This window comes from Castor canadensis, chromosome 17 (assembly GCF_047511655.1).
Source record: "Castor canadensis chromosome 17, mCasCan1.hap1v2, whole genome shotgun sequence".
Classification (NCBI taxonomy): Eukaryota; Metazoa; Chordata; class Mammalia; order Rodentia; family Castoridae; genus Castor; species Castor canadensis.
The window spans coordinates 67,845,840-67,985,939 of NC_133402.1; the positions used below are offsets into that span (position 1 = coordinate 67,845,840).

The 140,100-nt window shown below is 39.3% G+C and overlaps 1 protein-coding gene and 1 pseudogene across 1 annotated transcript; both read left to right on the forward strand.

The window, feature by feature from the left end:
- The first annotated feature begins 14,467 nt into the window (after positions 1–14,467).
- LOC141418723 (small nucleolar RNA SNORA51) lies at positions 14,468–14,578 on the forward strand (annotated as a pseudogene).
- Positions 14,579–20,758: 6,180 nt separating this feature from the next.
- On the forward strand, positions 20,759–66,435 carry Agtr1 (angiotensin II receptor type 1). Its single transcript, XM_020158328.2, has 3 exons — positions 20,759–20,903; positions 30,158–30,241; positions 64,447–66,435. Exon 3 carries the CDS (start codon positions 64,494–64,496, stop codon positions 65,571–65,573), a length of 1,080 nt encoding a protein of 359 aa, XP_020013917.1. The 5' UTR covers positions 20,759–20,903; positions 30,158–30,241; positions 64,447–64,493; the 3' UTR covers positions 65,574–66,435.
- Positions 66,436–140,100: the final 73,665 nt, after the last annotated feature.

Here is a 140,100-nt window from a genome sequence, read left to right on the forward strand (position 1 = left end):
AGATGGACATCATATACCTATATGAAACAGAACTAAGAAACCTCTTGAGATTGCTTTAAGTGGGGTAGGGAGGGGGTTAAGGGGGAGAGGCAATGGAGAGCAATGTAAATAATGTACAATATAATTCTAATCAGAATTGTCACTATGAATCCCACCCTGTATAATGAATATATCCTAATAAAAAATAAAGAACAAAGAAACCTCTTGCAATTGCTTTAAGTGAGGTGGAGAAGGAGTCAAAGAGGGGAGAGACAGTGGTGGTGATCTAAGCAATGTACAATATAAGCCTGTTTGGAACTGTCACAATAAATCCCCCTGTACAACAAATACAACCTAATAAAACATTAATGGGAAAAGGTAAAATGAACCTTCAGAGTTTGTTACATTTAGCTGTGTGTGTAATAATTGTATCTTAATATTGCATATGAATATCAGTTTGAAAATTATAACCTATGTTATGAGAAGAGTGGGGTGTTCTGCTTCATAATAATTCTTCATCAGTTTAATTCATCATTTCACATGGAGCACAGGATGAGAAGCGAGGCTCACTGACTCCTGGTCCTGCTTTGACAGCAGCAGGTCAATCTGGGTGGGTCAGTTTCCTATTCTGGACCTGAGTTTCCCCATCTACACAATGAGAGGGACTTTCCTGGACTCTGTAGACTAGGACACTGCCCATGTGCTCCACCAAATCTGTGGCAAGTAAACTACACAAAATTTATACTTTGGGGGGACGGGGTACAAGGGGGTGGAGCGTCTGCCTAAGAGAGCAGAGATTCATGTTTCACTCTTTCTATGTGTCACACTACATGAAAACTGTTTTCATATACACACTCCCTTTTTGCAAAGCCCAAAAGCACACCGGGGAACTTTAATAACTTTATCTGGAAATGTTAATTGGGTGCTGCTTTCTTCTGACAAGCTTACCTGTGGCCCATTTTGTTTTTGGCATCATACCACTGGTTTTTTCCATGATGTTAGCTGGTGTCCACCTTGTATTTTTCCAAGTATTGATGAGCACATTCAATTAAAATATAGCTAAAGAAAAGAAAATTTAAAAAAATAAAATAAACATACCCAAGGGAGAGAAAGCAGAGAGGTAGAGAGGTAGCACAGAGTTCAGACTGAGCAAATATGTAACTTTTAGAAAATTACATATATGTGTGTGTATACATAATATCTTTCATTCCAAAACCTAAGAAATTTCACCAGTTTAAGAACCTTAAGCAACTGAAAGTTGAACAACAGAAAAGGAAAAATATTTTTTCTGAAAACTGTAAAAGATAACACAATGTCAAAGCAATACAGAATCTATTTTTATTGCAATGTGTTAAAACCCATCACATTCTTTGCTTTTTCCCTGGTACTAATGTTACTATGATGTGTTGTTAGGAATTGTATTTGAATCTGTTCTCTTTATTTGAAAGCCTTATGTTACATGTTAGGAGAGGAAGGTTGTGAAATTACTAACTGTGCATTAGTCTCATACTGGTTTTCAGAGCCTATTAAGCAACATACTCAGCATCTTAGTGGTTTGGAATTAGCCCCAAACACAGCATATTCCATAGGCCCCCAACTCTACAATCTGCTCTATTGCTCTACAAGCAATAGAATTGTTAGAAAATCAAATGCAGCTTAGGTGGTCATAAGTAGTAGGCCAGTATGGGGAATTGTAGATCTTCTCAATGAATGGATGGTTTTTTCAACAGCATAGGGTCTTTTTGTCACGCCAGACAAAATTCTAAAAATGTGAACATCATAAGCAATATTACACTCTCCTTTTTCTAGGAAATAACATATCAAGACCAAGATTTGGTATATTATTACAGACATATGCTAAGGTTTATGTATTTGAAGGGACCTAATAACAAATTCTGACAAATAACGTCTTCATTACTTATGCATACATCTAACAGTAACATAGCAGTTTCTCTGGGGTCAACTGAACATGCTTTTTGTCCCTCCCTGTGTAGGTGAATTTTGGGCGTGTACTCTAATATTTGGTGCTTATGGAGAGGAAGCACAAACAATGCTAGGGAAAGACTGTTCTATTACATTCAAGTTAAACTGCAACTGTTTTTTTTTTCAAATAACATCTTTACTCATCTGATCTGGAATTTGATAAAATCAAAATACCCAGCCAAAAACAAGTCTCAAACAGTCAGTGTTTCATTGATTCATACATTGATATAGATTAGGAACTCACACCAAGGTGACGTCATTGACAGCACAATGTCTATGAAAACTAAGTTAACACTGTACAATTATTTTAAGATTAATAGAATGGGAACCCTGGAGTGGTTGTGTGGATATTTTATTGATCCAAGTATAAATGTCAGAAAACAGGGATGGAATTATGGCTGGTTGAAAGATTGAAATTCCTGGTTCTTTCAGGAATTCAAATTATATGTTTGGCCTTGTTAACCCACTGTGAGTGTGGTGTCCTCTCTGCAGAAAACAGAACAAACCAACGTCAGATAAAAATGCAAGTCAACATTTCATTGGCCCTAAAGAACAGCCTCTATAGCACACTAATAAAAATGAGAAAGTTAAGAAGCCATTGAATATTAGAGATTCGAAAACTAAGAATAATTTGACTAGTCTCCAACTCTCAAGTGAGGCACCTGGGCTCTGATGGTGAATCTAGATTAATTAATATGCATATTTCAATTGACTTTCTTGATTATTATTCAGCATTCAATCATGCTGACCATTCTTTTATGTCTCTTTTTATGTTTTCATGGATATTTTCTTTTTTAACAGTGCTTTTCTACTTAAACCTAAAATCAAATGTGACAACTACTAAGAACATTTGAATATTCAAATAGGCAATCTCTATTTAAAGGATACTCAATAACCAGGTATGAGGCGAAATTCCAGCAAAAAATAGAATTTATCCCCAAAAGGATCAGCAAAGATTTCTAGAACCTTACAGATATGTAGCGGCTCAGAAGCAACAACAAAGAGAAGTTACTGCCTTTATGGAGATTGTAGAGCCAGAGAAAGAAATGGTGGCTCTAGTGGTCCTGGAACCCAGCAAGATCTGGGCAATGGAGAATGAGATTCCCTGAAGGAATGAGAGTCATAGAGGTTGGAACCACTGCCAAAGACCCACTGCCAAAAAATGTAGGGCAGTCACTGGAAAAAAAACCCCAAACTCTCCCCTTGGGTTGTCTGCCTGCATATCCTATTAGCCAAATGCATAAGACACCAGAACTAGAAGCCAGTCCAACCCCCCATTGGCCAAACTCAACCAGAAGCTAACCAGCAAAAAGGCCAGGTGATGCCCACAGTAGAGGTCAACCTCCCAAGGAATGAGCAGGGCACAGCAGAGTAAAAAAATGCATGTATGGGGTAAGATACCAGGGGCAAATGGTGCTTAATCAGCTGCATTCCTTTCCACCCTTGACATTTAAAACAGGAATCCAGAGAACCAGCACGGTGCTTTTTTGTACAACATGAAAAAAAAAAAAAGGGTAAAAGTATTCAAGTTCATTCCCCAAAAACTCATTGTTGCAGTGCTATTGCAAGTTGACTAATTTAACACCTATGTTCCCACTGAATGGAATCTTTCTCTGCAAAAAGATTTCTGGAATGAAGAATAAAAACACAGGCAAGTTGCATCTCTAACATAGTTTACACCTGGAAACTTTTATTTCAGTCCACCTGTGACCCAGCTATTCTGTTTCATTTCTCTGAAGTGGAATACAGAATTGTGTATGTGAGTGGAGGCACACAAGGGTGTCTATTCTGATAATACTTGTAATGACTCAGATTTCAAGTGGTAGGTTTATTCATGCAATGAAATACTATCGTGATGAAACTTCTCACAGCAACATGGAAAAATCTTATCAACATCACGTTCAGCAAAAAAACAAGATGAAAGCAGATACATTAACAGTATGGATCCATCTATATGAGCTTAAAATTTATACTGCTTGGAATATATTCATAGTAGAAAAAGCATAAAGCAAAACAATGAAATGAATACCATGAAAGTAGGTGTAACCGTACCTCTGGGAGGTTAGGTTATAGGAAACACATACTCATGAGGTATTTGATTCTATAATTGATGCAATTTTATATGATGTTTCCATGTTTGCTCTATAATTATTTAATATTGTATATGTTTATTTTATGTATGCTTCTATATGTGTGCAATATTTCAAGGTGAAGTGGCTTTAAAGTTACTACCTGCATTTCTGTTGTGTGACAATTTTGAATTTTATAATGAAGAGCTTTCTTGGTAATTAAATAGATAATCCTTTTCCGGGAAACTTTGTGCTTTGAAATAATTTCCTTGTTTTCTAACCCTTAATTATAACACTCATCAGAAACAATAAATTAAAAGGAAAATCCAGAACATCTTGTTTCTGCAATTGCTGAAAAGTTCAACTTAGGTGTGTCTCCACTGAGGAAGACAATTTGTCCCCAGGTCATATGTACCATGTGTCTATTTTCAGAACAAGAAGAAACAGAACAGAAAATATAAGGGGCTTGATCTCAGGAGAGAATTATAGTATGAAAAACAATTAAATAATAATTAAAATAGTGTAAATACGCCAAAAAAATATACATATCACTGGGTTCTGGATGACTTTGGAGTCAAAAGTAGTGAGTGGGTCAAGATGGCTGAGGAGAGTGGTGTCTTCAGGGATCTCTGTGCAGAAGGGGAAAAAAATGACCAGATTAGAGTAGAATCCTAGTTTATTTTACTAGTTAAAGCTGTAAAATAACCCAGTCAAAGAATTAATAAATCTCCATAAAATATATTGACACCTAGTCCTTGAAATTTAAAAAGTTCTCTTGCATCTTAACATTTTTCTTTAATACCCAAGCATATTAGAGATATGACATTTATCATAGATGATAAGAAATCTTTTAATAATGATTTAAGGAGTACTGAGCACTATCACTTAGCCATTTCCTCCTAACTTTCTCTTCTTGGGAAAAGATGTGTTCTCAAACTAGACTGAACTTTCTTTCCCATGCCAAGTTTCTTTTCCCAACCTGTTTTTCTCACGACTAAAATATTTCCACATGTATTAATTATGTTCTGATGCTTGTTCATAATTTATTTGAAATTATTTTTTTTCTAAAGTCCCCCTGCCTTTTCTGTTAGCATACATTAAAAAGTCATAGAGCTGAAGGACTTAGGGATTTTTGCATTGAGGGGATAGGATGCCCAAGTCAAGACATAGGATACAGGTCAAGTAGCATTATCTCCAAACTGCTCTGGAGACCCTAGCCAAACTCAAACTGCAGTTCGAATTTAGCCTTAAAACAACACTGTACAACTTTACTGTTTTTATGTTATATTCCACTTTCCAGAGCGGTCAGTGTGTAGAAAGGGCCATTCTGAGACAACTGCCATACAAATAACATCCTTAAAACAGAGCCCTCCGTGAGTGTGCATAAGTAGCAAGCACCTAAACATGGTGATGTAGCTAAGAGTTGTAATTCAAGTTTCAACCTAAACCTCATCTGTGCAGGCAAGATTATTTTAAGAATTAAATGAAATTCCTGTTAATCATCTTAGAAGCTACCATAGAAGCAGAATTCACAATAGGACCATGAAAACAAAGTAGGGACCATCTAAACATCTATTTAGATGATTTCATACAACCTCAACAAAGGACAAAGAGAACCAACAATAGCCTGTCTACCTGAGCAAAGAGCCCTATGCCCTTCTGCCTTCCACAGTGTCCCTTCTAACTGTTTTCTCCCCTAAATGTGTCTTAACATGGCTCCTTTATCTACAAAAGAAAGACCAAAATCAACAAACAAGACAAATAGCCTAAATCCAAAAAAGAACAAATAAAAATGTTTCCCAAGCACTGCCTTTCCCTTTAATTGCCACCTTAATTCTGTGTTTTTCTTCTCAGCCACTTAAGAACATCTCTACACTTACTCTTACAACCTCCTGATCACTTACAACCTATTACATTGGGGTCTCTGCCTCTTTCCTCTGCTGAAACCACCTTCTCCGGTCATTGACTCCCTCCTATTTGCAAGATGAAAGTGATATTTTTAGGGTTTTTATGTTTGCATTGGCACTTAACTTCCTCATTAAACCAAGAAGCAAGCTTCAGCCCACTCCCTGATTTTGCATGGTTCATGAGATTGGAATAGTTTTCATATTTTTAAAAGGTTAAAAAAAAGAAGAAGAATCTGTGACATGAAAGATTTATGAATTTAAAAGTCATAAATAGTTTTACTGGAACAAGCCACACCTATTTGCTTGTCTATGGCTGCTTTTGTGCCACAGATGAGAGCTGAGTAGTTGCCACAATGACAGGGTGTGGCTACAAAGTCTAAAACATCTACACTCTAGGACTTTACAGAAAAACTGTGCCAGGGCCAATTTAAACCCTGTTCAGCTGGGTTTCAAGATGCAGCTTCTGGAAAAGTTTTGACTTCCCTGTTAAGCCTTTCCTCAGCTGTTGTAAAGATTAAATAAGATAGCATATGCAAAGAACTAAGGCAATAACATCTCACAGCTTGTATTGAATCAGTGCTAGCTTTTCCTCTTCGCATCTCTGCTTCTGCCTATTGCTTAGATGTGTGCCCCACCCCCGTTGCATCTTCAATTTTTCTTCTTCATTTCTCACTCTCTAACCTCAGTTCCTGTAGCCTTCAGCAGCATCTCCATGCTGATGCTCCCCAAAGCTACATATCCCAGACAAGTAAAGGTTTTGCTTTACTTGAATGCTCTTCAAGAAAACAAACTTAGCATGTCTAAAATAAAGCTCATCCTCCATCTAAACATTCGCTCGTTTTTGCTTCCTTGACTCAGTGAGTAGCACTGCCATCTACCCAACCAGTACAACACCTCTTCCTTTCTGCCTTGCCTTTACCCTCCACATTCAACCACTCAATGAGTCCCTTCTGCTGCACTTCAGATGCTTGCATTGCCATCCACACAGCCACCATTCTAGGTCTTTCCCTCCCAAAGTATCTCACTCATTTCTCTGCCAGAAGTCTGGTGACACTTGAGTCTGTCCTCCATATTTCCACCAGAATTCGCTTTTGTTTCCCTACTTAGCACTGGAATCATAACACTCTGTTCAGTGACTCCTGAGACTCATTGCCAACAAGAATTGGTCCAGACACTTGGTCCTAGGCTTTCACAATCCATTCCTTCACCAAGATTTACTAAGCATGGACTAAATTCTGAGATGTGCCAGACTACAGGTAGAACACTGAACAAGACTAGCACACTCTTTCTTATATGGGGATTCCAACCCATTACAGGAGATCAATATTAAGTAAAGAACCATTGTGTTTTCCTTCCACCCACATTGGCAAAGGCACACCTTTATCATGCCTTCTGCACACTTGGTGACCTCTGCCTGTAATATCCTCAAATTCTTCCTCCTCTTGGATGAATACCTTCCCCAATTTGTTGCTGACAAAACTAAGTCTAGCCTTCTAGCTAATCTCTAAGCATATATCTATTATTTATTTATACTATTTATTATTAATACTATCTTGATTTTCTTACCTCACTGCATTGTCAATTTCTTTTATTTAGGGTTATATTATATTGACGCCCCATGACTAACACCAGTGATTATTATAGTTGGTTTAATTAATTAAGTGTGTCTCTTCTATGACTAAAGGCCAAAAATTAGCTTATATCTACACTATACTGAGCAGTATTTGAGAGAATAAAATAGTAAAGAAATAAAAAGAGGTAATATGTTTATCTCAGATAATGAATATAAACAAGCTAGTACATTATTTGCATCTTAAGCAATTAATTCTAATAATACCACTTTTACATTTTTTTTCATTCAAGGAAAGCCTAATGATTTGCCAAAAGAGGCATATTCTAGCTATGAATGTTTAATTTTTAGCAACTAATTTTGTGTATGGCTTTAGTATGTTCAAAGTATACTTCAGTGACATATAATCTCTTTGAAAATAAATACTAAGTATATTATCCTCACAAAAAACATTTGCTCTATATGACTGATTTGTTTACATCTTCTAGATATTCAAGTCACAAAGAGAATGATGAATGGGCTACAAAAAAACAGAAGAGAAAAAATTGTAATAATAACTATTCTAATCTTCAAGATATGCCAAAGGGGAGAATCAGGAAATTACCAAGCAGTTAACATCAATACTAGGGAAGAATAAGAACAAATAGTAACAAAAATGATCAGGAAGTACTTAGGCAGGAGCAATTTAATGAGCAACTAGCAGCATGAGTTCATGTAGAAAGACTGTGGAGTACAAGCCAGTCGGGGAGTCTGAGTACAAGTATTATCAGCCAAGGGGACCTGAATTTGTCTATTTTCAATTATTGCTATAACCATGTGAAAAAGTGTCATGAATTAAAATAATCCTATGAGGATAAAAATAAAATTAACTCCTGGCTGATGCACTGGAAAGGGCAGTACTTAGGAAAAACTTGCTATTTAGAAAACATCTTCAACCAATTATGTCCCTCCACTGGACTCCAAGTGGTTCGTAGAAGTATTGAATAATCTTTGCCCACTTCTTAACTAACAGTTGCCTAGATCTTGCTAATGAGTGGTTTCAAAGCCAGCCAAATATGGACCGTTCATGGAGACTATTTTTGTGAATAACTCCAGGATAAAAGCTAGTAAAAGTCCAGAAATAACAGCTCTTGGCAACCCAGAAGCTGCAGGTGAGTGTGTAAACTTTTACTTTTTTAAAAATAATTTGTTTATGTGTAAGGACTTAAAACAAAGAGGAGTCCTTAGAAGTATTTGGACTACCAGTCAAGTTAAAGGTCCTAAATGGACCAGAGGAAGATACTAAATGAACTTTTTTTATTTGGGACTTTCTCTAACCTCATGGAATTCAGGTCAGCTATGAACAACTCTCTAAAAAGATGCACACTTCACTGATCAGTGAGGGACCTGTTTGGGTCAAGAACCATGCAACTCAATCAGCAATGACATGAGTGTGCTCTGGCCAACAGGGGCATTTTGAAGAAGGCCAGATGCCAAAGAAGCGTCAGTTAAGTAGACGCCCGATATCATGACCTCTGTGGCCAGGAAAGGACAACCAGCATGATGGGTGCATAAACTATTCGACAGTAAAGGAGAAGCCACCTGCCAAAACTGAGCCTAAGTAAGAAAGGCAGTGGGAAATGTTTGAATTGTATCATGAAGTTGATTAATGGAAATATAACTACCACTGGGACAGCCTGTCCTCCTTATCTTTCCTTGGCCAATTAAATTCAAGTGCAATTTTGCAAATGTCACCTATTCTTCTAAAATTTTAATCTGAAAGTGCTAATTTCTTTAAATGGATCAAAATCTAGATGCTTCTCTCTCATAAATTCCTACCTTATTTTTTCCCGATACTTCATCTTTCAATACTTACTATACAAAACTTCCTTCTGTTAAAGTTAAGTACTAAATAATTGATGCAACTGAGTTCCTTTGTAGACAGCATGGTATTTCTCCAATGATTATCAATGATGGTGCCCACAGATTTAAAACACACACATAAAACACCTCTCCTGTTGGAATTATGTTTCCGTAGCATTTTTGCATTCTTTCCTATCACTTATCAAAAATTTTGCTGATGGATACAGTGACCTTGCTATTTTTAGAACATGAAATTTACTCAATACTAAAGTGAGCCATCATTTGTTGCATCTTAAGTCATCTCTAAAGATAGAAATAGTTTTGTTCCTATTGGCTTTCTCCTCTTTCCTTATGAACATTTAAATAACTTCTAAAACAGCTGGTTCACAGTTAAAGCAAAATACAACTTAGAAAAACAAATCTTTTGGGAGAGGAGAGATAGAGAATGGTGGAGGAAGTGAATTCAAGTATGATATATTCAATATACTGTAAGAAATTTTGCAAATGCCACAATGTACCCCCACCCAGCACAACAATCAATAAATAAAAATTTAAAAAAGAAAAACATATTTTTCCTTTTAGATGTTTCTAAGCCTTTATAAATTCTATCACACTTACCACGTTATTGGATAATACCCAAAATATACTTATATTCTAGAGAGTTGTAGAACCTTACAAATGTTCATCCTTCTCCTCTACAATGAAGGTAACAAAAATAGTAGAAGTTCTAATTAACGATCCGTGAAGTTTATAACTTGTTTATTTGAAAGAGGTTACATTTGTAAAAGGTAGAAAAGAAGAGGAGTGAAACATTTACTCCCCTCCATATTTGTTTCTGGTAGTTAAAGTAAATCTGGCAATGATACTCTCCTAACAGACATCACTGAAAAACTCAGCTGTGTTAGTGAGGCCATGTGCACACGTGGGAATGTCATTTTTGTCACATTCATCCTCCTCCACATTCCTGTAAAAGTCTGTAAAGCAGAGCATACATTTTGGTAAACTATATTGACTATGATAGATTCCCATCCAATCAGGAGGATTTTTTAGTGACTGCATTTGAGCTTTGGATAGCATACAATATTGGAGTTAATAAAAATAGTTGACCTTTATTGAAACCTAGTTTTAGGCCAAACACAGTTTTGGTTGTTCTACTTCACTGAATCCTCCTTCACATCGAGCTGGGTGCTATTATCACTCACATTTTACTGACGACTAAACTGAAACACAATTTAAATAACTTACCACATTCACACAACTAGCACACACGATAGTGGAAACCCCTCATTTTTAAGTGCCAGCAAACATGTAGATGTCAACTGGCTTAGCCAAACTCTATTAGTGCCTCTGGAGAGAAAGGAGAACAGAGGCTGGTCTGAAGCATGAATAAATTCACGCTGCTTTTATATTTTCAAAAAACACAGCATAAAGTTCAAAGGAGAGTGTAGTAACTACTGGCAAGTAAGAGCAGGAAAATTAAGAAACTGGCATTTGATCTGAGTCTTTGAGGACAGGCAAGTTTTTTTTTAATTAAGAAATATTCATTGTACAGGGGGGATTCATTGTGACAATTCCAAATAGGCTTATATTGCACATTGGTTAGATCGCCCCCACTGTCTCTTTCCCTCGGCCCCCTCCCCCACCCCACTTAAAGCAATTGCAAGAGGTTTCCTTGTTCTGTTTCATATAATATATGAAGTCCATCCACCATGTTCCCTCACCTTCATTCACCTCCCCCTTCCACCCACAAATACCCCACACACTGCCTATTTTACAGACCTGTCTTAGTGTTCAAAGGGATTTCTCAATGTATCCCCTTGTGAGTACAGTTTACTTTGGTCCATTCAACCTCTTCCATTGCTCTCCTTACCTCCCACCTCCCATTTTTCAACCGTTTTCAATGCACATCCCTGTACCCTCTACCTTCACAGATGCTATGCTTTATGATCTTGCTCATGCTCTATTATTCTCTTTTCCTTGCCCTCCTTCCCCGAGTCCCATGGAGTGGCAAGTTTTCAAGCAGCATTCGGAGGTTGTCTGGATAAAGGGTCAGCATGGACAAATGTAGAAGTAGAATTGAAGAGACTCTGCTAACAGCAGAAATCTGTGATGGCAGGAGTGAGCAACAGAAATTGGAGTCAAAGCAAAGGTCTCTTTGTAAATTTAAAGTTCTTAAAGCTTAATGCTATTTAAAAAAAATTACAAGGGCAATACAGAGAATATCTTTTTGTTTTTTCATTGTGAGTAACAATGCATGGATTCCATTTTATAACCTCTCCTAGCTATGCAGTGAATTCACTTGGAAGCTACAAAGGATAAGACTTTCGTGTGGATGATCTAAATTCATGTGCTCCCTGAGCCAGTAAACCAAAGTACGAGCAGTAGTAGACTAGGTAAATGTCCACCATGATATCATCTAAAAGTCTGGCTCAACTCTCTCAGCATCTCAGCACTAGGATGGACTTCCACTTAGGAACACACCTGAGCAGGTGAAACCCTAGGGCTTCAACTTCAGAGTCAGCAAAACTGTCCACAAAGACACCTTCAAGGTGCTTGATTTCCAGACAGTTCCTATGCTGTGTTTTTTGTTTATTCTGCTATTTTTTGTGTGGTGATACTGGGATTTGAACTCAAGGCTTCACACTTGCTAGGCAGTTGCTCTACTGCTTGAGCCACACCTCCAGCCTCTGCTTACTTTTATAGTGATGTGATATGTAAAATCTAGACAACATAGAGAAGCAGAAAAAAGAAAATGTCATTTAAAAGTATCCTGAATCCCTAGATTTCAAAATAACCACTCTTAACATTATAGCGAATCTGTAACCAGGCTTTTTCTGTATGTTTGTGTTGTAAACATGTATGTCACAAATAATTTGGATAACAGGATATGTACTGCTCCATTAGCTAATTTTTTACTAACTAACAGACCATGAACAGTCTTCATTTCACTAAATATCCTTCTGCATTACTTTCAGTGACTCAATTCTGTTTTAGATGTATCACAACTTATTTAGCACACCTCTATTCTGGGGACATCAGAGGTGTTTTCAGTTACACTACCGAACAGCATGCATACATCCATGCTCGTTACGTAGAAGAATTCCTGGTTGATGAGGGCAAATAATTTGCACAACAGAGTGAAAAACTGAGTCCTGATGTGATCACCTTGTCTTCCTAATCTTTGCTAATTTTTTTAAAAAATGTTGCTTTAAATAAACTTTTAAAGTTTATTTGAAAAGTGTTGCTTTAAATAAACTTTTCTCACTGGAAAGAGTAAAGTTTTTCATGCCCACTAGACCTTGTCCTCCTTCTTCAGTGGGGCCTGATGAACTTTGGCTGGAGGATGATATTCAGAGCTACCTTTGGTAGATGATCTGAGTGAGTCTGAGGGCAGCCCAGCCCCAGCCTCAGCAGAAGCACAGCTCTGGACGCAGCCCTGACCTTAGCTCTGAGTTCACACCTCCAGCCACAGTGACTGCGATCCAACCTCACCCACAGGGAACATCCAGAAAGGAATGAGTAAGAAAAGGCCTGTCTGAGTCAATGTTATCAGGACTACATTTACTTCAAAACTTCAAATTTTACGTACTAGAAGCAAATTAATCATGAAGATTTCAAGAAGTTTTCCATTTTTAAAAAAAATGTATTAGTACTATATGATAGCTATACAGAGGGTTTCATTGTAACATATGGTATATATATATATATACCATACCCAGGTTTGGTTCATCCCTCCATTTTTCTTCCTCCTACTCTATTCCCTGTCCTAAAGTGATGTCGACAGGTTTCACTGCTCCGTATTCATACACATATAGAAAGTACATCAACACATTCACCCTCCTTTACCCTCTTCATTTACCCTCTTCATTTACCCTCCCCTCCCAGAATTGCTCTCCCCTCAACATGACCTGTTTTGCATTCCTGTCATTCATTGGTTTAGGGTCTGTTCCTTGTTCAGTGAGATTTTGCTTTGGTATTTTAACCTGTAAATATATCGTTCTTTAATCAGTCAAACCCTCTCTATTACCATCCCTTACCCTTTCCTCTACCCTGCATTGTTCATTTTCAGTGTGTTGTGTCTTGTCCTATAAGTGTGATGTATTTCAGTGTTATCCACTCACTATCATTCTTTTCTTCTTTTCTCCTCCCTTAGTCTCCTCTAAAATTTTCTGTGTGTAATTATATGCATGTATGATAATGTCTGTATTTGCATTTTGTCCCTTTTTAAGAAGCATCAACAAGTCAACCTCTGTGACCATCAGGCAAAACTGACGGCTTCTCACCAAAAATAATTGTCATTCTTTAAACATTCGTGAAGTTTTTACATACACTCACTTCCTTAGCCCTGGCAAAAGTACAGGGAACATTATTACATTATTACCCCATATGCCAAAACCCAAACAGCCAGGTAAACTTGTGTGTCTAGGACTAGCAAGCTGCAAAGCTGGCCTTCAATCTGTGTCCCCAGTCACAGCTGTAAGGTGCACCTCTTTACACAGGACCAAGTGGCATTATAGAGGTTATGTGTACTTTATCTTTTACCCAAAATGCTTGGAACCAGAAATAAGGACTTTTCTCATATTTTGGAATACTTTCATACACATAAGCTATCTTGGGGCAGAGACTCAAGTCTGAACAGGGTATTCAGTTATACTTCATATATAACTTACAGGCAGAATATAATTCTGGACAGCACTTTCAATAATTTCATGCTTGAAACAAAGTTATACGGTGTGGAATTTTCCACTTAGGGAGTCATGTTGGCACTCGTAAAGTATCCCACGTCACAGTATTTCAGATTCCAGGTTTTCAGACTGATAAATGGAAGAAATCTAGAAAAGCCCACAGCTGAAACCATACCATCATTTAGCCAATTAATTCCTCACAATAATAATGATGCTATTCATTTCTTGGAGATATTTTCTTGTCATCTGCTTGCTTCTGATGACATACTATCCCCAGGAATAAGCCCTGACCCTCTGAGGGCAGAAATGCCGGAAGAAACTTCCAGTTCTCAAAATGGCAATCATTTCTCAAACTAAGTAGAAATTTAGTACAGGAGTGACAATGGCTAAGGACCTACAGCACTAAATACATTTCAAAAATAGAAAGCTCTCTCTCTCCTGGTGCTTCCCGCAGCCTGTGTTCTTATGTAAGAGGAGGGAAAGTAAATTCATGCCATCAGCCCAGGCCCTGGGCTGATCTGTATTGTGAATGGGGAAGCATGGGGTGGGGGGAAAAAGCAAAAAGATCTGAGTCTTAAATCACAAGAGCATTTCCTACTTCTATTCACAGACACTGGGTTTTGGTTCTCACCCACTTCTGGCTTTTGTAGAAAGATGAGAATTGGTTCCAAATCTGTGATGCTCTGTGATGTCTCTTAGAGGGTGCAACTTCAAAACCGAGCAAACAAATACATGAATGCCTTCAAGAACTTTGTGCAGAAGAGCTAGACACTGTGCATGGAGCCCAGCACTCCCATGCCACCCTCCCCAGGCCACTCCTGCAAGGGAGGAAAAACAGCTACTTCTATCTCTAGCCCCCATCACCTAGCACAACACCAAATACAGAGGTCAGTTTTCATTTGCTAAGTAACACAAGAGAGACAAGTGAAAGCTGTGTTCACAGGAAGGTGTTGCATAAAACAAAAGTCAATATTATTAGAGTCTTTATTAGCTTTTCGGTTTTGATGTCATTGGGGTTTGAACCTACATCCTCACACTTGAGCCACACTCCAGCCCTTTATGCTTTAGTTATTTTTCAGGTAAAATTTCCCCCTTTTTCCCCCCTCCAATGGCCTGAGACTGTGATCCGCCTTCCTAGACCTCTCAAGCATGAAGCACCATCCCAGTCTTGTTCTTTAAGACAGGGTCTTCTTAACTTTTTTGCTTGGACTGTCCTCAAACCACAATCCTCTAATCTCTGCCTCCCAAGTAGCTGGACTTATAGGCATGAGCCACCATGCCAGGCCCTTACGTGTAAGTTCCTGACTTTAGTAGAAAGTGGATGCCATGTCCAAGAATTGTTTTCTGCTTGAAACAGGACACATTAAGGTCTGGAAATCAAACTGAACGGCAAGGAAGATGCTCACATTCCCACAAAATGTCCCAGAAATCTCCTATACCTTCACCCTTTCCCTTTTACACCCTCTTCTCCTGACCTACCATCTCCAAAGGGTTCCTACCCCACGCCCTGAGCACTCCTTCTGAGTGCCATTCATCTCTTTCCCCGCTTCTCTTCTGGGCCCCTTCCCTGTTTCACTGCTTCTTTGACATTCTCTCTTCTTATTCTTCCCCTTCTTTACTTACAGTGTCTTAAATTTTAAATATAGGACAAAGTGTCTCCCTAACTCCATGCCACTCTGTCTTCACTGTCAAACTTCCTGGGATGACCTTGTCTGCAGCCCCTTCTCTGCCCAGGAACTCCTACTGCACACCTCATCTTCTGATTCCTGTACCACACTTCTGATCGAATTTCTGGTCCTGAAAATAAACACAAATGATGTAAAGCCACTGAAATCCACAAATGCCTTTTCCAGACAGCTAAGCTAAAAGCAATGCATTTGTTTTTCCACCAAAAGAAAACAAATGCATTTTTGGCCATTTGAATTTCTTCCTTTGAGAAAGTTCTGTTTAGCTCACTTGCCCATTTCTTTATTGGTTCATTAATTTTGGGAGAATTTAGTTTTTTGAGTTCCCTATAAACATATAGGTTATCAGTCCTTTGTCTGATGTACAGCTGACAAATATTTTCTCCCACTCTGTGGGTGGAAAAAACACATGAAAAAATGCTCACCATTTCTAGCAATAAAGGAAATGCAAATTAAAACCACACTAAGATTCCACCTCACCCCTGTTAGAATAGCCATCATCAGCAACACCACCACCAACAGGTGTTGGTGAGGATGCAGGGAAAAAGGAACCCTCTTACACTGCTGGTGGGAATGTAAACTAGTACAACCACTCTGGAAAAAAATTTGGAGGCTACTTAAAAAGCTAGACATTGATCTACCATTTGATCCAGCAATACCACTCTTGGGGATATACCCAAAAGACTGTGACACAGGTTACTCCAGAGGCACCTGCACACCCATGTTTATTGCAGCACTATTCACAATAGCCAAGTTATGGAAACAGCCAAGATGCCCCACCACTGACGAATGGATTAAGAAAATGTGGTATCTATACACAATGAAGAACGAAATGTTATCATTCGCTGGTAAATGGATGGAATTGGAGAACATCATTCTGAGTGAGGTTAGCCTGGCCCAAAAGACCAAAAATCGTATGTTCTCCCTCATATGCGGACATTAGATCAAGGGCAAACACAACAATAGGATTAGACTATGAACACATGATAAAAGCGAGAGCACACAAGGGAGGGGTGAGGATAGGTAAGACACCTAAAAAACTAGATAGCATTTGTTGCCCTTAACGCAGAGAAACTCAAGCAGATACCTTAAAAGCAGCTGAGGCCAATAGGAGAAGGGGACCAGGAACTAGAGAAAAGGTTAGATTAAAAAGAATTAACCTAGAAGGTAACACACACGCACAGGAAATCAATGTGAGTCAATGCCCTGTATAGCTATCCTTATCTCAACCAGCAAAAACCCTTGTTCCTTCCTATTATTGCTTATACTCTCTCTTCAAAAAAATTAGAGATAAGGGCAGAATATTTTCTGCCAGGTAGTGAGGGGTAAGGTGGGTAAGGGAGGAGGCGGGGAGGGCGCGGGGAAGGGGGGAGAAATGACCCAAACATTGTATGCACATATGAATAAAATAAAAATTAAAAAAAAACAAATGCAGTAAATCTCTTTAAGCCCCCCACCCCACCTGCAAGAGGCCCAAAGCTCCCCCAATCACAATGGAAGCTCTGAGGCCTCAGCACAAGGTCCTTGAAAGGTAAACCTGACCAGGTGTTCTTCCTACCCAGCTGGATGCTGTAAATTGTCTCTGTTCTGTCTTGACATTGTTTCCAGTCGTGATTTCATTTACATGGGTAATTTCTTTGTTACTTCTGGCCTAATCAACAGTCATTTCTGTCTGTACTCTAAACCACTCTGCACGTTAGGCCCCTCCCCACTCAAAAGTGCCAGTGTTTCTCCAAGAATCAAATTAAATTCAAACTCCTGCTCCAACTCTGAACTCCACATTAGTGCTGACTTTGTCTTTCTACTTCTTTGTACTATGTCCTCCTCAAGCACCTGATGCCAGACACTCTGGAGTCTTGGCTCTGACTCTTACAAACTCCAAAGCTTCAGGGAACTTGCCTAACTTTTCTACGTCCACTTTCTCATCTGGGTATAATACTGCATTTTTAAATATAGGTTTGTCGTGATGGTTCTTTAGGGTAACAGAGATGAACGGTGTCCAATAAAGAATAACTCATTATTACCTTTCATATGTTCTAGAAAATTCTAGTAACTCCATCTTCCTCTACACTTGACACTTTTTTGCCATATACTGTTCCCTTGGTCCCCAGTTCAAATATCACAGCAATCTTTGAAGATGCAGTCAAATTACATTTCTCCTATGGACTCAAAGTCAGTCCTACATCACAATGACTTGTTTGCATTTGTGGGCGTTCTTATCATTTTGCAGGCACCCTAGAAATGCAGTGAACTGTTAAGCCAGGACCCTAACCCAGAGGCACAGTCTTCTGGAGAAAAAGAGGTGCTGTGTCCTTCTGAGATGACTCAGGGACCGTGTCTTCTCATCTCTGCCTTGTGATCAAGTCCTCCCACAAAACCAGGTGCTTGCCACGTGCCTGGTTACATTTGGGTAAATTGGCATGTCTAATTTTATGAGAATTCAAAAGAATATGTCGTTTTGAACATACAGCATGTTGTCAAAAACAAGTCTTGGTTTGTTTCAGTATGTTTTGGTGAATAACTAATTTGTTATGTTTGTGACCTGCCTGCCATGTTGGCCAGCACAGGTGCCGTTAGCCCGTACAGAGAAGGGCAGGAAAGATGACCACTGAGCACCCCTGCTTTCTTCAGAAACTTGGCAATAAGAAACAAAAGTCAAACACGTATGTCTTTGCTTATCTACACAAATTTCACATTTTGCTTTTTTAAACAGTTTTATCGATATTTTGTCTACATTCCACACAATTTACCCATTTAAAGTATATAGCTCAATAGTTTTTGGTATGTTTGCAAAGTTACACAACCAACACCACAATCAGGTTTACATTTTGTCACCCTAAAAATAAACCCTGAACTCATTAGCAGTCAGTACCATTTCCTCCTACCATTTCGTCCTCAACCATAAGCAACCAAAATTCTCTGCAGTGTGCCTTCCCTGGACTTTTCAAATAAATAGAACCATCTTTTGTGCCTCTTCTTTCCCTTAAGATCATCCACATTGTAACATGCATTGTATTGTTTGCATGGCCAATAGTACAATGGGTATGGATACATCCCATTTTGTCTATCCATTACTCATTTGGTGGATATTCTGGTTGTTTCTGCTTTGAATGAGGTCGCTATGAATTTTCCTGTCTATGATTCTGTGTGGGCTTATGCTTTCATTTCTCATGCATGTATACCTAAGAGTGGAATGGTAACTCTGTATGTCTAACATTTTGAGGAATTGCCAGAAGGGAATTCCAAAATTCCCTTCCAAAATTCCAAAATGGCTGCATCATTTTCCATTCCGATCAGCACCATATGTGGGCTTTGATCTCTCCTGGCCAGTGTTTGTCATTATCTGACTTTTGGATTACAGCTGTCCTAAGAATATGAAGTCATATCTCTTTGTGGGTTTCATTTGCATTTCCCTGATGGTGGAGTATGTGCCCATTCTGAATGTAAGATCTCATCAGGTAACAATCTGCAAGTATCATCTCTTGTCATCCACGGACACACAGAAACTTTTAACCTTGACCAAACCTAATAAACATACTTTCCTTGTGTGGCATGCTTCTGGAATCTCCAAAAAGCCTTGCTTAACGGGTTAACCGAGGTCACTAAAATTTATTCCTATGCCATTCAGAGGTCATAACTGTAGATATTATCTTTAGGGCTATGATACATTTTGAGTTAATTTTTGAGTGTGTTGTTGTAAGAGATTCAACCTCATTCTTCTGCATGTGGGTGGACAGTTGTACCAATACCATTTTTGTCTTATTTCCCCATTGAATTGTCTTGATTTAATTTGTGGAATCAATTCTAGTCCGTTAATCTTTATTTCTATCCATGTGCTCATACTACACTACCTTGGTTATTGTAGCTTTGTAGTAAATTTTGAAATTAGGAAATATCTTTGTTCTTTTCCAGAATCCATTTGACTATTCTGAGTTACTTGCATGACCATATGAATTTTCTGCAAAAAAAAGAAAAGCTTGCTGGGATTTTGACATGGAGTGTGCTTAATTCATAGATCATTAGGGACTAAAAGCCATTTTTATAATATTAAATATTTCAATCTGTAAACATAGTGCCTCATTCCATTTATTTAAATTAACTCAATTCAACAGTGGTTTTGGTTTGAGTGGTTCCAGTTTTATACCTCATTTTTTTTTCCAGTTCTGGGAATTGAACCTAGGTCCTCAGGTGTGCCTGGCATGTGCTCTATAACTGAGCTGTGCCCTAGCCTCTGTACTTTCTTTGTTAAATTTATTTCTACATGTTTTCACTCAACACCAAGTGTGATGTTAGTAGCTATTTCACAGGTGAACTTTCAATTTGAAGATGCTCCTTTATTCTTAGTTTGCTCAGTGCTTTCATCATTAAATCGCGATGGATTTGTTCAATGCCTTTCCTTTAGGTTACTGACATGATCACATGCAGTCTCTCCGGGAGACAGCAGGTGGACCATGTTCCCATCCTGTTCTATTGGTATGGTGTGATCACATATCTGATTTTTGGTAAACTAATCTGGCTTTCCTAGGATAAATCTCATTTGCCCTTGGTGTTCCATTCTTTTCAGATGTTACTGGATTATAATTGCTAAGACTTTTACCTGTGTTCGTAAATGATAATGGTCTCTTGTTTGCTTGTGGTGTCTTTACCTGATTTGGGTATCAGAGTAACACAGGCTTCAGAGCATAAGATGGGAATGCTGCTTACACTTGTACTTTTTCAGAGTTTGTGAAAAATTGATATTAGTATCAGACATTTGGTGATATTTGATTGTATTTCTTAAAATTAATCTATGTGGCCTATGATCCACAACAGATTTGTCAAATCTTGATCTACTCACTGAAAAGACAAGGAAGTTCCCTAATTTGTCCTTAAAACTTTTCCAAGTTTAAAAAAAAAAAAAAAGTGGAGGAAGCTCAATGTCCACAGAACCTAGCGCTGAGGGCCCCTCTCTTTGTCCCTGGTCGCGCGCCAGCAGATGAGCGGATGGGATCCGCGGGTGACAGGGACCGCGGTGACATCAGAGCGCGGAGGGGGCTGGGCCCGGGCGGGCGGGGGAGGAACGGAGCCCAGCCTCGTCCTGGGCTCGGAACCGCGGACGGCCCCGCCCCGGGCTATAAACGCGGGCGGCCGTGGTCCAGCGCTGCGGCCGGGCGGGCGGCGGATGCGCACGCCGAGAGGACTCGGTGAGTGCGGGGACCTGGGACAGGGGCGGGGGACCGACCGGAGACATGGGACCGGGACTGGGGACAGGGAACAGGAACGCGGGCGCGCGGCCACCTCTTCCCGGCCAGCGCCGCCTTCCAGCTGCCCAAACCAGGTCCAGCTGCCAGGACCGCCGGCGACCCCGCGGGCTTGCTGGCAGCCTGGTCCCGAATCCCCTGTCCCTGTGACCACAAGCTCTCGGAAATCTGCAGAAACCTCAGCGCGCAAACTTTCTTCTCGCGCTCCCAGATCTCTCGTCTTGTCGCTGTGAATGAAGGTCACGCCTGTGGGACCCCCGAGGTACCAGGAAAGCTGCGCTGCTTTGGGGGTCAAGTTAAGCGTGTCCTTCTCCCCACCTCCACATTCCGCTTCCCTGGCAATGTCCCAGACCTGATGTCTCCTTTCCCCATCTCCCTGCAAACCCTACCCTCGGCAGGGGACAGACACAGTCCCAGCCTGGGCCAGACTCTCCCACTGCGGGTATCCTCAGGTGCGCTTTCAGTCACCGGGCAGGGAGGAAAGACACAGGGTCCCTGCCCATCCCCACTGCCCAGGCCCTTGCACTTGTGTCGGTGAGGCAGGATTTTAACAAAGGTCTGTTTCCATTTCTGAACAGAGCCTGGTGCAGACCCCCCACCCCCAATCACACACACCAAGTCTCTGTCCAGGTCCCCATTTCCAGGTCTTTTCCATGTTCACCTCAGCCTCTCCAGTGCCAGCCTGCTAGGGGCTCCAGAAGACTTCAGCAAATCTTCCCAAGGCCTTTTCTGCCCCTTGTCTTTGGTCTTAGAGACAGGGCTATTGCCTGCCCTCTGGGGCCTCATAACTGTTTACTAATGGCCTCATTAAGTATGGAAACCCAGCACCAGCCCTCGGGAGCTTTTCTCCTCAGGAAAGTTTGGGTGCGTACTGTCCCTTGGGGTCACATTTGGAAACTGACTACATTAACTTCCTGCCTCGTTCTGGGAAGAGAAAGTAACCCCGAAGGAGGCAAAAGCCCACACCCTGCTGCTCTGGGCTCTAACTGTTGAGCAACTTGTGTCTCCGCTTGAAGGTGCTTGCATCTCTTGGTCATTGCCACCTGAGGGTCCTGGGGCCACAGGTGTTTATTCCCCTTGAGGGAAGCTTTCACCCCCCTTACAGTCCTCTCCAAAAATGATACTCAGAGGGGCTGAGTGGTAGAGTGTTTTCTGTGCATTACCTTGGGTTAAAAACTAACAAAATCATCCACTATACTTATCTGATCTGCTGTGGTGTTTCCCTTGCTACATAAGTGCACGGGGACAGTCTCTCCTTGGCTGTGAATAATTCCCTGGTGATGTCCTGGGACCCTCCTCTCCCTCTCCACCACCTTTCCTGGCAGCAGGGTAGGGCAGGGAGGCACAGGGAGAAGGGAATGGAGACTCCCACTTAACTAGCTGTGTGACACTAAGTGTTGTTTTTTTTTACACCCCCTAAATTTTCTCCAGTGATAAAAAAAATCCTTGGTTCCTTTTGCTTCTTAGTTATTGCTTTAAAAGTTGAAGTATGAAATAATTGCCATGTTTTGAGTCTTCAAAGCTGCCTACCTCCCCTGTTATCTGCTCTGCACACACATTAAATTTCCTAGGATTGAGAGCTCCAAGTGTCCGTCCCCAAATGATGGTTGTCTGTAAAAGTTTCAGGAGTGGCCCCAAGTTGCTAGGTCTCCACATTTGCTGAGATTGCATGACCGTTAGTTTCAAGTCTGTTATTACTCTGACTCCTCCTTTTCCCCCTGACTTCATTGTGCTTTGTTTCCATCCATGAGTCTTTGACTTCTGGTTCTGCTCTTCTCTGACCTCACACTGAGCTAACTGTGCCATCAGCCACCTGAGAAGAAAGTGGATTTTCTTCCTCTGGGAAGCACTTGTCAACCCTGAGATTTCCAGACTGCTTCTCAGTCACCATCACTGTGGTGTGGCAATACTCCCTGGTCCATGGCACCTTAAGCTTAAATCTTTCCCCGCTCTCTGCCTTAGCCTGGGTCAGTGTTCAAAGAAGGACAATTTTGTTCACAGTTTTTGGTTTTCTTGTCTTCTTTCTAGTATGGAGTCAGAATTGTGTCAGTATGTAGATATAATTTTGTTTTGATTTTTGCTACTGCTGCTGCTACTTACTACTTTATTGTTGCTATGACTAATTAATAGTAATGAGTAATTTGGCTTATGCTAGAGGAAAAGTAAGGAAAGAAAAGTTGAATCTGCTGCTTACCCAAAGCCCAAATAAGATACTTAGCTGAGAAGGAATTTTTTAAATGCATGATCTGTGTCTCCTGTATACTGCACAATGCACATTTCAAACAGGTAACTGAGAGGTGATGTATTTTGCTTTCAAACTTATTACAAGGACAAAGGTAGAGATCCATCCAATTTAACGTGTTTTGGCAGCCTAATAAAAACCCCTGCTCTTATCCCCCACACTTACTAGTTTAGCTGGTCTCTCCCTGCTCATCCGTGACTGGGGAATGCCAATGCAAAATAGGCCAGTAAATCAAGAATTTTGTTTGGAAGTTTAAGTCCAAGTGTATAAAAACTAAAAAGCTGTCTTGATGGCATACTATGGCAGTAAGCAAATTTGAAGCAGGCACTCCACAAGTACAACAAAATATCCAGGTCTAGGTTGCAAACAGTTCTTCCCCATGTTGTCTAGCCAGTGGGCCATGTTGCCTTTTGGAAGTGCCACCATTGGAAAATGCTGTCTTATTTCTTCAAAATAGTTCTAAGGGCTCTCTTTTAAAAATCACATGACATCATTGGATTACACGACTGGTGTTTCATTTCACATAAGTGTTGATGAAAGCAGTATGCTAAATCTCTGATAAGCAAAAGCAAATTTTGTTCAATTTTATCATTAATTTAGCTATCACTTTACAGCTCCTATTTTAGCCATATTAATTTTACCTTCTGCAAAGCAACTTATTGTTATTGTTATTATTATTATTATTATTTTGCAGTACTGGGGTTTGAACTCCAGGCCCTCACCTTGAGCCACTCCACCATCACTTTTTTTTTTGTGATGGATTTTTTTTAAAATAGGGTCTCATGAGCTATTTGCCCAAGTTGGCTTCAAACCATGATCCTCCTGATCTCTGCTTCCTGATTAGCTAGGGTTACAGGCGTAAGCCTGGCTGCAAACCAACTTTTTAACAGTTTAATATCTAAAGTCACTTTAAATCAAGGAGTATCTGTAGGGAATTTCAGTAATATTCAACTGTTTGTTAAGTGACTGCTATTAGCCTACCAGAACTCTAAAATACAATGCTTCAATCACAGCAAAAAAACAAAATGCACCTAAAGAGCTATCAATTTACCAGATGTTTCATTAGCGACTTGTCACTTTAACATAAATTTTGACAGTTGGAAACAAACAGCAAAGTATATGTTTAAAACAGTCAAAAATGACAGGGGAGTATTGCTACTAGCTGTGGTTGTATTAACATTAAATTTTTGCTCATTTTGGTTCTTTCTCTGCATATAGATGTTCACAAAGGGAAAAATTCTCTTGCAAATGAAAACTAAACTGATGTTTCAAAATATTTTATTAACAAAGAATTCATTACATAGTATTAATGCTGTGTGACTACTCTATTTTACATTATCCTTATAGATCAATTTGAAAGGGTTTACTCTTGTTTTTGATATGTTTGTCTGGTTCCTTAGTAGGGGCTTTTTCTAAATGTCTTAAGTAGAAATGAATGTCTAGAACCTGTGAAGTACTATTAGTGTTTTCTTCCCATACTGAAAAATATTTTTGATTGTGTTCTAGCCCTATGTTTAAATACTTTTTTAAATCATTTTCAGTCACATATTTATTTTTTTTAATTACTTTTATAACCTTTAAAAAATTTGGAAAGTGGGTGAATATACTTCATTTTTCTTAAAATGCAAGGGACCTTCCTGTTTCAAATTCTAATTCCAGATGTGCTTCAAGGATTTACTAATCCTTCAATCTGGGTCAAAGTTTTTATTTTATTATATGTATATATATATATATGCCTTGATTTCACCAAGTGATGTTAAAATCTGTTTTAGATCAATGAATTTAAGTAATCTGAACGGTTAATAAAAGAGTAAGAATTTTGGAAGATACACATAAGGTTATTTGCTCTTAAAGAGAATTCATGATTGCTAATTTGTTCACTAAGTTCCCTTAGATATCTTCTTCTTATATTAATCGAAGCCCCCCACATCTACTTTGGAAAATGAAGAATTATATCTGTGAAATATATCGACAGCAGCAGATTCTTGCAAAGGAACTATAGATCCCTGTGATATTCGGCCCCCAGGACACATCAAAGTTAAAAACGGTCTTTGCCCTGCCGAGTTGTTGGATGAGTTAAGCACATATTTAGAAAGGGAAGACATTAAAAACTGCCTCTCCTTCTGTCCTGCCTCTCAGACCAGGCTGAATGTGTTAGGGTCACAATGTTTGGGTCCAGCCACTTCTGTAAAGACTACTGTTCCTTCCCCTCCTCCTAGAAATGTTACTCCTTTGATGGTAAAGACTGCATCCAAATACATCCTTATGTCCTTGTGCTAAACACAAACATTACTTCTGTGCCTCTTGGTTAGTTGGTTGGTTGTTTTTGGTGAAAACTATAAGAAATGTTAAATACATTATCAGTTGCCTGCATTTTAGAAGAGCAATGTCAGGAAGCAACTGTGTTTCTAACTGCATCTCAGCGCACACTAAAGCATCTTGACCTTCATGCTTGTCTTGCTAAGTGGGGAGCTAGGCAGAAACATTTTGCAATCTGTAGCAAAATGGCAAGGAAACAGGAAGAGTAATAAAAGGAAAAAAAATAAGTTGAAGATTAATAAGTTTAATACTTCGAAATATCAAGTCAGTGGTTCTTAAGGTGTTGAGAGGCAAGTAAGGCAAGAATAATATCAGAAATGCCTTGGAAGCACATTAAGCCTGATCATGTCATCCACACCCCTTCCTTCACACCCTTTCCTCTACCCTTTCCTCCACTCCCCTTGTTGACACCCATCCCATTACAAATCAGCAGCAACCAGCACTGTTACCTCAGGTGTCATAGTGCCACACACCAGCATCCTGGGTGTCACCTGCTATGTCACTGGAAATGCAGAATCTTAAACCCCGTCACACTAACTGAAAAAGAATCTGCACTTAACAAAAGCCCAAGTGATCCAAACACACAGGGAAGTCAGAGGAAGCGCGGTGCACGGTGCCTGTGGCTTGTTCAAATGATTGCATAGAGGTTATTCTCTGGGTCTTTAAATAAAACAGTTAAATAAAGTTAACATCTATGGAGTAAATATCATGTCAAACATGGCATTCATCCTTCAAACATTGTCTTTTTTTAATCTTCACAACAACCATATGGGATAGTCGCTGTTTTATTCTCATTTATTGGTTGTTATACTGAGAAGCAATGAGACTGAGCAGATCACCCAAATGTGGTGACTGGTGGAGCCAAGATTCAGACATAGGAAGCCTGGGCTCTTAGCTGCTACCCAGTGTCTGCTGTACATGAGGCTGCCAACTTTTTAATGCAAACTAATTATTTGAGAATTTATTTAAAGTTATAATTTGAAATTAATTCCTGTTCCTTCATAGAAAAAAATAAAAGAGATATACTCCATTTTGCTTGTAATTTTTGACTTTCAAGTGCAATTCTGAAGAAGTCTAGAAATTCCTGTTTTAGTTGGAAAAAATACTAAAACTATGACAGCTCATCCAAACTCGAGGGGTGTTAGTAAGTATGGGGTATTCTTAATATCAGTTATACCTCAATCAAGTTTTCTGAGTTGGGACTGAGTTTTTTTGAACCCAAGGCTTTGACTTACAAAGCAGGCACTCTACCACTTGTGACACTTCTCCAGTCCTTTGTTCTGGTTAATTTGGAGATGGGGTCTCACAAACTATTTGCTGACCTTGAACCCTAATCTTCCTGATCCCAGTCTCTCAAGTAACTAGGATTACAGGTGTGTGCCACTAGTACCCAGTTTCCTTTTCTTTTCTTTCTTTTTTTTTTTAATGAGGAGTGGTAGCAGAGCCCAGTGCCTCTGTACTCCCAGCTACTCAGGGAACTGAGTCCAGGAGTTCAAGAACAGCCTGGGAAGCATAGAAAAACTTTCTAAAAAGGAAAACAAAGAGGAAAGAATAGTATACTTTTAAAAATTAACTTTTCCTATAACTCACCAAAAATTTACTGTTTGCCTGTTGGGTCAACATAAGATGTTTCTGGTATTATAAAGAAGGTTATCTGTCAAGACACATAAACTGTTTGGCACACAACTCAAATTAGATATTGCTTTTCTACATTTGATATAAATACTTATTTACCATGAGCCTGGTTTATAGAACTGTAGTTGAACATAGGTACTACACAGTCAGTACCCAAGCAAGTGATGACTTATTTTAAGCCAGTGACTCCCCAAATGATTTAGTTCTGAACTATTTCTCCCAGGCTATGCAAATTCTGACAGTGGTCAGGGCAGAACGATCCAGCCAAGTGTTCTTGTCTTGACAGTGTCTCATCGGTGTTGGTCTCAGGGAGGCTAGGTTCCCCAGAATCATATCTCAGAGAAGAGTTGTGCCAGTGGGCCTGAGAAGACATGATTTTCCCTGTAATGAATTTCACCAGCTACTCGAATCTAGGACTTCACTCTTCAGGCAACACTAACATTACAGTGCCTAACTCTTAAGTGATAGGCAGGGGCAAAATCAACCCAGGGCTGCCATCAAGCCAAGGAGTGAGGGCTGAGAAGCACCCAAGAGACATAGTCCACATAGCAGTCAGCATTTCTCGGTGCTGACAAGTGATAGAGTGCCAGTGGTCATCCCCTTTGGACACTTAGAGTCCCACTGGTTTCATTAAGCCCAAATACTTGTGACGATGGCTAAATACGGTCTGCATCAGTTTTGTTTTGTTTTTTTACCCAGATGGAAAAATCTGACAGCATTTCTTCTTGTAAATGTCATACATTTACAACTCTATCATCATAATTTCCTTCACTTTTTTACCCAAATTCTTCTGTTATCCAATTCAAATGCCTTTTTACAGGCTCCAAATATACCCAGCATGCCTACAGAACCAGAATGCTCCATTCATCTGGGCGTAATTACCTGCCTCTCTTTCCATTCAAATGGCGTCATGCCACATAAAATACTTCGTGCCATGATGTCTCCCTGCTCTTAACCTTCACATAGATAACTGCTGCTGCTTTATCAGGAGTGGAAAAGATTCTGATGTGAGTCCTACATCATGATTTCATGTGATCCCTGTGCTCTGGCCTTTGATTTTCCCGAGAGAAGAGATGCACCAGCAGGAATGAGCAGCCACAGTTTTAAGGAAAATTACATAAAACTGTAGCTACCATATATTTTATGCGAATCTATAACAATATCACATATAGTAATGTAAATGTTTAATGGCGAGATAATCGTAAGTGAATGAAAGTGTATAAACACAGATCAGACGTGCCATCCTGTGTGCTTTTGCAGACTTGAAGCTCTGAGTTAGGTGCTAGCTGTTCTAGTGAAAGTAATTTAGTTATAGTTGTACTGACTTGTGAGCAGTCATTTATATATTTTTAAATAACTTCATGTTTGTAGAGTAGAAAGCAAGATTGGGAAAAATATACAAGACATCTGAAAAGCTTTTAAGGGTTCTTAATGTCATGTTTCTTTTTTTCTATTTTTTGTATGTGCTTTCCAAGTTCCCTTTAACAAATCACTTCTCACTGTCTATTCATCTTGGATTTTCTGCTGCTTTCCTTATAACTCAGTCTGGATTTTAGGTCCCACTGTTGATTCTCTGGCAGATGCTTCTATAAATCTGACCACTTCTGAAATTTTTCCCAATAAGGTATGTTAGAGCCTTACAAAGCAGCCCACTGTTTTTATACCATCTTGGTAGTTTATAGACGTCATCTCAAGGGAAATGTCTTTTTGCTAACAAGTCCATGTCATGCGAAAATTCTTCTACATTACAAAACCAGAGTAAAGGTGCTATATGTAGTGGTTTTTTAAAGAGTACACTATACACAATCTTCTTGAAAAGTTCTTCAACTAAAATATCTTAAGAAATCCTCCAAACTCATAAAGAGAAACATAACATAAAAATATAAAAGTATTTATATCATTCTAAAAGTACCATAAACAAACTCCAAAGGTAAACCAGAAATATGAGGAAGGTCTTTTCCACATATTTCACGTAAAATGAGAGTTTTGGACTATAACATGAGCTCTTTACAGGAGGCATTATGAACAATCTCACTGAAACATGAGCAAAGACCGTGGCAGAGCAAACTACCGAAAACAAGAGTACGGGAAGAAGTCCTGCTTCATTCGCAATTAAAGAAATGCAAACTAAAACAACAGACTAAGGAAAAAAAGACTTTATGAAATCCAGTTTTTTGGTATCAGTCTTCCATTGTAAACTTTAAAACAAAGGGTGTTTTGTAAATACCTGTCAAAACTTGAGCAAAAGACAAAAGAGTCGACTTAGAACTTATCCTTCTGATACATTCATGTGAGTAAAAAATGCTCTGTCTAAATATGACCACTCAGATATTTTGTGGCAGCCAAAAGGAAAATTGAATAAAAGCAGATTCAGGTCCATTAGTAGAAGACTGGTTAAATAAGTTACCATATGTCAGTACAATGAATGAGATTTTGTATAATCGTCAAATGAAGTGGATTTATTAAGCTGATGTAGGAAGTTCTGTTAGTCATAGTATTGAGTTAAAACTGGCAAGCGGGATGATATGCTGTATAAAAACATGTATGCATTTTTTAAAGTTCTAGAAAGATGTACCAAAAACCACTAGTTATAAGTATCTCTGGGAAATGAATCCCGAGACAAAAATCAGAAAGGGTGAAATATTAACTTGTACTTTATAGTCTTCTGTATCAACTTGGAGATATTACTAAAAGAAAACAGGGGAAAAAAAGAATGCATTTGGTAAAGTGATACAGTCTCGTTTTCTGTGCCTCTGATATGTGTCTAGAAGGCATTGGGGAGGATGTTGAACACAGCAGGAAGAGGATGGAGTCCCAGGATAACCACTTCGTACAACCCATGTCTATATAAGGAAAAATATGTTCTTGATGTGGAACTGATGGTCTCACCCTCTTCCAAAAAATTCCCACTCAGTATGCAGTATTAGGGCTTACTCCGTAAATTAAAAAATAAATATCTGAGCACATTTCTGGATCGTGTTACTCTTTTCTTTTTTTCCAGAGTTGACAGGTGACAGCTTGACCTAAAATGGCTGGATTTTTTTCGAAGTGAGTCACTGAAGCCATCCCAGAAAGTCACCACCAGGTGAGTGTCTTGTACCTACAGCACTGTACCTGTCAATAGCTCTTCCGAGACTCAGCAGTGGCGCTGGCACAAGAAGCCACCACACCATTGCTCTGTGAAAGAAATAGAAGAAGCAAAAAATAATGAAATCCCAGTCTGCCTCCAGCTTCTCCAAGTGCAGGTTGAGAGCATATTAATTTATATGATTTTAAAGACAAAGTGTCAAAATTACGAAGCTACTTCCATTAGTGTGCCACGCAAGGGGTTTGCAATCCCTCAGCAGAGACACTTTGTGGCCATACCACGGGTGATAGCTTGGAGCTGTGTTCCCCTAGCTGGGGAGGACTCAGCAGGGCCAGCAGGGAAATGACAGTGCTCTCACCAGCCATGTAGTGGGGACTATGCATCCTCACTTCCAGAAGGCTAAAAAACATAAACCTGAAAATTCGATCTGCTCACCTTCAGAAAACCTACAGCTCAACATCTCACTCTTGCAAACTTCTCCCTTGCTCCAGTGACAAGCCAAGAGAAAGGAGTGGTATAAAATTGAGGGTGAAGCCCCCTCCACCCCCCCACCCCACCCCCTCGTAAGCCTCCTGCAGTCCACCCCTGTGATGGGCATGAGTGACTTGGAGTCACAGAGCAGGGCATTAATCTCTCAGAGTTGGGTACATAGAGCAGGAGGGTGATCTAGGATGGTTTTGTCAGTCCAACTCCTTTCTCATGGGCTTATCTGATATTTTTCATAAAAGTAATCCTTGATTTGTCCAAGTAATAGGGGGAAAAACTCAAGGGGCAAGCCCTCAGCTTCCCCATTGTCTTCAAGGAATTTGAAAAAGTAGTTTGTACCATTGTGAATGTTGTGATTTCGTCTTTTCAAAGAAGCGGCTAGTTAGGTGCTAGCCAGGCAGATAAATAATACAAGTGGTGCTGTTCTTCTTTGTGTAGTTGGCAAGTAGGAAAAAATTCCTGGAAGGCACTCCATGGCGGTGGTGTTAGGAGACTATTTAGGACTGCTTTAATCTCAGAGATAAATATAGTCACATTCTGCACAGTTCTGACACTGGATATCTTTAGGGTTGGTTTTTGGTTTTTGTTTTGGGGGGCGGGGTGTGCATGTCTTGTTTTGCTTTGTTTTGTTTTGATTTGTGTTGAGGTATAGATAAGCCTGGGCATCTGAGCAGTGCATGTTTCAGCAAACAGTACAGTAAAATGCATCCCCCAGTTAGGAAGATGGTAAGATGCCAGTTTGTGACAGTCACACCCTTATGGAACACTTCCAAAATGACTATGACATCTTGCTTAAGGATAACTAAACAATGAAAAAGGCACATTTTTCAATTTTTAACTTTTTCAATCCTTTAAAGTGTCAGGTCAGTAAGCAAAGCATACTTTATTCTGAGAGCTATTTTTGTTTGTTTGTTTGTTTGTTAAAAACTCTGATACTTTACCAATTCGACCACTAACTATGAACTTTGTCCTTCGTTTACTGTGACGTAATCTCCAAAGCCCCATTTCAAGCTATGGACACGGTACTGAAATACAAAAATCATTTGCTTGCAAAAAGACCTTCTGACCTCTGTAATATCCCTTTAAAACTTTTACCAACCTACAGGTACAGAACTCTGATCTCTTATTGATTTAAAGCAGTAATGTGCAAACAGCATTTCAGAGCTTGTTTTATAGGTCCAAAGACTTTGTGTTGAAATCTACTCAGGACAAATGGAGAAAGGCTGATTAGTACATTTAACAGAATAAGGAACATATTCAAAGGCTTAATGTGTGTACACCCCACCATCCAATATGGTAGGCACGTACCACATGTGGCTATTCAATCAGTTCTTTAATAAATATAAGTAACAACAAAACTTAATTGTAAATTTTAAATTAATTTATAATTAAATAAATTTAAAATTCATTTGCTCAATTGCACTAGCCACATCTCAAGCTTTCCTACATGCATGTGGTTAGTGGACAGCTAAGATGTAGACTGCTTCTCCTTTACAGAAAGTTCTATTGGACAAGACTTCTGTAAACAAATTTATTGGTAATATAGTGAATTTTCAATGCCTCTTGTTAGGAAAATTTTATGCTCTATTTAACTTACATGGAAATTTTAATATTTTTGAAATTCCAACTTTCTTAGTGCTATATTACCCAGAATATTGCATGCTCAGGTTGTATCTAAGGACTCACAGGCCTCCATCCTTTTCCTGTTAAGGGATTTAGTATTTTATGTATTCTTGTAATGTTCTAGGTTCTTGGTTTCTTAAAAAATTTGTTAAAAGAGGTAGTTACATTTGTAGTGAGCTCAGGACTAATAGATAAGGCTGTCAGCCCTGTCATCTAGGTTTTCATTTTCCTGCAGTTCTAGATGTGTCTCAGTTGTACTGACTTAAACAAAGCAGATTTGTAGTTTTTAAGCAATTTGGAGAACCAAATGAATTAAGCACTATAATACTTCTTTTTCCTTTTCTTATGAAAATATACATGCTATTAGAAGTCCCTCTTTTTGTTTGAAATATATATATATATATATTATATTATATTATATATCTGTGGTATATAATTATATATAGTAGTAGTTTGTTTTTACTTTTAATTAATATAATCAGTAGCTTCTGTAGTAAATTCTTAGGGGGTCTTAGTCATTCTTTTCCACTGAAATGATTCCATTAATAAAATGTCAGTCTCAATTACTTTCTGAGTCTCATAGCTAGCAATTCAGTTACATTTTCTTCCTTCAGTAATAGTTACACAAGGCAAAAAGATTAAAAACAAATTTGTCTTTGAATTATTGAAGCACAGACTTGAAATAGCTATATAGCTATCTGTGACAAGGGGGATAAATATCCAGCCAATCCCTTTACACAGATCATAGTATCACTGCCCAATCAGAGCATAAGCAGTAGAGGTTTGGACCCAGCTCAGACTTTTTAAAGTGCAAATCCCAGGATCTTATCAATAGAAAGAAAGACAAGGTAAATGCTAACCATTGTACTTTTTATAATAAGCAAAATGTAACTTGGTTTGTAGAGTAAGCAAGTCTATTCACACAGTTTACCTGCAACAACACAATTCCTTTGCTTAAATAACACAGCTAGATGTGCTTAACTCATAGCTGTGCATGAGATGCTACTTTAAGTTTGACTGCTATTAATAATTTAACAATTGAAAGGACTCAGAGAATTAGCCCTCCGAATTTCTAGGCTGTTTTGCTTGCAGACACAACTTTCAGCTAACTCCAAGAGTGTTGTCATCCCTCCCTTCAACATATTAGTCATTTGAGACTTTTAAGGAGACTTAGGAGATGTAGAGGAGTCACATTTGCAGAAAAGTTGAGGATAGCTCAGAGACACAGTAATGCAATGCAAACTGACAGAAGACAACCACTGTTGGCAGAGTGGCTCAAGCGGTAAGAGCACCTGCCTAACAAGCATGAGACAGTGAGTTCAAACCCCAGTGCCACCAAGAAACAATAACAAAAAAAAAAAAAAGATAATCACTTACCTGGAACATGATCTTTTATGCCCTCCCAGAATTTAAACATGCTAGACTTACCCAGAAAACCTGAGACAGAGGAACAGTGTGGTACTGCAAGCCCCAGATCTAATCAGGAACAATGTTTTTCTCCTTTCACCAAGGTAAGGTCAGAATATTTCTGCACACAAAACAGACACCATAAAGAAAGAAACAGTCATGTGAGGTGGTGCCCATCTTTAATTCCAGCACTGTGGAGACAGAGGCAGGAGGATTACAAGGTCAAAGCTAGCCTGGGGTACATAGAGAGACCATGTCTGAAAAGAAAAAACAGAAGGAAGTAGGGCCACTGTAGGTAAAACCAAGCGGGAGGGCAGAGCTGTCTCTTGGTTAGACTCTACCTGTGCCTTGGCTCCTTAGTCATGCTGCTAGGACAAAGAGGAAAAGTACATAGGGCATTTTGCTGCCTCCTGGTCCCTCCTCCAGATGGGATGGGTGATAAGAGGCTAAAACAGCAAGAACAAAGCAAGAAATCTGCTTGGGCAAAGTGACAACCATGCACATTTGGGTCAACAATGATAAATGACAATAGCATCTCATGTGACTGATGTATAAAATTATTGCATAACACTGAAAGGTCCGTGTATTTGATCCAGCCCTCAGTCATTGATGAATCCTAGTCTTTGATTCACATAGAGTGTGTTTATCTATGCACAACTGAACAAGTAAGGAGTCTTGGAAATGGTCCTGTGGAATTTTTGGCCCAAGTGCATCAATTGGGTTTGGGGAAACTGAAGTCAGAGGAGGCTCCCCCTGGATTTCTGCCAACATTTAAATTTAATTAGATGGGTGACTTAGACAAAACATGCCATCTGAATTGAAGAGAAATATAGTATGTATATTCCAGTAAGGGAAAGAAAATCTGCTCTAGAATAAACATTTGTAAATTTTGAAAGTTTCATTTATTTTAGATTCCTTAAGATAATGTGACAAAGTCCACAAACCTAATTCAATGTGAGTATCTGTGAGGAGATCTATGTAGCCTATTTTGTGATTTTTGTCTTCGTTGGAATATACTTCAAAACTCCTTAATCTTCATATTTAACCACTTTAGTCTTTTCTAGTTTCCATAGTGTCCCCATCCATCAATCCATATTGTTTTGGGGGGGAGGGAATATATACATCATATATCCCAAAAGAAGATAATTCTTCAAACTATCTCAGAAATTCATTTTAACAATTAAGAACCCTTAAGCTAAATAGAAAAATTCATTTTGCAGGAAACTTTGATTCAATGTGTATAATTAGTTTTAGTTAACTTTATTAATGAAATGTTGCAAATCAATTAAGTTTGCAAAAATCAGATACTGAGGACCCAAGAGGGGCTATTTCTCTCCCAGGAGGGGAAGGTGTTAGACAATTTTGCTGGGAAGCAAATGTAATTAGATTTGATTTGCTCAGAATTCCCGTCCTGATTGGAATCAGGCACCTATCTAAGACTGAGGATGTGGTTGGGAAAGAGACAGAAAAATTATTATGACTTAGAAAGTGTCATCATGGGCCCATTGACCACAAGAGGCACTGAAGAGGGCCTTTGAAACCACGGGCTTTATTCACAGAGGGCTATATTTTCAATTTCTTTGTCAAATCTTAATGCCTTCAAGTAGGGCTACATATAAACTCTCATACTTGTCACAGACCTCACCACTCCCATATGCCTCATATCCAGTGCTCCACACATTGATTTGGCTCTGCAAATCCCAGCGGTACTTCAGTTTTTACCTATTTTGAGTGAGATGTCCTCAAGTTTCTTTTCTCTAAAGTAGAAATATCAAAGAAACATCAAGACAGTAAGAATCCTCCTGAAGGAACACCATCTTAAACACAAAGGACTCCTACTTAGGAGAGCAGTCTGCAGCAGGTTCCATTGTCATTCATTCATTGAGTGCGTATGGAAACCTGTAGGCCAGTCACCATTCTTAGCACTGAGCTTAAAGATGTAAACAAAACACACAAAATCCTCAGACAACTTGCAGTCTAGTAAAATTTATAACATGTTGAGTGACATTATAAGTGGGAATGTTTAGTGGAAGTGGGGGGGGGTCGCTGCACTTCAAAAAGTGTTTAATGGCCCTGTGAGGTGACTCTTCATCCTATAATCCTACTACTTGTGAGGAGGAGCTCAGGAGGACCACAGATCAAGGCAAAAAGTTCAAGAGACCCATCTCTCAACCAATGGCTGGGCATGGTGGCTCATCCCTGTAATCCTAGCTACCTGCCAGGAAGCACAAATAGAAGGGTGGTCCAAGCCAGGCAAATGTAAAGCAAGACCCTATTTCAAAAAATAGCCAAGCCAAAAAGGGCAGGGGCCATGGCTCAAGTGGTAGAGCACCTGCCTCAAAAGTGTGAGGCCCTGAGTTCATTCCCCAGTACTGCCAACAAATAAAAAAAAAATAATAAAAATGACACACCAGTGTTTAGGGATAGTCCTCTTAATAAGAACTGTGTGGCCATCTGGGAGAAGAGTGTTCTAGGCACAGAATACAGCAAATGAAAGGCCCTGAGACAGAGCCAGGATGGCATACTCGGGATACAGCAAGTTGGCCAGTGTCCTTAGGACCCTGAAAGGTAGGGTGTGAAACAGAAGTGTATGGGAGGATAGGAGATGACAGAGGCCAGATGTGTATTTAGATGGGTGCAAGAAGAGCAACTGATAGAATTTTAAAGCCTAAGTGGTTTTCACATTTAAAATGCTTGGAAATGTGGTAAAATGTTCCCCAAACTGCAGATTTTAAAAAGAACTCAGACCCACACCCACCCTTCATTGGTTGGTCCTGGGGCAGTGACCCAAGCCATTAGAATCATTCAGCTTCTATGTGTTTTTACCCATTTCTTTTAGACACCTATCTTGTTTGGTGCCTTTGGTCTACTTCCAAATTCACTTTGTCTGCTGTCCTGACAGTTCATCCTGTGCCTCTGGGCCTGAAAAATAAAACTCTTCAAGTAACAGAAAGGCCCCAACATGGCAATGAGGTTACTTTTAATGATATCTTGGCCTTCTTAGATAACACACAGCAATGCACTTAAGTCCTAGGGACCCCACTGATGGCAAAATAATGTCATGTCCTATTTATTCCACTTAAATTATTTAATCTCCAAGCCCAACAAGGACATTGTAAACAAAAAGACCCATTTGAGATTGCGTGTGTGTCATCCATCCACATAGAAGGAGGGATAAAATTGTTAAGTGGAAAATCTCAAACTGACTAACTAAACATGTGCAGATAATACGGATGAGAAGAGCCATTTCTGACTCTGCTATTTTTTATCCGTGTTGTTTTTTCATAATCCCCGTGCTTTCCTCTTGCCCTGCTATCCTTCAAGACGTCCTAATGAGGATCAGGGAGCAAGCATATTTAACAATCTGTGTTTGCAGGTTGGAAATCAGAAAATGAAGACTTATAGTTTTCCTCCCGCTAACTTGATTTTCTACAGCACCTCTCCTTCCAGCTTAGGCAGAGGAGTTCATTACTATTTCCAACAGATGAGGCCAAGGGAAAGGCACACATCTGTGATGTCACGCCTCCCTCAAATGGGCCACCTCACAGCCTCGATTAGAGACTCCCCAAAAGCGAGAAATGAGGAGCGATTATGAGCAGGATGGAAAAATGCAACTCCCTTTATTGGAGAAAAGCAAGAACATCTCAATGGCTGGGAAGTTCTGTTGTCTAAAAGATGCTGAAAACAACATGGTTTCTGATCAGAACAAATGCCATTATTCTTACTTACTATTAGAAATTCTTAATGTTTTTGTCCAATAAGCCTATTTTAAATTGTTCTAAACCTGGGTAAATCAGTAATGAAGTCCTATTGTTAGGAAACATTTTAATGTCAGAAAAATTAGGCCCCATAAAACACAGTTTACCCTTGTATTTCCCATGCGTATGTGTTCTGCCCATTGCAGGTAGTTATTTAATGAGAAACTATGTTACTGGTCCCACACTTCTTTAATTTAATGCTCCCAAAGTGTACGACTTAGACAACTTTCTATTTTTCCTTTATTGTTATGCTGGGTGGGGGTATACTGTGACATTTACAAGAGTTCTTACACTGTATCAAATATATCATTCTTGAATTTACCTCCTCCATCACTCCCTTTTAGTTCCCCCTCCCTCTATTCATTGTTTTCTTGTAGTTTTTTTTTCTTTTCTTTTTTTATATTGTTGTGCTGGGTGGGGATACATTGTGGCATTTACAAAGGTTCTTACAATGTATCAAATATCTCATACTTGCATTCACCCCCTCCACTGCTCTCCTTTATCCCCACCTTCCCCATTTCCTGGAATAGTTTCAGCAGGTATCATTTTTACATTTATTTGCATGTGTACACATTTTTTGCACTGTGTTCAACCTCTTACCCAACCTTAACCACCACTTCCCTCCTTCCACTGGTGCCAGCTCCTCCCCCATCCCCACAGGTAGGCAGAACTGGTTCTCCAATTTTGTATAAGATAAAAGAGAAAAGATAAAAAGAAAAGCATGACATTTTTCCTTATTTGCTACATATATATATATATATGCAGGCGCCCTACCACTTGAGCCCTCCATTAACCCTGAATCTAGAACTTTTTAAACACAGAACACAGGTGTACACTTAATCACCACACAACAGTGACTCTTAACCCCAAACTGTACCATGTCAAAATGCTTTCTCAGCAAATTGAACCAAACTGTGTTCAGAAAACCAGCTTGTCTGTGCAAAGCTGGTGGAGTAGAGTGGCAGTATGCAGGGGCCTTTGTCCCTTTTAAGAGTTCTCTGTCTATGGTCCCTGGTCCTTGTCTGTAGAGTCACTCATCAGCATCTCTGTCTTCTGCCCTAACCCCATAATGGAATCACACTTACCTGACCTCACAGAACTGAAAAAGAGGTTCTACAGATGTGGTTGTGTTGAGTTGACAGAAAGATTTGGGGTTCAGTTCAGCACTCCCAGTGTGGCAGTCTCTCTAGACTGGAATATAACCCAAAGAGCACATTTCTGGTAGAATCCCAGGTCTTGGATGCAGCCATCTATTTATAACTACACAGGAATGTGTTCCCCATTATCACTCCTGATACTGACATGGCATACAAGCATCCCTGTAAGGAACTAGAACATTTTGAGAATGTGCAATATTGTTTCTCACACAAAAACATGGACGTGGTTCAAACTAACCTGAGCTTGTGCACGGGTGAGTGCCTCTGATTTCGGCAGACGGGTCCCTCTTTTGCAACTCCAGTGTGTCCTTGGAAAATGCTGCACAAAGGCCAAACTGCCAAAGTCTAGCCCTTTTCCTTTCAGTTGTATGTCAGTATCTGGTCACTGTTCAGTGACCATTGCAAAATAAGGCAATTCTAATCCTAAATCCCTGTAGTACGAGAAGATGAGGTGAGTCAAAGGAATGACTGTAATTTTATCAGCATTCCATCCCTAATAAAAAAGCAGTCATGACTTCCTTCAAATTCCTCTCCCACAGATTTTTTTGCTCCTGTAAAAAGATACCATGTACCATTTTAGAGAAAACAAACTTTTCTTAATCACAAGCAAGTTCATAGTTTTTTTTCTTTCAACTCCCCAAATTTGAACAGATTCTTGACTTCAGCTCTTTAGCCACCCAGAAAATGGTTTCTCTTGAGTTGACTCTTATTTCAATCCAGTATTTTGTCTGGTAGAGTCACAAATGTAAGTAATCATCCATATCAGGAAGAAAAAAAAATGAGTGAGATTTCAAAGAATCTAAATGGCACAGCTATCTCACTCAAAAAATAAAATAAGAATTAAATCTCCAGCCCAGAATGAATCATCTTTGAAATATTCCCAAGTTGTGAGCTAGTTTTAAGGGTGAAAACTTTGGGTGAACAGTTTAAAAAGTAACTGCTGCTGACCAGGGCAGTTTCACACCCCCAGCTCATGTTTCTCACTTGGATCAATATGATATGATTATTGCCTTTGAATGATATTGCTGCTTTATCAACGAAACCTGGAAGGATCAGAGAAAGTAATAACAAGCACCTATTCATGACCGCTTCTGGTGGCAAGCACCATGTCCATCTTGCCATCTGCATTTTCTTTTGTAATGCAAAAACAGTAAACAAACTTACCAGCTAAATTCTCTTATCATCTACACTTTTTGATAGAAACTGAGCACAAGTTACCCACATTGCTAAGTAGTACCATGGCAATGACCCAAATTTGGGACTGATTTGGAACACTTTACTCCAACCATTTCTCCCCCATCTGACAATTTCTCCACACCTAAGATTTGGCTATAAAATCTGTTTAATCTGCAAATCTGTAAATCTGCCACAGTAGCTGCATTTTTTCATAGAAGTGAACACTGATCTAGTAGTTAATTACAGGTTTACATTCATACTGCAGGCAAGTATAAGCTACATCATTGAGACAGGGGCTCTGAAAGTAATGCTCATGACAGAGTCAAGTAGATATTTTTCTGTCACATTTCAGTGAGGAAAATTGCTCATTTATATGCCACCAACCATAGGCAGAAATGCAACAGGAAATGAAGAAAAACTTAACTACTGTAAATAATGTGGTCTGTGGTACAAGTGATTTACACTGCGAGTTCATTTCCTTCTGCTATGGAATTGATCATTTGGATTCTGTAGACAAGCAATGCAAGGCATTACTGAAATTATTCTTGAATCCTAGTTCTGAGAGCTGTATGAAACACTCAGCAATTTGCCTGAAAATACATAGAAAATACTCCTTAAAAGGACTGGGATGGGTCATTTTCCCCTCTGTTAAATATTAGCCTTTGTAATGAACCCAGCTGATCTGCCAAATAACACCTGCAAATTGTTGTGTTTTAATAAAGTGACAGACTAAAAGGGAAGCCGCACTGGACCTGCTTGTACTTCTAGAGGCGTCACCAGCGAGGGACATTATGCAATAATGCCTTTTAAAAGAGGGGAGCCTCTTAGCATTACACCTTGCCTGGCAACTGCTGTAGCCGCTTACTCCAAATGCAGGCATAATTAGAAACTATGGTATCCAAGCCCCTGCCGCTGTACTCAGTAAATTACAGCTTTTATGTCTGTGATATTTTCAACCATTTCATTTAAATATGTGAATATATATGAGGTGTGAGGTTTTAGGAGGCCTGTTTCATATACTAACTAGGGAAAGATTTCATCCTTTCTAATCAGGACGGTCCCACAAATGGGAACCTCATTTTCAGGCTTCTGGAAGGTTCAGAACCTTCCAGGTTCTGCCAGCTACTGCTGGCAGAGGGCAGACCCAGATGGGCTACTCTGTTGACAATCCCCCCAAGTAAACATGCAGCACGGGGTGAATCTCAGCCTGCAGTGGGTGCTGCCAGCAAGAGTCACCTTGTAATGCTATAGCTTTCACCAGGATCATGCATTAATTTACTGAACTGCATCAGAGCCTTATAAAGTCAGGACATTAATTTTTAAACTAGTACAATAGTGTAAAAGACCGATAAAAGAAGTTTTATTTAAAAATCCCTCATAAACCAGGTGCCAGTGGCTCAATTCTGTAATCCTAGCTACGCAGGAGACAGAGATCAGGAGGATCACAGTTCGAAGCCAGCATGGGCAAATAGTTTGTGACACCCTATCTCAAAAAAAGGGTTGGTGGAGTAGCTCAAGGTGTAGGCCCTGAGTTCAAGCCCCAGTACCACCACAACAACAAAAAATTCCTTATAAAACTTGTGAAATTGGTGCTGTAAGTGAACTATATGAGAATTAATTCAATTACATTAAATTTTTCTCTTGTTGCAATACAAAAATAAATGCTTTAAAATTTCAAGTGGAAACACAGAGGTATTAAGTATGTGGATAGGGGTTATTTTGCATAAGTGTCTTGCAGAAAAATCAATTTTTTCCCGTGATTCATGCCTGGCCATTGATTTCTGCCCCTAGAGTGTGAAGGTGTTCTGTATTCTACCAGAAAGAACAAGGGAGACTTGGTCTCTTCCAAACTGATGGATTTCTCTCAGGTGCCCTTCATTTCTTAAAGTGCTGTGATTTTTTTTATTTCCTGGTGTTATGCCTTAAACAGATTTTAAATCTTGGAACATAGAAATTGAGAGGTTTAAGTCTTAGCCATTTACCATGTCTTAAAATAGGTAATACAGACCTCTAGTGGTTGAACAATTCAAACGGCTCTGCAAGGAAAGCAAATTGCGTGGAAGATATCTGCATTTTAAGCAGTTAAATTAGTTAAAAGTGTTTGCATGACAGAATCCACATGTTTGATAGAAATAAAAAGAGAAACTAAAACTCTCCTTGAAAGAGGTAGAGCCAGGGCTATTCTATTAAATGCTCATTCCTCTGAAAAAGCAAGGGCTCTCTATTCAGAAGACCAGGGAAGAACTCTGGGCCCGTACTATTTGTCCTCTAAAAGACGGTACAAATGGAGATGACAAAGACTTGTGTTCTGTGAGGTATATTTTATTTTTCTCTGTCTTATTTTGGACTTTCTTTTGTCTCCTCCAAAAGATCTCCCTGTAAACATCATCTCCAGAAGCTCAATTCTGCCTAGTCTGGCCTTGGGTTCTGTCTGTGGACAGCCACCTTCCAACGGTGTGGGCTCAGTGACCAGTGGCCTCTCACAGGCCACAGGACTAGAAAAACATGTGATCCATGTACAAGCTTAAACTAGTGCTTCTCAAACTTTAATGGACACCCAGGTCACCTGGGGAGGCCTCTTAAAACTCAGGTTCTGACTCAGGAGGCACGGGTGGGAGCTAAGATTCCTTTGCTAGAAAACTCCCAGGTGAAAGTACGACAGGTCATTCAGGGCCACCAGAAGCAGCAAGCAGGCTCTATGATGCCTCTCTTTCATTTGTCCTCTGTGTTTTTTTTTTTTTTTTTTTTTTTTTGGTTTTTACTGATTTCTTCTCTTTTTTTCTTTTTAATTTAAATTTCATATCTTAAAATTTAACTTTTTGAGTGTATAAATGTTTGACCTTTTTGAATGTATAAAACATTTAAAGCTCTCTTTTACTTGATTCTGTACAAATACCTCTGGGAGCCTGTTGTTGAAGTTTTGAAAACTTGGTCTTGCAAATTAAAAACAGATGCACAGTCATCCGCTTAGCTTGGTGAGTTCATGGTCATTTGTGAACACCACTCAAGGCACTTGAAGTTATTGGGCACTTGTAGCCACAGTTTAAATATATGATTAGTCACTTGGAAGAGTGAGTGAGATCAGGTTTTGTGCAGGTCATAGATATTTAGAGAAAAATGACTAAGAGCCCAAAGACATCCACATCATAAAATCAAGCAGAATTTAAAAAAAAAATCAGAAGCTGAATCAGTAAGTCAATGGACCAGGGTACGACATAGGAGAAGAGATTATTGGGGTCAAATCTGTTAGAATTCTGTCATTTAAATAGCTTCCTAGCCTACCAAGTTGTCAACCTTAATTCTGAAATCCATAATTTTAGAGCTTATATCATGGAGTAAAGTTTAAAAGTTTCTGGCAAATGTTTAATGTTTAGTTTCAAATCAAAACTAATATATTAACAAGCTGTAGCATGGAAGAGGGACACAAGTGATCACATTGCCTTGCATGAACAGTAATTCACAGGTTTGGCGCAGACATGACTTAGAAGAAATAATTAACTATGTACAGAACTTAACAGTATAAAAGTAATAAATCTATTGCCTCATGGCACCTTGCCCTAAATAAGCATACAGTAAAAAAAACCATAGGAGTTTATTACTTTTTCACTCATGTTGCTACATTAGTAAGCTGAAGTTTTAATATATCAGAAGAAAGATATCTTTCCTTAACAACAAAAAAAAACATTCTTTTCAAATGTTAATGTACTGCTTATATGCTGAGTGAGTTCCATTTATTTATAATTGTGGGCAGATGTTCTCAATTAATAGTTTTATGCATTCTTCTTACTTCATAGTTTAGTGAAAATGATTATTTTAAATTAAGGTGTAAAGAAGAAAAATGAGATTCTTATTACTGCAGAATCACATCCATTGTTGATAGTTCTACAATCCTGTGTTGGTATGTCTTTGGCAAAATATTTCCAGTAAACTTAGTGCCATTTGGTTCTGGCTAGAGATGAGCTGTCTGCTTGGCCTGTAGGACTTTTACCAGCAGGTCCAAACGTGAAGGACAAGGTCATTTGGTAAGAGGACAGTGAATAAGGCAAGCATCTCTGTTTGGACAAGACAAGAGGGCTTGGAGATCCTGCCAGGAAGAGAAGAGGTTCATTGAGCTCAGTCCTACTGAGCTCAAAAGTCTACTATTGTGTGCAGATGATCTTATAGATTATAACATGTTTCCCATATTAGATTTCTCCGATTAATGTAGAATTATCCTTACTTCATAAATGGGCAAAGAAAAGGCTGCGGCTTTGAAGTTTTTCCAAAATCAAATAGCAGATAAGACATGGGGTCAGAACTCTTACCCAGAGACTTCCTCCTCTGACAATATGAAATAACAGAGACTGGAGTTCCCACACCTGTGAAAAACAACTAAAAAGCTGGACATGCATGTGACATAATGGTTTTCAAGACTATATAACAAAAGGCAGTGATTTCTGAGGCAGGGGAAGCAAAGCAAGACATCTTTAAGGTTTCTCCAGTTCACTGCCTGGAGTGTTTCCAGTAGTGGTACAGGGAAGGCAAATGCAGGTGGACCTCAAGGTCTCCTAAGTAGAGAGAGATGGAGTTGGGAGTTCAGAGAAGTCAAAGATGAGGTGCACAGGGTAGAATACCAAAGAGGAGGGAGCTGCACCAAGGAAGGATCTGCAGATCTGCAAAGGGTCCCCTCGTGTTTCGGTGCATGTGGGTGCATTGTCCAAAAACGAATGGAAGAAATGAGACTCAGAGATCCTCTGGAGCCAGAAAACAGTTGCTAGTAACACCAGTTGGAGTGGAATCCCACAATTCATGGGCATCGGGTAGAAGGGTTTGAGCTCAGGAAAAGAAAAATAATCACTCAGTGCTAGGCTGAGTGCTACTCTGATCCCGCCTAACCAAACTTAAAAGCTGGACCCCAAAGCATCAAACTTTGCAAACATACAATTTCTTCACAGAACAAACATGGAGAATTTCTATGGAAAAATATTCAGTACCCATCAAAGTGAAATTCACAATGCTTAATATTTACCATAAAACTACCAGTCATGCAAAGAAACAGAAAACTAGAATCCATAAAAAGAAAAATAACCAGCAAAAACAGACCCAGTAATGACACTAGTAGAATTATTGCACAAGGACAGTAAAGGGTTATTGTAACTGCATTTCATATGTTTCAGAAGAAAGATGAAAGTTTGGACAGATTAAGTGGAGACACAGGAGATATAAAAGTGGCTGCACTTGAGCTCTGGACATGAACACTGTGATGTGTGAGATGAAAGCTCAACAGAGCTTCAGCTGCTTTGATCATTGTTGTTCTGAGGGCCCCATACTCTGCCCTACAAACCACGTTTGATCCCAGCAGTCTAATATGCCATTTTTGTGTAATGCTAACATTCTCAGATAAAAGCTTCCTTTTCAGAGGGCCTTAGCCACTGTGCACCACCATGCCAACCTCACTCTGACCCTCCTACCCTGCCTCTGACTCATGGAGAAAAATCCCACCACCATTCATGAGCCAGTGGTCCTTCACTCCAGACTGGAACTCACAGGAAAGTAGCCATGAACAACCCAAGCATGCCCCGCTGAGTCAGTTCCAAGAATGCTTACATCACCAGACTGCCATTTTCCATCTGTGCTTTCTGTTTCTCCCTGAAAACTCTAGTCTGAAAAAACCATGACACACTGTCTCTACGCAGGAGATACAGTTACTTGTGTAACTCCTCTTCCATTCCCATCCAAGGTACTATGTATACAGTCATTAACTAATCCTTTCAGTTACCAAGCAACTCACCAAAATATACCCTTTTATAGAATTTGAAGCATACTAATAAAAACTAAACTATTTTTCCAATAAAACTGAAAAATCAGCTTACTTGTTCAGGAAGTTTTATCAGGATTAGAATCCCAATGTATATGCTAGCCAAGTGTTACTGTTAATCAAAAACACTCTATATTCATCCAGTGTTAATCTTGTATGACTCATTCAGTCAACGTATCTGCCTATCAATAGCAAATCTGTACTTTCTGTTTACCTCTTTTCCTGTGTTCCCAAACCTACAGGGAATGACTCTAGAAAATATATTAGTATCAAAAATACAAATATAGCCTTGTGACATAAATGGGTAAATAGTTTCATACTTAGAGTAGCAAAGTTAGAGACACTACTTGACAATAAAACATTCAAAAATAAATATTTTATGACTTATTAAAAGTGTTTTAAAATTTAACCTTTTTACAGGTTATATAACCAGAACTAATGAGTCAATGTGTCTCTGTAATAGCATCAGTCCCTGTCACTACTGGTGACTTTAAGGTGCTAGATAATTCTAAATGTCAAAATAATACCTGGGTATCAGAGATTCTGTTGCAATTGCCCACCTAGAGACATCACTTTTAGTGAAATGTAGCTTTACGAGCCCTAACAGTCTCTTTTACAAGACAGAAAAATAAAAAGGTGAAAGGAGTTGCTAGCAGGAATGATTGAACAGGTGTGGAGAAGCGAGGTCCTGGCTGCTGTCTGAGGTGGTTCACAGACAGCCAGGCTCCTCTGGTGCACATGCAAACAGGACAGCAAGGCTGGCTGAGAGCAGAGGGGAAATCCCTCCTCCCATCTATCCCATCCTTGTGTTGCCCACTCTTCCAACTCCTGGGCCACATGGAAGAGGCTCTCTAGCAACCAGAGGCTCTCTTCCACATGGAAGAGTCTGCAGTCTCTTCTGAAGAGTCTGCTTTCCTGGTTTCCTGGACAATTTACAGTGGTCGACTTAGATCCTAAGTGGCAAGTTGGCACCGCTAAGCCCAAATCTGATCTACAGAAGAGTTCTGTCTGGTTTCACAGTGTTAGTGTCTTCATTTGCTTTAATGAAATATCCATGAATAAGATAGTTCAGTAAGATGTGAAATATCAAGCTCATCTTTTAAAATTGGCTGTACCCCTCCCCCCAACACAACTGACACAAGTGGCTGTTGCTGTGATGCAAATTCTCTGACCTGCTCCAAGAAAGGGGCAAACCCTCCTTTCACCTCTGTGCCACTTCTCCCATTTGTGTTGTTCCCAGACCCTGTATTGAGTGCGAACCCCGGGGCACATAATTTCTAGGGAGCATTCTAGCAGTGAAATGCTCTGAGTCGCTGACCTCAGTTGTTTCAGGGAAGTAAGAGAAGAGTAAAAAACAGCGGTTAAATATACTGCTCTTGAATAATCAGACAACCAAGGCACCAGTAATAACACAGTACCTGTGGATGTTTCCAGGACAAAGGGCATACACGCATATTCTTGTATTACTCTGAAGAAGAAAAGCAATAAATTTGACTCATGAATTTCCTGTTATTGCAAAAATTTCTAATCCACATTAAGATAAAGCTACTCTCTGAGCCTAAATTCAAAGTCCTGAAGTTGCAGAGTGACTTTGTACATAAAGAGAATGTCTTCATTTTTGCTATCACATAGAGATTGTGTAATTTCTCTTTGGGAAAGTTTTACACTGATCACAGCCTTATGTATACAACAATTGCTATTGGAATACACTGTTTTCCAAAACATTGTCAGTGAATTGTAATGTCTTCGTATCAAGATAATCCCAAACCACTAGCCCACTATGTCATTCTCACAAAGTTCTAATGAACCTCACAAACCTGCCTGCCCTGTTCTGAGAGAAAAAAAAAAATTCAGCCTAATTTGGTTTTCCATTATTTTATACATGGTCATAAAATAACTCCAAAATGTTATTACTGGAAATAATACCATTGTGTAATTATTAGAAAGTAACTTGTGAAATCATGTTAAAGAACAATTGCCACATGTAAGTCAGAAAATTCAAGGAAGAGACTTTAGGGGACGTGCAGACAAAGAAAAGTTTTTTCTCTGAGTTCTGCATTTTTAAGGACATTTTTATACTTAATTAGTTGAAGTATGATTCACCAGCCAAAGGTCTGTGGTGATACACATAGATGTAAAAAAATTGTCTGCTAAATGTTTATTTTCTCATTTCTTAAGAATTGATTCTTCAAGTAGTTTTTTGGGATTACTAACAGATTACAGCTCCAATACTATTACATTTAAAGGTTACTAACATCAATTCAACCAGCCTGTTGGTCCTAATAATGTGACAAATTGTGCATATAAGGTAAATTTTGTGGGTAGTTTGGTTTACATGTGGGGACGTGATGCAAGCAAGGGCGTAAATACAATAATAGTGATAACACATGGAAGTTATCAAGCATGTCGTGTATATCAACCTTTGCCCCATGCTTTACTGAACCCTCATGAAAACAGTGATCAGTTGGGTTTTATCTGATTTTAAATATAAGGAGACTGAGGCCAAAAGAGTTTGAGTAACTTATAGTTGATGACATGACTAGTCAGAGCGGAGAGGCCATCTTCACCCAGACTGCTGTGACTGCAGCCAGCAGACTCCGTTATCCAAATCCACGTTCCTCTTCAGATTCCAAATGCTGAATATGTGTCTCTTAGAATATAGGTTGACTTTCCACTCCAGCCACTTACTAAGCTTGTTTTAACATTACCTACTCTACCAATACCAAGTGTGCACAATACATTGTCTTATAAAGAAATTACTTCAAACACATCACCTTACAACATTCTTCAAGGACAAGGTAGAAGTTTCACAGTACCATTCCCATTTGTCACATCAAAATCCAGTGACGATTCACTGACTTGGATCAGGTGCTAATTTCTAGAGAGGCACTGTAAAGTCCTCTGAGACAACCCCCTCCCTGATTCCAGGCCAGTGTTTGGTCTAAGTCTTTTTTTATCCCTACTAATCCTACAGTCAACTGACCCCTGCTCTTCAGCCTCTTACGTATCGTCGCTGTGTAACTCAGTACTTTGGTTTTTTATATTAATCTTCAGAGTCAGCACTGACCACATCTTTCCCCTCCAAATTTTGAGTGTTTGCATCTGATTGCTTCTCTATTTTTGTACTTTGTGGGCTTTTTCTTCATTTCTGTTTTACCCTGATTATCCAGGAAAGACTGAGTGTATCTTTTGAAAGCTCTGATGTTCTCAATGAGAAGACCTTGTAAATGACCTTGTTTGTCTCCCATGGAGTTGCATATCACAACTTCAAATACCGCACTAAAATGTTACCCATTTGGCATCGGTATACAGAAAAGGCTGCACTCTGTGATAAGAAGTTTAGTGGAGTTTTCATAGTAAGAGAATAGAGTCCTTAATGGGAATGAGGAGGAATATAATTTCCTGTGATTTATCTGGTCTTTCAGATTTCATGATGCCTTTCTCTTTGAACTAGTCTTTAAGAAAGTTAAAGGGAAAATACCACAAGAACCAACAAGCTATTAAAATTATGGCCATAGAATTTTGGTCATGGAAGCCTATTTGATACTGGTAGAAAGCTTTTTCTCAGTAATGTTCTTTCTTGGTTATAAACCAACTACTCTGACCTGATGAGTCAGAAAAGCAATTTTGTAGAGGAGGCAAGTAACAGAAAATCAAGCTGAGTGACTGAACTCTGGTTGCCAAACCCTCCATAAAGTGTTGTTTGTTCCTTGGTATGTTTATCCTTTCCTCCTCACTTCTCTCTGCTTGGCTTAATTCTAAGGAGCCTCTTGATGACTTCTGTGCGATGTGCTGTTCCACAGAGTAGAAGAGCCAAAGTAAACCGAAAACTGAAATTATATTCATATATTGCAGTTCAGACCCAAGGAATAGATACTGTGGCCCTTAGTCAGAGCTCCATAGTGTCAACAGGGGTGATGCCACCAGAGGGCAGGGTTTGACTTCCGGACTAGATGGCTTGCCCTACAGTGGAGATCTTGGGGTGAACTCAGCAGTCATCAGCTCCTTAAAGCTCCCATACCTAATCCACTGTGTCCCCTTCCAGTGTATTCATACAGAATCTTAGCTTCCTATAAAATGCTTGGAGAGGTAGTTTCTAGAGTTAACCCACAAGCAGGCATTTAGTCAATTCCCAGTTTCAGAGCTCCAATGAAATACCCAACACCACTTGGGTTTTTGAGGCTTTATCCAATAAGATTTTATCTTTTGGGGCATCTCTAGTTTTCCTGGAAAGATACAGTACATGAAATAAAACCACTAATAAAATGCAATATATAATTTACCTATTTCGTATAAGGTAAGAGCTACAAATTGTCAAAGTTAAAAAAGTAGGGACCAGAGAAGGGTTTCTCAGTACCACCACTATTGACATTTGGGTCCAGGTAATTCTGTGTTGTGTGGACCCATTCCGTGCATTGTAAAATAATTAGCACTTTCACTGGTCTCTCTCTACCTACTAAATGCTAGTAACTGTCCTGTTATAAAAATTAAAAATATGTCCAGACATTACCAAAAGTCCCTGGAGGGCAAATTCTCCCTATTGAAAAACTCTGGGCTAAACCATAAATAAAAATGGTGCCATTAAAGCCTAGAAAAGTGCTGTCAAAGTGTCAAAAATAGAAGGACCTCCTCACTCAGCCTGTTTCCTCATCTTCCCTCACATGGCTTTTATAGAGGTTGAAGCAATTGACACAGTCCTTGGCACATGGTAAGTGCTCACTGGTCGTAAATAATGATGAGTGTTGCTATCAATAGTGAACCAATACTATGAGTTCTTTCTGTGACTCAGATATCAGCAGAAATACAGAGAAGAATACCATAGCTGTATATCAAATAAGCTCAACTGAACCCTTGTTTGTCACTTTGTGCTGAAAGATGAAATTGACATTTCCTGATTGGCATTGCTACTCATCTCCAGGGTGCTCCATCTTCCTTCTTGTGAAGGTCAGAGTGCAGAGGCTCCTGGATCTCCAGCATCTGAAGAGTAACTGATGGTCCCCCAAAAATTAAGTGTTCTGTGGGACCTCTGCATATAGATAAGTTCTATGTAAATACTTCTCTAAGAGAAGCTCATGGATGATAATTCATTTCACCCTCTTAATTTGATTTGTGAGCATCGCCCATCTTACAAGAGGAGAAAAGGATCAAAAATTAATTGGGGAAAAAATACACAAAGGATTTCAAACAGCCATGATCTTCAGCTACAACTGAGCGACTGCAAAGGTTTTGAAATTGCAAAGGAACTACAAAGTTCAGCCAGCTATATTTGTTCATAAAAAACTAGATCGTTTAGACATTTCCATCCTACTAGAGCTTATCATTTGAAACTTCTGCTGGCTTGAGTAAAATTGTGTTGTCCTATTTCCTGCTATGGGGCTCCCTCCCTGATCACAGTTGCTTTCGGATTGGAAACTGCAATACTAAGAACAAGAAGAGAGTTGGCTTAGCTAGCAGAAGAGCAAGAGAACAGTGCAAGCAAGGAAGCAAGGAAGAAAGAGAAGTATCAACATGGTTGTTACAACCGAGTTCAAGCATTGGCATTGACAGTTGCTGACTTTTCATTGCTGGTAGTAAAAGCAGAATTGCTTGGTGAAGTTGAAGGTGAGAAAAGGAGAAATCACTATGGCAAAGTTAAAAACAAGAGGTGATGGTGGCCTTGGTGTGGCATAGGATGTTCAGACACTGTCTCCTTGTCCTTAAGCAGCTGCTGTGTGTAATATGAGCTGCTTCACTACCCAGTCCAGCTAGGCAGAGGTGCTCTCCCCACTTTGCAAACCGAGAAACAAATTTTATCTCACACTTGGAGGAGGAACAAGCAATCAGAAGGCAGACACGGTGCTTTATCTCATGCAGCTCTCTTGGAAAGAGCTCGTCTTTACTCCTGCTCAGACTGTGCACAAATACCAGGGCTATCTTTTAATTTCAAATCTGATGTGTGACATCTGGTAACTCACTTATCGCTAATGAAGTTTTCACAGGAAGCAGCGTCACTCCTTTTACTTTTCAGTTGGCAAAATGTTGTTTACCTTTTATTAGTCCTGCGTCCTGCCTCTTATCGCAGGCTGTTTAATTAGAAAGTGCTGGTAGCCTGATAAAGAAAGGAAGTGAATGATAAGAGTAGATAGAACGGTCTAAATTTTTTTATTACATTCAGGGTATAGTATCATTTCAATTTACATTTCAAAATTACCTAGACTTCCCGAGTTCTTACCAAGCCTGGCAGAACTGTCTTTCAGCCTCCCATCCCCCAAATCTACCCATTGCTTGTACCTTAGTTTTTGTTGTTGTTTTAACTTCTGACACCACATAGATTTTCACAATCTCTCTTGTAGTGTGCATAATTAATCATTTACACCACAGTGTGAATTTACAACACCGAGGGATCTCATAGCATCTTCCCACACTTGATCTCATTGGATGTTCCCATCGGTGTTGGGAGCCAGTGGACTGATATTCATGACCTCAGCATCCTCCATCACAAATATCATCATCACTTTCCAGATCAAAGTCACAGGTTAAGTGACAAGACACACTCCGCCATCATTAGAATTAAGTCATGCAGTACACTCAGAACTTTTGGTTCCCATCAACTGTGTTCCTTCCCTCTACCCCAACCCTGCCATCGTGCTCCCTGCCTGGGAAGAGCTCAGTTTCAGTGGTGGTAAGGGAGTGGGTCTCCCACTTCTCCCAAGTTAAAGGAATCTCCCATACCTGTGAGAAGTGACAGGAGCATTTTACTAGATTACATCTTGCTGGACACACTTGATACCAGTCCTGAATGTGTAAAAGAAATACAGTCTAAAAAGCAGTTCTTAAGGTGAAAGAGTTTCATGCTTCCATTTTGGATGCCTGCCTCGTAATGGCCATATGAAAACATCGGGTCTGAGGTACTTCTGTTGTTCACTGGATTTGATTTTGACCATTAATGATTATCAGCATTTAATCCAGAGCTACAAATTAAGCTGCCTGTAGTGCAGGGCTTTCCACATAGTCATACATCTCAGAATCACCTGGGGGGTTCATTAAACATAGCTCCCTGGACCCCACTTACAGATTTTCTGGTTCCGTAGGACTGGAGTGGAGCCTGACATTTGTATTTCTGACAAATTCCTGAGTGGTATTCCCAGGACCAAGGCTTTCAGAGTCCTTGAGAGATGGGCCAGGCAGGGACTTCAGAAAAGCAGGTTCGCTATGCTGCCCACTGCAGCCTCACAAGGCCAGGAGCACAGGAAACGTGGCACCTGACTCAACTGAGATGTGCTGGAGGCATAAATCAGACTCTACGTTTTGAAGAAATGGTGCAGAAAATGTAAAATACCTCAATACCACGCAGGAACTGCATGGTGAATGATAGGAAAGACATTGGATAAAATAAAATATATTATCAAAATTAATTTCACCTTGTTTTCCTTTTTACTTTTTAATACGGGTACTAGAAACTTTAATTACCTGTGTGGGCTCACATTATATTTCTTGTGGACAACACTGACCTAAAGAATCAAAACTTAGAGAACAGTTAGTGAACTACAGAGAATTCAAATCCTAAAGATTTTTAAACACTCTGGGAGCCAAAGAAAATATGTCTATTGGTCAGATTTTGCCTAAGGGTCCCAGTTTGTACCCAAATGCTTGCTGTCACAAATATTAAATATGGAAGCCATGTAATAGCTTCCTTTTTGTCTTTCTTTCAGCACTAACCAAGTGCCTTGTCATGATTCTTAAAATGGCTGCATTAGGTTATAATAATGGAAAGAATTCCTGCTGAATTTTGGAATTGAATATTTCTGTTAAACTTTTCAAGTCTCGAGCTTTCCCTCATTAAATTCATTTCATTTACCTTTGCATTAGGAAAGGGTTATATGTTCACAGTGTTTTATGATTTCCAAAGAACTCACTTTTTGCTGATGTCAAACTATGAAATAGAGGCGAGAACAGGTGTTTGTATTCCCATTCTAAATATTTTGTGCTACTGAAGGAATGACAAAGTCAGAGATTAAGTGACTGGTGTAAGATTGTGTGGCAGACTTTTCCGAGGACTCTCGTCCAGCACTTCCCTGCCAACCCATTCTTCTGTCCCTCAAGTTATACAGCATTTTAATTTTGAAAAAACATAAAAACTTAAGTATAGTGCATACAAGACGATGGATTTAAAGAATATAACTAGGTCAGAACAAAAGCAACATAATTCTTTTAGCCTTCCTTTTCTTAGGACAGAAGTCCCTAAACTCTTCAAAACATTGCCCAATGTAATTATGATATTATCATTAATATATTAAGTGATACTCTTTTCTGTGATATTCTTTTCCAGTTCTCTGCCCTTGGTCCTATGTTTTTATCTGGTGGCTTACTAACTGTTAAACTTTAAAAAGTCTTATTTTGCCACAAAGAACCTGAGACTAAGTTCGTTTTGTAGGAGCTGTTTTAACATTGTGCCTCACTAATCTTGACCCCCTAACTTTGGGGCATGGTGTTATTACTTTTCAACCAGGAAGCAATCTCTCTGTACCCTTTCACCTCTGAGTGACAATAAGTAAATCAGGATGCCTGAGAGGCTCCCAGCTGTTAGCCATACATGGAATGCAACAGATAGGACCAAACCTGTAACCTTGATTTCGTTATCCTGAGGCCACAACCAGGATACATTTCTTTGAGTGTTAATTTTTAGAAAGCAAGCTAAAAAATGTGACTATAATAATCTTATAGCGAGTTTCTTTTTTTCATCTTGGGTGACAGGTAAAAGTCGTTTCATGTGTTTTTTTAATACAGGGTTCTTTTTTTTTTAAATTTGTTTATTCACATGTGCATACATTGTTTGGGTCCTTGCTCTCCCCTACCCCCCCCCCGTCCAATCTCTTTCCCCACCATCCCCCCTCACTTCCAGGCAGAACCTGTTCTGCCCTTATCTCTAATTTCTTTGGAGAGAAAACAAAAGCAATAATAAGAGAGACAAAGCGTTTTTGCTAGTTGAGTTAAGGATAGCTATACAGAGAGATTCCTAACATTGCTTTCATGTACAAATGTGTCACAACCCCAGGCTGATTCATCTCTAACTGATCTTTATATTGGTTCCTGATCCCCTTCTCGTGTTGACCTCTGTCACTTTAAGGTTTCTGTATTAGTTCCTCTGGAGTGGGGATATCAAATGCTTTCATGTTTTGGGTTTTCTACCTATTTCTATATCCCCCATATGTGCTCTCCCCTTGTCATGTGATCCAAGTCCAACCACATTGCTGCATTTGCCCTAGATCTAAAGATTGCATATGAGAGAGAACATAGGATTTTTGGTCTTCTGAGCCTGGCTGACCTAGCTCAGAATGATGTTCTCCAGTTCCATCCATTTACCTGCAAATGATAAGATTTTATTCTTCTTCATGGCTGAGTAAAATTCCATTGTGTATACCACTGCAATAAACATGGATGGATGTGCAGGTGCCTTTGGAGTAACCTGTGTCACATTCCTTTGGGTATATCTGCAACAGTGGGATTGCTGGATCAAATGGTAGATCAATGTTTAGATTTTTAAGTAGCCTCCAAATTTTTTTCCAGAGTGGTTGTACTAGTTTACATTCCCACCAACAGTGTAAGAGGGTTCCTTTTTCCCACATCCTCACCAACACCTGTTGTTGGTGGTGTTGCTGATGATGGCCATTCTAACAGGGGTGAGGTGGAATCTTAGTGTGGTTTTAATTTGCATTTCCTTTGTTGCTAGAGATGGTGAGCATTTTTTCATGTGTTTTTTGGCCATTTGAATTTCTTCTTTTGAGAAAGTTCTGTTTAGTTTAATTGCCCATTTCTTTATTGGTTCATTAATTTTGGGAGAATTTAGTTTTTTAAGTTCCCTATGTATTCTGGTTATCAGTCCTTTGATGTATAGCTGGCAAATATTTTCTCCCATTCTGTGGGTGTTCTCTTCAGTTTAGAGACCATTTCTCTTGTTGAGCAGAAGCTTTTTAGTTTTATGTAGTCCCATTTGTACATCCTTTATCTTAGTTGCTGCTGGGGTTCTATTGAGGAAGTCCTTGCCTATACCTATTACTTCCAGGGTGTTTCCTACTCTTTCCTGTACTAACTTCAGAGTTTTGGGTCTGATATTTAGGTCCTTGATCCATTTTGAGTTGATACTAGTGCAGGGTGATAGACACGGATCTAGTTTCAGTTTTTTGCAGACAGATAACCACTTTTCCCAGCAACTTTTGTTGAATAGGCTGTTTTTTCTCCATCATATATTTTTAGTGACTTTGTCAAAGATAAGTTGAACATAGTTGTGTGGCTTCATATCCGGGCCCCCTATTCTGTTCCACTGGTCTTCATGTCTGTTTTTGTGCCAGTACCATGCTGTTTTTATTGCTATTGCTTTGTAATATAGTTTGAAGTCTGGTATTGCTCTTTTTGCTGAGTATTGCTATTCGGGGTCTCTTGTGTTTCCAGATGAACTTTAGGGTGGATTTTTCAATCTCTGTGATGAAAGTCATTGGGATTTTGATGGGAATTGCATTAAACATGTAGATTGCTTTTGGCAGTATAGCCATTTTTACTATGTTGATTCTACCAATCCATGAGCATGGGAGATCTCTCCACCTTCTGTAGTCTTCCTCAATCTCTTTCTTCAGGGGTTTGTAGTTTTCCTTGTAGAGGTTTTTTACATCCTTTGTTAAGTTTATTCCTAGATACTTGATTTTTTTTTTTTGAGGCTGTTGTAAATGGAATTGTTTCCATATATTCTTTCTCAGTTTGTTCGTTATTGTTGTATAGAAAAGCTAATAATTTTTGTAAGTTGATTTTGTATCCTTCCACCTTGCTGTAGCTGTTTATGGTATCTAGGAGTTTTTGGGTAGAGTTTTTTTGGATCTTTAAGATATAGGATCATATCATCTGCAAATAGGGATATTTGGGCAGTTTATTTACCTATTTGTATTCTTTTTATTTCTTCTTCTTGCCTAATTGCTCTGGCTAGAAATTCTAGTACTATGTTGAATAGGAGTGGAGATAGTGGGCATCTTTGTTTCATTCCTGATTTTAGGGGAAATGGTTTCAGTTTTTCACCATTAAGTATGATGTTGGCTGTAGTTTTGTCATCTATAGCCTTTACAATGTTGAGGCACTTTCCTTCTATTCCTAGTTTTCTTAGAGCTTTTATCAAGAAGTGGTGTTGGATCTTGTCGAAGCCTTTTCTGCATCTATTGAGATGATCAAGTGGTTTTTGTCTTTGCTTCTGTTAATGTGCTGTATTGCATTTATAGATTTGTGTGTGTTTAACTACCCCTGCATCCCTTAAATCTGGGTCTTGTGCTCTATATAGAGAATTATTGAATTCGTGTAGAGATAGAAATGTGTATATGGATAAAGATAGAGAACCGATGTAAGGATGTATCAGAGGTCATTTCTGCTGGTCAAATCAAGTTGCCCTTGTCTTCATGAAGTTTTAGCGCTTAGGAAATCCTCAGCTCCCTTGTGGATGCGGAAGTCCAGAGAAGCCACGTGACTGGCTTAAGGTCACCCAGCTAGTGAGTGGGAAAGCCAAAACTAGAACTCCAGTCTCCTTCCACATTGTCCAGGACTGGCTGGACAATTACAAGCTATTATTCAAAGAATATTCCTACTGCAACCATAACTTAGAGAAACATGGAAAATATATTGAATATTTACTCCTTCTAGCTTCATTTCAAGTTGATAGTTATGTGGTTTGTGTATTAAAAACTTTAATGTGAAATGAATTACCATGTGTGCAGTAATCTCTAGCATAAAAATCATAATATTCTGTATTATCATAAAATTTTATATTATCATAATCTTAAGGGTCCAAATTGACTAGTAATCCCTTTCCTGGCCAGTTGCTTTTCTCATCGCCCCTATAGTGGGATTTGAAATGAAACCGTTTTAGTTCAAGAAGAATTAATTTAGAATTTAACACATATGTACAGGAAAGCAATGTGAGTAAACTCCCTGTATAGCTATCCTTATCTCAACTAGCAAAAACCCTTGGTCCTTCCTATTATTGCTTATACTCTCTCTTCAACAAAATTAGAGATAAGGGCAAGATAGTTTCTGCCAGGTATTGAGGGGGTGGGGGGGAGAGGGAGGGGGTGAGGAAAAAGGGGGAGGCTAGAGGAAGAGGGGAGAAATGACCCAAACATTGTATGTACATATGAATAAAAGAAATAAAAAAAGAAATGAAACTGCTTCCATGTCTGGACTAAAGTTGCAAAGAAGTAAAAGTGAAGTGGTCAGAAATCTGGGATTTGTTCACAAATTGGATAAGGCGGCTATTCCAAAAATCTGTATTGCCATTACCTGTTTCATCAGTTGACATAGGAAAACTGAGCAGTCTCTGAACATCGTCTTAAAACAGTGTTTCCTCCCCCGATGGCAAGATGCTGATCTGTTGAAATGTGGGTATGATTCGAGTAAGGAAATTCTGCGAGCTCATAAGCTTGAAGAATTGGGGAGTGGAAGAAGAGGGGTTCATTTAGATGCAGGCTCAACTCCCAGCTACTTCTCATTTTCCTTCTCTCCTTGTCTCAGCAGCTCCCCTTTCTTCCTTCCCCTCGAAAGCCCTTCATGAGTCTTCATACTTAACACAATAAAACTATTTTCTTCATGTCAAAGAAAGGCTTTTAAAGCATGTGAATTAGACTTGATTGCGTATCTTTCATCCCTACCTGTTTCTCTTTTCTTTCTGAAATAAAAAAGAAACAGCAGAAACAGTCAAGAGGTTGGGCCAGTGGGATAGGGAGAGAGACTTGGGGTTTTGAGTTGTTTAAACTCTAATTTAAGATAAGCAGAGATTTCCGAGTGGAGAGAAGCTTAATTGTAGTTTAGTGCCCCATTATTAAATACTTGTCTTGAATAACTCCCCAGAAACTAAAACTTGGGACTGACATTTTACTTTCATCAACATCTATGTCCTAAGTTGAAAGGAACTTCTGAATTTCCTTTCATAAAGCTGGTCTCTTGGGTTTGAAGTTTGGATGAAGCTGGGGGAACACTAGTTGGGAATGGCAGAACACTTACCCACCATTGCCACAGTTGGTCATGTGCAGAACTAATAAAGCTACATGCCCTGTTTACATTTTTGTAATGTGGAAAGAGAATCAGAAACCACTGTTTATCACTTAGACATTATCACAGAGCCATTCCTCAAGTCTGAGGATATTGAGTCTTGTATTGTATGACATCAATAATTTTAATAAAATATGTCTTATATAGAGGGAAATATTCACTCCAGAATTGCAAGCTTGTACAAAATCACCTCCATTTCAAGGAAGGGGGTTAGACTAGGACTGCTGTCCTGAGCATGACATTCTCATGTGAGTCTGACCTGGAACCAGTTCAGATGTGGTTCACAATGCCAGGCATGCAGCCTTGCTCTGCTCTCCATGGCTACCAAGATTCCCAGCTCGGTGGCCAATGCAGCCCAGAAAAGCCTGGATGCTTCATCAGATGGCATGACTGTGAGCCAAAGTTTATTGAAGATAATTTAAGTGTTACCTCCAAAAAGGTATAGGGCAGCTTCTAGTCAAGATGAAGACAATGGACTGAGCAGGCATGGAAATTCTCCTTCCTACTCTGAACAGAACATACTGAGTCGTGGTTCTGAATAAGAGTGAAGACCACATGGACCAGAGAAGGAAGAAACATTGCTGAGATCAAGTTCTCATGTGGAAGTCAGGGCCACCAGACTCAAGTGGTTAAAGCCAGCAATGGCAAAATCACTGTGTATTTATGACCAAACCCTCGAAAACTTCAGTAGACCAGCCATAGTTTGAGAGTGGGGGGGGGAAGCCTAATCTAGAGTAGCCACAAGAGAAAAAAAAAAGAATGAGTTGAAAAGTTCACAAAATTGTCATTAAAAATCCTTCTAAATCAATCGAGTATTCTATGCCCAAGTCAAAGTTTCACAGGCTACCACCATCCTAACATTTAAACCTCAGAAGAAAATTCACTCTGGCCAAATTTCAACTCACAAAGATAACAGAACCTAAGAAGAAGGTAGATTCAAAAACAGAGAACCCACAGACATAGTAAATGGAATTCATATCTCATGACCTACAATAGGGAAACAGGTAGGTGTTTTTAGCATACAGACATTTAAAATATTTGAGGAGATAAAGGGAAATATAGAGTCCCCAGATAGGCACAGAATATTAAGAAATGAGAACAAGTGGATTACTAACAAGAAACCAGCAGCAACTCTTTTTAGTGCCACTTTGTATGTGTCAAGGAATTCACAGTGAATACTTACTAACAGTTTTTCCCTGTAGTATTTCTGACATGAGGGACACATAAGAAGAGAAACAGCTGCTTTCTAGAGTCTGAATTATAAAGTAGGTGTAATAAAGAGAATGGTTTTGAATAGGATGGTTATTAAGCTATCCAACACTATAAACAAATGACTTACAAACACTGGCCTACTCTTTTTGGTATTTGAGAGAGATACTTTGATGGAAGATGATTCTAAAATATAATTACTTGCTCTTTTAGTTTTCTCTTTATTGTCATAGGAAACTACCGCGTATTTTTTTTCTTTAGATTGCAAACTCATTAAAAAAGGGAGCTTCTAATGAACAATTTAGTTAGATTGGTTTTTGGCTTGCCTAAAAGCTTAAATTTGTATTAATATTCTAATCAAAGGTCTTGGGAAATATTTTTTAAAAAAAAAGAAATAAAGAAGAAAATCTTCTTTCTGACGCTTATTTTATGGAACCAAGGAAACTCAAGAAATACAAAAGCAAGCGATGAGTGAGTGTGGTTTAACCACAGTGACCAGCCCCATGTTTGCAGCAGATTGAAAGTTTCCCACCTGACTCATGGTAAACTTGTTCAGCTGTTTAAGATTATTTTTTACCCATATTTCAGAACAGTTTGGAATTTTTTAGCTTTATAAGGGCAACACAAGGAGCTTACCAATGATAACCTTTGGTTTTTTTTTTTTTTACCTTCAAATCTCTCATGCTTACTGTGCTTGGCTTACATTCAAAAGATACTGGTAAAGACTCAGATAAAACATATTGATTATACACTATTGGAAAGATATGCCCAGTACTTTCAAATTATCTCATTTAATTCCTGCAATAATCACATGCAATAAGAATCACTGTTCCCATCTTACAAATGACGAAACTGAGGCTCATGATGAGAGAAAAGGAGTGACCGTCCAAAGCCACACAACTGTGTAAGTGCCATCAAGTGATTCTAGTCAAGGTCTTTTAGCTCCAAACCCATCTTCTTTCCCCAAAGGGAAAATGGTGCTGTGTGATTTATGTAAACCATAGAGCCTGTGTAAAGGCTACGGCAAAACCCAGAAATAGGAAAAATAAGAGGAGGCAGCGCCTCTTGTAGTGTTTTTTTAATCACTAAATTCATTTTTATTGATTCATAAAAACACAAAATTGTACTTATTTCAATGCATGTGTCCATTATGTAATAATTAAATCCAGTTAAACATATCTATCTCTTCAAATATTTTCATTTCTCTCTGGTAAAAACATTCAAGATCCTTTTTCTAGTTATTGAAATATATGACATAAGATCATTATCTACAGTCACCATTGTTCCCTCTTTTCTGAGAACCATGTTTCTCTGGGGAGCTCACAAAGTGATCCCAATGCAGACTGGAGAATGACCTATATCAGCCTCCACGCAGAAAGGCCCGGTGCACACTGAAACCGAACACTACCAATAAGGTGAAGCAACACCTGTGAATTTACAAGAGCACTTCCCCGTAGATGCTGCTGTAGTCATTGGTAAGGAGGGAATCCCTTTACGTTCTTACCACTCTATTTCCCATACACCATCCAGAGTTCAAATGCTCCAAATTCTGTCCCCTTTTCACATCCTGTACTCCCCCACCAAGCCAGGTCAAGGGCAAACACAGAACACTCCACATGCCTCTGGCATAATGTTCAACACACTAGAGATTATTCTGTCTGCAAGGCTGCTGTCCCCCCAGCTAGACTCACTATAAATCAAGAGAAGGGCTGTTACCACCTTGACTTTGCACAGAGCAGATCGTCTTGACTGTGGGATGGATGGATGAATGCCTGCTGAATGTGCTGTCAGCATCTGTGCCTTTCTGTTCTTGCTCTGTTTCAATTACCTAAAATTTCTCTCTTCTTTCCTTCACTCTCAAGTATGAAAAAAATTCCCCTTATTAGTGGTCATTATACAAATGCTCCTGTAAAGTGTTCTTCTAATTAGTGTAGTCAATGCTGTGTCTAGAGTATCTCAAGTGATCTGCTTATTAACATAATAAATAGCTCACTGTTTAGGGCAACCTTTTATACATTAAATATTAGTCTGTGTGAATCCATGGAACTGAAGAAGAGACTGATGTCAGCTTGTGTTGGAGTCCAAAGCTATGCTTGTAAATTAGTCCCCTCAGATGCAAACCTTTTCCCGCATGATTCTGGTGTGAACACTGCTTACAGCTTCAGACTAGTCAATAAAATTCTACTCACTCCAAACAGGTTTAATGGTGTCAAGCCGATTCAAAATAGGGTCAAAAACGGAAAGAGTGGGGAGAGGAGAATTTCCTCCTTGCCTAGCAACTTGGGGTTCCAACGAGATTCTCATAAATTAAGTGTATTCTTTTCTATCTTTTAGTATCCCATACCCAAACTGAGCCAAATATTCCTAATCTTCAGTTATAGAGTTCACTCTTCACTCAAGCCCTTTCAACTTCTGAGATTCTTTAACCTTGACATTTCTAATTTTTTCCAACAAAGAATCCAGCTGATCACAACTAGATATTAGAATAGCAAATACGAAAATTAATCCTTATTAAGTCATGAATGACTGCCAGCCCACAAACCTTTTATAAAGTAAACAACATTCAATAAAAAATATTTATCTGAGAAAACTATAATTTTAAGTTGGCACAAATTCAATGGCTATAATGCAATTAGTGAAAAAGTCAACAAGGTGCAGGAAAGTCCCTCTGAGGGAAGGAGACCCTATTCCCTCTTTCCATCTTCTTTTGCTTTCTAAACCATAAGGTTTTCTGTTGGGCATTTCTGTTTTCTAGTCTGCAGTGAGGCTGAGGTGGACATGGGGTATTTTCTCTGTGAGGAGAAGGAGGGAATTGATTTCATAAACCCCTCAGAACTTAGTCTCTGTCCTTTATACTCATAGCATTCAAGTTGCTTGCTGTTCACTTTTTGGTTGTTCATTCACTCACTCACTCACTCGTGCAACCTTTCCCATCTGCCTCCTGCAGTGTCAAAAGGCCCACAGTTGTAAACAAAATGATTCAAGCAGGTCTCTCCTCAAGCACCTGGCAGACTAGTCGGTGGACAGATATGTCAAGGTGATTAGTGTCAAAACCTATATCCAGAGTTCCAAAGTAACTCAGGAAAACTGGGAAGGCTTCACAGAGAATGCATCTGGAGGCCCATGTTCCCATAGGGTGAAAGGAAAATACAATGAAGACATGGAACCAGACACTTAGATAGGGACAGTAACTTTACCTACTCAAGAGAGGCAAGAGGCCATTTAGGAACCCCTGTCTTCTCATGAGTTATTCCTTAAAAGTCAACTGGGGACTTGTCCTGTGCAAGGAGATGAACAAGAACACATGTCCAGCTGTGTTGGATGCCAAGCACAGCCACCAGGGCAGGGCAGTGGTGGTGCTGTCCTGTCCCTCTTTTTCCCCGGGCTGCTACAGGGGCGTACACAGCCACACACCTCAGGGATCTGCTCCCTGTAATAGTGACAGGATCTCTCTGCCCAGCACCACTGGCCTACCTGGCTATCCTTGCCTGTGCCAGTGCTGACTTCACTTCAGAGCACGCCTGTCCACATCCTGTAATGCTGCACCTACAGCATCTTTAGCCTCCTTCCCCGGACTTCCTGATGAGCTCTTATTTAGGGGAGAATGTGTTGATTTTCAGAATCACAAAAACAAACAGCTAAACTCAGCTGATGATGTAAAACATTGGAGCAGATACTTGCAGAAGTCCGTGGTGCTCCTTCCTGAACTCCTGACTGTTCATAAAATCCTAAAGAACTGTCCTTCCCCACTTCCTCACTGAAGATGTATCTTGTTGGTAATCAGGCTCCAGGCTACATGCCTGGTTAACCTCAGAGTTAACCCCAGTAATGGCTAGCAGGAATGAAAGCTGGGCAATTCAAAACCTTTTGCTAGACTGGGTAGGAAGTTAAATAATAAGCAGCTACTGACTGTCGAGGCTGTAAAACCATTTAAAAATTGCTATTTCCCAAAGTGTTGAACCCTCTTTCCTACTCCTCTTAAAGCTATTCCCACAATCACCAATTTCTTGATAAACTAAAAGTAGCTATTCTTCCCACTTAAGGGAGATGTAAATAAATTTTATACCACAGTAAAGATTGTGAAATGGGATAAATTGTTTAAAGAATAAGATATAAGGTGTCACATTTCTAAAGTTAAAGATAATTAGCCTTGCTTACCTCAGGAAAAAAATTTTATATCATTGCGAATAATTTAATTCAGTAGTGTTTTCTGAGATTTAGATAATGTTTTCAATCAACTTGGAAGCTAGGATTTTCTTACCTGTACAGATTTATTCACATAAAACCCCATTTCCATTTCTCTAGAGGACACATCACTTCCTACAAAAGCAATATGTTCTAGAGATTAAATATGCAATCCAAGCCTTTATTGCTTCACAGTGTTTCTTCAGAAAATAGCATTGAATATTTTTTGCTAAAACTATAGCTGAGTTACTGGATTTATGATGGAGAAATAAACTTGCATACAACTGGAAGTTAAAAATGTTTGTTTGTTTATTTGTTTTTACCTTTAATTTTTCTTTTCTTCAGGTACCTTTGATCTAGTGTCTGAGCCTAACTCAGCCCAGGAAAGCAAAATGATCCTCAACACCTCTGTGGAAGATGGTATTAAAAGAATCCAAGATGACTGCCCCAAGGCTGGAAGACACGCTTACATTTTCATCCTGATTCCCACGCTCTATAGCATCATCTTTGTGGTGGGGATATTTGGAAACAGCTTGGTGGTGATCGTCATTTACTTCTACATGAAACTGAAGACAGTGGCCAGTGTTTTCCTCCTGAATTTAGCCCTGGCTGACTTATGCTTTCTTCTGACTTTGCCACTGTGGGCTGTCTACACTGCAATGGAATACCGCTGGCCCTTTGGCAATTACCTGTGCAAGATCGCCTCCGCCAGCGTCAGTTTCAACCTCTACGCCAGTGTCTTTCTGCTCACCTGTCTCAGCATCGATCGCTACCTGGCCATTGTTCACCCAATGAAGTCCCGCCTCCGTCGCACAGTGCTTGTAGCCAAAGTCACTTGCATTGTCATTTGGCTGATGGCTGGCTTGGCCAGTTTGCCCGCCATTATCCACCGAAATGTGTTTTTCATTGAGAACACCAACATCACGGTCTGTGCCTTCCATTATGAGTCCCAAAATTCAACCCTCCCTATAGGGCTGGGTCTCACCAAAAATATTTTGGGCTTCATGTTTCCTTTTCTAATCATTCTTACGAGTTATACTCTTATCTGGAAAGCCCTAAAGAAGGCTTATGAGATTCAGAAGAACAAGCCAAGAAATGATGATATATTTAAAATAATTATGGCAATCGTGCTTTTTTTCTTCTTCTCCTGGGTCCCCCACCAAATCTTCACCTTTCTGGATGTGTTGATCCAGCTGGGCATCATACATGACTGCAAGATTGCAGATGTAGTGGATACGGCAATGCCTATCACCATCTGCATAGCTTATTTCAACAATTGCCTCAATCCCCTTTTTTATGGCTTCCTGGGGAAAAAATTCAAAAGGTATTTTCTCCAGCTTCTGAAATACATTCCTCCAAAGGCCAAATCCCACTCAACTCTGTCAACGAAAATGAGCACACTCTCCTACCGTCCCTCGGATAATATCAGCTCATCCACCAAGAAGCCAGCGCCATGTTTTGACGTGGACTGATGTTCAAAAGCTGTCTGTGAAGTAACCTTGTGAAAGACGGATCCAGAGACTCATTCCTCACAGCCTTTCCCTGCCAGAGGACCATGAGTGACTTCTCAGAATTAAGCAGAAAATGGATTAAGTGGACTTCAGCTACTTATCTAATGCTCTGAACAAAAGCTTTTCTTTCCCTTTGCAACAAAACAAAGCGAAGGCACATTTTGCATTAAGTTAGATAATGGCTGCTCAAAGAATGATGTCAGAAACTGGATGACTGTGTTGATTTAGAAAATCTCACTGGCAGAAATGCAATCTCCCCAGTCTCCACTTGTTCTGTCATTGTTGCTTTCCACATAAAGGTATTTAGAATACGTTCAACCTTTAGACAAGCACTAGGAGATGGGAGTTCAAGGTTACTCTGCCCAGTTTCCAAAGGGCAGGAAAGCTTTGGTGTCTGCTTAATTGTTAGAAAATGTGGCTCTTGCACATTTTGTACAAAGATTTGCTAAGTAGATTTGCTAAAAAGATTTGAAATTCAGCCAGTGTCTTAAAGATTCACACAGCCAAAATATGTCCAGTAGAACAACTCATTTCTTCACTGGTGTTACTAAAGTCACTCATAAAAGTTAAACTGCTGTCACTCTGGTGCCAGGTAGTTGTGTCTCCCTAGTCACATTAGCTATGTCATATCTGAAAAATGTATATAGTTTATGGTCAAACGATTATGTATCATAAAGTATGCCTTCCTGTTTTAAAAAGTGTATATTCTACACATGTATATATACTGTAGTCTGTCTGTAAACTGTTGTTATTTGATTAAAATCTGGCAAAGTTACCTTTATCTTAAAATAAAATAATTTTATTGTAATGTATTTAATCTTCATTTCTTAAATTAGACGTTGATTTATTTTAAAAATAAGATAACTGTGAGTAAATATGAACATTCTCATTTCAAGTTTGTTTTGTATCCTACCAGTAAAAAGATAAAGAAGAGTGCGGGAAGTGTGGCTTGAGTGGTAGAGCACTAAAGCCTTGAGTTCAAACCCTAGTACCACCACCAAAAAAAGGAAAAAGGTAAGGACAAAAACATTTTATTTTGCTAAACATGGAATAAACATCATTGTGAATTTCCCAAAGTATTTAAGGTAACACCAGAAAATGTCTCATTCCTTGTAAGCATAAAAATAATACATTCTTTTACATACATGATCACTGTAGGAAATTTAGCATATGCAGAAGAAAATAAAAAATAAATGCTAGCAGGGCTCCAATGGCTCACGCCTGTAATCCTGGCTACTCAGGAGGCAGAGGTCAGGAGGACCGCCATTCAAAAGCCAGCCCAGGCAAGTAGTTTAAGAGACCCTATCTTGAAAAATCTTTCACAAAAAAAGTACTGGTGGAGTGGCTCAAGATGTAGGCCCTGAGTTCAAACCCCAGTGCTGCAAAAACAAAAAATAAATAAATAACATGGTTTCTTATTTTTTGAATGTTTAGTTCTCTAGCTCAAAAATGATCACTTTAACATTTTAGCCCATTTGCTTTACTATTTTTGTGCTCATTATACACATATCTAAGCGACATTAGAGTCATAAAGTATGTAGAAATTTATATACAGATTTCTCACTTAACACCTAGCATCACAGTTTCCTACCCCATTAAATATTTTATAAAACATTTTCATATTTGCATAACATTATGAAATAGACACACACCCTGATGCAGTTAGTCACCAGCTTGAAACATTTATTTTTTCTGATTTTTTTCAGTTTCATAAATTATGCTGAGATGAGTATCCAATACTTGAACCTGGTAAAGTCCTGACACTCTGGGAAGTGGTGATGTTGAGTGTATGATCGCAGACATTTTCCACATTAATACATACATTAGTGTATTTCCATTCTTAATACATATTACCAGGTATTTTCCAGAAAACCTAAAACTATTTATAATACCACCGTGTTTGACATATCTCACCACAGCCTCAGTAACATGGGGTACTAAATTTAAGCAGAAAGGAGAAATTTACTGTAAGGATCAAGGTACAGGGAAGCAACTATGCCAGACAACCTCCTGGAGCAATGTCCTAGGGGCCAGTGACCTCATTCTTGAACCTCCCTGCTCCTGAGGTCCACACAGGGCCAGCTGACATGCTCAATGCAGGCCCTATAACCTGTGCTAAAGGATTGGGAGCTGATGGGATCTGGGACTAGGGGTCATTCGCAGAGGTCGAGGTGCACTGGGCAGGACCCCCACCAACAGACTATTACACTCACATTCCCAAGGGCGGAGTTATTTTGAGAATAAATGTGGTTCCATGTGCCTCTTGTTATTCTCCTTTCACATTATTTCAAATTTTCCTAATACAGTGCCAGTTACTCCAATGTTACTTTATTTTTATAAAGACTCACCTTTAAAAATTAAATTCTAGCTCATTGTAAATTACAATGCAAACTTATCCTATCTTAAATTGTTCAGGTCACCTTTGTAATAGTTTGCTTTTCTCCTAACAGTTATTTCAGTCCAAAGGATTGCAGACACTAAACTTGCTAAACCATTGGATGGGTTAGACTAGATAAGACCACTAGGAGATAATTGTGTTTATTTACATATCCCCTGTCTCTTGTACTTATTAACTACTATGAATGTCATGCCTCATGCCTTATTTTTGTTTTAATTCCATCAAATTGACATTTTCTCCCACCTCATTTATGAAATAGATATTGATAACCTTGATGATTATTCTCGCTATTTCAATCAGAACAATTTAATATGGAAGTTGAGACTAGCTTCCAAAATATTAGGATGGGATGCCATGATTTATACATCACGAGCATATTTAAAGTTAGGTACACTCCTTGGTTTTTTGAAGATTTTTTTAGCTATGTACCATAAAGGTCTAGATGCCCAACAGATCTCAAGAGTCACATATTCAAATTCTTCCCCCATGAACAAACCCATATTCTGACAATAATTCATTCATGGATTTACTAAATTTTGTTTGGTTTACTTGCTCTGTCCTGGGGGAACTAAAGTTGTGTAAAATAAGCTGATGGACTTTCCATCAGCTGCTGTGAGCCGTATGCAAGAAAGACAAGTCATGAGTAGCTTGGCGGCCAAGCCATGGAAAGGTTCACAGGGACTCAGTTTCATAGCTCTGTATTCTGCTGCATTTTTCCCAATAATATGTGCCAACTCTGGGATGCAGAGAAGAGAGATCAAATTCAGGCAGATCACAAAAATGGTGAAAGAAAATGAGCCTTACGGAGTTCAGATGTGTGCATGAAGGGTGAGATCCCTGAGGGTTGCAAACAAAGTAAATCTGGAGGAACTGAGAGACACAGAGACTGAGGAGTTGGCAAGACGCTGGAGGCAGCCATGCTCTGCCTTAAAAGCCCTGGCTTCAGAGCTCACAGGATAGCTGCAGACAGGCATCTCGGGCCCCAGTGCCATATTGGATCTGGACCCAAACCAATAAAGGAAGAGAGAACCCAAATATAAAGAACAGTATAGGCAAGACACAATGTTACATTTTTCAGGTTGCATGATAGATAGAAAGGTCTCCTATAGAAAGATGCAGGAGGTTTTGAGAAGACTGAAGATAAGTGTAGAGAGAAAAAGAAAATGGAAGAAGCAGAACATTAGAGCTGATGATCAAAGAGTCACATTTTCCAAATTTAAATTTTTGATTAAGTTAGTTAAAATACATATTTGTGGGTTGGGGGGCCTAACTTAGTGGTAGAGCACTTAGCATGCACAAATCCCTGAGTTCAGCATTGTGGAAGATATGCATCAATAATTATATCTCCTGTCATCTATTTATACACAGATACCAACGGAGCATTTGCAGTGTTCTGTCTCCCTTGTAGTGGAAATTACGCACCCCACCTAAGGACTGGACCACCTTAGAAGGAGCCATTTTTCTGCCTAACTACATCCTTGGGTCACAATAAATTGGCCCAAGTTCAAAACACAACAGTCTCAGTTTCTATGAGGATTTTTCAAATGTTGGCTTAGAGGAAATGGTTTGCATCAAGAATGAGGTTAACAGAAAAGGCCAGAGAACCCTAGCAATGCTTGGGTCTTAATTCTGTCTGTGTCCAATGCCCAGTTGTATCTCTGTCCACCCCATACTTTGGATCCAACATCCATGTTTTTAATCTAGGGGCCAGAATTCAGTGATCTATAGCTGAGATCTGTAGGTGCTTTTTCTGTTCATGACTGGTAAGAATTTCACTTTTCCAGGGTCCAGCACATAATTTACTGGCCATACAACAGGAATAGTGTTGTCTAAGTTCCAAAACTCCTTGGTCTATGCCTAAATAAGTGTCATATGTACTACCCATCTTTGTAAGTTGCCTTATGAAAGAACAAAGCCAGACTATTCAATGGTAGGTATGCATGAGGGGAGAAGAGGCATGGGGATAAAGAAGGAGGTATAACTAGATAGGACTGAGGATACTATAATACCTAGTATTATACATTCCTGTAGGCTGAGATCTCCCCCAAGATATCACAGTGCTAAAATACTCTTCTGTTGCCTGAGTGATTATAATAAATATGGTTTGGGCCATGAAATCATAAGAGAGGAAATGAGAACCCACACTACCTGAAGGGCTGCATGCTGCCTCGGGCCTCCCTACTAGACCCTGAGGCCTGGGAGTTCTCTGGGTTTCACAGAGCCAGCACTCAGCCCTGCCCAAATGCAGTGCAAAAGGCCTTCGTTCGTCAAGCTACTCAACTTGCTTAAGCAATGATATAATGAGCTAAAAAATTGATTTCCACAACCAAAGCCGGAATTAGAAATATTACTAGCCTATTTTTTCCCAAAAGTCAGTGTCATAGAATGAGCAATTTGGCTTTAATGATATTTTATTTTAAATCATTCATACACAGGGAAGCTTTGGATAAATAAACTTTTATGAGTTTAAAGACCCCAAGATTTACCCTTCAAGCAGCATGATAGGAAAATATTTATCTTTGGCCTGAGATATAAATTTCATGAATAAATGATGTTAATTTTTAAACTATTAAAAGCCAGTTTGCTCTTATGATTCCTTTGCCTCAAGAATTCAAATGATAATGAGACATGTCTGCCCCTGGGCCAAGTTCTTGATTCTTTCCATGTCCCATGGAGCCTCTTTTGAACACTAAATGAAATGAGAAATAGAGATTTGGACTGAACCTCCCCATGAATTGGGACACAACTCAGGAACTTCTTTTCCAAGCCCATTGAAGTTCTGCTGTACCATCTGGGCACACATCATTGCTCAGTGGTAACTTCCCAGCAATAAACAAATAAGCTTCACTCCTCCAAAACGGCAGGTAGAAAGCAGGCTGGTGTAAGCCAACAGGGAGAAGCCCTGCTAGAGGTCACCATGAAGAGGAGAGCGTCCCAAAGGAGCCCCCAGAGCAGACTTGCTGTGAATCAGCCAGCACTGTGCACCACAAGAACCCCCAGAAGTGGACCTGTTCTGATTGGTGAACTTCTCCTGGCTGTGGCTGCTACAGAGGTTTCCAAGCAGTACTGAATACACACAAAGCAAAGTATACTAGCCAGAGGACATACGTACAGTTCTCTAACAGACAACAGCTATTCTCATCCACTCACATAGTAAGTGGATAACAAGGGCACTGGTGACATCACCTTACAGCTAGTCCTTGAGGCCTCACATCAGTTCTACCTTCTTCCATAAATATCACCACTTCCATTGGAATGTCCATGCTTAGAGTCTGGATAAGGCTCTACCTCCACTCCAACTTATAGAAGGTGGGAGAAAACTGAAGGAAATTGTTCTGTTATATTCATCTGGCTTAGTGGGATGGGTTCAAGACCTAAATGGGCCTAATCATGGTAAATTTCCTGATTTTGTCAGGACCTATCAGACAAAATGCTTGCTCTTTCTCATTGTATGGAATATAAGAGGATGCAAGGAGCTATTGCAGCCCTTTGTCACTACAAGGAGCCATGGGAATTTTCAGGAGATAGAATAAGACTGGTGAAAGACTTGAAAAGGGCTTTTTTATTATTGTTGTGCTGGGTGTGGGTACATCTCAGAATTTACAAAGGTTCTTACAATGTATCAAATATGGACAGTCTTTATGACTTCTTCTAAGAGTTGATATGTCGTGCAGGGATCTAGCGCTACCTCGTAGACTTCTATATTTTCTTAAGCTGGGCTTCTCTCTTTTTCTTCTTAAATCAGTAAAGGATGGATTTTCTGTCAAAATTATCCACTAAAACCCAGTTTTCTGTGAAACTGCTATAGCTATATTCATGAAATTCTTGCTATGTACTGGCATAGAATTCTGTCATTACAAGCCTTATATCGTCTCGTCTTCACAATAAAATGACAACTGGTCACATAGCTGTTATCATCCAATGAGACAAAGCAAAGCTGACACATTGCATAATTAATCTGATGGACTGACAGATGCTGGACTTGACGTTTGAACTCCTGCATTCTGACTCTAGAATCTGAGGTCTTGTTTGCTAAGCTATGTTGCTTTTCTCCACACCCTTCCCACAAATGGTGACATCACAAATTATGAATCATGTAGGTACCTTCCAAAATATTGTGCATCCCTACTTATTCAATATCAGTATAATATTTCACTTTGCCTTAGGGCGTATTTAACGAATTTTTAGATAGAATTTCAAATAGTCTTTGTCCCTGAAAATTGGGATCACTAATAGAAAACACTAATTGACCTTACACAGCATAGCACTGGATTTTACATTTATTGTAATGTGATTTTGGATGAGCTTATATTGGGTTTAGCAAATAAGCAAGCTACAACTGTTAACTGTCACAGTAATTAGTTAAATGTCCTGGACCTTTCTACAACCAAGAATTTAGAAGGCATTTACTAAATGGTGAGGGAGAGGAAATTTCCTAAATTAATTTTCATGGTAAAGTTTTGCCTTCTTTCAGCCTAATACAATGATGTTTGTTTAAAAAATTATAGATATTGTGGTGAGAACACATCCTATTCTAAGATTTCCTTGTAAGGGCTATAGTTCAGATTTGGCAGTGGATTTAGGTGAAGAATAGACCTGGCAAAATGAAGATGAATGTGTTGATTTATTTCACGTGTGCACAGACAGCCAAGGATAGAGGTGAAAGGATGAGCTCCGTGAATCCCGAGGACTGTTCTAGCAGCATTACTGAAAACAGACTCAAAAAGGCTGCTGTGAAAGTCAGCAAGTGGTGACAAGAGAGTGGCAACAGGACAGGCAAAATGTGGTCACTCTTCACCTCTTGCTTCTGGATGTAGACCAGGTAGAAAGGAGTAATTTCACATGAAATGTTTTTAAACAAAGCAATTCAGCCATCAGCTGAGGGAGCGACTATGACATCATGGGCTTCCAGCAGCCAAGATAGACCAGAAAGCAGTGTTGCCCCATCATGATAGGAAGTTAGGCAGACAGGTGAGATCTGAGCTTCTGTGTCTGGACATATGTTATCTGTCGCAGCTCAGGGGAGGGTGTTATTGGCACGCAGTGTACAGAGGTCCATGGATGTTCTCAACATACTACAATGCACCAGACAGTCTGACACAAAAAAGCTCACCTGACCCAAAATGTCAATAGTGCCAAGGTCAAGAATCCCAGGGTTGGGGGTGGGGATAGATGAGGAAGGAGAGAGCACCACTTGAGCTATATGAATTAACTACAATGCATTGTGGTAGGAAATGCAGATAGTGCTGGTCTCCCTATTTTTATAACCTATACAGAACTTCCTCCCCCTCTTTTCCCCTTTTTCTCTTCTCCCACTCGCCTTTTCAAACTGCATTTTATGGAAAAATGGTGTTAAAAAGAGCAGTGTCACTTCTTGTGTAAAGTAGGCAAATCTATTATTCTTGGGGGGAAAGATGCTATTTTAAAGTCGCTTATGGATGTTAGGAACAAAGGTACCTGGTAGCATGGCACAGGCTAAATGATTAAGCTCCTACTTCCATGGGAGACAGAAGGGATGGCTCCCACTGAGCAGCTAAACCTCAGAGAAGACACCAAGAGCTTCTGGCAGCTCCCCAGGACACTCTACAGCATCTTAGCATTGGATGTGATTCTGATAAAAATTTTTATTGAACAAAATCAAAGGTGTATTTTATTTTTACTGTAAATATTTCCATAGAGGATCTGAGTGACTTAAAACGGGGTGATACAAAACAAATTGGACAGAAGAACCACAGAAAGGCCCAAGCAAAATCACTGACTGTACAGGCCAAAAAATTGTCGCGACTGAGAAAAACACTGAGTTCCAAGCTTCTTATACTGGGATAAAAAGATGGCAGCCCTAAATTTCCAGCTCTTTTTATAATCAGAACTAGAGCAGACCAGGTTCCCAAATGGAGCGATATCCTTGACACTGCTCCTAAGGAAATTATTCGTACTCCATGAATCCTCATGTTTTCCTGTCAGTTTGATGTGTCCGTCACCTCCTGTTCCTTCTTCCAGGGACTGTGCAATGCTTGTGGATGACAGAGTCTTGTGCTCTGTGTAGGCATCCACTCATGAAAGCACACTCATGGGGTTCATCCAACAGATGTTTAAATCTAACTGCCTTCTAAGCTTTGCCTGTATCCAGGATTTGGAGGATGCTGATAGTGGGCTGCAGAGATAAAGTCTTAAAGAAGGTCTCAGATAATCCCATAGGGAGTTCTGGAGCTAGAATACCCTTGCACCACCATACAAATTTGAGTCAAGAGATCTGACCTTTATCCCTCCTCGTGGCTTTGGATGTGGTCGGCCTGTGGGAAGGGGGTGCCATCTACATAGCTCTCCCTAGTAGAGGACAACTGACCAGAGGAGGAAACTCAGCTGAGTTGCTGCCCACCAAACATCCTTCCTAACTTTGAGGAATGAGTGTTTTTCAGCCCTGAAGAAAGGATCTGGAAGGGCCACTTGGCATCTCTCTGACAGGATGAAAGAGTGTTCAGATCCTTCTTTCCTCCTCTTGCCTCCTCCATAGCTTCCTCCTTCAGCACAGACTGTCCATACTACAACACCTTCCAGTCCATAAGAGGCCCACTCACACCAAGCACTTTCTGTTTCCCTCTATCTATTCAAGACAGGAGGAAGAGAGCACCACTTCCTGTAGCATAGGTCCCCTCACTTCCATGCTTCAGAAACTCCCAAGGTGGTTCTCTAAAACCTGAGAACCAGATTGCCCATGAGAAAATACAGAACACAGGGTTTGCCGGTAAGAGAATCCTTCTTCTATAGAAAGCAGTCAAAACTAAAAGAGATGGAATGATTTTCCTGTCTCTTATGTATTCCAAAATAAAGAAAAAGAAAAATAACAAGAAGAAAGGGGGCCTCAAATGATGACAGTCCAAGTATTTTGAATCCCCAAAAATTCTTTATCTCTTTTCTGCAAAATTGTCCTCATAAAAAAATCTAAGTACACAAACAGTGTTGTGTAATGAGCAATGTCTAAATTATCTTGGCCTAACTAAAGACTACTTCAACTTTCTCAAGTGCAGAAACTTTCTCCAGCATGGAAGGAGGCTCCGTCTAGCCATATCCTGTGTTGAGGCAACTGGCACTGTTGAAATTCCCTCCTCCCTTGTCTTCAAGAACCGAGCACTCCTAGCTTTCTGTTCTAACACAGGACAACACAAAGAATGGACCCTTGAAGTGGAATTCCAACTCTTCAATGCCAGACAGAGGGGAGAGTACTTTGGTTTTGTTTTTATTCATTTATTCACATGTACGTACATTGTTTGGGTCATTTCTCCCACGGCCTCCTGCCCCCACCCTTTCCCCCCTCCCCACCTCACTTCCAGACAGAACCTCTTCTGCCCTTATCACTAATTTTGTTGAAGAGAAGACATAAGCATAATAAGAAAGACAAAGCACTTTTGCTAGTTGAGTTAGGGATAGCTCTACAGAGAGATTCCTAGCATTGCTCCCATGTACAAATGTGTTACACCTCAGGCTGATTCATCTCTAACTGATCTTTATATTGGTTCCTGATCCCCTTCTCGTGTTGACCTCTGTTGCTTTAAGATTTCTGTATTAGCTCCTCTGGAGTGGGGACATCAAACGCTTTCATGTTTTGGGTTTTCTGCCTATTCCTATACCTCCTGTATGTGCTCTCCCCTTGTCATGTGATCCAAGTCCAACCACATTGCTGCATTTGCCCTAGATCTAAAGTCTGCATATGAGGGAGAACATAGGATTTTTGGTCTTCTGAGCCTGGCTAACCTTGCTCAGAATGATGTTCTCCAGTTCTATCCATTTACTTGTGAATGACAAGATTTCACCCTTCTTTATGGCTGAGTAGAATTCCATTGTGTATAATTACCACATTTTCTTGGTCAGCAGTGGAGCATCTTGGTTGTTTCCATAACTTGGCTATTGTGAATAGTGCTGCAATAAACATGGGTGTGCAGGTGCCTCTGGAGTAACCTGTGTTGCATTCCTTCGGGTATATCCCCAGGAGTGGGATTGCTGGATCATATGGCAGATCTATGTTTAGATTTTTAAGAAGTCTCCAAATTTTTTTCCAGAGTGGTTGCACTAGCTGGCATTCCAACCAGCAGTGTAAAAGGGTTCCTTTTTCCCCACATCCTTGCCAACACCTGTTGTTGTTGGTGTTTTTGATGATGGCTATTCTAACAGGGGTGAGGTGGAATCTTAGTGTGGTTTTGATTTGCATTTCCTTTATTGCTAGAGATGGTGAGCATTTTTCATGTGTTTTTTTGGCCATTTGAATTTCTTCTTTTGCGAAAATTCTGTTTAGTTCAGTTGCCCATTTCTTTATTGGTTCATTGATTTGGGGAGAGTTTAGTTTCTTATGTTCTCTGTATATTCTGGTTATCAGTTCTTTGTTTGATGTACACCTGGCAAATATTTTCTCCCACTCTGTGGGTGGTCTCTTCAGTTTAGAGACCATTTCTTTTGTTGTGCAGAAGCTTTTTAATTTTATGAAGTCCCATTTGTCCATCCTTTCTCTTAGTTGCTGAGCTGCTGGGGTTCTATTGAGGAAGTCCTTGCCTATACCTATTACTTCCAGAGTGTTTCCTTCTCCTTCCTGTACTAACTTCAGAGTTTTGGGTCTGATATTAAGGTCCTTGATGCATTTTGAGTTGATACTAGTGCAGGGTGATAGACATGGATCTAGTTTCAGTTTCTTGCAGACAGATAACCACTTTTCCCAGCAACATTTGTTGAAGAGGCTGTCTTTTCTCCATCATATATTTTTGGCACCTTTGTCAAAAATAAGGTGAGTATAGTTGTTTGGATTCATATCTGGGTCCCCTATTCTGTTCCACTGGTCTTCATGTCTGTTTCTGTGCCAATACCATGCTGTTTTTATTGCTCTTGTTTTGTAATATAGTTTGAAGTTGGGTATTGTGATACCTCCAGCATTGCTCTTTTTGCTGAGTATTGCCTTGGCTATTCGGGGTCTCTTGTGTTTCAAGATGAAAGTCATTGGGATTTTGATGGGAATTACATTAAACATGTAGATTGCTTTTGGTAGTACAGCCATTTTTACTATGTTGATTCTACCAATCCATGTGCATGGAAGATCTTTCCATCTTCTGTAGTCTTCCTCAATCTCTTTCTTTAGGGGTTTGTAGTTCTCCTTGTAGAGGTCATTCACATCATTTGTTAAGTTTATTCCTGGGTACTTGACTTTTTTTTGAGGCTGTTGTAAATGGAATTGTTTCCATATATTCTTTCTCAGTTTGTTCGTTATTGGTGTATAGAAAAGCTAATGATTTTTGTAAGTTGATTTTGTATCCTGCCACCTTGTTGTAGCTGTTTATGGTGTCTAAGAGTTTTTAGGTAGAGTTTTTTGGGTCTTTAAGGTATAGGATCATATCGTCTGTAACAGGGATATTTTGACAGTTTCTTTACCTATTTTTATTCCTTTTATTTCTTCTTCTTGCTTAATTGGTCTGGCTAGAAATTCCAGAACTATGTTGAATAAGAGTGGGTATAGTGGGCATCCTTGTCTCATTCCTGATTTTAGGAGGAATGGTTTCAGTTTTTCTCCATTATGTATGATGTTGGCTGTAAGTTTGTCAAAATATATAGCTTTTATAATGGTGAGGTACTTTCGTTCTATTCCTAGTTTTCTTAGAGCTTTTATCATGAAATGGTGTTGGATCGTGTCAAAGGCTTCTTCTGCATCTATTGAGATGATCAAGTGGTTTTTGTCTTTGCTTCTGTTAATGTGCTGTATTACATTTATAGATTTGCATATGTTGAACCACCCCTGCATCCCTGGGATGAAGCCGACTTTGTCATGGTGTATGATCATTCTGATATGTTGTTGAATTCGGTTTGCCATTATTTTATTGAGGATTTTTGCATCGATGTCCATTAAGGAAATTGGCCTGTAGTTCTCCTTTTTGGAGGTGTCTTTGTCTGGTTTTGGAATGAGTGCAATACTGGCTTCATGAGTTAGGCAGTTTTCCTTCCCTTTCTATTTTGTGGAACAGTTTAAGGAGGGTTGGTATTAGTTCTTCTTTAAAGGTCTGATAGAATTCAGCAGAGAATCCATCAGGTTCTGGACTTTTCTTTTTTGGGGAGACTCTATTGCTGCTTCAATTTCATTTTTTATTATAGATCTATCCAGGTGATTAATATCCTCTTGATTCAGTTTTGGATGGTAGTAAGTATCTAGAAATCTGTCCATTTCTTCAAGATTTTCTAATTTATTAGAATATAGGTTCTCAAAGTCGTCTCTGATGATTTCCTGGATTTCTATGGTGTTTGTTGTTATCTCCCCTTTTGCGTTTCTGATTTTACTGATTTGGGTTTTTTTTCTCTCCTCATTTTAGACAGGTTTGCCAGGGGCCTGTCAATGTTATTTATTTTTTCAAAGAATCAGCTTTTTGTTTCATTGATTCTTTGTATGGTTTTTGTTTGTTTGTTTCTATTTCAATGATTTCAGCCCTTATATTTATTATTTCTCTCCTTCTGCTTATTTTGGGATTTCCTTGTTCTTGTTTGTCTAGGAGTTTGAGATGTAGCATTAGGTCATAGATTTGAGATCTTTCTGTCCTTTTAATATATGCACTCATGACTATAAACTTTCCTCTTCGGACTGCCTTTGCTGTGTCCCATAGGTTCTGGTAGGTTGTGTTTTCATTTTCATTAACTTCCAGGAACCTTTATTTTCCTCTTTTATTTCATCAATGATCCACTGATCATTGAGCAATGTGTTGTTCAGCTTCCAATTGTTTGTATGTTTTTTACTGCTGTTTTTGTTGTTGATTTCTAGTTTTGCTGCATTATGATCAGATAGAATGCATGGGATTAATTCTACTTTCTTATATTTGCTGAGGCTTGCTTTGTGCCCTAAGATATGACCAATCTTGAAGAAGGTTCCATAGGTTGCTGAGAAGAATGTATTTTGTGCAGAAGTTGGATGAAATGTTCTGTAGACGTGAGCTAGGTCCATTTGATCTATGGTGTGGTTTAGTTCTAGAATTTCTTTATTGTTTTTTGTTTGGATGACCTATCTATTGGTGATGGGGGGTATTAAAATCTCCTACTACCACTGTGTTGGAGTCTATATATGTTTTTAGGTCCTCCAGAGTATGTTTGATGAAATTGGGTGCATTGACATTGGGTGCATACAGGTTAATAATTGTTATTTCCTTTTGGTGTTTTTCCCCTTTTATTAGTATGGAATGTCCTTCTTTGTTTCATTTGATCAATGTAGGTTTGAAGTCTACTTTGTCAGAGATAAGTACTGCTACTCCTGCCTGTTTTCAGGGGCCATTGACTTGGTAAATCTTCTTCCAGCCTTTCACCCTAAGCCAGTGTTTATTTCTGTCAATAAATGGGTCTCTTGTAAAGAACAGATTGTTGGATCTTCCTTTTTAATCCAGTTTGCTAAATGGTGTCTTTTGATGGGGGAATTAATCTGTTAACATTCAGTGTTAATATTGATAGGTATGTGGTGATTCCTGTCATTTAGTTGTCTTTGTTGTTTAAGGGTTTGATTGTGTGCAATTGAATCAGTGTTACTCTCTACTTTCTTGTTTTTTCTTCTCCTGTGGTTTGGTATTGCCTGCCCTTTCATGGTTTTGTTTGCTTTTACTTTCTGTGTGCTGAATTCCTTGAAGAATCTTTTGTAATGGTGGCTTTGTGGTCACATATTGCTTTAGTTTCTGCTTATCATGGAAGACTTTTATTGCTCCATCTATTTTGATGATAGTTTTGCTGGGTAGAGTATCCTGGGGTTGAAGTTATTTTCATTTAGTGCTTGAATACCTCACTCCATGCCCTTCTTGCTTTTAAGGTTTCTGTTGAGAAATCTGCTGTGATTTTGATGGGTTTACCTTTGTGTGTTATTTGTTTTTTCTCTCTTACAGCATTCAATATTCTTTCTCTATTCTCTGTGCTTGTTGTTTTAATGATGATATGTTGTAGTTCTATTTTGGTCAAGTCTGTTTGGTGTCCTGGAGGCTTCCTGTACCTGAATGGGTATAGTTTTTTTCTAGTTTTGGGAAATTTTCTGTTATTATTTTGTTGAATAGATTACGCATTCCCTTCGCTTGCACCTCTTCTCTTTCTTCAATGCCCATGAGTCTCAGGTTTGGTCTTTTGATGGAGTTGGTGAAATCTTGCATATTCCTTTCACAGGTCTTGAGTTTTTTGACTAATAACTCTTCAGTTTTTCCTTTAATTGCATTTCACCTTATAGTTCTGAGATTCTGTCTTCTGCTTGTTATAATCTCCTGGAGTGACCTTCCATTGTGTTTTGTGTTTTTGTTTCATTCTTTTTTCTGAGGTTTTCCATATCATGGATTATTTCCTCTTTAATATTGTCAATTTTTGTCTTTAATTCATTTATCTTTGTTTTTATGGTGTTTTCTGTTTCACTTTGGTGTTTACTTAGGGCTCCTATGGTTTCATTTATTTGTTTTTGTGTTTTCTCATATACTTTATTTTTGTCATCTTGGAATTTCTTGAATGCCTCCTGTACGTTTTGTTTGACCATGTCTAGTAACATCTCTATGAAATTCCCATTGATTACTTCCAGGATTTCTTCTTTCAGTGTGTTCTTGTGGGCTTCACTGGGTTCCTTGGTATAGTTTATCTTTGTTTGCTGGAGTCTGAATCTGGTTACCCATTTTCTTCATTTCCCTCTGAATCCTGTACTAATTCATTTTTGGGGGGAGAATGGTTTCCATCCCTTTTTCATCTTCCCATCATTCCACTTGGTACTGTTTCTGTCCCTGGTCTATGTGTAACTTAGTATTAGCTAACTTACAACACTAAAACTAACAAAACTGAGAAAAAAGAAAGAGGAAAAAAATAGAGAACCAAAGAAATCAACAGGGAGAGATGGTGGACCAACAAACAGCGAACAAGACAAACAAACACTTAAAGAAAAGAGAGAAAAAAATCCCTGGTTCAGCAAGAGTAGAATTTCAGTATTAGTAGTGCTGGTGTTACTCCTTTAGCATCCAGTCCTGTTTGTCTGCATCTCCCAGGCAGGTGTGGAGCCGGCATCTCGTGGTGCTGGAGCCCTCCTGTGGTGGGCAGCGGCCGGTGTGCCGGTGAGCCAGCGGGTGAGCTGGCGGGTGGGCGGGCCTGCAGGGCAGATGCCTGGTGGGCCTGTGGGTGGGTGGCACCAGCATGGGGGTGGCAGCCCACCTGTTCTTTATGTGTATCATGACGTGGAGAAGGCTTGCACAGGCTAGGGGTTCCTCTCTCCCGGGTGCTTTACCTCAGCCAAGCATGTCTCCAGCATCTCAGCAAGGTCCCTCATTCCTGGAGCTCACACAGTCTGCATCTGTGTCCCAGTCGCCATTTTGGATCCTCCCCAGGAGAGTACTTTGGAGCAAAAGATGTTTTCAGTACTCTTAAAATCACCCTATGGATCTGCCTTCAGAATAGGAAAAGACAAATGGAAGAGATGAAAGATCAGCCCCCAGAGATCTGGGAAGAGGGACACAAGAAGGTGGGTTTGCAGGGCATTTTGAAGAAGTCTGGACTTCATGTGTAAGCTGCTCTAATGGGCTGTCCTCAACTCAGGAGCAGTGTGTCCTCTTTAGTTCTTCACAGTGTCAACTCCCACATGCCATCATGGATCACACACACCCCTCAGCTGGAGAGGCACTGAGCCTGCAAAGCAAAGGGCCTGTGGCAGGGAGGAATCCAACCCTGCTCTGGAGGAATGCTGTCAGAGCAGTGCTTCCCAAAGTTTAAAAGTTTCAAGTCTCTATGGATGGAGGTGTGGCTCAAGCAGTAAAGCACCTGCCCAGCAAGTGCAAAGCCCAGAGTTCAAACCCCAGTACTACTACTACTAATAATAATAATATAAAAGATTCAAGTCACTTCATGTGGGAGTCTTGGGAGGCTCTTTCCATGGTCCACACTTTGAGTAGTGAAGATGTAGAACCTAAGATTAAACTTCAGCCAGAGTTGGAACTTGAATCTCCCACTCCTAGGCACATCAGATGATGGTCTCCTGAATCTCATATGCCTCACCTAGGAAGCACTTCCCATATGAGAGAGTTGTACTAACATAGAACTTGGGGAGCCTCTATTCAAAACATGACTTTTGTTGTTTGGAGCACAGTAGCTATTTTTGAAATAAGCTGCTTGAGAATCATAACAGAAATTCAAAAATGCAAAGCTGAAAGTACTTTCAAACCATGATCCAAGGCTACCCCCACTGTTCCAACATCGATCCTAAAGTTTCTGCAGCTCATTTTTGGTCACTGGCCATCCCAGAAGCATGCATGGCTCTGCCTGTGACATCTAACTTGGTGTTGCTTTGAGGAGCAAGTTGAAATCTCTTGCTTGTTAAATGATAATGCTAAGACTTTGTGTAGATTCTATGTCTGGAATCATCTCAGGTAGGCTACACTAAAGATGGAGGAAGAGAGCCATTGGCTCTCTTTCAAGGCTTCATCTTCTCTCAAATGCATGTGGATGTACACAAGCAAGCAGGCAGCAGTACCACATACCCTAGTCATTGGATATCCTTCAGTGTACTCCTCAATTAAACCACTGTCTCCAATATGATTGCTTAAGTGCCTAAACCTGGTCCACTTAATGACCAACCAAAGAATCAGAGAAATACATGATCATTACATCCATTTGAAACCACTCCCCCACCACATACAGGTGAATATTGTTAAGCTCTACCTATTCTTATTGTTTTCCATCAAATGCATTTTTTAAAAAATATTGCTTCCTTTTCAGTATCACAACTTCCATTTCACTCTTGTCATCAGAATTTAACCCTATAATCGCTCATTATGATTTTTTTAAAAGCTAGAATTTGTAGCAGTGCCAGGGATTAAAGGAGAATTTGAGTGAATTACACATACGATGTTGCCTAGTAACACAAGCTGATCTGTACGAAGTCATAAATTGCAGAATTTCATAGCAGCATAAAAACTTTTACTGGCACTTAAGTGTATTTTTCCCTGATTGAAGCAGAATTCATGCAACAATTACATCCACATGACAAAGGCTGGTAATGATTAGCCTTCAAGAGCTGGAGTTATTTCTGACAGTTCCAAAGCTGTTTTTGTTTGTTTCAGGAAGGAATGCATCAAAATCCCTTATGGACCAGCCTCACTGAAAAGGCAAAATCGAGCCTGAAAATTAGCTACTGCTGGCATTGTAACTACAGCTCCTGATGAAGAATGGAAGACTTACATAATAATTTAAAATTCTAATTAATTTATGTCAGCCACAACCAGCTCCAAGTGCTCCAATACACAACTTGGAGGACAGTCCTCTTATTGTATAACAAAAAGGTGAGAAAAAAAAACATAGCCCAGCAATGGCACAAATGTGTCCACAACCATTATCAAGAAAATAACTTTATGAAGATGAAAGCTGAATGCCTACAAGGTTATTTTTATTTGTTGTAACATACATTAGGAAACTATCTCTTTTGTAATTAAATTTCTTTCCAATGGGCACATAAAAACAAAAAGGTACATATTAATGGGAAAATTTGTTATATTTGGGTACATGTATACTTGTGTGATGCTTAAATCAGGTTAAACTTGTGTATCTCCTTAAGCATTATTCACTTCTTTATGGTAAAATCTTTCAAAGTCATTTATTCTAGCACTATTCTATGTAGTCACCCTTCATTACAATTGCGCACCAAAACTACTCGTTTCATCTCCTGGTTACTTAGTACCATAGATCAACTTAGAGAACTATCTCAAAATATTTCCAATACCCACAGTTCCTGAAGTGAAAATACAAAATATTTTCGTTAAAGCATCGTGGAAAGTTATATTCACAATGAATTCGAGATAGCTTGTTAAGTAGCATCCTATAGCCAGCTCCACCGCCTCAAAAGACATGTTTGTGGAAACAATAATTTATCACACCCAAATACAACACAGATAAAACAAGTAAGTGTTTCACTGACAGGAGACTGGGTGATTTCTTTTTTTTTTTTTTTTTTGCTGACAAGCACATATTTTTATGAATAGATTCACCAAGGTGAAGGGATTCATACTATAGCTCAAGAAAATTGAGAAATAAAAGCTTTGATCCTTTCATAAACTTTTCATTCCTCTAGCTCTAGCTTGAATAAAGATGCTTATAAAAATTTAATAGGTGATACAGACACAAAAGACTTGTGAAACACACAGAAGACTTGTAGATTCAGGCTTAGTCCTTCCATCAAGCCTGTGGCTGAGCTCCCAGATGTCCATTTCTACAAATCCTAATTTACTTTCACTTGAGCCTCATAATGTCCAACTTCTGGCTCAATTTCCCAGAATCCCCCATCCCCAAAGGAACTACAGCAAGACACTTCTGAATATTCAGAAGCCACAGAGGTAATGGGACAAGGCATTGAATGCTGAGGTAGACCAAAATAATAAAAACTGATAAGGAAATCCACATAATCCAAAGAGCCCAGCCCAGGGAAGACCATCTACACCAATAATGCTTAGAGTCATGGAAGCAGTGCATTATGAGCCCACAATTTAGTGACAATTTAGTGGGAACCTCAGAAAGTTGCCTAACCTCCCCGAATCTCAATTTCCTCCTCCATAAAATTAGACGATTGGATTTGATGAGCTCTAAAATCTCTATCAGCTCCAAGATGCTATAGATAAACCCTTCCACCAGTCCTTAAGGAAGTCTCCATGGTTCCCTGCTCTGCCATTTCACTACAAGGAACAGTTGGAAAATGGCAGTCAGATAGTGAAAACCAAATTAGGTACAAGCCGTGATGGTCAAGGTATGATACACTTTACCAACACCCAACTTCAATTTCAAAAGGTGACCTGTGGTGACAGCCCAGCACTGGTACATGGTGGCACAAAATTCAGTTCCCCCGATCCCCCCAGGCACACAGGTTTCCACACCTGTACCTGCCTGAGTTCTCTTATGGAATACGTTTTTGTCATTCTGAGTGTCACTTATGAAAACAGAAAGTAACAAATCTGAAAAACTTTCTTAGAAAGTGGCAACACATTGCCTAGGTTTTGTGTAGACTTGAAATGACAATTTAGGCAATAATTTCAATCTTTAAGGCTAACCAGCCTAGATATTTTGAAGGTCAAGTGACATTTGCCAAATAAATCCTAATGTATGTTTTTTCTACACTGTGTTTAAAATCAATAAGAAACATCAAATTATTGAATGATCCTTAAATAGATTAGATGGATTATGAATGTCATATGCTTTATTGACACTAACTCATTCCACAGAGGTTACAGAATATGGATTCAAGATCCTACTGATGATTAGAGAGACTGAGCTCTGAGCATCTTTCTACAAAAAGCCCCAGACTGTTCATTTATTGCTTATCACAATTTAAAGAATACAGACTTTCTGAAATACATTTTTGGTCAGTACTGGGGTTTAAAAACAGGGCTTGTGCTCACCAGACTGGAACTCTACCACTTGAGCCTCAGCCTCAGTCCTGAAACACATTTTCTAAAGCATAGTATTTGAAAGTCTCGAAGACATTTTAAATTACTGGTTATCAAAGTCATTTGTAAATTGTACTTTTCAATGAATTTAGCCAGCATTACTAAAGGCTGTACAATTCCTTACACAAGTATAATGCACTTTCTTAAAAGTCTCTGGCCCAAATTTTGTGCATTATCAAAAAAAATGTTTTCTATCCCTCAATTCCCTAACTTATGAGTGAAGTCTACATGGCCCAAACTGGGGGAGTTCAGGTCCATAACCAACTAAAGAACACATTACAAATTAATTTTTTGTGTTATCTTCAATGTTATTTCATTTCTAAAGGAATGGGCAGTTGTACTTTTTATCATGCTTTAAGACAGTTTTATTTGAACCACCCTTACCATTTTGCTTGGGGTTTTTCTCACCCTAATAAAAATACTGAAGACACAGATCACCTGATGCAAGATATCTGAGAGAGTTTGGAGAGGACCAGAATTCTCAAATGTGTGCTGGGAACAGCACACTGTCAAATAAAGTACCTTTCAAAGGCACTGGAAGTACTCTACCTTTTAAACAAGGCGCAACAGACAGTGTCTTATCAGCCAAGATTCTAGGGCTTGTAATGAAGAACAATTAATAGACTGAGGAAAACCAAGCACGAGTGTGTTTGTTGCTTCCGTCTGTTAGAAATGGTGGCTTTCACATGATAAAAGAAAGAGCACACAAGGGAGGGGTGAGGATAGGTAAGACACCTAAAAAATTAGCTAGCATTTGTTGCCCTTAACGCAGAGAAACTAAAGCAGATACCTTAAAAGGGAGTCAACTCCCTGTATAGCTATCCTTATCTCAACCAGCAAAAACCCTTGTTCCTTCCTATTATTGCTTATACTCTCTCTACAACAAAATTAGAAATAAGGGCAAAATAGTTTCTGCCGGGTATCGAGGAGGGGGGAGAGGGAGGGGGCGGAGTGGGTGGTAAGGGAGGGGGTGGGGGTAGGGGGGAGAAATGACCCAAGCATTGTATGCACATATGAATAATAAAACAATTTTAAAAAATGGTGGCTTTCTAAACTCTAAGGCAGGAAAATAGTTTTCAACCTGGAGAAAGTGAGGCAGGTCAAAGTCCACTATGTCTACTTTCAATTATTAAGACACACGGTCCTTAAGCAGACAGACTTCCCAGAATTGTCTGAGACCTGAGGATCATAATGAAAATATCTTACAGTAAAATCTATTCCCCATAGGTTTAAATGCAAAATGAGGACCCATCTTTTTATTACTCGTTAAATGAAATGTGCAGTCTTTTCCCCTTTTAAGGTCAAGTATGCAGTGTTTTGGAAAACAAACCATAAAAACATGATTAGAGAGAACAGAGGAAGTCATTATTTTCCCCAGTCATAAAGCATGTAGCAACATTCTATCAATCTAATGTATCTTTGTAACAGCGGTGACAGCCTGTGGCAGGGCTTAAATTGCAAATACAGTATTTAAGAAAAAGCATGGATTAAAATAGCACTGAGCTGAACTGGGAAATAATCACCCAGATTAGGTTATTTTCTTAAATCCCACTGCTTCCAAAAGACTCACTTAACATTATATATCACCATATTATCTACCTACTTAGAAATAATACATCCATCAGCAGTCACAAAGCAAGTCCAGGTGCACACAGTCAAGGGCTAACAGAGATAGTCTATATCATAACATGCGGCGTAGGAAACTAAGCTGTCTGCAGAATCCATGTGGAAATCTTAAAACTGAATTATAAATATAGACAGCATCCTTTGCTTTGTTTTGCCTTCTTGGAAAGATTTGTAACTCAAAAGATGGAGCTAGCAAGATGTGCCTTCTCAATGTTAACACTGGGACGGACAGACTTCATGCCAAAGCTGTTACAAAGCCAGATATTTTGGAATGAGTGGTTTTGCAAAGCACAGCTTCATTATTGAGGCACTTCCAGGGCAGGGTGGGTTTTTCAGCAACAGTTGCTAGCTATCATCTATCATATTTAGGGCAGCCCTACTTTTGATATGCTCCACTAGAGGCAGCTGGGTCAACTTGAAACACATGTTTAGGAAAGTAAAGGAAATGACCTGTAACGTGACAAACACCCATGTTGTGCATATGTGTTTCAATTGTGGAACCTCAAGTCAGGTTGTCTAGAAGGGGATGGGTTTTTAAGCCAACATTCAGGCTGAGGATTTCATGTTTCCCAGCTTAGCGATGACTCCCATTTCTAATCTATCTTCTTTGAAATGCTGGATGACATTTTCGCAGGCTTTGTTTCTCAATAAAATAAAACAAGAAGTAGAATTTATATCCTACTAACAGCTTCACTGCTTACCATGGGAGAGCAGGAAAAAACGTAAGCAGAATGAATCACGTTCTCACTCGGAAAAACTAGACTACTTAGAAATTCTGCTAAATCCATAGGTAAGAACTATTAGTTTGGTTGACTGGTTGGTTTTATGATTTTTTTTTTTGGTAGGGACTAGAGATGTTGCAGCGCTGTGTCATATGCTAATATGAATTAGGAAAAGAGCAGGAAAGAAATCTGCCTCTGTCCAGGGCCTTTGGTTTCATCCCAGTGGTTTATTAGTGTGATGAACTAGATAAACAGTCTGCACAAGAAATAAAACTGACCTCATAGACAGGCTGAGGAAATGTCAAGCCCCAGTTACTCAAAACTCAGCAGAAACCTGCACATACACCAAACTACTTGGAAGGAGGCCAAAGGTACAGGAGTCAAGCCAACCAATAGCTCTCCTTCAGGCTTAGTTTCTTTATTTTCCCTTCATGTCTCATAGCACAATCCAGGGTTTGGCTAAGTACTGCTAACCAGGAATGTTGAGCTCATCAGAAAAACTGCCATAAAAGAAATCAAGACTTAGGACTTTCAAAAGCAGTCTTTTTCTTATACCCTGAAGCTGGACGTTCACCACACTCAAAGTTGGTGGCAAGACTGAAAACTTGAATATTTACATCTTCGGTGTTTTTAAACAAGATGGTCCTTTCAATTTGACATCTTATCACAATTAAAAACAGTATAAATCCCATGTCAAAGCAAATTAAACAGATAATAGTCCCATCTTTCCCTTTGAGTCCTTCTTGGTTCTTGGGTCAGCCACTCACTTCCAATGGAGATGCTACTGGGTAGGTGAGACAGCAGGTAAGGTGTCTGGGTTTATAACAGGTCCACAGGTGCCATGCTGAGAGACTCAGCACTGTCCACCCTCAACCCCAGCCCAGCTCTATCCTTTAGTGAAACGGCCACAGAAATGATTTGCGTTTGATAGCAAGACCACACACTAAGTGAACAGGTGACCTGGTGTTTCCATTCTGCATGACAGAATGGAAACTTTTAAGCTCCAACTTAAAAAATCTTGGCAGATTCGGGCACAGTTATCGTGGTAATATATTCCATTGGCCTAAATATCATCTTATCTTTCCCAGGTGTTTCTGGAATCGGATTCTTTCCATTAATCTGAAACGCACCATCAGGGGTCTGGCTTGATGTGCTTGGTGATCTCATGGATGCAAATAAGACTGAAGACTGATGACAGCAAGGCTCTGAGCACTTTGACCTTCCATCTGCTTTTGGCTTTTTCAATGAAAATGCAAAGTTTGACAGCATGACTAGAGACAAATTTAATCACTCGTTCAAAATTAGTTTTGAGCATCTGGCCTTGTGAGAACTGTGGAGGTTTGAGTCCTTGGGAAACATATAAAACAAGATATCGATCCTAGAAATTACTTTATAGAATAAGGGGAGGGATAATGAGTTGGTGGATGAGTGAAAACATAAAACACAGTGCTAAGGAGAAAAATAAAGCAGGGTAAACAGATAGTGACTGCTGGGTGTCGGGGTGGGGAGGGCGGGAATTCAGTTAATAGAGGGTGGTATCAGAAAAGACCTCACTTGGACGGTCCCATAAGGAAATATTTGAAGGTAACAAGAGAATTAACTATAGGAATGTCTGGGAGAAGACAGTTCCAGGAAGAACAGCAAACTCAAATCAGGGAGCATGGGTAGATTGGGCAGAGATGGTATAGGTTATTTTAAGACTTGTACCAGTATATGTGATTTCCTGATTCATTCAGAAGCAAGGAGATTTACACTACCACACAAATATTAAAAATCTTACATGTGCTACATAAACTTTCTTGTCTCTTACCTTCATAGAAACTTAGGGATAGTGACATGTCTGGAATGGCTCACAGCCTCTTGTTTTTACAGTCAAAGAAGGAGCAGCAGAGGGGGTAGCCGGTCTGGTGGCAGAGATAGGACTGGAACCTAGAACTCTGTACTCTTATTCCCATGCTCCCACTTGCTCCTCACTCTGAAATTTTGACTTCCTAGAATTATTCAGGGTAAATACTCAGGATTTATGGTGACGAATCATTGAAGCATCTTAAGGAGATGATCTGACTCATTTTTTTCAAAGTCTCACTCAGGCTACCATGTGGGAAATGATTCTTAGGGAGGGTAGAGAGGACCAATATGGAGTGCTTCACAGAGACCAAACATTGTTCCCTAAAACGTATTAAATGCTTGTCACTCTGCAGATGCATTTAGAATAGCACTACTAAAGGAAGAAAAAATCATAATTCTGGGAATTTCTGCTTTTGGGAGGATGGAGTGCATGCACTTTCCCTTATTCTTCCCACTAAGTACAACTAAAGTCCTAGACATTGTGTATTACATAAGAACGAGAAGACTCTGAAAAGTGGTGAGAAGCAGACTGACTAGCTTGGGCCCTCAGGACCCGAGGAAGACGTGATGTTTAGCCCTTGGATTTTCTTTTTTCCCTAAATACAGCAGACTTGGAATTCAATAATATGGCAACTAAGGAACACCAGTGGGAACAGACGAAAATAAGTCCAGGAAAAATCCACTCTCTCTAGCCAAAGGACCAAGAAGGGGTAGCCTAGAAAAACAGAACACTTTTGTATAATAGCTGCTCTATTCCAGCCAAATACCACAGGAGAAAGAAAAAAAAAAAAAACTGTGTCCTCATCCCACCCACACCAGCAAAAGCCAGGAACAGAACTTCCCCCCACCTTGTGAAATACCTTTGTCCGCCTGTCAGGATGGAGACAAGTATGGAGCTGGGATGTGTACCCACTGTCAAGGAATTATTCCTTCCCACAGGGTCAGCAGAGGTCTCTAAGGAGCCTGTATTCCCAGCCCCACACACACAGCCGGAATGAAGACCCCTCCTACTCCTCCTGGAGCAATAGAAAGCCAGGAATTTCACTAGAGCCCAATGGTACCAAGAGCTCCCCCACTGTGGGTTTCTGGCTACATGGTTACAGAACTCTAAGTTCAGCCTAGCATCAAGAAAGAGCCATCCCACTCAAGGGCCAAAAAGGGCTGAGTGAGGAAGCTGGACTTCAAATTTCACCTACGAGCAATAAGCCAGCACTCTCCTTTGCTCTGCCTTAGCTGTGCCAGAGAAAGCAGAAGCCTTTGACAAGATTCAAAGGCTCTCAAAATAATGTGCAAAGTATCCAGGTTCTAATAAAGGATCACTCATGGCAAAAGCCAGGAAATCTGAAAGTGGTTGAAAAAGAATCAGGCCAGGCACCAGTGTAGCTATACGGGAAGCAGAGATCAGGATGATTGGGGATCAAAGCCAGCCAGAGCAAATAGTTTGTGAGCTCCTATCTCAAAAGAATCCATCACAAAAAAGGGCTGGTGGAGTGGGTCAAGGTGTAGGCCCTGAGTTCAAACCCCAGTACCACAAAAATAATAATAATAATAAAATAAAGAAATAAAAAGAATCGATTGATACATGCCAACACTGGGATGACGAAGATGTGAAATTCTCCGATGAGATTAAAGCAGTTGTGGTAGAAATGTGACATAGAGGTATCCAGGCATAGAAGTGTGGGTCTATAATCTCAGCTATTCAGAGGCTGATGTAGAAGGACGAAAGTTGATGCCTGGCCCTGGGTTTAATTCTCAGAGAGAGGGAGAGAGAGAGAGAGAGAGAATGAGAGAGAAAGAATCTTCAGTAAGAGGTTAGAATCATGCTTGCAATGTACTGAATGCTTATGACCTTTCAAAATCCATCTGTGCCGTATCAACCATCAAAGGTGCAGCTGGTTAGGTCAGGAAAGCAGAGCCCTCATAAATTGTCCTGATACAGGCACCTTCTTTCTTGCCCCCATGAGAGGACACAGTTTATAGGAGTCATCTACAAACTAGAAAATGGAATCTGCGGGTAAGCACCAGATAGGTCGATACCGTGACCTTGGACTTTTTAGCCTCTAGAACTAGCACACTGAAACTTCGGTTAACAGTGATCTTTCATGACATCTTGTTACAGTACCTAATCAGGCTAAGACAATGCTTACAACAAATGAAAAAACAAAAGCCTCAGAAAAGACAGAAAGAAATAGAAAATGTAAAGATGAGTCAAGCCAGATGCTGGTAGCTCCCGTCTGTAATCCTTGTTCTCAGGAGGCAGAGAACAGGAGGATCACAGTTCAAGGCCAGCCCAGACAAATAGTTCACAAGATCCTATCTCAAAAATACCAAACAAAAAACAGGGCTGGTGGAGTGGCTCAAGGTAGAGCGTCTACCTACCAAGTAGGAGGCCCTGATTTCAAGCCCCAGTACTGTCAAAAGAAAAAGAAAAAAGAACCAAATTGGGATTTTAGAATGGAAAAATACAAGGACTAAAATAAAAATCTCAGTGAGTAGACTACCCAGTAAAATGAAGGAACCAGAGAAACAGAAGGTAGAGTAGAACACAATCTGAAAAACAGTGAGAATCTAGCTGAAATTGAAAATTTAAATAGTCTCAGGTACCTAGGGGAGTATAACAAAGAGCCAACATTTGTGTCACTAGAGTCCCAGAAAAAGAAGAGGACTGGCCAGTACTAGAAAAGTACTCAAAGAAATAGTTGCTTAAAACTTTCCATATTTAAGGCTGAGCATAATGATATACGCCTAGAATTTGAGATCAAAGCTGTTCTAAGCCAGCCTGCCCCACCTGGTAAGACCCTAACAACAACAACAACAAAAATAGCTGGCGGCCAGTGTCTCACACCTGTAATCTCACACCTGTAATCTCACATCTGCAATCCTAGCTACTCAGGAAGCTGAGATCAGGAGAATGATGGTTTCAGGACAGCCTGGACAGGGAGCTTGCAAGACCCTATCTCAATGGAAAAACAACTGGTCCCAGTGACATGTGCATGTCATCCCAGCTATGTCAGGAAACTTAAAATAGGATTGCAGTCCAGGTCAACTCAGACAAAAAGCAAGACCCTATCTTTGGATAATGAGAGCAAAAAGGACTGGGGGAGTGGCTCAAAAAGTAGAGTGCCTATCTCCCAAGCAAGAAGCCCTGAGTTCAAACCCCTGTACTGGCAAAAAAGAAAAGGAAAGGAAGAAAAGAAAAAGAAAGAAAAAAGAAAGAAAGAAGGAAGGAAGGAAAGAGGGAGGAAGGAAAGGTAGAAAGGAAGGGGAAAAAAGAAGGAAGGAAAGAAAGAAAGAACCTTTTGTATTTTGAAAGAGCTAAATTACTGACTCAAGCAGCAAACAACCTATAGGGATAACAACTTGAATGAGAGCAGGTTTCTCCCCTGAATTCATGGAGGTGGCACAGTCTTAAAGAAGGGCTGTTAACTCAAAAGCCTATGCCTATAAAAATATCCTTCAGAAAGGAGGGGGCCGTCGAGACATGGATTAATTCGTTTGACCCCTTTTACAACTCCCACGTCTTGCTGTCATGTCCTCCTCCATGTCACAGGTGAGAGGGCTGAGGTGTGGACAGATTGGGTAAACCTCCTTGGAACAGGACTGGGATTCCAGCATGTGTGAACCTAACATCACAAGCATCGTCCTTTCCTGTCCCTAACGTCTTCCCTCAGCATCGCTCTTTCTGTAGCCACTACCCTCAGAAGTTCTCCGTGCACATGTGCCCCAGTGCCACTCTATTTTCTTTTTGTTCAATTTTTTTTTAATTGAAAAAAAACTGACAAAGTCTAAAACTAACCATTTTAAAGAGAACAATTCCATGGCATTTAATCTTAATAAGGGAATTCTTGTAAGACAAAAAAAAATGAAGCAATGATCTACATACCTTGCATTGTTTGATGTACAATTCAACATTGTGTATGCATATAAACAGAGTATTCTTCAAAGGATGCAGTAATAAGACACAAGGTAAACCTGAATTATGATTTATCCTTCATCAAGCCTGTCTGAGTACATGTGACTATATCTGAAGTCTCATTTAGCAATATTGTAAGTCTGAATTTGAGAATTTACACATAAAATAAACTACAGATTATTCTACTCTAATATTTCTGGGGAAGATATCTCAACCAATAAATTTTCAATAAACCATTAAAGATTACATTTTTTTCCTTTTTGCTAATTGAGCATTTGCAAAACTGCACAGAACCAAAAGAGTTTGTGGTATTATAAAGCCATATTCTAAAATTGCTCCAGTCTTCTTCAGTATGAAAGTCACATCTAACGTACATAAAAACGTTAGTATGCCTCTGTTATGAAAATTGAGCAGATAAGCACCCAATTTCCCAGTGCATGCACCAAAGGCATGTGAAAACAGTATCACAGATTTAGTGATAGAACCTGCCTTAACTGTCCTATGGAGAAACCCAACGTGTCTAACTATGTAAGTCAGGAATGTCCGTCCTCTGCTTCCTCCAGTTTATCTGCCCCAGGTTGCTTTGGAGGCAGGCAGGGTCTTTGCCATTGGTTTTGTCTGTTCCAGAGCCACGTGGAAAATGAGTGAGTAGAGAAAGGAATCCAGTGCTTTTGGATCAGGGCTCTTACTCTGCAAATCTTCTACTCTAGTTAAATGCCCTCTTGCCTGGAAAGGAACTCTGCTTTCTCTGGCCTAGTAGTGTTCCAAACTAGAAGGCAGGTTTGCCTATTTCAAGATAGAATCAATACCTCATGTTTTATTTTTCTATTCTGGCATTCCCAACTAATGGACACATGACCCCTACGGGAGCAGAGGAAGGGTCATGTTTTGTACACAGGGGGGAATCATGGTGCAGTGGACTGGGCCATTTTAGTCTTTGCCCATGAATCACGTGACATTGAGCAAATCACTTAACTTCCCTAAGCCTCATTTACTTGCCTATCAATAAAGATACTGTTCAATTTCAGGTTTACTGGAAGGATAAGGCAAAAAGTTTGGTTGATATCAGGTGCTCAGCAAACGTTAGAGATAGTGATGATTGCTGTCTATTCCAAGCAAGAGAGCAAGAAAGGAGACTCAAAGTCCCTGAACCCTCAGCTTTAAAAAGTGTTGAATATAATCACATGATGGTGGTTTTCAAAAACTTAAGTGTGACCAATTACAAACAGCCCAGCAGCAGATACTAAGAGTTCCTAGTTGAGTTACCATCCTCAGTAAACTTTTCCAGTGCCAGGAGAATGGATTACCTCTACAAAGTTTCTCAGTAGCAAGATGAGAAGTCAAGAGGGCTCTTAACCCTCAGCCTACCATTGAAAGGCAAATAAGAGTAGTGGTATTTAACAGACACAAAACTGAAACTCTTAATGGCTGGGAAATGACCACTTAAATTTACTCTGTCTTATCTCAAAACTCATGTCTCTTCCTCTATAATATACTGCCTGGCATTTCAGTACTAACACTGATAGTCTCTCTGAAGGTGTTTGTAGCAATGCTAATACTGAATGTGAACGAAGTGTTTGTGATACGCGAACACTTCCTTACATTAAATTTTATAATTCTTGTAACAACCCTCTAGAACCAGTGCTATTGCTATCATCAGAGCACCAACATGGCACAGACCCAAGCAGAGAGGCAACTTACCCCTTGGTCAAATGGCCAACGAATGTCAGTTCAGGTTCAAGCACAGACAGCAAGATTTATCTCTGGTACTTTTAACCATTGCACGAGATGAATGCATCGGACAGAGCCGGAATTCCAACACGAATTCAATTCACAACATTCTTCTCAGAGAGGTAAGGCCAAGAATTTTGAACTTTATCAGGGAAGCAAAGTGAATTGCCCAAGGTCACAAGCAGCAAGAGAACCTTAAGTGGGCTGTGTTGATACTATTGAAGGGGAGCCCACCAGGTGCCAGGCACTGAACTAAGTACTTGACATTTCAGAACAACTCAGACAAATAAGTATCATTATCTCCTTCTCATAGATGAGAAAACTGGAACCAATAAATGACTATATAAATTATCTGAAGCCATATAACCAGTAAATTGACACTTCAGAATTTGAGCCAATATCTTCCAAGGCCTGGCTCTTTCCACACACCTTAAGTTATTCCCTTGAACCTGAGTCTATTGTTCTCTCCACCATTCTATAATTTCTTAATTTTACCCAAAAAGAGGGAATTTCTTTTCCAAGGTCTTGTTTCACAACTGGAATTTATACAAGAGTTTTGGGGATGGAGCAAAGGCATTCCAAAATCTTTTCTATGAGTACCTTCTGTTTATCAAATTTAATTTAGCAATTTGTCATAGATTATTACATTTTCACTCAGGGAAACTCTCCCCCCATAGATCTTGGAATTTGTGAAGTGCTTATAAAGAGCCAAAAGTTAAATTAGGTAGCTTAAAGTAGAAAAATTAGGTGGAAATGCAAATTTGATGGGCATTTTGATTAAGACTCAAGTCTTAAGATGTGCTTGGACAAATTGCCCTCAATACAGAAGAGGGGAGAAGAGAATTGGAAGGTCTGGTAACTTTCTGTATTCTTAAATAATAGAATAGTCCTTATTCAAAGATACTTTTCAGATCATCTTCCCCACCCCTCATTTTATTCACTCAGGTTTGATTCTTTTAGAAAAAGAATTTGAAAGAACAGATAAACAGACACATGGAGTGGAACATTCAAATACAGACAGATAAATCAGAACCACATGAAGGGAGGAAAGAGACCACCCCACTAGAAAACTAGAGTCATGATGTACTCAGTGTCAGCTTCACCTGTGGATTCTTAGCAGCAAAAGCAAACATGGAGGTCAATGTTAATAGCTAATGTCTGTGTGGGAAGCTGAGGTCGTGCCTTCCACAAAGGAATTGGCTTGGTACAGCCTGCTTCTTCCTGCCTCCCCTTGAAGAGCTTTTTTTTTTTTTTTTTATTCTTTCATACAAATTTCAAATTAGTGAAAGAACGTCCATTTCTAAAACAAGTTTTCAATTTATATTCTCCTAAAAGATGTTCCTAGACACACTGATTCACAAAATAAAATAACTCCTGTAGAGAAAAATTCACAAAATAAGTGATAAATTCTTTGTAACCTTATGTTTCTCAAAAACTGAACTAAAAGAGAGGGAAAGGAAAGGAAATGGTAGATGAGAGGAAGGAAAGGGAAGGAGAGGAAAAAGGAAATATAGCCTTATAAACCCAGCATTTAATATGCATGTTTAGAAACATGTAAGTAGATGTCTTCAAGACCTCAAGATTTGGCTGACAATATTTTACTCTTAGTTACTCAACACAACGCATCCTCATCACCTATTGCTGTCAGGAAAGCCACTCATTGATGTATATATAGCCTGTGAGTGTTGAGGAAGGCAGTTGGCATAAATGGAGGCGATGACCATTCTTAAGAGCAGTAACGCATTTGAGGGTTTGATTGCTTTAATCAAATGGTTTTATACATTGTAAACACTGACTCACTTAATTAAAAATTTTAAAGTTTTAGTAGGAGCAAAAATAGATAGAGCTTTTGAGAATGTTGAGCTCCTATAAATGAAATCCTAATGATGTGCAAACAAGATGGAATAATCCAAGGTTTCCCATAGGCATGCCACTGCCCAGGGGACAACTGTGTGAAAAGAGACAGATGATCTGGATGGTGCCCAGCCCCAGACTTGGGGTCTCCTGGAGCAGGTAGCTTGACCATTTACACACTGTGTAAAAATATTATTTTGTATGTGTGGGAAAGATGAAATGGCACAAAAGAGACTGTAGAACAATAATGACAATGAACAAAAAGCACTAATGAGAAGGATGATCTGAAATTGATGAGCCTGATGTCATTGAAAAAACAGTTCAAAATGACTATGGAAATGTGACTGATTTAAAATAACATTAGAAATATGAGTTACCGTGGTGAGCATTCCCGGCTAAGACAGCAAGGTTAATGGTGAAAGTAGGCAAATAAATACTTTAAGTGCTCGAGTGATGCAAAAGTACCAGCATACTAGTTTGCTATCTTATTTGCCCTAGGACACACACACACACACACACGTAAATAAATTTTTGGTTTGGTTTGGATTTTCTGAAAGCTACATAACTCATCATTGCTTTTCCTTCAGTGTACAGTGAGGAGTACTGGTACATGGAGTGTCTAGTTATGCAAACAGATTTTTAACACATTCTTTCTTACTGCTTAATATTAAATCCACTCGAATAGGCACATCTATTTGCCAGGTACTGATGATTAGTGGTGTTTCGTCTTTTAATGAGAATAAAATTCAAAATTTTTAAATTTAGTAGTTGGGACACTAAGAAAAACAAAAGGTCAGTCAAGTTACAGAGTTTATTTAGACTTAATTTGCATAATTAAATGAAGTTTTTCTTATTAATGTTCAAAATCAAGTGATAAAATCCCTTTGAGAATGCTCAGAATGGCTTGAAATTTGCACCTTCTTCATGTTCAATCCCAAATGTAGGGGAAAACCTTATAATTCAACCTCTTACAAACTGTTGTTACTTTGAAAGTCTGGCAAGTTGCAAAGTAACATTTTCACAATTGTTGGACACTCTGCATTTTTCATTATTTGGCTTTAAAACATTTTCAAAATTGAAAGAATAATATTAGTGAGTCAAATAATAATTTTAACTGCTTAGTTTTCCCTTGTCCCCAGGCTTGCTTTATTTCAACCAATATCCACACAATTAGCTAACATTGGAGCTATAGACATCATGAAGTTGTCATTATTATTTGAAGATTTCTATGATATACAAATGCTTGTCAGTTTCATTTTCTATTATCTCTACAGAAAATAAAATTGACTCAATAATAATCCTACAAACCAAACATAAGTACTCTAAACTTCATAGTATATTCTTAGACATTTTTATACACATTTTTCTCTGTTCACATAACATCCTGCAATTTGTATCATGCCTCCTAACCTAATATTCATTTTTTTCCTTTTTTTATTATATTCATACGTGCATACAATGTTTGGGTCATTTCTCCCCCCTTACCCCCATCCCCTCCCTTACCCCACCCTCCTCCCTCCCTTACTCCCCCAACCCCTCGCTACCAGGCAGAAACTATTTTGCCCTTATCTCTAATTTTGTTGTAGAGAGAGTATAAGCAATAATAGGAAGGAACAAGGGTTTTTGCTGGTTGAGATAAGGATAGCTATACAGGGCATTGACTCACATTGATTTCCTGTGCATGGGTGTTACCTTCTAGGTTAATTCTTCTTGATCTCACCTTTTCTCTAGTTCCTGGTCCCCTTCTCCTATTGGCCTCAGTTGCTTTTAAGGTATCTGCTTGAGTTTCTCTGCGTTGAGGGCAACAAATGCTATCTAGTTTTTTTGGGTGTCTTACCTATCCTCACACCTTCCTTGTGTGTTCTCGCTTTATCATGTGCTCAAAGTCCAATCCCATTGTTGTGTTTGCCCTTGATCTAATGTCCACATATGAGGGAGAACATATGATTTTTGGTCTTTTGGGCCAGGCTAACCTCACTCAGAATGATGTTCTCCAGTTCCATCCATTTACCTGCGAATGATAACATTTCATTCTTCTTCATGGCTGCATAAAATTCCATTGTGTATAAATACCACATTTTCTTAATCCATTTGTCAGTAGTGGGGCATCTTGGCTGTTTCCATAAGTTGGCTATTGTGAATAGTGCCGCAATAAACATGGGTGTGCAGGTGCCTCTGGAGTAACCTGTGTCACAGTCTTTTGGGTATATCCCCAAGAGTGCTAACCTAATATTCTATTGTAAGCATTTCTTAGCTACTTCATTATATTTCAAGTACACTGTTTATAATAGTTACAAATTATTTCATCTTGCAATACATTAGCATTTATCTCAACAGTCAACTGTTGCTAAACATGTAAGTCACAACATTTCATACTGGAAACAATTCAGACTTCTCTAGTTAAAACATTAAAATTCATTGAAATATAATAAAAAATTATAAAAATTATTTTAATTCATATCCAAGAGCAAAACAAATCAGGGAAATTCTCAGGTGTCAGAAACAAAAACTCCAAGTTTTAAGGATGGATAGGAGGGGAAACCTCTGCCCTGAGGCTGAAGAGACTGGAGGTTGGAATTTAGCAGATGTTAGGAGATGGGACAGAGTCCCACACATGAAAGTCAGAACTGAACTTTGCATAAGTCAAAGAACAGCAAACGATTTTACATTCTATTCTACCAGGAGCTCTGCTTGCCAGCTCAGGAAAGCTAAAAGCAACCTGGCCATGCACACAGGTCTGAGATTGCAAAAGAATCACCTGCAAGAAAGAGGGGCTCCAATGGCCCTGCTATGCAGGACTGCGAAAATCATATTCCTGAAGTGTGGAACTCTCAACATGAAAAGTTAGTGGCATAGCTTGTCTACACAGATAAAGCTCAGAAATCCTTTTCCAAGGTAAGCACAGAATCATTCCAGAGGAATGACTGCACAGGGACAATCCCACAACCCAGGACACTGGGACTATTGAAAAATTACTTCGTAAAAACTGGAAGACCCACACAGAAATGAGTCACTCTGAAGCAGAGTGAGTAGATCTAGCTAGCAGTATCATTTGGACACAGAGAGAGTAGAGCACTATAAAAGAAACCCTCAAATACATATGAAAGAAAGGTTTTATGATTAAAAAAAGAGAGAAAAGAATAGAAGCACTGTGTTAAGAACAGATGATTAAGTTAAAATGTGAGGTTTTTTTTAAAGAGAAATGCTAGAAATAAAAAATTGTGATCAATGTATAACTTTTTCAAGGATTTTGTAGTTTCTGTTCAAAATCCATTAGGCTGGGCCAAGAAAAGGAGTAAAGACCAGAGCTGCAATGAGAAATGAGTTAGCTACAACTAGAACTGAACAACAATGTACTGTGGAGAATGGGAGCCAGGTTCCCCACTGCTGGAGAAAGAGCAGCAAATGTGAAAAGAGGTTGAAATTAGAGGTATCAGATCTGGAAGTAAATATAGAGATAGATAGATGATAGATTAGATACATAAGTCAGAGAAAATAGAAGGTAGATAAGAGATAGATAGATAGATGATAGATAGATAATGGATGGATAAATAGATAATAGATGGACAGATAGATGATTAGGTAGTCAGATAGATAGATAGATGGAGAGAGAGAGAGAGATGATAGATAGATAATGATTGGATAGATAGATGATAAGTAGATAGATAATGGATGGATAGACAGACAATAGATAGATGATAGAGAGATAGATAGATAGATAGATAGATAGATAGATAGATAGATAGATGATAGATAGATAATGGATTGATGTTTGATAGAAGATAGATTAGATAGATAGATGATACAGTTGAGTGCCTGGGAGCAAAAGCAATGATAATTACACCCAAGACCCAGGTCTTATTTTCTAAATAACCACAGGTCCTTGTGGAAATGGGTGCTTTCAGAGCCAGAGCAGGAAAAGCACAATTTTAGCCTGGACATCTGTGGGACAGAAGGTAAGAAAAGCTCAAAGAATGTGGGAGTCGATCAAAGATACCAATGTAACAGGGACTCTTTAGTCAGATGTTGGACAACTTGAGAATCAAAATTAATAACTATAGCAACAGACTGCCATCCATTGAATAAAAAGAAATTTCTGATCCCATAGTGATACAAACTAGCAAACAAATGTCTAAATGTAAAGAAAGCTTTTCCTTACAGTAGACTGCCAACAAATAAATGTAGACAGAAAAAAGCAATTACATGCATGTTGCATATAATGAAACCCACATACAATTAATTTGTACTAATAAATTTTATTAAAAGAATGCATTTGATTCACAGGCAGATCTGAGCTCGAGTCTTCATCCTGGCATTTCATAATTATGTCTCCAATCCTCAATTTCTTTATTTGTAAAATGAGTATAAAAATAGATTTTTTTAGATTCAATGAGACAATAAATAAAAATCATTTTCTTTGACATAAATCTCTTTTGAATACCAAAGAAAAGAATGAAAATAAAATTGGTAACCATCAGAGTAACGATGAGCTCAGTCATGAAGTGTCCGTGGATGTGAAGCTAGTTGTAGAGAGTTTAATGGGGAAGGAGACCTTTGGTTCCAATGCAGTCCCCACAAAATCCTTGCTTAGTACAAAGCAACAAAGAATACTTTGCAATGGGAAACCTCAAGGATGTCTTGTGATTGTGGTTCTGATCCCGGGATTCAGATAAGTCTATGGCATATGCCACCTGGAAAGGCTCAATGGGGAGAACATGGAGTCACTTCTGCTGATGTTAAGGTTAACTAGGAAGTCAACCTAGTTAACTAGGAGACTGGGCCACCCAGATGGACTGAAGGCACATCCTAGTTAAACACTGCGTGATTGGCCCTCTCCTGTAAGAGATACTACTGAGATGATTTTAACATAGGAGACTGTTGTTGCTTGTAAGAATTACACATTGAAATATTCAGAAGTTAGGGACACCAAGTCAGCCATCTGCGCTCATCTACATCAGGGAAAAAAGTTCTTTATCTTATGCTTACAATCTTCCACTAGGTTTGGAATTTCTTCACACTAAAAATAAAACTTAGTGCCAAACAGTACAGCAAGCACAGGGAATACTGAATTATTGGTAGCTGAGAATGAAAATCAGTTCAAAGAGAATTAGACGTGGGTATGGCTCAAGAAGTAGAGATCCTGTTTATTGAGTGCAAGGCCCTGAGTTCAAACCCCAGTACTGCCATAAATAAAACATTGGACAAAAACAAAGAAAACGAATAGGAGGTTCCAAGAGCCTTACACGAATGCAGAGGAAGACAGATGTACTGACTACTCAACCTCAAGATTTAAGAACTCACATAAAAATTTAAAGGTAACAAAATAGAAAAAGACTGAGAAAAATTTTAAACTCACAGAGGAAAGAGTGAGTAATAACAAAAACATCCCTTAGAAAACTGGATAAAGGAATACAGCTCTGAAAACGAGTACATCAGATTTTAAAAGTAAACGTGAAGAACAACATGCTAGACGTGTTTGGATGGAAACCCACACGTCAGAATCCCTGGAAATAGAACTGTCATGTTAAAATTTATGTACACAAGTTTAGAATAGGTATAAAACCTTTTCAGTTCATTAACAAGTACACTCAGGTTTTGCCTAGCAAATTATTTTTCATTAAAAAATGTAAGATGTATCTGTTAAGCTTCTCTCTTTGCCGAGTTCCTTTGCTCCTGTCCGAGACTCTCCAACACACGTGCCACCCCTCTCGCCCTAGCACTGTCTCTGCACGTGGTGTTCCCTCTCTCTGGATCTGTCTCACATTTTCTCCATCCCCATTCACAAACTTCCTCTGTTTGGCCTTCCCATAACCATCAGAGAAGTCCTTTCTGACACTCTAGATTGAGACCTCCCGGGAAAGCCACAGCCACACTCCGTGCAGAAGAAACCCCACAAGTTTCTGTCCTAAAACAAAGTTCAGAGTCACCTTCCATGTTAATCATTATAAGTCAGCCCTTCTCTTTCCACACACTATGTTTGACTTTCTTTCTTTCGTGCTAATGCTAGGCTGCGAAGTGCTAATAAAATAGGCGATAAAACACATATGCAATAAAACGGCCTGGGTGTTAATCTTGAGCACTGCTGCCTATAATGTGACTTTTAAAGCTGTATCCTCAAGTTACATAAAATTCATAGGGCTGTCACAGCATCTCATCCAGAAGAAAGCCTCACTTTTGCCAAATTGGATTTCCTCTTCTTTAACAAAAAAAAAAAAATGTGACATTTTAGTTGGTGCTGGCAAAAGGAGCCAACCAAGAGTGCTCATGACCTCAGCTTAACCGCAGGAGCAATCTTTGCTCCAGTTTTCCTGTAAACAGTCATCTCACGTTGGTGGCAGTTTTGCCATTTCTGTAGGAAGTGACCCACAAAGCCACTGCCCTCAAGGGTCTGGTGCCAGCCGCTGGCCTGAGCTGGTGAGTTTTTAGTATCATTAGGGTGCATGCAGCATTTCAGATTTGCAGAGTGTGGATAATCCCTTGTCTAAGTCACAACTCCTGATTCGTGAAGGAGGCAGCTCCAGTCATCATTGCTTTGCAGTTTGGATGCTGATCGCGGGAGAGGTTAAATACCGTTTCCAGGGTCACAGAGAGTTTTCCTGGCAGAGCCTACTCAGGCATTCATTGCTGTTGACCCAGGGGCTCTGGGGAGAAAGAAAGAAAGGAAGTGAGGAAAAGCCCCAGGCTATGATGAATACGCAACATCACTCCTAGGCTACTGAAGACAGCTACATAGTAAAAACTCCAGTTATGCCCAATTCTTGCTAATATTACATCCAGTGCCCTCAGAATTCCTGGAAACAGCAATGCTAAACGCTGACATAGAGTGAGAAGGGATGCAAGAAAGCACACGGACACTTTCATGTCTACCAAGACGTAGCATCTAGTTTCTATTTATATCATGTTGAGGCTAACACATGCAGCTTGTGTTTACAAAACCAAAAGGAGTCCTAGCACGTGTGTGCTGAAAGCTCTGTGCATTGTTGGATTTTCCTAAGGATCACATATTGGATTTTTCTGTCAATGAACCCTCTGGCTTTTCGGAGAAGTTCTGCATTCAGAAATGTAGAGTCACTTGTTGGATACCACACAGCTATCCTGTGCTCCTGACCCTCAGTTCAGCTCTCCTCTGTGCAAAGCCACGTGTCTCTGTTCCTCTGGCCACTTTCTCATTAGCACTGGTGATGCCCACAGATATATGGAACACATTCATGAGCAAATTTTAATTTGGGGGAAGGCATGAGTGAAGAGAAACCATTAACAATGAGTGCTAATGGGTGTGGTGATTTTAGTTAGATGCTAAAAATACCCAGAAATCATATGAACTGAAAAGTTTAAGGAGAGGAATTCATCATTGCTAAGCAGTCACCAATTCCAGTTTACCTCTTACCCTAAAACACACATCCCAAGGAGATTGGAAACCCAGATTAGCTCTGGAAGCAAACTATGACATCAGTTCCAGGCTCTCAAAGTCCTTCAGATCAGTTATTTTATCAGACTTCCTTCTGCACACAGAAGGGAGAAGCACTGGCTATTTCTCACTTAGAAAGCAAGGTAATGAAATAAATTTATACTGATTTTTACAAACAAAGCGAGGTAGTTTTGTACAAAAACAGATCTCTGATCTTCTCTGTCCATTCCCTTATTTCCATTACACTCTTGTTCATGGTCACATTAATAATGAAATTGGACAGCCCTAGGGAGTTAATGCTATCTAGCCTAGAGTAGAACGGATGCCAAGGCAGGACCTCAGGCTTCTGAGCAGATGTGGACCTTTAAGAAGTTTCTTTCAGCCATATCATCCTCTAAGCAAATGCCAAGCATGGCCCTTTAACTCCTGTCTACTCCAGCAAACCAAATATTTCTTGCTGTGGGACTTGGGGTTTGGGTTTTTTCCCTTAGCCCTGTGTCCACGACTTTCCTAGCATGTGATAGAGTTCATTGTCTTTCTACCGAACTGCTCAATTGGTCCCCACAGAACAGACTTGGCACCGCGGCAGCACAGGCAGACCACAAAGTGTTGGGAACGAGGACACATGGAAGCAGCTAATGGATTAAGTTGCGTGTTCTGCCTGGCAGTGTGAGGACAGCCTGACTTGAACCTTAAAAGCTTGGTGACAACAACAAACAAAGGCGTATCAGCCCAGAAAACCCACCTCCTCTTAGGCAAAACAAGGCAGGTAGTGAGAAAAAAGTCAGATGCATTTGCTGAATCTCCCTGCACTTTGCACAAATGATCACCGACCACACAGACCACTTTCCTGGTGTTGTTTGGCGCTGCGTCCTTTGTATGGGGTCCCGAGCTCTCTGCATCTTCTGCTGCCTCCCAGCACCTGAGGGTCAAGTGTCCCACTGAGGGCTTGGAATGAGAAGCCAGGAAGACTTGGAGCGGGTGCAGATGACTGCAGAGCACAGATGGCCAGTTATCGATGTAATCTGTATATCTGGGAGGCAAGAGCTGTAAGGAGGCAGCTGCTAACCCAGATGAATCAAGCCAGGGTTTTTAAGAAGGGAGAAAGTGCGGGGCAGAAAGGAAGAGCAGTTTTGCATTATGCATTTGTACAGGACTATGTGGACAGTTAAAAGTCAGGATTATATGATTTATTGAAGGTTTTCCAAATGTGCAACCCTACCAAGGGTCAGAGCAAGACTCTCTTTCACGGGGGGGTGGGGGTCATTTTGCAAGGTCAGTCCTGACACTGATTTGCTGATTTCCTGGATGTGTTATGTTACTACTGGTGCAGTGTTTTGAATAAGGCAACAGGTCTCAATTGAAAAGGTATTGACCTGCCATTTTCCAACGCAGGGAGAGCAGGGAATGCCTTTTTTTCCATTTATTAATCACTTAGACATGTAGCCATCTGTATGGCTGGATAAATTCTTGATTTTCTATCTATCCATGGTGGGAAGCATAACGTTCCTAGAAAACGAGCCAACCCTACTTTGTTCTGGCTGTGCACATAGCACTGAATTCTAACCGTGTTTCTCTATCTAAGTCCCAGAATGGAAACGGCCAAGATCAACTCATTTTGATAAATCAACTGTTTCTGATGGCTATCTACATGGGACTGCAGCTGCTGAGCCTTTTTTTCCCCCGACAAAACAAGAACGAAGTAAATGTGCTCCAGCAACTGTGCACATTGCTTTTTTTGAACTAATGAGTTCCTCGAGGAAGACTGTTAGGAAAAATTTGATCAACTATTGTATACAAAGAGCTTAAAAGGAGATGTCATAATTAACTAACAATTCTGTTGTGACATTGGAGGTGGATGTAGGCACATAGGGTACTTTGAGTTGTTTCTGTTTGTTGATTTTGATACATTATAAGGTGAATTAACAAAACTGGGCTCACAATTGCTCTTTGTCCAGAGTTTAATGAAGGAAAAAAATTCCTTGTGGTCCCTTTAAAAAAAAAAAAACAGTCCGTGAAATATGGAAAAGATCCTATTGAGAACATTCACCTAGATCAAGCTGAGGAAATTCATTTCAGCTGTCACTACCATGTCACTCAGCCCCTCCTCAGTTGCGTTCATGTTGCCAGCAAGAATCCTCACCAGATCAAAATGATTGGATCCAGGCCCAAGACAGCTGTGACCTAAATAAAGAAAACCAAATGATTTTTCAGTCTCCTGGATACCAAGAGACAGGAGATGTCACGGATGGCCATTTGGCAGTCTTGCTCTACACTTCGGTACCACTCATCGGGTGTGATACTTTCTGTGTTGTCACCGGATTATCGTTGCTCACCACTGTTTACAGAGACAACAATTCCTTTCTTTAAGCCTTCTGCTGCAAAGTTTTCGAGACTCAGACCAAGTGACACTGAAGACTTGAGTCTATAAAAAGAACCATCAGTCCCATCAGCTGCAATACCCTTTTCTAATAATTTCATTACTTAAACACTGAAGAGAAATTGACATGCAAATATGTTTGACTACAAAGTGCCAAATGATATGCAGAGTGTGGTTCTGGATTTATTAAAATTTGATCTCACATACTATACAAAGGAGAGAAATGACAAACTGAGGAGAAAATGTTTAGCCTCTCACAAGAAGTTTTGGACACTGATTATAAATTAGCCCTTCATCAATACTTATGAAAATTTAAGGATGCTGTGAGATGAAACTTAGTAAATTAACAGCTATGTGCCTCAGATAAATGCTGATATAATGAGTCATTAGGACTTTGCACCCAAATAGAAGAGAGTCTCTGGGACTCAAACATCATATGATTCTTGGAAGAATCTGTGTAGCTTTTCCCCCATCCCATAAAAGACAAACAGAGTCACCAACATGGGACTCCATCTACCCGGCCCATGTGTGACTTGGTTCTTGTAGAGGGGCAATCCCTGTGTAACCCTCCAGCGTCCTACAGTTTCTAATTCCTCTAAGTGCATGTTCCTCTTTGTAATAAAGCTTCTCTTCCCTTAAATAAAGATGATAATACAAGTATGAAGACAATTCGAAGAACCAATGTTAACAGTCAAAATACCAATAACAGCTTAGATTTTAAAACACTATTCCCAAATTTCTTCATCTCCTAAGGCACAGGAAGCTTTACATGGACAAGGCTGTGTGCTGTCAAAGCCTGAGGTTGTGTGCCCTGAGGACCAGGACTGTAGATGCCACAAGCTCTCTCTGTAAGCCTTTCATGTCCGACAGAGGCTGCCAACGTTTATGTACTATCTGATGAAGCCTATGAACCCCTTCTCAGAGTCCACTTAAACACATAAAACAAAATCCATACAGTTGGAAAGGAAATGATTATGTCTTCTAAGTAGCTCACAATACTCTTAATGAATGTTACAATGTTTCTTTATTAAAGAATTAGATAAGATCAATGGCAATTCCAGACAAGTTGTGAGTATAAGGAACACTTCAAGATACGTGCAACAATTACACTGTGACCTGAACAAATTTGTTATATTAAGAACAGAGTCATGGGCGTGGCTGACACTGTGGAGATGTGTGGTCTATGACCATAGTTGAAGGAAATGCCAAATTTCTGGCAGAAATGAGAAAAATGCGGAAGTAATTTCCTCGAATTCCAACTCATGGACAGCATAGCATTTTCCCCCAGGGAATTCCAAGTCAATAAGTCTGTTTTAAAGGAAGAAACTTATAGGAAAAATCTTCTCCATGGCTTCCTCTTCTTCCCTTTCCCCGGGTTTTTCTAAATTGTCTCTCCCTGATGCCCTTTTCCTTCGGTTTTCTATTTCTTCTCACTGCACCCATCTTTCATTCATTATCCTGGCCTTTTTTTCTCCACCGCTCTCTCCCTCACCCCATTTTCTTTTCCCCCTTTCTACAGTCTAGTCCCCAGCACTCTCAGCACATGAGCAGGCCCATGGGACAGGCTGACTCAGTGTGTGGAGAGCAAACACGGGGGTGTGGGCAAAGAGAAAAATCACCAGGAAGGCAGCCAGGAACGGGATGGACTCAAGCTGCTCCAGCCAGGCCTTCTTGTCAGCGTGAATTAAAGGCAGCAACTTCCACGGCTCAGAATGAAAGTGGGCAAGTCTGCTAACCCTAGTCATTGCACAGTCAGCAAGGGAATCCATTTTCCAGAGCAGAACACTTTCAGCCATTGTTTTTGTTACTTAAAGGTCAAGTTCTACCCAGAAATTAGGCTTCCATTAATTTTATATCTTATTTGAAATTAGTGTTAGCAAAACTCTAGAAGAATTAATGAATAGTCACGAAGATTTAAAATAATTATCCACATATCTTAAATATAAAACTACACACTGGAACTTAAAATTTTAATGAAACTTCACATACCCTCTTAGCACCTCTCCTCACTAAATAATATCCTAAATGCACCTTAATATTCTAAAGGCCACTTAATTCTCTGGTTGATTTCCTGGGCTGCTACTGAGTAATCCAGAAGACCTCTAAATCCTCCAATAAGTAGTTAAAGAAAAAATACTGAATTAATAGGAAAACAAGAGACTCCTATGTGAATTTCATTTGAAAACTGTTCCAGATAGATTAGATTTATCAATGAGGAAAAGGAATCCATTGAATGTTAAATATCTCATTTCAACATTCAACACCCAATATAATTTTGTGTAAGACCATCTGAATTAATTTTACATCAAAGTTCAAAAGAAAGAAGAAATTCACTTAATAGTACACTGTCTCACCCCAAGGGAAATGAGGTATATTCCAATTACTTTAACACTGACTTGCAGCATTTTGACTTGTTTAGATATTCATAATTCATGGTAAGGAAAGGCCAGTCAGAAAGCAGGTAGAGCCCATGTACAAAAGCCACACCTGAACCCCCACTCTTCTCTTAGTGACTCACTCATTTCCAGGTCTCCCCGCTGGTTTGTTTGCAAGTACAAACGTGGTATTTACCTCAAGTCTTGGCTTCCCTCACCAACTGTGTGACCATTAGCAGTTCTTTTACTCTAAGTCTCATTTCTCCAAATATAATTCCAGGGTAATTCATAGAGCAATTATGAAAACCAGGTTAGACAATCCATGCTGTTAGCACTGAGCCTGACACAGAGAGAGTTCTCAGTAAACAGTATGATGTTTGTTGGTCTTTAGCTGATCTGTTGGTTTAGCTGGTCTTTAACTGATCACATAATGAACTGTGAGCTGTAAATACAGTTGAATTTTGCAGAATGCAGAGTGCTTTTACCTATTCAGGAACCTACTGTATTTCTTTTTCTGACATTTGGTATGATGCATACCCATTGGTGTGCTAAACCTACTGACACACGCCAAGTCAGTAGGTTTGTGATTTTTAATTTCAAGTGTAAATAGCTCATATCATGTGTATTACCATGTCATCTGCCCTGATACAAAATAAAGAACAAAATCACATCCACCTGGATAATAAAAGGATAACTACAACATTATTACTATTTCAAACAATAAATTAAAATTGTGTGATTTCTTCATTTTGAAATGCAAAGTTTCTTAGCTGGGAGATTTCCAAAATAAATAGTGATCTTTAAAACAAGGAAATGCGTAAAAATCCACCTTATGTATTCGACCCATTCTAACATAATATCTATAAAAGCTTTGTGTTATGGTAATAATCCCTTACTTCTCTCTATCTCTCTCTCTCTCTTCCCCCTTGGTCTTTTTATTCACTTCCCATTAATTATAAAATTGAAATAAAAAGAGAATGATTTTCCATTCTGGAGCTTTGCTAATTTCTTCTGAGTGCACTTCAGAGCTGTTGAATCTGTACCTAGGGTAGCTTATGATGGCTGTGCTATTTGCCTATTCCTCCAGAGAAAGCAATTTGCTGGTCTAGCAAAATCCTCCACCTGGCCACCATCACACACAGCACCAGGAGAAAACAGGAGGCTGAGGGCACATTAGGGCCTGTTTCCTTTAGTATTCAAACCTCCACTTTCTCCAGTGGGCCCGCCACAGTGAGGACACATTTATGGAACTCAGATGACCTCTGATTTTTATTCTGACAATGAGTGTCCCTGAGTTTCCATTGTGATATGTTAGCACCAAATGAAGCTCTTTCTATTTAAAAGCTATTACACAAACAAGGAATCTTTAAACTGGCATTGCCTGATACCAGAACTTGCTGTTTTGTTAATGTTAGGAAACAAAAGGAGAGAGAGAAGAGGGAGTTATCTTAATAGGGCTCCACCTGGATTGCGGATGTCCACACATAGGAAAATGGACATGCGCTGCTCTGTGGGGATGCTGTACAACTCCAAAAACTTAAGACTTAGAATCCAATATGTTTTAGATATAACTTGATATACACCCATGTTGAAATGGCTTTTATCTTAGGTGACAACATCAGCTTTCTTCCCAAAACTTGGCATAGAAGTTCTACTCCATATAGATGTCACCTGATGAGACATCATTTCAACACAAAGTTTGCATTTAGAAGTTAAATTGTGCATCGTCCAGGAATCCAGTTCCCAGAGAGCCAACTTTAACTGAAGATGGACTGAGCCACATTCAGCTGAAGAAAACACAGAGCATCTCTTATAGGATCAGTAGTATTGGATTGGAGAAGCACCAGAGTCTTAGATGAACAGGACATAGGACAACATTTATTCTGGATGAAGTGCTTGTAACTAACCTGATATTTTCATTTGGGGGATGATATTTATATCTTTTTCTTTCTATGTTAGATTTCAATATGAAACACGATCCAGAAGATGCATCTTGGAGGTTTTAGAACTTCCACCATACAGAACAATTCTTCTTATCCTTGGTCGTGTTTCTCCTGGTATTAGAATATACTATGTAGCAAATCTATGGACAACTAAAAATAAATTTCAACGAAGCTATTATAACAATACCAAAAGATGAAGGCAAGCCCCAAAGACCGTAAATCCTCCAGATAATCAAAAGTTGCAAATTTCTCCTTGTAAAGCAAATTAACTCTTTTTCATAATTATGTGGGAAAACTATGTGCTAAACAACTTGTCTCCTGTGTACAACTTAAACTGCTTTTCACAGCTGTCACCGGGTGCCCAGCTCCATGTCTGGCACATGGAGGGTACCATGTACATATCTTTTGAATTAATAAAAGGCTAATTTGGTCAGTAATTAATTAAGACCATATTCTAAGTCTTAATCCATCACCACCAGTTTAGCAGAAACATTCTGGGAAGGGCTATCGATATTATTTTCACATTCTTTATTGCCATATTTTTCCTATTCATGCTGTTTAAAATATGCAAAGATAGAATTGCATTCTAGATTTCTCTGTGGTATAGAAAGCCAGGGAGTGGAGTACATCAAGATAGGGGAACTTTTCCAAGCTTAGCATCTCTAGTAAATGAGTGGATATACCTTACACATTCTGGATTTGAAAAGGGTTTTAAAACAAATTTTTTTTCTTGCCTCCTTTAAGAACCTAGTTTCCAAATGTGAAATGTCCTTCAAACATAAAAGGGCAAACTGAGAGGAATGAAACGACTCATTCAGGGATGAAACAGTGAAGTCGGCTGCTAGAAATGATGACTGCTGGGCTTTGGAGTGGTATTAATAGAGGAGTAAATACAATGGGTGTGTCATTTTTCTTTCAACATGAAGGCTAGAGGTAGTTACTAGAGAACAACAGTAAACTGTACTACGTGCCAAGTAAATTTTAATGAGCTTTTAGCTCCACTTCTCGTGTTCACTGGTGTTTTCATTTTTAGAAATGTATGTAACTCAAGGTGTTAATACAGCATCACCAAGAAAATACTTCAAACTTGTCTACCAAACAACATAGTACTCTTGTGGCAAGAATCCATAGTTTTGACAAGAAATTATTATAGTCAGGCACAGTGGTTCATGCCTGTGATGGTTCTAGCTACTGACGGGCAGAGATCCAGAGAATCGTAGTTCAAGGCCAGTCCAGACAAAAAGTTCAGGAGACCCCACCATCTCAAAAAATAAGCTGGGCTTGGTGGCTCACACCTGTGATCCCAGCTATGTGAGAGGCATAGGTAGGACAATCACTGTCTGAGGCCAGCCCTGGGCAAAAAAATCAAGATCCCATCCAAAAACTAATGGATGCAAAAAGGGTTGAGTGGGATGGTTCAAGTGGTAGAGCACCTGCCTAGCAAGCACAAGGCTCTGAGTTCAAACCCCAGTAGCTACAAGTAATTATTTCATATAATAAAATAAACCCACATATATACTTACAGGTGAATGTTCATAACAGCATTATTCCTAGTAACCAAAAAGTTAAAACAATCCAAATATTATTCAGCAATAAAAGGGAGAACGATGGAGGAGGTAACTTCAACTATGAAAGCACTTTTGTGAATGTCACGATGCATCCCCAGTACAATAATATCACAGTTAAAACAGGAGTGAACTATTGATCAATGCTACAATAGAGAGGAGCTGCCAAAACATTTTGCTAACGAAATGAGTCTGATGCAAAACACCACACATAATAATTCCATTTAGGTGAAACATCCAGAAAACAAAAATCAATAGAGATAAGAAGATACCTGGAGCAAGGGTGGGAGGGGGACTGGCTACCAAGGAGAGATCTTTCTGGGGTAGTAAAAAGGCTCTACAATACAACACACACATTAACTCAAAACTCATCCAACTGTGCACTTAAAATAGGTGGATTCCATGATACGTACACAATCACTCAATAAAGCTGTTACCAATGTGAACCAAAATTTTTTCCTCTGGAAATAAAATGGTGAAAATATGAGAAAAAGCATTCCCTAACTGCCTAACTCCCACCATCCTCTCAATGATGCCATTGTGCAGATTACTGGGCACCTGCCTATGTGAAACACCATGCTAAGGTCTTAACAGATGAAATAGAATAACAGAACAGCTCAAAATTAACCAAGGCCTTTTCCCCTTGAGTTTCCCAGCCATAGCTCTAGAGAAGTCCCAAGAGGTATTGGCAAGAATGACACTGTAATTTTATGGTTCCCTACATCAGCTGACCCATCTGTGCTAGTCTGGGAATGACCCAAACCCCATTCTTCTCAAGCTCCCTTCCAGTCATATCCATGGTGTGAAGTTAGCCTTGCTTTCTACTTGAAGAAGAAAATTGGGATGTCCTACTGATAAACCCTCTTGCCTATTTGTCCTCCAGGGCTTTCCCATCCCTCAGAGGTCAATATTCAACTCACTCCAACCCTTTCAGCCTCTTCCAAGTTAGCTCATTTCCTTTCTAATGCAATTGGGTCTTTTACCATTTTAACAACAATGGTCAAACTTACAAACCCTTCTAGCTACTGCCCTTGCTCACATACTTACAAACTCTGCTAAGATTCCTGCTTCCTTTTCTTGAGCTGTGCCTGAGGCCGTTAATGACAAGCTGGTCTCTCTGTATCCATTCTCAGTTTACCTAATCCTTCAGTACTGTGCTCCAGGGCCTTAGAGTTGATAGTTTAATGAGTTGAGATTTTGTAAAGTTAGGTTGGGGTGAGTGTCTTCACACTGCACCTCTCCAAAGATACAAACCCTCACTTCCATCCCATTACACATCCCCAACTTGGACCACACATTGACAGAGCAGACTCCTATACTGTATTTCATCCAGTCTAAACACCTGTCACTTATGAACCATTTTAAAATGGCATCAACTTAATTAGAGTATGCTATTCATTGTAAGAGCAAATTGAGTGATATTAAAATGTGACAAAGACAAAGCAACACATCTTGCATTTGATGAGTGCAAGGAAGTGAAGGATTTCATCAGCTGGACCTCAGAAAGGAAGGTGTTTTGAGCAGCTGAAAAGCATGAGCACAGTGACAGATGTTGGAAAATGCCTGGTCAGTTTGGGCAACTATGGCATTTGGAAAGACCAAGGCCAACTTGAGATGATCAGTTGTCAAAAGTATCTGAGCGCTTGAACAGTCTTTATAATGCTAGAGGAAGGAAGATTAAATAACCTTAGAGGTTCTTATTTAGAACAGACACACTGCAAAGACATAAACTAGAGAAAACAAATCCACATTTATTAATATATATATTTCATATACACATGGGAGAAACCAAGGTAATGAGTAGTTTCAAAGAGGTGCCTTGAATTTCTGCTTATATAGCATCTTCAATAAAGAACAGTAAATTTTTAGAGAAGTCACTTCAACAAAGGAAAAAAGACTTTGAAGCTCAAAGGGTGGCAACTTGGAGGGGAAGGCAAATAACCATCAATAAAATTATCAAAGCTTGTTCATGTAGATCGTCTAGTACCCTCTCCAGGTCCTGAGGATCTAAAATTGTCTACAGTAGTTAACATTTGTCCTCCCTGGTAGAGAGGAAGGGCAGGAGGCCTTCCACTTTATAAATCACGACTTGCTTTTAAGCAAATAGAGGAGGTTGGAGAGTTTTCCTGTATTTGCCTCTGCTTAGTTGCTTTCAGCTCAACAACCCTTCCTATTTTTTGAGGGCATATTCTGGTTTATGACAGTTCCTGCTTTGAAACTTTATTTTTAAAAAGTTTCACAAAATGAATGTAGGGTCGATAGCAAAGGAGATTTTTGGATTAGAAGTTGTAAAATAAGAGATTAGCAAAGGGAAGGGTAAAACATAGATTGGATAAGCAAGAAAAAAATACTTAGTGCCTTGTCTCCTATCTGTCTGACTCAGTCTCTTCATCCTGAGAACAGGCCAGTTCAGTCAAACAGTGGTGTCTACTTTCTGGAGGTCATATTAAAACTTTTACAGGTAGCAGTCCATCAAAGTTAGGAGCAAAAGGGTATTTAATAAGAGGTACTTCTATAAGAAAACATAAAAACAGTTGGAGTAAAGTAAAACCAGTATCTGAGACCAGTGGGCAGCCAGTTTATAAGGTTTCTAGATGTTGGGTTTCTGCAGATTCAACATCCTCAACGAGGGCAGCAGTGTGTGTGACCCACGGGCAACGGGTATGAGCTCTATGCTGAGTTACCTGGAGTTTATACAGAACTGCCAGCCTCCACTTGCAGAGCTTTGGAAAAAGGGCAGACCTTGTTCTTAGTGATGTTAAGTCATTAAGGTGGAAGAAAATGGGGAATGTTAGAATGGAGATTCACAGCCAGATATGGGAAGAAACAAAAATAATTCAAGAGTCAGTCGGGTTTACAGGTAAGTAATAAAACATCACAATGAATAGGGCTACAACACAGTTTTCTTTGTAATTATTTTTGCTCTACAAACAACTGCATTTTTACCAAAGATAATTACAGTAAGACTGGTTCATTTGCATAATAACTTTAATCTCATTAAACGTGGGTGGACTATTTACATAAGTGCAGCAAGAGTAGGAATCAATTGACCATATGGACTCTTTTTAAGTCTACTCTGTTGGAACTTTTTTTTTTTAATCTTTTTATTCATATGTGCATACAATGTTTGGGTCATTGTTCCCCCCTTCCCTCTACCTCCTCCCTCTCCCTCCCAACACCTTGCTTCCAGGCAGAAACTGTTTTGCCCTTATCTCTAATTTTGCTGAAGAGAGAGTATAAACCATAATAAGAAGGATAGCTATACAGGGAGATTCCTTGCATTGCTTTCCTGTACATATGTGTTACATTCTAAGGTGATTCTTCTCAAACTGACCTTTTCTCTAGTTCCTGATCCCCTTCTCCTATTGGCCTCTGCTGCTTTGAAGTTTCTGCATTAATTCCTTTGCATTGAGGACATCAAATGCTATCATGTTTTTTGGGGTTTCTTAGCTATCCTCACGCCTCCCTTGTGTGCTCTCACCTTATCATGTGACCAAATCCAATCCCCTTGCTGTATTTGCCCTTGATCTAAAGTCCACATATGAGAGAGAACATACGATTTTTGGTCTTCTGAGCCTGGCTAACCTCGCTCAGGATGATGTTCTCCAATTCCATCCATTTACCAGCGAATGATAACATTTCATTCTTCTTCATGGCTGCATAAAATTCCATTGTGTATAAAAACCACATTTTCTTGATCCATTCGTCAGTAGTGGGGCATCTTGGCTGTTTTCATAGCTTGGCGTTGGAATTTTGACAAGGAATTTCAAATTCAAGTCACAGCTAGGAAGCCAAGCCAAGGATTTCCCACCAGAATTCACCTGTGATAACTACACTATTGGGGGAAAGTCCTCTGTTCTTGAGGTCCTCTTAATAACTTGAAGTTCCTGAGTCTACACATATGTTACCTACCTGTAAGATTGTGAACCCTTTTAAATGAGGTACAAGGCCAGTTTTTCCAAGGCTGGGGGAGAAGGAGAAGCTTTATTGGTTCCATAAAATGAGCCTAATTTCCCTAAAATTATCTGGTCACAGATATGGTTCTATGTACATTTCCAAATATGACATCCAGGCAAAAGCCTTGGAAATATAACTAATACTCATAATTATGGTTCTGTTATTAGGAGAATGAATTCACATTGAATTTATACAAATAACTATTTCTAGAGAGACAGGTTGAGAGAAAAAGTAAAGTTTCTTCTGTTTGCAAGTAGTAGACCAAAATTACTATAAGCCATAGCTAAATTAAAGAGAAAAAGTATCTTTAAATCTGAATAAACAAAACATTAGAGGAGCAGCATAAGGTCCTTATAAAAATTATCCTCAAACAAAAATGCCATGTAAAACCCATCCCCATCAGATCATTCTGTCCCATGTAATTAATTCTTGTTCTGCTCAAAATATATCCTACTTGAATTCATCTCCCTCCACCACTCTCCTTTATCCCTCCTCCTCCATTCTTGGAAGTTTCAACAGGTATCATTTTTCCATTTACACACATATGTACACATTTTTGCACCATATTCACCTTCTTAACCCCTTTCCTCTATATCTCCCCACTCCCACTGGTGCCAGCCCTACCTCCCTCCCCCCACCCTGCCCTGGGCAGGACCTATTCAGCCCTCTTATTCTCTGATTTTTGAAGAGGAGAAAAGAAAAAAAGATAAAAAGATAAACTTGACATTTTTGCTTATTTGAGATACAGGTAGGTACACAGGGAGTTTCCTTGTGATATTTCCATGTATGTATTATAACCCCAGTGTTTCATCTCCTCTAATTTTCATCATTCTATCTTAGTCCCTTTTTGTGGTTTCAGCTGGTTTAAGATTTCTTTATTCATTCTTGTATAGAGTGTATCAACCATATTCCAATTCTTAGTTTCCCTATCCTTCCCATGTGTGATCTCCCCTTAGTGTGACCAGTTCTTGATAATATTGCTACATTTGTGTTAGCTCTACAATCCACATATGAGAGAGAACATGAGGCTTTTGGCTTTCTGAGCCTGGCTGACTTCACTTAAGATGATGTTCTCCAGTTCCATCCATTTACCCGTGAATGACAAAATCTCATTCTTCCTTTTGGCTGAATAAAATTCTATTGAGTATAAATACCACATTTTCTTAATCCATTCATCAGTAGTGGGGCATCTTGGCTATTTTCATAGCTTGGCTATTGTGAATGGTGCTGCAATAAACTTGGGTGTGCAGGTGTCTTTGTTGTAAGCTAACTCAGACTCCTTTGGGAATATCCCTAGGAGTGGTATTTCTGGATCACATGGCAGATCTATGTTTAGTTTTTAAGGAGCCTCCATATTGTTTTCCAAAGTGGTTGTACTAGTTTACATTCCCACCAGCATTGTATAAGGATTTCTTTTTCCCCACATCCTCGCCAACATTTGTTGGTGGTGGTGTTCTTGATGGTAGCTATTCTAACAGGAGTGAGGTAGAATCTTAATGTGGTAAAAACTCATTCTTATGAAAGAAAAGTCAAATCCAAATTGTTTCTGGCAAATAAGACAAGCCAAGGTAACCTATGATGATAGCCAGAACTTTCTATCAATATTTGTGGAAAAGACTTAAAATTTTTCCATTTACCCAATTTCTAAGTAACTTTCTTTTTGTTGTTGTTTTGTTTTTATTTTTGTTTGTTTTGTTTTGTTTTGTTTTATTTTTTCCTTCCCATGAGTCAGGTGTCTGCAGTTCTCATTTCAAGGAGGGATAGCAGGGCAGGAAATATCCATGACAAAGGTACAGGGGGAATGCAGGTTTTCTCCATGAAGGAGTCTTGGACACATTTGCCTACCATCAGAGGTCAAGTCCATGGAATCTGTGGAATTTATTTCAGGTGCCAGTCTATTTCTAACTAGCCTTTTTCCTTTCAGTTCAGGCAGCTGTCTTCACTGTGAAAGTCCTGTAAGAGTAGAATCTTGAGTTCAAGAGACTGACGGGCTGGTGTGGGAAGTAAAAAGAGCCAGAGGTAGCAGGAGCCAAACAAAGTAAGAATGTAAGAAACTAAATGGAAGATCAAAGAGAGCAAAAGAGGTGCGGAAGCCAAGGGAGGACATAGAGGAGCTGATGTGAGGACATCAGAAGTTTCTTAGAGAAGCCAAATGAATTCCCTGCAAATTCAACTTGCCCTGAATGGAGTCATCCATGTCACCAAAGCCATGACTGCCCCTGAGTAACCCTGGTCTGTTTTCTCCACCTAAGTTCCCACTTGCAATAAATAGACAAAACATTACAGCAGCATGTGGACTTTGTAACTAGATCCAGCACCACCATTGTCAGGAGCGTGTCTGACATCTTTAATAGCTTGAGATAAATCGAGTACGTTCTGGCTTGCATGGGTCATTTTATAAGCACTCTCCTTCTGAACCACATAATGGGGATTCACTGATTTTGATGACCAGACTTCTGTCACAAAGTCACAATAAATTGCACTCTGCAATTCCAGATCTGTCTTCCTCTCTCCAGAGTATCGACGCATCTTAAGGCCAGTTTGATAAATTGGGACTGAGTTTTTTTCCAAACAAATTTCTACATTACCCTTAACAAAAAGCATGCTAACAAGAAAAGCAGGGCTGGCAGAGTGAGTGGCTCAAGTGGTAGAGTGCCTGCTTAGCAAGCGTGAGGCCCTGAGTTCAAACCTGAGTACCACCAAAAAAAAAGAAAAGAAAGAAAGGAAGCTGACGGGGGGTGGCAGAGCTTATAGTTGGTGAGGGTTTGAGAAGACAAGTCTCTGTGGATGAAGCAGGATCAAATAGAAAGAACAGAGGGGGCTTTAAAAAAATTACTCCTATCAGGTTCTGAATATCAGAAACCAAACTTTTAAACAAAACTTATTGAATCAAACTTTTTAAATCAAGATATTCTTAGCAAGTGACTCAAGACCACAACCAAGGAGATTTTTTTTTATTGTTTTATTATTCATATGTGCATACAATGCTTGGGTCATTTCTCCCCCCTGCCCCCACCCCCTCCCTTACCACCCACTCCGCCCCCTCCCTCTCCCCCCCACCCCAGCAGATACTATTTTGCCCTTATTTCTAATTTTGTTGTAGAGAGAGTATAAGCAATAATAGGAAGGAACAAGGGTTTTTGCTGGTTGAGATAAGGATAGCTATACAGGGCATTGACTCACATTGATTTCCTGTGCGTGTGTGTTACCTTCTAGGTTAATTCTTTTTGATCTAACCTTTTCTCTAGTTCCTGGTCCCCTTCTCCTATTGGCCTCAGTTGCTTTTAAGGTATCTGCTTTAGTTTCTCTGAGTTAAGGGCAACAAATGCTAGCTAGTTTTTTAGGTGTCTTACCTATCCTCACACCTGCCAAGGAGGTTTTTATCGCCTGACCACACACTTATAGGGCATCTCCAAAGGGTGTAAGGATGTAAGCCTCATGGTCCAAAGTCCACTCCCAGAGAGAGAGCTTAGAAAAGCAAAGACATTTATCCCACGGAGAGTTAAGGGTTGTTGTATGGATGGTGTTTCTGGCCTTCCACAGAGTGTGGGATGACTCCAGTCACATACCCACTAATTTGTGGTCCAGGGTATGCATATGCAGGATGGCATTTGCCCAACACCAACCAGTGACTTACTGAGTGACTTACTGAGTGACTTACTGAGTGACTTACTGAGGTATGGGCTAGGACCTTTTAGTAAGGCAAAGTATCCTGGAAGCTGGCATAGGAGGTAGAACAAAGAGCACTTTGTGTCTCAGGTTTCCAGCCAGTCACAGTCCAGACGCCACACAAGCCAACACTTCCCTCCCCAGCTGATGGAGACCAGAGAGAGTATTTTCACTGGTCACAAAGCCAGGCTCTCAGGACCTAAACAAAACAAGAAGAAAAGCAACAGTTGACTGTGGAGGGAAAACAGTCAGTAACAAGTGGACATCCTAGATCAAGAGTCATAATTCAACCTAATTCTTACAAACATTTTTCTCCTATTAATCTGAATTTGGAAAAAATTAGGCAGAGAGAAATGTTTACTTTCCTCTCACTACTGGGTGTTGCAGAGAGACTCTGGACATCTCTAGATTCTGCCAGCTTTCTCAAGATTCTACCTGTGGGTTCTAGAGAAAGTAGAATGTTCCAGGAAAGCCTACCTGATACCCACACTATAGGAGAAAGAACAATAACCCCATAGGCTCTTAATTGAAGCAGACTAGAACAGACATTACAAAAGACAGATTAGCAAGAGAAACAAATAGAACTTTACTAATATGTAAATTTCAGATCTACATGGGAGACAAAGAATAAGTAGTTCTCAAAGAGATGGCTTTCAAATCCAATTAAGTAGCATCTTTAGAGTAAATTACCAAAGAAGTGAGAAGACAAAGGACTAAGAGGCTGTAGAGGTGGCGGACAAAGCTTTCTTAGTAAGGCTTGTTAATGAAGAGTCCTCTGGCACCAGGCCAACAGAGTGGTCTCCAGGGATTAAGCTTTCCTCTTCCTAGAAGAGTAGTAGGATATCTTCTGCCCTTGTGAGTCTATATCTAATTTTAGGGAAATAGAGGGAAGTCTCAGAGCACTCCTGTATGTCTTTCTTTAATTGTCCTTAGCTCAACAAACATTCATATTTGCCATCAAGCATCCATAACCCCTTACCTCTGAAATTGACATTGGCCTCCACAGTCAAATTCTCACTGAAGCACAATCTCATTTTAATCAAAGATGCATCATTCACGTTGATCTACAATGTTTACCAAAGTATCAGGAAGGCCACAATCCAGAACGTGCTAAACTCAATGGGAAAATGTCAAGGCTGGCAAAAAACATTAAATTGGATTCTAAAGGGACAAGAGCAAGTAAAAACTGGGTCCCTCTTCTTTCACTTTATTTTGGGGATATAGAGTCATAACAAAAACAGGAAGAAAATAGCCCTCAGTTTTCCCTGTCCCTCTTGTCTTCAGTTAGAAAAGGGAGAGGAAATTGAGCCCAAGGCACATGAGGGATGGTGAGAAAGCATCCAGCCCCATGAACCATGGTCACAGCTGATGTACAGGGAACTCGGATTTTCTGAGAGCCTGGAAACACTTACAAATGTTCAACAGGAACTGATGCCAGGCAAATTTAAAGGAGTGGAGTTACCTCTGTTTGGGGACAGTCTCCTCTCAGCAATTGCCATCCTCATAGTGGGCCAACTGAGCTTCTTTCCAGCTGCTCCTGTCTTTACCTCAATACCTCAGACTGTGCTTTGGGGCTTCTTTTACCCTGGGTACACTTATTCCACTTCATCTCACAAAAATGCCACACTTCCAAGGTCAGCAACCTCTCTGCTCCTCACAGTTCCAGAGAAAAATCTGTCTCAACTAGCATCGCTTTGGTGCTGGCATGTAAGCACCTTGTTGTTGCAAATGTTGTCTTGTTATTTAATGTATTAATATAACAGTTTCTTAACAATGGTGATGGAGTCACTCAAAACTCCATGGGCAATGACTGTGCTAAGCATTGTGTATATAGACCTTTTTTTCTGATTTGCCTCTCCACCTGTGTCCATAGTCTTACTGTGTTCAGGTCAGCCATAGCTTGATTTAGAAGCAAGTGGTTCTCAGCAGGGAGGATTTAGCCCTGAAGGAATATTGGGCCATGTCTGAAGACATTATTGGTTATCACAACTTGAGGTGAGGAGGCGCCAGGTGGTGGTTGCTACTTGTGTCTGAGTAACCAAGACCAGGGATGCTACAACATACAAGGCAGACTCCATGATAAAGAAGTGCTAAGGTTGGGAAACTCTGCAGAAGTCTAACAAAAAGTTAATGAGTCTATTATAATTTCATTTCTAATTTGACATATATTTTTACAGAAGTGTTGCAGCACTGGCCTCCAAAATTTAACCATAAAAAACCAGAGTATGAGCCGATTCTGCACACCTGTAAGGAATACAGTCAAACCATACTCAGAGTTCACCAGCGTCAGGTACAATAATGCATGTCAGGATCACCACTGACTTGTTTTCTGTTCAATTCCCACAAATGCATGTCAGCAATTAGTGTATATAAATCATGAACAATTCATTTCCTAGGTGCACGAAAGAACAGTCACGAACAATTACTCATGATTTTCACTAGTGAACTTGTCTCTGGACCATTCCCCAGACCTGGTGAAGCTTTACGAGCACTGAACATAACATCCTTTCACCATACCAGGGAGGTCTCCCTCTTACACCTCAGGAGATCTTAGCCAGATACCTGATCTATCATGGCCACAGGAGACAGAATATTCCAGATCTTCTTGTACCATTTATGATACTCCCACTCTGCAGTTGTAATTTTTTGTGAACATTTGGTTTACACAAAGTATGAGAAGAAAGAAATCATTTCAAAATGGTTGTTATATTGGAGTGAAATGGTGGAAAAGGAAGAGGATTAGGGAGGGATAGCAAGAAGAGATGTATGTAGAGAGACTTTGGTAAAGCCATCAACGTTTGTGCCAGAGCTGTTGAAGAAATGTCCTTCAGCTGTGTCCCTCACTCTGCCTCTAAGCCCTGCCATTGTCCTCAACGTGAGACTTGGTCCTGTGTTTCCCCTGATCAACCTGTCACTCTGTCAATTAAAATTTGCCATCAAAAAAACTTTTACCAATTGCTAGCCGTGTATGCCCATTGGACCTAAACCAGCTACTCTTCCCATCCTTTTATACTCTGAACTAAATCATGTGTGAAAATTACCTTTTATTGACTTTGCTGAGTGCCTTATACAAACAAGCAAAGGCCGATATCCACTGCTCACGGCCAAAATCGTCCTCTGTCCCATCTGTTGGATGCACATATCATTAAGACTTTTATTAGCCTCAGAAATAGAGAACTCGTTTTATAGTGTGAGCTAAAAACCTACAAAAGACCTTGAAACAGCTCATCTTGTCCTGGAAACCACTGTGTCTGAACAAATGTTACCAACAACTCAGGTTGGCATCAATATTACAATAAAACTGCCCCCAAATGAAAGCACCACCATGTAAATCCATGTTTGTAAATTCATGCTTCCCATTCAACTGTATATTACTGCCCCTCCAAAAAAATGGAGGCTTCTTAAAAGTACAGGTCTTTTTTTAATTATCATATTATTATTGTACTGGGGTACATTGTGACATTTACAAAAATTCTTACAATACATCTATCATAGTTGAATTCACTCCCTCCATCATTCTTTATCCCCCTCTCCTCCCATTCCTGGAATAGTTTCAACAGGTCTCATTTTTCCATTTACATACATGAGTACATAATATTCTACCACATTCACCCTCCCTCACCCTTTCCTTATGTCTTCCCCCTCCCACTGTACAGTTCCCAGACAGGAACTGTTTTGCCCTCCTGTTCTCCATTTTTTAAAAAAAGACATTTTTGTTTGTTTAAGATAGCTATACAGAGAGTTTCATGATGACACTCCCATGTACATATGTATTATAACCCTAATTGATTCATCCCCTCTTTTTTTCTTCTTTCTACCTTAGTCACCTTCTTATGGTGATTTCAACCAGTTTAAAAATTCCACATTCACAGAAGCTGGTAGAGTGGCTCAAGTGGTAAGAGCGCCTTCCTAGCAAGCCTGAGACTATGAGTTCAAACCTCAGTGCTTCCAAAGGGGGGGAGAAAAGCAAACAATATTCATTCTTGTGTAAAAAGTATATCAGCCATATTCACCTTCTCAACTTCCTTCTTTTACCCTCCTTCTCCTGTTAGTGACCTCCCCATAGCATGACCTATTTTTCATAAGACTGCTGCATTTGTACTGTGTCCATCTCCCACATATGAGAGCAAACATGTGGTCTTTGTCTTTCTGAGCCTGGCTAACTTCCCTTACCATGATGTCCTCCAATTCCATCCATTTGCCTGCAAACCACATGGTTTCAAGAAAAGTACAGGTCTTGAGGAAAGAATAGGAAAATTTATTCTTCAGGTTATTCTAATTTGGTAAGAAATGTCTGAGAAGGACACAGCATTTCGGTTAGAGGGAAGAACCAGCCCCAGCAATTTGCTGTACATCATAGTGGCGACAAATAATCAAATTAATAAACAAATTACACGCTTGAAATTGCTAGAACAATACACTGTAAATGTTCTCCCCACAAAAAAATTGATAAGTACACGAGATAATAGTATGTTAAATGGCTTGATCTAGCTGCTCCATATATATGTCTACTGAAATGTCACATTGTACACCATAAACATATAGACATATATATAATTTTTACTTGTTAATTAGAAATTAATGAAAGGAAAAAACCTTCAGAAACGTAAGGAAAACAATTTCTTTTTTTTTTTTTTTTGGCAGTACAAGGGTTTGAACTCAGGGCCTCTCACTTACTTGAGCCATGCCTCTTAGACCTTTTTTTGCTTCCATTACTTTCCAGATAGGGTCTTGTATTTTCCTAGGACTCACCTGGATAGCAATCCTCCTATCCTTCCACGTAGCTGGGATTATAGGTGCACACAACCAAATGTACCTTTTATTGGTTGAAATAGGATCTCACTAACTTTTTGACCAGACCAGACAGGATACTCCATGATACTCCTATTTATGCCTCCTGAGCAGCTGGAATGGCAAGAGTGAGCCACTGCACCTAGCCAGGAAATGTAAGTTCTTAAATTAGCCACTATGAAGTAAAGACAAGGCGTCAAGAGCCATCATCAGAAGAAACTGAGAACATCCTAAGAAATGGAAAAGCTGTAAGAGGCTTACCCACTAGGAGCCCAGGGACAAGTAATGATCTTTTTCCAGAAGAAGAGAATAAAATCATGGAAGTCTAATATGGCTTTTTACAGTTCTGCTTACAATTACACACTAAACAATTTACCCCTTGTGGCTGAGTTCCTAAAGCCTGCTGAGATGTTGCACTTGGAGAGGCAAGAGCATGCTGGCTCTTCTTCTGTTGTGCTTTATTTTTATTTAAAAAAAAACTTACAGCAACTTTAAAACATTCACTTTTGCTGATTTTTACTCTTTCCAAGGAAGTACAACAGCATGGATGAACATTTGTCCAATGTTTGCAGTAGGTCTGGCAATAAAAAACAATGGTTTAGGTATTCATGCCCAGTCAATGTCCTGTGGGCTGGAATTCGTAAAATAGAGCAGCAGATGGCAAACCTAAATTTAATTTGCTGTTTGATTTATCCTTGTGTTACCACTCTGAAATGCAGATGCTGAATGTGTGCCTAATGCTGTTAGAGAACGTAAGACCAGGCTCCCAGCAAGTTTATCATGTCATCTGATCCAGACTATCAGTCCTTAGAAGGGAAGCTGTGGTCATCCCCAGAGGCCTCCCCTCCAACTAAGCAGGACCTGTTAACAGCCAATGGCCCGGTTGTCAGGGATGATATTACATGTGGTTTGGCATGGCAGAAAAGTCAAACCAGAGGCCATCAAGGGTTGTCCTTTTTCTGTTCTAATTTGAAACTAAAGGAGATGTGTTTGTGTATTTCAGCCTTACGTCAGTCACGATGTTCCCTGAGTGTTACCATCACTATTCCTTGTGGATTCTTCTCTTAAATCCTTTGCATCTTTGTCCATTAGTATGTAACTGATGATCATCACACCAAACTTCTGGACCACCGTTTTCCAAATGAAAACATCTTAGGTCTGTGTTACAGCTCTTCAGCTGTCAAATAGCTCCTTCTGCTGCCATGTTTAGCCAACTTGCCTCCAAGTCAGATGGATGTTGGGAGAGGCTCACAGTGCTGCACAATCAGGTAATAAATTGGGAAGCAGCCCAATCATTCCTGCTTTCAGAAACCAAAACTCTAAGGTCAAAGGACACTGAACAACCAAGGGTTCTGTAATCATCTTTGAAATCCCAAACAAAATGTCAATTTAGCAAGATTCTCAGAGTTTTTGGAAGGATTTTATGACTTAAAAGCCTGGCTATATAATGCCTAATGTTCAAATATTAAAGTATTTTGCTCCTAATGGATGAAATACCTAATGCCTACCCTACTGATCACATTTCTGAGTACTCAAATGTCAATTACTTCAAATGAATCTAGGAGAATCTGATGTCAAGCTGTCTCTCTCGAGTGTCTATCTGAGTGCCCATCATAGGCTTCGCCTGTGAAATTACCTCATATTGATACAGTAGGAAGGAACATGAGCACCCAATGACTCAGAATCTGGAAAAAAAATCAATTTTTTTTCCAGATGGCCAAAGGACAGCATCAGCCACATTACCTGTGTGCCTGGGAGTTGCCCTTCCAAACCAATTTTAGGAATAAATTGAAATTGAATTGGAGCCACACAAAGCAGAACTCAGACTTTTTTGAAGATTCACATCAGGTAAATAGTAAACAGGTTGTCAGAAATATCAACAATTGCATTGATTTTGTGTGTCCAACTCCTCCCCATATGGCAGTTTATATGATTAATGTTTATTTATTAAAAACCTGCCCTTTTCTCAAAAGGCTTAAGGGGCTTTAATGTTCCACCATAGCATTTTAAGAATAACAATAGTCATTTATTACTTTATAAATGAGAATAAGAATTTCCCGTATTTTGAATTAAATATTAAATGTACCTCTTTTTAGAAGTTAAAGATGTTAATATGGAAATATATGTGATTTATTTAGTTAATAACTGAAAATACCCAAGAATTTCCCCTCTAAAATCTATCACCTAATACACAAACTAAAGATCAAAATAGTGAGATGTTCTACGAGAGTTAACAAAGATAAATGTCGGAACCAAACCAGGTTGATTTATTTGGTACCTTTCCAATTTGCCTCCCCACACTTCTGTCCTGATTAATTGCCTTCAGCAAGGAGGTCCTAGTTATGCTGTTTTCTTAATTCCTGTTGATGGAGTGTTGATATAAGAACAGAAAGAGAACCAACTGTCTTTTAGCTAACCCATTCTTCATGCATTAATCAATCATAACATGTCCATTTTAATTATCTCCCAAATTCCAAATGGAGACACGCTTGCACTTTCCAAATATTTGCAAGATTAAAGATGCTTTCCTTGTTTCAGTAAGGAACTTCAAATTGATGACTCAGGTGGTAAGATTTATGGGATAGAGTAGTTGTGTTTATCTCCCAGCTTTCAAAAGTAATGGTGTGCAATTCAGTACCAAACAACATTCCCACCAGAAATACGCAGACTATGTGCACTAAAGGTGATAGCCATGTACGCGCACACACACACACACACACACACACACACACACTGGTAGATGTCAGAGAGAAAAGCCAGCCAAGGAAATGTTTATTGGACCCCTCTTCATATCTATAAAAATGCAGTTTATTTGAATTTTAAGTATAATTACATAAAGTTAATGGGCCATTGGTGCACCTGTATAGCATTTGCAGGTTGTTTTTGCCCTTCTTGGAGCAATATCAGCAGATCAGATTATGAGTTAATTGTATCCATCAAATGACAGGGAAATTATGGCTTCCTCACAAACTGGACAGTTCAGTGAAAAAATGTCATAAGGAAAACTGACTGAAGCAATTATCTGCATCCTTGATTGGCTGCAAACAAAACAAAAGCTAACTTCTCTAGCACATAAAATCCAACTGCATTTTTTATTTTTTTTTTTTTTTTTTTTTTTTCATTTTTCTTTTATTATTCATATGTGCATACAAGGCTTGGTTCATTTCTCCCCCCTGCCCCCACCTCCTCCCTTACCACCCACTCCACCCCCTCCCACTCCCCCCTCAATACCCAGCAGAAACTATTTTGCCCTTATCTCTAATTTTGTTGTAGAGAGAGTATAAGCAATAATAGGAAGGAACAAGGGGTTTTGCTGGTTGAGATAAGGATAGCTATACAGGGCATTGACTCACATTGATTTCCTGTGCGTGGGTGTTACCTTCTAGGTTAATTCTTTTTGATCTAACCTTTTCTCTAGTTCCTGGTCCCCTTTTCCTATTGGCCTCAGTTGCTTTAAGGTATCTGCTTTAGTTTCTCTGCATTAAGGGCAACAAATGCTAGCTAGTTTTTTAGGTGTCTTACCTATCCTCACCCCTCCCTTGTGTGCTCTCGCTTTTATCATGTGCTCATAGTCCAATCCCCTTGTTGTGTTTGCCCTTGATCTAATGTCCACATATGAGGGAGAACATACGATTTTTGGTCTTTTGAGCCAGGCTAACCTCACTCAGAATGATGTTCTCCAATTCCATCCATTTACCAGCGAATGATAACATTTCGTTCTTCTTCATGGCTGCATAAAATTCCATTGTGTATAGATACCACATTTTCTTAATCCATTCGTCAGTGCTGGGACATCTTGGCTGTTTCCATAACTTGGCTATTGTGAATAGTGCCGCAATAAACATGGATGTGCAGGTGCCTCTGGAGTAACAGTCTTTTGGGTATATCCCCAAGAGTGGTATTGCTGGATCAAATGGTAGATCGATGTCCAGCTTTTTAAGTAGCCTCCAAATTTTTTTCCAGAGTGGTTGTACTAGTCTACATTCCCACCAACAGTGTAAAAGGGTTCCTTTTTCCCCGCATCCTCGCCAACACCTGTTGTTGGTGGTGTTGCTGATGATGGCTATTCTAACAGGGGTGAGGTGGAATCTTAGTGTGGTTTTAATTTGCATTTCCTTTATTGCTAGAGATGGTGAGCATTTTTTCATGTGTTTTCTGGCCATTTGAATTTCTTCTTTTGAGAAAGTTCTGTTTAGTTCACATGCCCATTTCTTTATTGGTTCATTAGTTTTGGGAGAATTTAGTTTTTTAAGTTCCCTGTATATTCTGGTTATCAGTCCTTTGTCTGATGTATAATTGGCAAATATTTTCTCCCACTCTGTGGGTGTTCTCTTCAGTTTAGAGACCATTTCTTTTGATGAACAGAAGCTTTTTAGTTTTATGAGGTCCCATTTATCTATGCTATCTCTTAGTTGCTGTGCTGCTGGGGTTTCATTGAGAAAGTTCTTACCTATACCTACTAACTCCAGAGTATTTCCTACTCTTTCTTGTATCAACTTAAGAGTTTGGGGTCTGATATTAAGATCCTTGATCCATTTTGAGTTAATCTTGGTATAGGGTGATATACATGGATCTAGTTTCAGTTTTTTGCAGACTGCTAACCAGTTTTCCCAGCAGTTTTTGTTGAAGAGGCTGCTATTTCTCCATCGTATATTTGTAGCTCCTTTGTCAAAGATAAGTTGCTCATAGTTGTGTGGCTTCATATCTGGATCCTCTATTCTGTTCCACTGGTCTTCATGTCTGTTTTTGTGCCAGTACCATGCTGTTTTTATTGTTATTGCTTTGTAATATAGTTTGAAGTCAGGTATTGTGATACCTCCTGCATTGTTCTTTTGACTGAGTATTGCCTTGGCTATTCGTGGCCTCTTGTGTTTCCATATAAATTTCACAGTAGATTTTTCAATCTCTTTAATGAATGTCATTGGAATTTTGATGGGAATTGCATTAAACATGTAGATTACTTTGGGGAGTATCGACATTTTTACTATGTTGATTCTACCAATCCATGAGCATGGGAGATCTCTCCACTTTCTATAGTCTTCCTCAATCTCTTTCTTCAGAAGTGTATAGTTTTCCTTGTAGAGGTCTTTCACATCTTTTGTTAGGTTTACACCTAGGTATTTGATTTTTTTTGAGGCTATTGTAAATGGAATTGTTTTCATACATTCTTTTTCAGTTTGCTCATTGTTAGTGTATAGAAATGCTAATGATTTTTCTATGTTGATTTTATATCCTGCTACTTTGCTATAGCTATTGATGATGTCTAGAAGCTTCTGAGTAGAGTTTTTTGGGTCTTTAAGGTATAGGATCATGTCGTCTGCAAATAGGGATATTTTGACAGTTTCTTTACCTATTTGTATTCCTTTTATTCCTTCTTCTTGCCTAATTGCTCTGGCTAGGAATTCCAGTACTATGTTGAATAGGAGTGGAGATAGTGGGCATCCTTGTCTGGTTCCTGATTTTAGAGGGAACGGTTTTAATTTTTCTCCGTTAAGTATAATGCTGGCTGTAGGTTTGTCATATATAGCTTTTATAATGTTGAGGAACTTTCCTTCTATTCCTAGTTTTCTTAGAGCTTTTATCATGAAATGATGTTGGATCTTATCAAAGGCTTTTTCTGCATCTATTGAGATGATCAAGTGGTTTTTGTCTTTGCTTCTGTTAATGTGGTTTATTACATTTATTGATTTTCGTATGTTGAACCACCCCTGCATCCCTGGGATGAAGCCTACCTGGTCGTGGTGGATAATCTTTTTGATGTGTTGCTGAATTCGATTTGCCATTATTTTGTTGAGGATTTTTGCATCAATGTTCATTAAGGAGATTGGCCTATAGTTCTCCTTTTTGGAGGTGTCTTTGCCTGGTTTTGGGATAAGTGTAATACTGGCTTCATAAAATGTGTCTGGCAGTTTTCCTTCCCTTTCTATTTCATGGAACAGTTTAAGGAGGGTTGGTATCAGTTCTTCTTTAAAGGTCTGATAGAATTCAGCAGAGAATCCATCAGGTCCTGGACTTTTCTTTTTGGGGAGACTCTTGATTGCTGCTTCAATTTCATTTTGTGTTATAGGTCTATTCAGGTGATTAATTTCCTCTTGGTTCAGTTTTGGATGATCATATGTATCTAGAAATCTGTCCATTTCTTTTAGATTTTCAAATTTATTTGAATATAGGTTTTGAAAGTAGTCTCTGATGATTTCCTGGACTTCCATGGTGTTTGTTGTTATTTCCCCTTTTGCATTCCTGATTCTACTAATTTGGGTTTTTTCTCTCCTCATTTTAGTCAGGTTTGCCAGGGGTCTATCGATCTTGTTTATTTTTTCAAAGAACCAACTTTTTGTTTCATTAATTCTTTGTATGGTTTTTTTGGTTTCTATTTCGTTGATTTCAGCTCTTATTTTTATTATTTCTCTCCTTCTATTTGTTTTGGGATTTGCTTGTTCTTGTTTTTCTAGGAGTTTGAGATGTATCATTAGGTCATTGATTTGGGATCTTTCAATCTTTTTAATATATGCACTCATGGCTATAAACTTTCCTCTCAAGACTGCCTTAGCTGTGTCCCATAGGTTCCGGTAGGTTGTGTTTTCATTTTCATTGACTTCTAGGAACTTTATAATTTCCTCTTTTATTGCATCGATGATCCATTCTTCATTAAGTAATGAGTTATTTAGTTTCCAGCTGTTTGCATGTTTTTTGTCTTTACTTTTGTTGTTGAGTTCTACTTTTACTGCATTGTGGTCAGATAGTATGCATGGTATTATTTCTATTTTCTTATATTTGCTGAGGCTTGCTTTGTGCCCTAGGATATGATCTATTTTGGAGAAGGTTCCATGGGCTGCTGAGAAGAATGTATATTGTGTAGAGGTTGGATGAAATGTTCTGTAGACATCTACTAGGTCCACTTGATCTATTGCATATTTTAGATCTTGGATTTCTTTATTGAGTTTTTGTTTGGATGACCTATCTATTGATGATAATGGAGTGTTAAAGTCTCCCACAACCACTGTGTTGGCGTTTATATATGCTTTTAGGTCTTTTAGGGTATGTTTGATGAAATTGGGTGCGTTGACATTGGGTGCGTACAGATTGATGATTATTATTTCCTTTTGGTCTATTTCCCCTTTTATTAGTATGGAATGTCCTTCTTTGTCTCGTTTGATCAATGTAGGTTTGAAGTCTACTTTGTCAGAGATAAGTATTGCTACTCCTGCTTGTTTTCGGGGGCCATTGGCTTGGTAAATCTTCTTCCAGCCTTTCATCCTAAGCATATGCTTATTTCTGTCGGTGAGATGAGTCTCCTGTAAGCAACAAATTGTTGGATCTTCTTTTTTAATCCATTTTGTCAAACGGTGTCTTTTGATGGGTGAATTAAGTCCATTAACATTAAGTGTTAGTACTGATAGGTATGTGGTGATTCCTGCCATTTAGTTATCTTAGTTGTTTGAAGGTTTGATTGTGTGTACCTAACTTGATGTTACTCTCTACTGTCTTGCTTTTTCTTTTCCTGTGGTTTGGTGCTGCCTGCCTTTTCATGGTTAAGTTGGGTGTCACTTTCTGTGTGCAGGATCCCTTGCAGAATCTTTTGTAATGGTGGCTTTGTGGTCACATATTGTTTTAGTTTCTGCTTATCATGGAAGACTTTTATTGCTCCATCTATTTTGAATGATAGCTTTGCTGGGTAGAGTATCCTGGGGTTGAAGTTATTTTCATTCAGTGCCCGGAAGATCTCACCCCACGCTCTTCTTGCTTTTAATGTTTCTGTTGAGAAGTCTGCTGTGATTTTGATGGGTTTACCTTTGTATGTTACTTGTTTTTTCTCTCTTGCAGCCTTCAATATTCTTTCCTTAGTTTCTGAACTTGTTGTTTTAATGATGATATGTCGTGGAGTAGTTCTATTTTGATCTGGTCTGTTTGGTGTCCTGGAGGCCTCTTGCATTTGTATGGGAATATCTTTCTCTAGATTTGGGAAATTTTCCGTTATTATTTTGTTGACTATATTACGCATTCCCTTCGCTTGCACCTCTTCTCCTTCTTCGATGCCCATGATTCTCAAGTTTGGTCTTTTGATGGAGTCGGTGAGTTCTTGCATTTTCTTTTCACAGGTCTTGAGTTGTTTAATTAATAGTTCTTCGGTTTTTCCTTTAATTACCATTTCATCTTCAAGTTCTGAGATTCTGTCTTCTGTTTGTTCTATTCTGCTGGATTGGCCTTCCGTTTTGTTTTGCAGTTCTGTTTCGTTCTTTTTTCTGAGGTTTTCCATATCCTGGCTGTTTTCTTCTTTATTGTTGTCTATTTTTGTCCTGAGTTCATTTATCCATTTATTCATTGTGTTCTCTCTTTCACTTTGGTGTTTATACAGTGCTTCTATGGTTTCCTTTATTTCTTCTTTTGCTTTTTCAAATTCTCTATTTTTATTGTCTTGGAATTTCTTGAGTGTCTCCTGTACATTTTGGTTGACCCTATCCAGTATCATCTCTATAAAATTCTCATTGAGTACTTGTAGTATGTCTTCTTTTAAATTATTCTTGTAGGCTTCATTGGGTCCTTTGGCATAGTTTATCTTCATTTTGTTGGAGTCTGGCTCTGAGTTTCTGTTCTCTTCATTCCCCTCTGGTTCCTGTACTAATTTTTTGCTGTGGGGAAACTGGTTTCCTTGTTTTTTCTGTCTTCCTGTCATTGTCCTTGGTGTTGTTACTGTCCCTGTACTGTGTGTAATTAAGTATTTTCTAGCTTGTAATAATAACAATGGTAATATTGAGAATGGAAGAGTGAGCTGAGATGGAAAGCAAGAAGTTAAAGAAAAGGGGAAAACAAATATACAGACAAGAGGGAGAAAGCAGAACAAGGTATCAGACAAGAGAGTTTCAAAGGTATAAACAGGGAGTGTTAGTGTACTAATCGACAGTAAGCTGAACAGACAATAGAGAGACAGAGAGAGGATTGAAAATCAAAGATAAAAAAAATAAAAAGTATATGAAAGTAATATCTATTTATAAAAATGAATTAAAATAAAATGGAAAATAGGAAATTAAAAAAAAAAAAAACCCAAAAACTTCCAAGTTTATATGCAATGCAATTTCAGTCTTAATAATTTGGATGTCCGTCTTAATCTCCAGTCCTGGAGTTGGTGCCTCAGATGTTGTTCTGTAGTTGTCTCATCAAAGGGGATGCATAAAGTAGAACAAAACTACACTCACACACACACAGAAGAAAAAAAAAAAAAAGCCCCACCAAGTGTCCCCAGTTCAAATGCAATACAGTTTCAGTAAGTTTTTCGGCTTCCAACTGCATTTTTTAGCATCAGAATCAAAGCCACAATGTTCTCATAGTTAGTGGTCTAGGATTAAGATGATGATGATGTAAGGTGGAAAAATAATTTTCCTCTCTATCCATTCTGAGCTTTCAGTTGGCATGAATGTCATAAGAAAAGACAGATTAGCAGGATCAAAAAAAGCAGAATTTATCAATACCTGAGATACCAAGGACAAACTAGTAAAACTCAAGAGTAAATCATGAAAAGGTGGCTTAGATACCATCATCTGCTAAAACAAAGAAAGAAGGCAGGCAGCAGTCGTGATAAAATGACTGGGAACAGCACTGTGAACACCAAGGAGGTGTATTGTGCATATCTGAGTCAGCACCTTCCACACTGGTAAGAGTTACTAGTAATTTAGCTGGAGAGAGATGACACCCTGGCAAATAGAGATTTCCCTTACAGAAGCAACTTTCTCTTACAAAAGGGTAACTTCTACTGAGTTCTGAGATTCTTCCCAAAATAATAAGCTCAAAATAATCCTTACACTAAAGAAGTATATTTGGGAGTACATGCCACATTCTGGTCTCCTACACTCGTATCTAGAGGGTAGTATGATTTGAACTGTTACCGCCATGATGGTGCAAGATTTCTGAGAGAATAGTTATATAAAATCTTTCCTATGTAATACCCAACAAACACAAGTACGTAACACAAAGTACTTGACCAACTCCAGGTAATTAGAACTTTTCCTCTAATTTAACAGAAATTACCCATTCCCTGATTTCTCTCTTCCCTGGTTATCACCTGGCCCTTGAAAAGTGAGGAAGGCCCTCCCTGTTAATCCTTACCCACCAGCTCCAGGAAGCCTCATGCTGAAAGAATGACTTACTGAAATTACCCCTTGATCCTGTTGTTAAGCCTGTACTCTTTTTAGAGAAAAAGTAAAGAAAAAGGAAGAAGTAAAGGAAACAACTCCTTCATATTTGTGACTAGACTTTGACTCCTGCCACAGCAGGATGGAAGAGCAGAAGTTAAACTCTTCTCATCATTTTTTAACCCATGTAATGATGCTGGTTCTACTTCCTTATTAGCATAGATTAATTGTACAAAGGAATTTCACTGTGATATTTCCATACATGGAAATATAATTATTGTGATCAAATTCACCCCTCTATCACTCTTTCTTATCCTTCTTTCCCCTTCTTTAAACAATTTTAGTAGAAATTATTCCTTTTTCATGCATATAAATGAAGTACTTTGATCACAGCACCCCTTTACCCTCTCCTTTCACCCCACTTTCATCTTTGAGTCTCCAATAGCACTTAGCTCAGTGACTTTAACGTCAAAATCATAATTAGCTGGGCACTGGTGGCTCATGCCTGTAATCATAGCTACTCAGGAGGTAGAGATCATGAGGATCAGTTTGAAGCCAGCCCAGGCAAATAGTTCGAGTGACCCTATCTTGAAAAAACCTTCATAAAAGAGGGCTGGTGGAGTAGCTCAAGGTGTAGGCCCTGAGCTCAAACCCAGTAGTACAAAAAAATAAAATCACAATCAATTCTTTGGTCTTAAACAGAACAGACCAGGTATTTCAGGATTAAACCTTTAAATTAATGTAATTCTAGTCATGAACTCAGTCTTGAACTTATCAAACTGTATCCCCAAAATCATGCATCCAAAGGGATGCTTCTGAAGAAAATGCCCTGCAGCCAAACACAACAAGACAGTATGAACGGGCCCAAGTCCTCTGATGGTAGCTGGACTTGGCCAACCCATACCTCTACTGAGAGCTGTGTTGAGGACATGCTGCTTGCCACAGTCCCTCCTTTTTGATGATTGACATACGTATTGAAGACTCTAAGAATCGCTCTTCTACAGGACCTTATTTATTTTAGTTTAAGGCAAACATTTTTGGCCTCAGAACTCTTTACTTAAAATCACAGAACATGCTTGGGGAAACACTTTCAGAAATTAAGACATGACACCGGGTGAACTGTAACACTTGGGATGTTTCATAGACTCCCAAATCTCACACTAGTTCACAAAACACAGTGCCTCATGCTTTATGAATCTCCAAAGCTGTACAGAGAAAAAAAAGAAGAAGAAGAAGAATTTAAGAACATAAACATAAGACAGGAAGCAGAAATTTCAAAACCTGTGGGAAAATTATTGCACCCAATTGGCCCTCACTTAGATTCACAAAGCATTAATTAAGATTAAACTCTCTAGGATGTTCACAGTTCAAAAACAACACCACAAGCCACTCAAAAAGGATTATGTCCTTCCTTGCTCAATAGCTGTCAATCTTCCTAGTCATCCAGATCTTGACTTTGTTTTTTTTTTTTGCAGGACTGGGATTTGAACACAGTGCCTACACCTTGAGCTACTCCACCAGACCTTTTATGTGATGAGGTTTTTTTTGATATAGGGTCTCATACACTATTCACCTGGGCTGGCTTCAAACCATGATCCTTCTGATCTCTGCCTCCTGAGTAGCTAGGATTACAGGCATGAGCCACTGGCACCCAGTGATTTGTACTGATAACCTGAATTTAGAGAGAGCTCTACCCAAGTAGCCATTGGAAGCAGAGAATCTCCCCTATCCTAGTTAAAAGTCGATCCTTACTTCCTCAGCCTCCTGACATATGCACTGACCTATGACCTTGGCTTTCACTTGGGTGCTGGTGACAGACAAGTGAGGATCTCTCAAGAAAGGCACAGGCTTAGCAAACATTGTTAACTGAGCCTGTGAAGCCAGCCCCATGGCTGAACTTTTCAGTTACATGAATGATGGCTTCTCTCTTTCATTTAACTACTTTAGTTTTATTTTTAGGTACAATCATGAGGGAATATAGGGCAATCTAAGCAAGTGAAGCAAAGAAAGAACCAAAATCAGAATTGATAGATTGCAAATATTGGAGCAAGGAAGGCATTAACGAGGGCTGAATTCGAAGGTAAGGTCAACATGGAGGGAAAAAACAAAATAGATCAATAAGCAAGGATGTCAGAATCTGGAAAAATCAGCAGCAGGATGAAATGTTGTGTACAAAGTATATGGGGTTAGGATGATTTATAATAAATCTATGAATAATGAGCAAATAACATGATTTAACCATTTAGGTGCAGCCCAGAGCACAATATAAGATGGGTTGGGGGGTCAAGAAGATATCCCAGGGCTGGAGAGTGATTCAAGCAGTAAAAAGACATCTCAGGTGGATGGCACTTGGTCGTTAATTCTGAATATAGGAAAAATTCAAAGTAAGAACCCCTCAGAGAAAGCTGACATGTCTAAAAATACAGATGTGATAGCAGGGTGGTTTTATGACTTCAGGTAAATTTATAATTTTTCTTTGATGTGACTGTTCATATAGTTATAAAGTCAAAAGGGAATTCCGAAAGGTAAAGAATAAAATTTGACCTTCTTATGAAAGCAGAATTTGTCTTACTATTAATCTCCCTATAATGAAGCTATTGAACAATGCCAAAATAATTCGACTTTTTTGTGAAAATATCAGATTGCCATTATCTCTTTGTCCTCCCACTCAACAAAACAAATTGATATGAAAAAGACAGTTTGGTCCCTCAAGGAGCTTGCAATCCTAGTGAAAGAAAAAGATCCACAAATATTCAACCAGAAGAGAAACAAACAACATGCAGAGATGAAAGCAAAACATTCCAAGAGGTTGCAGAGAAGGGAATTATCAATAATACCTGCCAAAAAAAGGCAGGCTGTAAGGTCAATGGATTTCCTCGATTTCAACTTTTTAGTCAAGGGGGTGATAAAGTATTAATACTTGCACTATTTATGGCATTATATTCAGGAAATTATACAACTGGAATTTAATTTTTTTATTTATTAACAGAATTGTGAGAAACGAGACAACCCAAATGGAAGGACATTCTATACAATAACTGATCTGTACTCTTTAAAGTGTTATATTATTAAAGATAAAGGCGGAAATTTTAATCCTGATTAAAAGATATTTAAAGAGACAATGACAATTAAATGCAAGACTGGAATGGATCCTAAATTATGCAAACAAAAAAATGCACTGAGATGCACTCCACCTGAGCCCTGGAGACATTAAGGTCAGTCCCAACTCTTAGTCCAGGGTTTTGTGGCTGACAGAATTGCTCTGGACTCCCCCACATAGGATGGCATGGCATTTACGCAATAGCCAAAATATCCTGCTGCACCCAGATGATTACCTCAGTAAAATGGAACAGTCTATACTGAAACTTGAGGAAAAAGTCACCTAGCGTTCTAAGGCAGACACCAATGGTTTATGAAATTTTTTCTGCTTGTTGGGTCAGAACCCTGGGGAGACATGGCCGAGGTCAATGCTGCAGATTGGCTTCGTTGTGCTGCTCAGGTCCTATTGATATTAACCTTAATTAAATGCCACATTAGACAAATGGAATGGATTAGGTTCCAGCCGCTGTCATTCAGAGTAATCAGAGTGGCCAATCAACTAGCATACTCATGGGAAAATTCATTAAAGAAGGTGTAGAAAGCAGTAGGTACTATGAAAGCCAATTTCCCACGAGTCCTTCTGTGTCTACTGTCACCGCACAGCTTTTTTCTAAATTAGCTTTGCAACAGTATTTGTGGAGCACATAATAGACAAGTTACCTCCTTCCAGACAATGGAAACATCTGTTTGCTATCCAGAATATAAACCTAAGATCTCTCTGGGATAAAGCTTGGGCAATTTTTCTAGCATCCCCCTCATAAGATGGGGAGTTTCCTAAACTCAGTATGGGACACAAACCTCTGTATATAGGATCTCCCTGGCCATGGGCACATCATACCCATGGACTAAGGAGAAAAATAACCGACAGGAACACAAAGTCTATGCTGCTCACTTTACTATGTGTCATAAAGTCCATTTCTGACCTAGGAATTTCATGCCTTCTGCTAACACTTGTGAGACCATGGTAGGGTAACTTATCTTGCAAGTAGAAAAAAAAAATCTGACTCTCACACTTTTTGACAAAAACCAGCTTCATACAGGTAAATACCACACTTATGGATTTAAAAACGCAACATTGTAACGATAGCAGTTCTCCTCAAACTGATCTGAATACGTAACGAAACCCCAGTCAAGTTCTAATAAGGTTTTTCATGGAAATGAGCAAATTGATGCTAAAATATATACGTAAGCATAGAGCCCTTAGAATAGCCAAAACAATGCTATCAAAGAGCAAAGTTGGAGGACTTACACCTTTAGGTGTACTTTATAGCAATCCAGACATCACAGTACTTGCACAAAATTAGACAAATACGTCGATGGGGCACAATGGAAAGTCTTGAATTTTAACCAAGAACCCAGTGCAATTTAATGTGGAAAGAAACTGGATCTACTGATAAAATATTTTTTAAATTATCAACCTATGTCTTACACCATACATAAAACTCCTACACAAAGCTTAACCTACAAAGCACCTATGAGAAACCATGCATGCACATGCTGGAGACCTTGGGATAGGCAAGATTCGAATTATAAAAAACAAAAAGACAAAATGAAACTGCGCCAAAATTTTAAGTGCCTGCTCCTTAAAGGATAACGTGGAAGAAATGCAAGTCACAGACTAGGGAGAGATATTCAGATTCC

Coding starts and splice junctions, on each gene's coding strand:
- Agtr1 (XM_020158328.2), top strand. CDS start 64,494: ATGATCCTCAACACCTCTGTGGAAGATGGTATTAAAAGAATCCAAGAT.